We start from the raw sequence: 120343 nt of genomic DNA on the forward strand, positions 1-120343 counted from the left end.
ATACTATATTTTACACAAGTAATGAAACAAATTCCCTATCAGGAATTCTCTGTCAGGACTAAGCAGCCAAATTCTTCTGTCCTACTGATTGGCTTGCTGATTCCTCTTAAACCTCTAAGAAATCCTTTCTGAAAAAGCTAAACAGAAACTGGTCTGACTGCAGTTTCACCACCGTGCCCCATTCCCTTACTCACAACAAAAGAAAACATACCCAAACTATAGGCCAAAAAAAAAAGTCTCAGCACGTTCACTTTTCATCCTTTATGGTCTGTGTTCACTGTTGTAGCCTATTGCATTGTTTTGCAATATAATGGCAGAACTTAAATAGATCTGCCACATAAGTCAGGAACCATTGGCTTCTCCTTTAAGAAACCTTAACGTCAGAACTCTCCATTTTTGGCTTGCCAGCACAAGCGAGTAAAGGGAGAAGCACGATGAAAGAACACTTGGGGAATCCCTGGCCGACCCGTGGTCAGAACTTCATGCTTTCACCACTGAGGGCCGGGGTTCAGTCCCTGGTTGAGAAACTGATAGGATCCTGCAAGCCACTTAGACTTCCTGGCTTCTGATAATTTCAGGTGGGATCCACTTACGCTCTGTGTCTGAGAAGAAAAGACAGAGGGTTCAAAGATAGAAAAGTCGATGTAGTCAAAATGTGGTTTCCTTCAGATGGACATAGTCTCAAAGAATCTGTCCAGCTGTTCTCAATGGTGCTTACACGATGGGTGACAGCTGTCTCCCATCTTCCCGTCCCTGGCACTGTGCCTTCCCACTGGTCACTGTGAAAAGCAGATCACACTGGACTCAGAGGCCAGAATCCAGGACGATTTCCCCCTTCTCATCACTTCTTCATACAGCTAATAATGTAGCATATACTTCTCTTTGGAAAATTCTTGGGTTTGACCCCCCAGGAAATAGTAAAGCATTTAAAGGAAAAGTAAGATTCTGGTGGTAGCTATCAAAGAGATGACAGGAACATTTTAGCTTCCCCTTGGATGATATTTATTGATAGCAAGGACCAACTATGCCTCCTTATCCTCAGTTTCTAAGGATAGCATAATATTTCTAAGCAACAAAGTTATCTAACATTTTTTTCACAACTTGTTAATCAAGGATTCATATTAAAACCGACAATCAGTTTCTAAAATATTGTTATCCCTGAAAGGGAATGAGATAGAGTTTTTAACTAGAAGAACCTGTTTTTTTTCCCCTTTGAAAAAACTAACACTTGAGGTTTGTGTCTTTTCGTCTGCAATGATTACTCCATAAAGATGTCTCAGAACAGTCAGTAAGCCAAGGCTAGCACTCTCACGCCCCGAGGGTGCTGGACTGGGTTTGTACATCTTACTTCCTTAGAGAATATCTGTTTTTATTATGCCCTTAACTATAAATACCTATATATAGGAATAGGATTTTCACCCCAGCCTCTTGTAATCATTATCACTTAAGTGTAAACCACACCTCCCCCTACCCCAACTTTTACTGAAAAAAATGCACTTTAATTCCTAAGGAGAGTGGCTGTTCCTGGCCCCGAAGCCAGATTACTTCAGGAGGAGAGTTGAAGAGGGAGAACCCTAGGCAAACCCTGTGAAATTAACCAAATTCCTTAATGTAAACACAGAAGTCAACCATTTTTAAGCTGCCCCCGCCCCCAGCCAAAGGACAAAAGAAACAACCAAATGGAAAAGTTCAAAATGCCTACCTTAATTTGAGATGTTTCACTAGGGGATATACCCAATACTTTCTCAGCTACCAAATGATCAGAAACTTGAAGGTGATTCTGTGGGAGGCTGAGACTTTTTTGTTTAAATGAAAAGGCCAAGTGAATCACACAAGCTTTAAAATACGATCCTGATTTGTGTCATTTCTAAGTATCAGATTCGTTCTCTCCCTTAATTTGACAGGTGTTCTCACGTCTCTCCTCCTGTAGATTCTGTCCTTCCCCTGATGACAAGCCAATAGTTCTTGGTGGGGTTGCATGTCTCCTAGAGCCCCAGGAGCCCTGTTGTGTCGGGGGAGGGGGGAGGGCAGGAGGGTGGGCAGAGACTGGGGTTGGGGGAGGGAGATTCAGAGAAAGAGTGAAGATATATGGGTTTATATAAACATATTTAAAGCAGTTTAGCAAAAGCTTTCTCGTTGAACAGCTTTAAGAACAATGTGAATGAAATTTAGCAACTTGGTTAGTAATTTGAAAAGTCTATTAATGTATACTTGAAATTCTGTTTGTATAAAAATACATTTTCCTCTTTATTTTAACACTGTGTAAAAGAACATTATGCATGTGAGTGGTTTGAGAATTAAATGATTTAATATTCATATTTGCATCTCTTGTCTCTTCTGTGTAGAGATTCTTTTTAAATTTTTGGATTTTTTTTTTTTTTAGTATTAAGGGATTATCCAGATTTCAAGCTCACCCTGCCCTCTCAAGATGCCTACTATCTTTCAAGATGAAGTAGTAACATAACTCCTCCTTCACTTTCTTGACCCAGATGTGTTCACCAGTAGAGAAAAGCTGAAAGCCTCATTATACCAAATGCCCAGCAGCATCTCTATCCATTTCTCCTTTCCTTGCCTTCATTTCAGATGGCAAAGTCCATTCATAATTGTCAGATATGGGAATAGTTGTATTTATTTTTACTTGTATTCACAAACCAAAATAGGAAGAAATACAAAGGATAACATTTTAATTAACACAAGGGTTGGCTACTCTGCCCATGAATATGATAGTGTTCAGAGCAACTTCCCTGATGAGAACCAGGAAGGGCCTGTTGGCCTGGAAGGTCACCCTGTTCAGGTTCAGCGAACGACCAGCGATGCTAATGACGGTACTTGCTGCAGCTTCACTGCCTTCCTCATTTACCTGCAGGTCAAATGGGAAACAAACTGCCACGTTAGCTACTCTGCAGCTCATTACAAGCAGGTACATCCATGGACGCAGCAATTCCTCAAAAATGCCATTTATTTTTCAGTTGATACGAGTTAGGTCGGATCCCCTCTGGAACCTTACTTTTAGTCTTTCTTTCATCCACTGAATACTGATGTAAGACTTGTGTTCATCCAAGCCTTGTGCTGAAAGTGCGTGCCAGGGTCCATTCAGATACTCTCTGAACCAGAAATCTGGATGTACACAAAGTTGTCACATTTCTGGCTGGCAATGTTGTACATGATACTGAACTCTATACTAAAAGACTATTGACTCAAAATTAGAGCACGATAGTTGAGACAGTTCCACTCTGGATCATCAAGATACTAGATAGAACTACTGTAAACAGCCACTCAGGAGCTAGGGCCTGTGAAAAGAGGATGGTCCTCTGGCTGGATGAGATGAAAATTTCTTGGAGTAATAGATTGAAAGGATGGTGTTGGAACTTACTGGTAAGTAGAACTGCTGCAGATCTGGAGGGAGATGGGAGATACCTTTAGAAATTTTGCTTGGGCACCTAGAATGTTACTAAAACTCTGTCCCTGCCTCTAAGGAAAGCATTTCAGACCCCTGAGCTTTGAGAGAACCTGGTTGATTATTTTCCCTTCTTCATTCCTTACCACCTCTCCCTTCTACACATGCTATCTAATTCATGATCATTTTAGCACTAAGAGCAGACGAGCTTTTGTAAGCCCAGGGCCCTTTTACTCAAATCAGATTCTGGTTTTCAGTCGCTTCTCAGGAGACAATCAATTAGGGTCCTTGTGTATAGGGTTCCCAAGAGCCATGGAGGAACCTTGCATCATTGTTTAGTGGGCTCAGGTGGACAAAATGAAACTGAACTTTTGCTTCTTCTTGATTGTAACTCAAGACCCTCGTGGAGGGCTGAGTTGACCACTTTCATTATGGGGTCCGTGGAAGAAGATTCTCAGTCATAGTTAAAATCCTGAGGACTCATCTCTTGCAGTCTAAATGTTATTTCTTCCATAATCAATACGGCTTCAGTGTTGTTTTCACTTCCAAAATCATTAATCCAGTATTCATGTAAAATCCCCTTTTCTGACCTCAGTATCTTTTAAGATATGTATCTTTCTACTCTTGCTTTGGTCCTACAGGTCTCTATTGCTGTACAGAATATAGTCCCGCATTGAGGATTTTATTGCCTAGCCCATTGCCTTTCTAACCTAACTCCTGCTATTGTGTGACCTAAACAATTAAAATATCTTGGTAGGAGACCCATTCAATACTCTAAACTTCCATTTCTTTCATCTCATTGAACCCAATGAGCATTGCCTTCACTTCAGCAAACCAGTGCATGGCTGCACTTTGAACTTGCCATCTCTCAGAACATCTTGACCTTTGAAATTATAATTACATTATCCTCTCAGTCTATAACCTTCTGTTTTTTTCAAACTATCACATTTCCTCACTCCCATTACAATTACGCTGGCTTTTTCCTGTCCCTTGATCCTTCCACTTTCCTCCTAATGACATATTTCCCACTGAGCTTGGACTTTGCAACTATATTTACTAGCACCATGCTCTGAAATCTTTCTCTTCGACCACAATCTCCTCTTTGAGGTTCCTAAATTTTATGACCTCTAACATTGGCCTATCACATTTCCCTCATAGCCTGGGTCCCCCAAAGAATGGTCTACATAAGTGGTTCGCAAACCTGGATGGTTTCCTTGAGGAGCTTTGTAAATATACAGATGCTCAGACCTTGAGTCAAGCTCTCTAGATAACTAATGCTATTGATCCATAGTTCAGTATTTGTTTGAGAGCCAGAAGTTCTATAGGCTTTACACAGCTCTTAATCCAGTAAAGGTTTCCATGGGCATCTTAGTTGGGGCAACACTGGGTTAAACAATATTGAACCATTTTCTTCACTGTGGAACTGCTCAGACATCAACACTCCAATGTGCATTGATTTTCTGTTAATTTCCCTAGAAGAGGATATACATTTATTTGACCACCTAACTTTTTATTATCTGCAGTGTAGTCTAGAGTTCTAGTTTTCTGGAACACATTATAGGACTCCTTTCTTACTTTCCATTTGCTCTTCAATCATTACAATTAGGATGTGCCCGCTCTACACTGTCCAGATGCCTCAGGGAAAAGTCACCTATGATCACTTTTCAGTCTTCTTACTAGATGCTTTCCATTTTCTTAAAACTCCTTCCTGGGTTTCCATGAGCTCATCCTCTCTTGTTTCTCCTTTGAATGCCTTTGCTGGCTGCTTTTCCAGTATCACCTTCACTTTAATGTCTGTGTTCCCAGGAGAGGGAGCAGATGGAGGGTGGAACAATTAGACCACGAGGGTTTCAAGTTAGAGTTATGTTGTAGAGGAGGGCACTATAGACTTGGGGTTTGAGGGACCTGGAAACATGCCTTTTATCACAGTTGTCACCTGCTGTTCAAACATCTGCTGTCTACACGTAAGAGCCAATGAAGGAATGACTCCAGAGTTACTCATCATATGAGATACTGATGTATTGAATAATAAAGCAGCATGGTAACAAAAAAGCAAGCATAAGAAGAGAGAGCGGAGAGAGGTGTACTTACCTCAAGAAATGCCTTATGGAATGCATCTGAGACATAGAGGTCGTTTCGACCTTCTGCAACAATACCTAGAAGGAAGACCAGAGAAACATTTGTGAAATGGGAGAAAGTTGGCTTCAATCCACAGAGAGAAATTCAGTTTGGATTAAGAGGTCCTTTGGGACATTTAGAAAAATAGAAATCCTGGACCCTCACCTAATGATACCCTCAAAATAAATACACGTTAAAAATAATAAAATACTTTGGGTTTATTCAGCCTGGTTCCTGGGAAGTTAATCAGGTGCTTTAGCTTATGGGGGGTTGGCGGTTGAGGCTGAGGACTCTGTTCTTAAAGAAATGCTCACTCTATCTAGTAGGATTGTCTTTCCTTCCAGGGTGACAACACCTTGAAGAAAGGGTGTGGTTCTGAGACCTAGTTTAAAGACAGCCCATTACACATGAATCCACTTAACTAATGTTGTAAACTTCTTTTTAAAAATGAGATATTTTAATGCATATTTTTCAAGGATGGTGTGTTGGAAGAACCAAACCAACTTAACACTATTATCAGAGAATCACAACTGGGAAGGCTTGACTGCCTCTGTCCATGTCACCTTAGAAAACACAGAAGCCCTTTAGAATATCAGGAAAGGCTGTTAAATGTCAGCTACACCTCTTTGGTGGGACTCAGATGTCCTTGGCTCTTAATCCTAGCTGTCTCTTTGCTCTGAACTCTGGGGGTTTTCAAGTTCCTCTCTACCTGGTCCCACCTCTTCTATGAGTTACAGATTCCAAAGGTTCCAGTGCCAGCTGGGCCCATGGAGATCCAAGAGCCAGCTTCCCCTAGTATACAGGGGAGAACTGACTGATCCCTTGAGAGGGAAGGGATTCCCCTGAGTTGGCAGTAGGACTGGGATTCGAATCCAGGTGTCTGGACTCCCTCTCGTCTACTCCATCCCCATCTCTTCCACCTTTGGTCAGACAACTCTGAGGGCAGAGAGAAGAGGAAAGCCCTTTCTGCCCTCACCCGGGAGCCTGGACTTCTCAGGACTGAACAGGTCTTCGAGGCCCATGTCTTGCAGCTGCTCCTTCACGCTGAAGCTGTCCTCGATGCGGAAGTGGGGCATGTGGACCACCAGCAGTGTCTCTGTCAGCTCATCCAGCCACTCCTGCAGCATGTCTGGGGTGAGCTCCCGTTCCACCTTGGCCAGGGGCTTCTCCAGCTTGGGCAGGATGAGCACCATGGTGATGTCATCACCCTTGAAGGGCAACTCGAGCACCTGGGTGCCTTCTGCCACTCTCCGATAGCGGAACTTGCCTTCCTGGTACATCATGGGTACTGAACATGACTCCCCGTCAGCCTTGTAGAACAGCTCCTTCTTTGTGTTCTCGGGACTGAACTTTGACTTCCACAGGCCCTGGAGGAAGACACCAGGTGGGAGAATCACAAAGCAAGAAGACCAGAAACATCCGTAGGAGAATGCTGACATGAAAAAGTCACAATGTTTTATTACATTATAAAAGTGAAGTCGCTCAGTCGTGAATGACTCTTTGTGACCCCATGGACTGTAGCCTACCAGACTCCTCCATCCATGGAATTTTTCAGGCCAAAGTACTGGAGTGGGTTGCCATTTCCTTCTCCAGGCTATCTTCCTGATTCAAGGATTGAACCCAGGTCTGCCTCACTGCAGACACTTTATCATCTGAGCCACCAGGGATGACCATGGAAGTGCAATTTTTAAGAACAAAGACCTGGAGGGATGTGCATAAAAAGGCTTTTTAATACTGACTGTGTCAGAGTGACAGAATCATGAGAGGGTTTTTTTTTTCAATGAATTTTCTGTATTTTCTAGATTTTCAGCAATGACTATTTGCTTTTATAACAAGAACAACATAAAAACAAAAATAACCTACTGGCCTCTTGGCAAATCTCTTCTGGAGTTTAAATCTAATTGCCTTTTGCCTTCTGCCTTCTGCCTCCCACCAGCCTCCTTCCCAAAGACCATCCTCCAAAATGCTGGGCTTTCTCCCTGATAAATAAAGCCAGACAAAGGTAGTAACTCCAGGGGGTCATCTGGGAGTCCTGCCAGGCAAAGAGTGAGGCCTGGCCAACTTCCTGTTCAAAGAAGGAAGGGATACAAGATACTGCTTTGACTTTTCCAAGTTGTAGTTAGCATTCCTTGTCATCTTCTGGCTCTTTGATTTGGAGACAAGTCACTTAACTCTTTCAGTGGTGGTTCTTTGCTTGTAAAATTAGGAGCTGGTTATCCCTAATATTTGTAGGATGCTTATTGTGTGCCAGTCACCACTCCAGGCATTTTGTATGCATTGACTTAATCCCCTCAGTAACCCTGTGAGGCAGATGTATCATTGTTATCACTTTATAGATGCAGAAACTGGGACACAGAAAGGTCTTAAGTAACTCAAGTTTGCAGTCAGAAGTGGAAGAGTCAGAATTTAAACTAAGTAATCTGTCTGAGCAACTCAAGTTCTCATTTGTGATGTCATGAGAATCAGGAGGCAAAGTGTTTCATAAATGGCAAAGGGCAGTCAGTACACATTGTAGAAATGCAACCTACTGCATTCTTGGCATGAGGGAACCCCCAAGCAACAAAGCAATTGGCAACAGCGGTGACGGGCTAACCCCCCGGCCCAGTCGGAGAGAAGGACACATCTAGAGCTTGACCCATGAGTGCACAGTTCAACCTGCGTTAAGCTTGTGGGCCTCCTGAGTGTCAGTGCTCTGTGTATTCCCACCACCCTCTCCCCTCATCCTTTTCCCTAAATGTAATCAAGTTGGAACAATCTTCAGAACTTGACTTTCTGAGAAAGACAAAGCCATCTGCATGATCATGTCATAAGGCCTCTGCAAAATTTGTGGTTAGTCTGGGACCAGGAGGTTCAGAAGCTTCAGGCAAGAGGAATTTTGAGATGCTACAGAAGCTGCTCTAGGTGATGGAGAAAACCTCATCACTGAGGATTGTCTATAGACTCTGTCATTTTGTTCCAGATTTCAAAATGAAGTTAATTGGACAGAAGAAATCATCACATACTCATGAGAATTTATTACCATGCACACCTTGCTGTTGAGCATGCTGGTCTATGAATGTGTACACTCTGCCTTGGGGCCAGAGACATTACCAGGCCCCCTTTGAACCTCAGTTCAGCAACCACAGCCCTAGACATGACTCTAGATTCAGCAAATTTGTATTTATGCCCAGACCACGCATGTACTATTTCTCAAAATGATCTGCCTACACATGCCCAATGGTATGAAAGAGAGTGAGCTGGAGGGAAATATGTCATCCCTGAGGTCTCTCCAGGGTCATTTTATTTTATTTTTTTGCATTTATTCTTTTTTAAATATATTTATTTTTAATTGGAGAATAATTGCTTTACAATATTGTGTTAGTTTCTGCCATACATCAACACGCATCAGCCATAAGTATATATATATCCCCTCCCTCTTGAGCCTCCCTCCAGCGCCATTTTTGAGTACCTTGAAGTAAATGGTGTTGACTAGCACCAGGACAGTGAACTCATCGATGGCTTGTGGGGGAATGACATCAGTGATACGCCCTTCAGTCTTATTGGATATCCATTGGTTGATAGTCAATCTGGACTGCTCTGCATTTCCCTGAGGAGAACAGGAAACAAACCTACCCAACTGTGCTATTCAGTTGGCTTCTCCATCTCCCCATGCAGAATTTTATTTAGTCCATCATCCCTCCACTCTTTCCCACCATTTTGTTAAATCATCACTCTAATCCAGATTGAAGAAACCACACATATCTAGCATACTGTCATGGATCTTCCATAGAGTTAATAAAGATTAACAGAAGAAAGAGAAAGAAAGGGAAAAAAAAGAGGAAGAGATGAAGAAACAGAAGAAGAGAAAAATCGTCTGGAAAAAGAAACCAAAATATTATCTTCATGACTTTGGAAACCTGAACTCTTATGAGTATTCATGAGATGTGTTCTCTGGGAAGCCAAGGAGGGATGCAGGAGGTGCAGGGGGCATAGGAGAGATGCCCATGTGATCCAAAAAGTTTGAGAAATACCTTTTGAATAAAATCAGTAGACTTCTTTGTTGCAGGACTTTTTTTTTTTAAATAAGTCTGTTTATTGAAAGGATCTAAAAATAGTAATAACGCTTTCAACATTTAACAAACTTTCAAGATAGTAGTAAGATGAGACATTAAAAATTTACTTCAAAAACCCAAAGTTTCCTAGGTCATTCCCTGTCATGCTTTAGGAGAAATTGGTCTACAATTGCTCTGTTGTGTGAACGAGTGACCACGTTCTGAATGCCACACTGTTACAGGATTTTTATAACTTTTTCAGAGGAGCCTCTGCAATCCATAGATAGCACTGATTTCTCAGGTTTCAAATAAGAATACATATCCCAGGGGCTCTGACTTAAAATACCTCTTCCTGCCTTCAATTAGCATAGCAGTGTTCATTAGGATCCTGCTTCCTTGTCTCTTTAACTTCTGAGTGGAGAGGAAGAACTCTGAGGTCTGGGATGACATCTGGAACTCACCTTGAAGTCCAGGGGCTGGAGCTTGGCCCCATATACCACCTCACTGATGTCCTGGTAGGTCTCATTGAAGGTAATGGATTTGTCTCCAAAAAGACGGTTGGCCGATACCAACTCAGAGGATTTATTGGCTTTTCGATAGAGTCGGCAGTTCAGTTTAGCAAAGAAAAAGTGGATCTGATCAGAAGTTTTCTCAGAGATGGTATCAAACTTAAAAACCTGTAGAAGCCAAAAGAAAATAGTGGTGGGTCTGGTGGGACAGCCTGGCTCACATGGTCAGTGAGCATCATGCCAGTCAGCCCCTGACCAGCAGTCATCAAGCACAGTGCCTGGCACAGCATAAATATTCAACTCATGCTTTCTAAAGGAATAAATGGAAAAAAAGAAGAAGAAAGGGGGGGCTTCCCTGGTGGTCTAGTGGTTAAGAATCTGCCCACCAATGCAGGGGACATGTGTCTGATCCCTGGTCTAGGAAGATTCCACAGGCTGTGGGTTAGCTAAGCCCATGCGCCACAACTACTGAGCCTGTGTGCCGCAGCTACTGAGGCCGGTGAGCGCTAGAGCCCACACACTGCAACAAGAGAAGTGGCCACAATGAGAAGCCCGAGCCCCACACGGAAGAGTATCACCCTCTCTGGGCAACTAGAGAAAAACCCATGCAGCAACAAAGACCCAGCACAGCCATAAATGAATAAATAGATAAATAAATAAAGGATTTGTTATAAAAAAAGGGGGGGGGGTGGTTAGGAAGGAGAGAGAGAAAAAGAAACACAAAGAGCCGGGGATACTACCCAAAGTCTCTAAAGGGTGCTTAAGCACTTGGATGTTCTCTTGGGAGTTCCAGCAAGGAGCTGGGCGGAAGGGCTTTGAATTGTACCTCCATCAACTGCTTGAGTGTGTTGTTACAGGCACCCAGCTTGGTCATAGCAAAAGCTGTGGAGATACTCAGGGGTGACAGGAAAATGTTGTCATTGTTATTCTTGGAGTCTGCCAAATGCTGATAGAAGGCAGTGGCAAAGAGGGAATTGGCCTTGGACAGTTCCCAGACCCGCCGGTTGGTGGCCCCAGGGATCTTCTGCTCTGAGCCCTCTCCCTCAGTTGCCTTCTTCTCTGGGGAGCGGTAAATACACATGGGATTCACAGGAATGTCCCGAGGTTTGGCTGTGCAGATGTCCTCCACAGGGCTCCGATGACAGGTCACACAGCCCCAGAGGCCAATGAGCAGCAAAGGGAGAAGACATGTGCTCCTACAGGGGGACAGAAAGCTGAGTTAAGCTGGGCAGAGAAATCCCCTCCCACTGTCCACCACGGATTTACCCTAGTAGACCACTAGCCCACACTGTGTAGCCAGAAGGAGGGCTAACACCTTTGGAAAGTACAAGGGCCCAGGACAAGTTCAGTCCTGGACTCCTTACCCTGGACACAGTCCTGTTGAAATTAGAGTCAACTGTTGGAATAACGATGTTATAAGAAGTCTTGTGTGCTCAAGGCCTCATGCTGGAAGAAATAAAGAATGGGAAGTTTCGAACTGTGACCTGGACCATGCATACATGAAAAATGGCAGGGAATTTCAGTGCCCAGTGAAAACTTAGGTCAGTTGGAGGAGCCATTAACAGAAGCTATTTAGGGAAGGGATTTAACCTGGATGTTAAAGGACTGGGAAGACTTTGATTTACAGCAACACCAGAGGGCTACGAAGGAATGCCTGGGGCAAAACTACAACGTCTGTGCTGAAAACTCTGAAATCTCTAGCTCCAGTCCTAATCTTTCCGCTGAGTTCCAGACCAGTTGTTTGCTGGACAATTCCACCTGGATGTCCTCTTGATCCCTTAGTGAAATGCAAATAAACTGAACTTGTCTCTCTCTCACCCATACACCTGCTTCTCCTATGTCACCCAGCTCAGCAAATGGGACCTTCAGGTACCCTGTCATCCAATCTAGGGACCTGAGAGCCATCAAGGATTTCTCCCTCTCTCCCTTCTCAATCGTCAGACCCTAGATTCTATGCATTCTGTTTTCTTGTTCTCTCACTGCCTTAGAGCAGGTCTTCATCATTTTCTGTTGCCTGGAAATTTTAGTAACTTCCAAAGTGTGTTCACTAAAGCAAATAAAACCAGTCTTTCAAAAAAAAAAAAAAAAGATACCATGAAATTGACAAACTAGGAAAATCGGGACACCCAATTAAGTAAACAAAGTGATAAACTCTATTATAGTGTTTCTATAGATAAGACATGAGGGGCCAGACATCTTCCCGCAGCAGAAAAAGACAAGACATGTAGGTAGTGTAGAAAGGACTCGCCAGAGTGGTCTTCCGGACAAGTGTGGGGCTGGCTGGAATCTGGGGGCAGCTGAGGGGTACTTGGTTTCTTGCATGATCTGAAGTCAACCCTGAAGTCTTTTTAAGAACAGAAGCACTGAGTGGGGAGCAGAGGTGCTGAGGGAGCTGTGGAAGACAGGGTGAGGAAGCAGGGATAAACTTGCCATTCATCATCTCCCCAGCTGGCTTGCCTGTTTCCCATATTGTCCCTCAGCTACCTTTAGAAATACAAGCGGAGGCTGAGGGGGCCCTGGGAGCTCTGGTAAGTGCAAAGAAAAACCAAGGTGATCAAGCCAGAGCCTCACTTTTGGCTTCCTGTTAAAAAAAAAAAAAAGGAAGGAATGTGTATGATGTTAAGAGATACGATCCTTTGTCAAAGGTCACTGAGACCTTGGGAGGGAAGTGGGGGTTGTGACGGGAAAGGGGGGGGGCAGGGCGGAATTGGGTGGAAGGAGGAGCACAAAGTGAGTTAGGAGGTCCTCAGGCATTACATTCTCCCTCTTTCCAGACATACGGCAGGCCCAGCGCCTCCCCTCGGAGTGTCTCCTGGGCTGCTGTGAGGGCTGCTGCAGAGCAGCGTCTCTTCTGAGGGAACACACCCCCCATTTCTTGGGTTGGGAATCCAAGGTGTGTGGTTTAGAGAAAGACCTTATCCCAAGAACCAAGCGGGAGAGAGGGTACTCACGATGACGTCTTCCAAACGAGTCTCATTATAACTACCAGGGAGAGAGGGCCCCGTCTTCTTGAAGGTGTCGAGGTCACCCCAGCGAGTCCCTCAGAGGTCAGGAAACCCAGTGAGGGAATGCGGAGGGAAAGCCCACCTCTCTTACCTTTTCCCAGTGGTGACAGTTCCTATCCCATTGGAAATCATGGTCACTAATCTTCCACAGGTCTGAGCGAGTGGAGATAGTGTGGTCTGAGGCAATCCCTCTGGACTGGTTCTTTCCTCTACATCTGACTGGGGTTCCAGAGGCTAGGGTGGGGGATGGAGCTGGTGAGGAGGGGAGGCCCAAGGTCAAAGGCTGATGACCAGCTCCCAGGGTTAAGCAAAGTGTGGAGCCCAGTGTTGGTTAATTAGTAGAGAAGTTTTAAAGTTCACTCAGGTCCAGAGAAAAAAGCTCAACTTTCTTATTCTTTTCATCTTTACTGAAAATGGAAAAGGACACACTCACAAAACTTCATCAGAAAATACCTGACAGATGAGAATTCTGTCTGCAGGAATCTTTTTTTTCCTGGTTAATCAAACTGGGAAGTAGAAAATAGTACATATTCTATATAAATAAAACAGTATTACTGTATGTGCCACCAGAATACTGGTTGCCATTCCCTTCTCCAGGGGATCTTCCTGACCCAGAAATTGAACCTAGGTCTCTGGCATTGGAGGCAGATTCTTTACCATCTGAGCCACCAGGGAAGCCCAGTATATAACTAGCCAAGTTGAATGTCCAGAAACTTCTAGCTTTCTACCTCTCAGTGCAATGCCCTCTTTCTCATAGCTTTTTAAGGAGACAATATAAGAGAGCTGATGTTATCTAATCAGAGGGGAAAGAAGAGAAATATTTTGAAACAGGCGCTACCTTCAGGCCTCTGAGAGATCATGTGCCTGTGACCCAGACAGGCTACACCTTTGCATAAAATGGCCTCATTCCCCATTCAGCCTTGAAGTGCTTTGAGAGGGACACAATAGCAGGGGCCTCAGGGTGCCACCACAGACATTTCTTAAGGTAGAGGAGCTGGGTGAGGAATACTTAGAAACATTCTATTGGGGGATTGGGAGACAGTGTGGGGCAGGTGGAAAACAAGCTTGCAACTGCTGAAATACTTCTAAAAAGCAAACAGAATGAATTATATTTATGTATACTGTTAATTTTACTTATTTTAGTAATTGGGGAGATGAAGTCAAATTAGTGGAGGTAAAGGGCAAGGTTTATGTTTATTTCCCTCTTCCTAAATAAACCAAAAACAGTATCACAAGGATTGCTACAACTGTATTCACAGGATATAAGCCACCTTCTGTGTGATTGAAGACAGGTATTAAGTTGGTATTGTCATAGGCATTCTAAAGAGTTCTTTATTCATTAGACAGGAGAAACCTCTACCTAGACCGCAGTTGTGTCTAATTTATTTTTAAACTTTTTTGGCCGCACCGTGTGGCATGTGGGATCTTAGTTCAGGACTCAGGATTGAAGTTGCACCCCTCGCATTTGAAGGCAGAGTCTATTCCCTAGACCACTGGGGAAGTCCCTATGTCTAAGCCTTGGCTGATTTAGACTCTGGACACTATGAGGGCCTCTGTGTATGGTATGAACGGTTACAAGGAACAGTCCTAAAAAGCCCCAGAACGGTCAGAGTCTCTTGTCACTCCAGATTAAAGGCAATTGGAAAGTCTCCCGTTCAACCACTTGTCCTCAGCAAACATAGGAGCTCTACCTAGACAGCAGGCACTGTTGTAGAGGCTGGGAGCTCCAGCCAGGAAGACATGCAGCAATCACATAAAGAACAAGTATATAAAAAATAAACCTGGGACTTTCCTTCCAGTGGCTAAGATTCCGTGCTCCCAATGCAGGGGGCCTGGGTTCAATCCCTGGTCAGGGAAATAGATCTCACATGCCGCAACTAAAGATTTAGCATGCTGCAACAAAGACCCCACACTGCCAAATAAAATAAACTTAAAAAAATAAAATCTGTAACATATTGTGTGTGCTTAGTTGCTCAGTCATGTCCCACTCTTTGCAACCCCATTGACTGTAGCCTGCCAGGCTACTCTGTCCGTGGGGATTCCCCAGGAAAGAATACTGGATTGGGTTGCCATGCCCTCCTCCAGGGGATCTTCCCAACCCAGGGATCAAACCCAGGTCTCCCACACTGCTGGCAGGTCTTCCACAGTGCTGGCAGATTCTTTACCATCTGAGCTACCAGGGTGTCCGACTCTTTTCAACCCCATGGACTGTAGCCTACCAGGCTTCTCTGTCCATGGGATTTTCCAGGCAAGAATACTAGAGTGGGTTGCCATTTCCTTTTCCAGATCTTCCCGACCCAGGAACTGAACCCGGCTCTCCCACATTGTAGGCAGACGCTTTATCATCTGAGCCACCAGGGAAGTCCATAATAAGGGTTACAGAGGAAAATACAACAGGGCAAGGGAGTAGAAAGTGATGAGAGGAGATAGGGACCTTATTGTAGAATGGGTGGTAGGAAAGTCCTCCCTAATGAACTAACATTAAGGAAACAGAATGAAGTTGGGGTGGGGGGAGGAGGAACCACATAGTACTTTTAGGAAGAGCTTTCCACATAGAATAAACAGGAGATAACAAACATCCTGATGTGGAATATGCAATTCAGACCTATTGTTCCAGCTTGTAGAAGTTGTGAGACTTATGCCTTGGAGGAAGGCAGACGAAGAGATGGAGCACAAGGGGTGAAGGGGGTCTGGTGAACATCCATGGGAAAAGAGATGAGGATGCAGATACCACTTGACCAGGTAATGAAGAACTATACATCAGCAACTGGGTTTAATACGTTCATTCATTCATTGAGTCATATGCTCATTTAACTAACATGTGTTTAATAAATGGCTATAGGTACCAGGCATGGTTGGTGCTGGGCTTGGGGATATGAAGATGACTTTGCTCTCCAGGAGCTCCATGCTTCACAGTAGACCCCAGACATGAAGATAAACATGCCCATCAATGCTACTGGTCATCTGACTAAAGCTGGGGCAGGAGAGGGAAGATCAGGAGGTGATAATAGTGTAAGAAATTTCCAAGACTAACATACAAAGTCTTTTTATTTTAAAATAATTCTAAAGTAACAAAAAAGTTGCAAAAGTAATACAAAATATTCTTGTACATCCTTTACCCAGATTCCCCAAATATTCACAGTGTTCTCATCTTACATTTGCTTTCTGTTGTTTCATACCCCTCTCTTCCTCACTCTCTCTGACTCCCCACTCTATATTTTCTATATTGTTTTAGAATAATTTGCAGATATAAACGCCCTTTTACCCTTTTATAGAGTGAGGTTCCTAAAAACAAGAACATCTCTTTTATGGTCACAGTATAAAAGACACAAGATTGACAGTAATATAGTATCATTTTCAAATCCATAAATCTTATTCTAAATTTGCCAAATGTCCCACTAATATTCTATATTCTTTATAGCAAGTGGTTCTCAAATTTTGGGGTCTTAGGATCTCTTTCTAGTCTTGCTAAATCACATTTAAACATAATTATTTAAATAATACATACATAAAATAATTTTAACTTCATGTATACACTGAAAGGTCTGCATGGGGAAACTCCTAGGATCACACTTTGGGAAACGTTATTTTTCAGGCGCTGAAAGTCCCTGCCCCACCACCACCACGTCCAGGTCCAGGGTCACACACTGCATTTAATTGTCATGCTTCTTTCGTCTCCTCTAGTTTGAAACAGTTGCTCTCTTTTCTTTCTTTCATGACTATGGAATTTTTTAGAGTACAGGCCAGTTATTTTTGAAGAATGTCTTTCAATTTGAGTATATCTGAGGAAAAGGGGACGACAGAGGATGAGATGGCTGGATGGCATCACTGACTCGAAGGACGTGAGTCTGAGTTAACTCCGGGAGTTGGTGATGGACAGGGAGGCCTGGCGTGCTGCAGTTCATGGGGTTGCAGAGTCAGACATGACTGAGCGACTGAACTGAACTGAGGTTTCTTCAGGATTTGATTCAAGTCACACTTTTTTTTTTGGTAGGAATACTAAAGAAATAAGATTGTGTCATTCTCAGTGCATCATTTCAGGAGGCACGAGGTATCAATTTATCCCATTAATTGGGATAATTGATGTCAGTTTTGATCACTTAAATAAGATCAGGACTGTAAAATTATAACATTTCCCTTTTGATTAAGTAAGTATCCTGTAAGAAGATACCTTGAGAACATGAGACATTATTTTTCATCAAACTGTCACGTGCTAATTTTAACATTCCTCAGTGGTTCTTCTGTAAAACTTTTAAAGCACTTTTCCTAATTCCCATCTGATTCCCTAAAAAGAATTATCATTGAAACCATTAGAATTCAGGCATCAACTAAAGTTAGACAACACACTCTTGCTAGGGTGTGAGGAAAATGCCCTTTCATTCATTGCTGGTGGGAATGCAGACTGCTATAACCCTTTGAAGGAAAATTTGGCAATACTAACATTACAAATGAGTTTACCCTTTGAGCTGGAAATTCTACCTCAGGAAGTGTATCCTACAGATATATCTGCATGGGTATAAGTAGGGTTACCAGTTATAACTTGATTTGCAATAGCAAAAGATTAGAAACAATTTCCACCTATAGCAAACTAGTTAAACCAACATACATCTCCACAATGGAAAACTATGCCACTGTCAAAAAGAATGAGGCTCTTTTCTATGTGCTGATATGCAAGGGTTTCTAGGACCACTAAGTAGAAAAAAGCAAGTACTGCAGAGCAGTGCTTAGAGTATGCTACATTTCATATCACAAATTGGGGTTGATAGGAGTAGGTGCCAACAGACAAGGGTGGTAGTGAGATTTGTCAATATGAATCTTAATTAATTTTCTATTTCTGAACATGTCAATGCATCATTTAGTCAAGACAGTATGGACTTTGTGAGCAACAGGGCGTCAGTGTTGTATTCCACAGAGGCTTGGGGAGACAGGGGTATAAGGGCATGACGTGAAAGTAGTGGCAGCACCAAAGAGAAACTAGAAGCAGCTTGAGCCCCTGGCTGGTGACAGAGAAAAGAAGAATGAGAGTAGCCAAGGTCAGTGTCTGCAGGTGGAACTGAGGTGTTTAGGTGTGCTCTGCCTGGGAAGATTTCTAATGACTGTATCATATTTCATTGTCTAGAATTTTAACGATTGCTTCACAGTCGCTTAAGTCAAAATCTTTAAATCTTTGAATGAGATAATACTATGTGCCATTTACTACACACCCGGATCTATGCTGAGTGCTTTATAGGCATTTGCTTCTACAATTCTCTTGTCAGCTCTACCAGGAATATATTATGCCCAGTTTACAGACAAAGCAACTACTATTTACAAGGCTTAAAGACTTGCCCCAAATTACAAAGCTGGCAAAGCAGATTCAAACCTTTGTCTGCCTGTCTCACAGGTCTTGGGCTCCTACAGGACAGCTATCAAGAAAATGTCCAGGGACTTCTCTGGTGGCACAGTGGATAGGAATCCACCTGCCAATGTAGAAGACACAGGTTCTATCCCTGATCCTGCAGGATCGCACATGCCTTGGAGCAAGTAAGCCTGTGTGCCACAACTACTGAGCCTGTGCCCTAGAGCCTGAGAAACACAACTGCTGAAGCCTCACTGCCTACAGCCCATGCTTCACAACAGAAGCAGCCCCAGCAATGAGAAGCTTCTGCACCACAACTAGAGAGTAGCTCCCGCTCTCCACAACTAGAGAAAAGCCTGAGCAGCAATGAAGACCCAGCAAAGCCAATAAATATCTAAATTAAAAAAAATTTTAAAAGGTCCGTGTCAAAAAAAACCAAACCAACCCTGAACAAACCAAAGTTACCTAGAATCAAATAAAAATTCACACACACACAAAAAGAAAAAGTCTGTTTTCCCAGGTTAAAGCTTACAGTGTCCAATTGTTTTTCTTGAGGCAGGGTTTAAGTCACTATCTAGTTGCTCAGTCGCGTCTTGACTCTGCGACCCTATGGACTGTAGCCCTTCAGGCTCCTCTGTCCGTGGAATTTCCCAGGCAAGAGTACTGGAGTGGGATGCCATTCCCTTTTTCAGGGGATCTTCCTGACCCTTGGGATGAACAATACAATACAGGGATGGAACCTGTATTGCAGGCAGATTCTTTACTGTCTGAACCACAAAGGAAGCCCCTCCTCTGAGTAGTCTCTATCAAGTTTGTCCAGGAGTCCCTCAAAATCCAGGGCCCAGAAGCAAACTCAGGGGCTGCCACTATTTCCTTTGTCTACCCAAATTTTATCACAGAGCATTTGTCTTTGAGGCACATTCCAAATGTGATTTTTCCAGGCAGTCCTTTGAGGTCTTTAATACCAGCCCAGTCTTTAATTCTCTTGTACACAACTCCATTTGGCTTTCATTGTGAAGATTTTGATGACCCCAAGTCCCTTTCCTCTTGGTACATCTTAGACTGGTTTGATGAGCAAAGGAAAAAGCAGCTGGTATGTTGGGTGAACTAATTTGGGTCTCTATCTCTGTCTACACACACACACACACACACACACAGAGTCATTAGTATTTTGTAAAGTGTTTTTTAAATAACTGTATTTACTTATTTTTGGCTGTGCTGGGTCTTCATTGCTGCATGTAGGCTTTCTCTACTTGTGGTGAGCAGGGGCTACTCTCTAGTTGCAATGCGTGGGCTTCTCATTGTGGTGGCTTTATTGCGGTGGAGCTCGGGCTTTAAGGTATACCGGCTTCAGTGGGTACAGCATGTGGGCTCTAGAGCACAGGCTCAATAGTTGTGGAACATGGACTTAGTTGCTTTGTGGCATGTGAGATCTTCCCGTATCAGAGATCAATCCCTTGTCTCCTGCATTGGCAGGCCAATTATTTACCACTGAGCCACCAGGAAAGCCCTGTGAGGTATTTTAACAATTGCGTACCTTAAAATCAAATTCTTCATGGAAACGTCTAACCGTTTCTGGAAGTGGAGGCAGACTTTTGGAACTTATTACTAGATAAAAATTAGCACTACTTCTATGCTGAGCATAAACAAGGTTGGAAGGAGCTCAGAGGGCCTCTCTATGCTTTGCGCTGTGTGTAGGTTTGAGGAGCCATGGAGAGGAAAGAATGTAACATTCCATCATCCTCTCTTTAATGCTTCCTTCGAGGCCAGTAATCAAATATAAAACTCCTCTTTCCCTCGCCCTGCCTCTGGTCTCAGTAGTAACTCCTGTGAGCAGGAAATCGAGCTGGTCCTCACCATTACCCCATATCCTGGGCTTTTCTTTTTATTCTTGTCTTTGGATCCAAGAGTAAGACCTTGGCAGAGAACAAACAGTAGAACTGAGCTCCTGCTGTGGTTACTGAATAACTCAAAGCTTAATTCTTCCACAGAAATTCGGCAAAACATCTAGCACACAAACACACAAAAACAGAGTTGTCTCCAACTCTCTTGGGTTTCTAGTTTACTAGATAGCTACAACCATCTAGTAATTAAGGTGAATTAAAGTTTATCAAACTAAATCCTGCATTATCATTTGGCAGCTAATCTCAAAGCATCTCACTAGTATTTGTCCAAATTCTCACAAATGTGAGAAAGCTCAGTTTCAGTTTCATGGAAATCAAATAAAAACAAACACTTATTGAACATGTCCAGTGCACATGACACTAGGTCTTGAATGTACCAGGTACTCAATAAATATTTGTGTTTAAAACCCAGGTTCAAAGTAGTTTGGCTGACTTATTAAGAAGGAAGTACTTTAAATTTCTCCCAAATGGAAGGTTAAGATTATTAAGTAAAAAAGATTACTTATCCAGAGGAATTGAGACCTTGTATGAATAGAAACACCTCTTGCAAGGTTGAGCAAGAGAGGGCTGCACAGGGTCAAAGTTCATTGCTTAGTTTAGGAACTTGTAGGTGGTAAGAGAGAAATTGAGAAGGCAGCAGAGGCAGAGGTTGGAGGTAGTGGGAGAAAGTTCCCTGGAGAAAGAGAGGATGGGTTAGACAGACCAAGCAACAGGCAGAAACTCGCAGTAGAGCTAAAGTCAAGAGTGTATGTTTTGACAAGTACAGGTCAATTGTGTGACTGGTGTCTTTCACCTACTTCTGCCAAGGGCTGCTTTAGCAAATTTAAGTGCACTTGAGGGTGGAGGAGGAAATGAGGGGGTAGAAATGAATGTAGCTTGGCAGCTTTTATCTCATCAAGACACAGTTGGTTTCCGGTTCTTCCCAAACAGCCAGTGCTAAAAATCAACAGATACTGCACAGGTGCAGGCTTCTAACTTTGAACAGGAACAAGTTCTAAACAAGTTCTAGGAACCACATCTCATGTGGCTTCACAGGTTCAGCTTACCAGGAAATGGTGCTGGATACAAAACCCTCCAGCTGCTCAGAGAGAAATGGGCCAGTCCACTATGGAGAGACAGCTTGCATCATGCTCTAAGGCCAGGAGTTCATCCGGTTGTCTAGCTTGTTGTCAGGTTAACAAAATGTCCAGTTAGATGATAATGGTAAGCATAGGGACTGAGGAAAATTAGAGGGCATGCTTTAGATCCTAATAACCTGAACATTTTTGGACTTGAGAGGATAACAAGATGATGACAAACTAAGGTCACTGTACGTTTTCCTTAAAACTGAATTTTTTAAGGGCTTTGATACTGTAATTTTTTTCCCTTTAGCCTGATAATATTGGATCAGGGTGTGCACTTGGTCAAGCGAATTACGGGAAGCTGATTTTGGTGGCACCCACTTGGCTATTAAGAAATGCCAGTCATACTAGTGCTATTCTCAAGTATGGGCTAAATACTGTCTCAGAAATTCCTCCCCTCCTTTTCATTTTCTTTGTCCTGCTGCAAGCCCTCATCACTTCCTCTAAGTCTGTTCAACAGATTTGTAACTGAGCTCTCTGCCTTAGGCCCTTTGTTGTTGTTTAGTCACTTAGCTGTGTCCTACTCTGCGACTCCAGGGACCGTAGCCCACTAGGCTCTTCTGTCCATGGGATTTCCCAGGCAAGAATACTGGAGTGAACTGTCATTCCACTCAGGGGATCTTCCTGATTCAGGGATCAAACCTGAGTCTCCTGCATTGCAGGTAAGATTCTTTACCACTGAGCCAAGGAAGCCATGCCTTAGGCCCTGTTCCACTTCAAATCACAGTCATCGCGTCACTGTCAGGTTGAAAATCTTTACCAGTGTTTAACTGCTAAGGGAAAAAATCACAATTCAGAAGGGATACATAAAGCTTTCCAAGACCTGCCCTCAACCAAACTTTTCTATATCCCTAACTCTTTGAAGTTCTGTTCCAGGCCATATACTATGTACTCCCAGGCTTAGAACTTCTACTTCTGCTCTGTTCACCATACAAACACTTCTGTGCCTTTCAGGACCAACTCTTGAAATGTAAAAACTTTGCTGAGTCACCATGCTTCTCCAGCCTTACATTTGTCTTTAAGTGGTCTCCGAGTTGTCCTTGTTATGCCTCACATCTTATTCACTTCACTAAAATAGGCAGAAACTGGATCCCTCTGCTTCTAAAATTGCCTATCAAGAAAATCCCAGTACTCCAAAGTTTGGTCTTTGGACAGACAGCACCGGCATCATATGGGAGCCTGTTGGACAATCTCAGACCCACTACAGACCTGTTGAAACAGGAGCTGCACTTTAACCAGAGCCCCGGGTGAACTGTATTCACCTTAGGATTGAGAAGCACGCTGACACAGAGCCTATTCAATAAACATGACTAAAGAGGCACAAATCTGGTTGCTTTAGTTCCCCAACTTATGACCCTTCCTTGGACAGCTTTAACTTTCAGAATAAAACCCAGCTTTGTGATCTGGCTCTGCATCTGAAGCCATCTCACTATCACTTCAATGACCTTCTTTCAGTTTCCCTAACAGTCTTTCTTTTTTTGTGGAGTTCACGTGTCTTTTTTTCTCCGACTAGTGGTCTCCTTACCCCCGCCTCCCCACCCAGAACTCCCCACCCTGCCCCAAGCCATTTCTTACCTTCAAGGCCACTGTCTCAGGAAAGCCTTTGCTGCCCAGCCAGGCAAGGTAAAATCTTCCTTGAGTATAGTCTCACAGCTCCTTGCTCTTTTTCTACTGAAGATAATCGTGGATGAATAATCTTTTGGGTGGAGAAGGAAATGGCAACCCACCCCAGTATTCCTGCCTGGAGAATCCGCCTGATGCGCTACAGTCCATGGAGTCGCAGAATCGGGCATGACTGTAACACAACAATGATCCTTTGGTAATTCTGTCTGCGGTGTTTTGTAGATGATTGTTACCTATCCTTAAATGTACACATCAAGTTCCATAACTGGAGTTTGAGCTCCTTGAGGGTAGAGAATATTCTTTGTTCTCTACAGTATTGTGCCATATGGGGTGTACTCAGTAAGTTACTTTAGTAAATACTGTAGTAAGTATTCAGTGAGTAGTTGCAAGTTCTGATGTGCTGGCTGGTTCCAATAAAGGTGGCAAGTCATTCTAACTGAGCTACCATGTTGGAAAGCAGATACAAACTGATCATTCAGACTAGCTGGTTATTGGGAGTGAAATGCTAATATACACAAAGACACAAACTCTTAATCAATGATTCTCAGTGTAAAGGATCAGAAAGTAACCTGTTGCTTGTAAGCAGGGTGGGCCTGGGTAAGTGGTTAAGACGGTAGGTCTGGTTTTGAATTCCCATTCTCAATTTTATTTTAGGCAATAGTTACCATCCCTCATACCCCTGAGCTTTTTTTCTTGACTGTGGCCACTTCTCTTGAGGTCCAAAATGGTACCAATGGATCTAATGCTAACTGATGGTAGAAGGTGTGACGTTTGTTCACTGGTAATATACATCATTTTTCTTTTAAAAATATTTAGTTATTTTAAAGGAAACTCTATCCACTGTCAGTTACGTGTCTTCTAAAAATATGGACATTTTATTCTATAACAATGTGCTATTATCACTCGGAACAAAATGTTATTCCTTTGTTTTTTCTAATATTCAATGTGTAAGTCAAATTCCCCTAACTATATACATATATATATATATAAATCTTTGAATGTTTGCTTTGTTGCAATTAGGATCCAAAGTTCACACACTGCATGTGACTTTTATATCTCTTAAGTTCCTTTTAATCTAAAGTAGTCCCCTCCCCTCCTCTGCTTTTTTCTTTAAGCCACTGAGTTCTTGAAGAGGGTATATTTTATAGTAGTCTCTAAAAACTCTCTAAATGTCAGGATTGATTAATTGGTGGGGATCGCAGGACAATTAGGAAAAGTGAGTAAGAAAGACAAAAAATATTTGCATCAGGAAGGTATTCAGAGTAAGGCCCTGTTGCTTAAGCATAAAAAGGTCCTGCTTTTAAGAGAAGGCATAAAAACCAGAACTTTGCATGTTAACCATGGAGTCTCACTAAATCCTGACTCTAGGATCTGAGAACCATTACCTTTATTCCTAATGTGCAGTCACTGTATAACAAATGAAGGATTCTGGACTGTGATGTTGGATTAATTCCTGTGAAATCTATAAAACTGGCACTATGAGTACGTGTTTGTGTATATTATCTACTTCTCTATATTTCACCTAAAGAACAAACACAACTCCATAAAAAAGGTACAAACAAGTACACAATCCCAGGGGTTAGAATAAGATGGCACAGGTTCATTTACAAAAAAGACTACGCGTTTCTCCTCATTAATTTATCATTTAATATAAATGCTGACAGAAAGCAGATAAAGACCTTGTAGACACTTTCATATATTTACAAACCAAAAGGCGAATCACCTCCTTCTACTTGTTAAAATAATCCTTTTATCTGCAACTTATGGGAGCCTTAAACACTAATTTGGAGCAACATGAGGCTGAGTCAGTTTCCAAGATAATAAAGAAAATATCACCATTTTAACAAAAGTGGCAATTTTGATATAAACAGCATGCACACAGGTTTAACAAGATGGCCTCATCCTCTCAAAACCCTGCAACAAGTAGACTATATACTTACTCAGACCCAGCATTTAGCTGTCCTAAACATCTATTACTACTTTTCCCCACCTCACTTTTTTAAAGGCCATTTAAAAATTGAACATATAAACAGATTTTTAAAGAGAGAAAAATGGTCTACTTCAAAAACAGGGTTCTTCTTTCCTATTCCCAAAGAATTTCCAGGAGATAACGTCTTCAAATAGTAAGATTTCACAGCTTGCCAGATGCTAATTTCACAGCTTGTGAAATTCCAACTCATTATCTGTCTTCACTTTTTAAAGAAAAGTTGGAAACACTTGGAAAAAGTACAATTTCACAAACTTTAGCAATTTAAAAATGAGCTGTCCCTTTAAGGCTCAATAGTTTTAATTCTTAACAGGTGGGTGAGGCAGGTGAGAAAGAACAGGGAGCTAAGGTAAGGGGAAAATAACAGATATGCACAGAAACTTTTAAAAATGATATTCTGTCTAGCACTAATTTAAGAATAGGAGACATAAATTTTCACTATTCAAACTGTAAATGATTTCATGGTCATTTATAACCTGACTCAAATATCATGGGCTCCTTTATTAACCTACATTATTTTTGTCTTGTTAAATATACCTCTGCAGGGCACAATCACATACAATCAATACGATTGGTAAATTACACAAGCTCTATCCCAAGCAAATATGCATCAATATTAAAAAGTTATTAAAAAAAAACAAACAAAATAAAATCCACCCAAAAAGGTGATAATGACTGCAGAATGTCTCGGGGAGACTGGTATGAGCCTAAAGACCAAATTGACTGTAGTCAGGGGAAAAGGGGAAGAGAGGTAACAAGGGGAAGAGACCACACACAAGAAGAGGAATCTCACAACTGGAAAATGTTTAAGTGGGTGAAAGGTTTTGTTCATTATCTTAATTCACTTCTTCCATTTCTGTTGTTCTAAAAAGTCATAGATTTATTATAAAGTAAAATAATGAAGCCTATGCATCAATGAGGGGAAAAAAAAATCAACTTTTCTCCTCTAAGTTCCTTTCATTCCCAGAATGTAGGAAGAAGAGAAAGGATGAAGAAGAAATAAAGGAAATTTAGGCAACAATATACTTGGAAAAAGTAGCTCTCAGAACAGTGTCTTAGTTGAACAGAGGATGTAAACATGATAAGCAAAAGCTTAAAACGCCTTGAAATCAGAGGAACATATTACAGGGTGGCTCAAATATTATTGTGGGAATGGCAGTCAATTAGTGGAGAAAGATTATGCTAATAAATGGTGATTTCTTAAAAAAAAAAAAAAAAAAAGCTACTGATTATCCACCCAATAGTTTGCTTCCATTCTTTTCTTGATCCTTTCATACATCAGCTGGAGTTGAAGTAGGGGGCCACCTGACAGTTTCCAGTTATAAGATGACTCTTGAGTGTACAACCTAGAATGGATGCCAAAGACTTGTGAGCTCTGTCTACTTAAGAGTTTAAATTAAAAACAAAACAAAACCAAAAAAAAAGAAAAGAAAAGAAAAAACCACAAAAAACCCCAACTAGAAACAATGAGACCTCAATACAAGAAAACAAATCACCTTATCTAGTATATAACATATATTAGGATAACAAACTCCACAGGATTTTATTTTTCTAAATACATATTTTGGACACAATATTTTGTCGTGAGGCTTATTTTAAGTTCTCTCTCTCTTGGGTTATTGCGCCTTATTTTCTTTTGAAAATAAAAGTTATTAATCTCGGGATGTTCTGCTCAGGAATAAAGTTTAGGGGAAGTTCAGTGTTTGGCTGAAAACTCACAAGCTCTGTAATTCCAGTGGTGAGGTTAGTCCCTTTATCACAATAGGATTTCAAAGGGATCTTTACCCACTTTGTTCAGTGCAGTATTGAAAACTCACCCATTGGGAACATATTTATTATTAAAAGGTGTTACTTCTTGGTGGTGGCAGTTTTTTTATTAAGTAAGGTTGCTGCTAGTGTTACTATCAGTTAGAATCTAAAACATGTGGAAACATCTTTAGCAAAGAAAATCTTAAGAATCAAATTGTAGCTGGCATTTACTATAATTAATAGTGTCTTTTGACAAAAACATCTTTCTTTTTCCAAGTGGTTCAGTAAAGTTGAAATAAGAATTTTAAAAAATATATTAACTGCAATCCACCTGTAATTCCCAATAAGTAATTTCAGCAGGAAAATTTCATAAAGCTGAGTTGAAGCCACAAATAAATATAAAAACCATAGTTGTCCAAGGCAGAAAAGTGTGCATATAGGCCAGCAAAATGCGCAGTCAGGTAAAATGATGACAGCAGTAGACTGCTTACTTTTTCAATCCCTAATGTAGAACATAAAATATGCCCTAATTTTTACCTAAAAGGATAGGCAGATTTTTCAGGAAGATATCACCTTGCAAACACAATAATCATCTATCATCAATAACAACAAAACACAATTGGACTTTTAGGGTAAAAACCTAAGTAAACACTGCAGTTAATTTGCAGACAGGTTCTTAATTTCCCCTAAAAAGTAACTGGGCCTTTTAATGACATATAAAACATTACAAGTGCTTTTCACAGACACAGTTTATACATGAAACCTTTACTCAACTCTTTAAAATGAGCAAAAAGAAAGCAGAAAAGAGATGGTTAGATCTCCATCTATCACCATTTATATATAAGCAACAGCAACCGAGTACTCTTTATCTTTAGTGAAAAGAATCTTTTTCTCTGAATCTGAATATAATCTAACAGGTACTAACTACAGTTAATTATTTTTCACCAATCACATGTTCATGGATTCTTTTACTCAGTCCCAAGACTTGATCATACTGACAGTAGACTGTCCTATAGGCACAAGTAAAATAACAAAAATATAACAAGCTATCATAACAACACAATCTCAGTATATGGGGGAGGACCTGCTTACACACAATACTATAAAAGATGACATTCATGGTTTTAGAAAAACTAATGGATTTTCATTACTTTTATATTTTATAAGGCCAGCTAACTTTAAAAGTTAACTTTAGATATATCTCCCTACACAGTATAATCAACTCACGAATACTAAGAGGTTTCACAATCAAAATGGCTACTATTTCCTCCCAAACCAAAACAGAGTAAAGCACAAGTCTTTGGCTCTCCTTTAAAGAAAACAGCAGATTACCATTCCTAATCAGACCTTTGTTTGCCTACCAGTAGGGCAAATACCACATTTGTGCATCACTGAGTAATAACACCATTAGAAAAGGCAACTTCACAGAAGTTATTGGCTAAGCGAATTCATTTGAATGCTCTGTTTTGAGGCAGCAAACTGTTACTGTTGCAGATTGGGGAGGGCAGTGGGTAAATCAAGGGGAATTTGCAAGACAGAGAAGGGCCAGAGAAAAAAGAAAAACAAAAACAAACTTTAAGCTCCAACTTTGAAGACCTATGGAAAATCTGATGGAGTTACATATTCAAGATAGCAAATGAGAATCATACCAATTTTAGGTCTTTCAGACCGAAAAAAAAAAAAGGGAAAGACTAGGAGAAGGAAAGGGAAATAAAATGGGAAAAGGAAATTAGCCATATTAATGCTGTATGAAATATATTTTTATACTTTCTGAGTAGTTAAGTATTTTGTAGCTGGTATTAAAAATAGTGTCTTACTATTTGAATATTACTAGAAACCTATAACTAATTTTTCTTTTGATTAGAAAAGTAACAAGGAATGGATCTTTGGTCATGTCAGCCTCTGTAAATTACCCAAGACATGGCAGCTACTGAACTTATGACAGTATCTGTAAGTAAGAAGAAAAAACTACATATAGGTCAGAAAATTGAGTCTAGATATCTTATTCTCAGTTCTTCTACCCTTCTCCTAAGACCCAATGAATAAAGAAAAGGTCAAAGTACTTTTATACTCTGGTTATAATAAAATTATGGTGTTATCCAAACAGAACTGAAAGCAATGCTTATTACTCCTACCTTAACCCTTCAAAAGTGTTCACTTCCATCAGATGTCTGAGTATTGCCTTTTAATTCAGAAGAAATTAACACTTGAATAAGTAAAAAGCCTAAAGATGGAATTTCCTATCTGACTGGCTTCATCGTTTTAACTGTCTCTGGGGATAAATCTAAGAAGCCAGAAAAGTCAGCATCTTTCACAGATTTTAAGAAAAAAGCAGTTAAAAAGCCAAACGGTTTTGCCAAAACAGGCCATTTACCACTATAGGTTCATCTTACAGGCACAGTGGGACAGTATACCTTCCTCTTGCTGTTCTACCCACCCAGATTTCCTCTCAAGGGTGGAGTATTAGAGAGGTATAGATAGAATTAAGGCTAATTTAAGAGATCCCCCATCCTCACTCCATGAAAATACCTTAAAAAGAGAGACTATTTTAAGTCAGTTTAAAACAGTGGCTTTCTGGTTTTATTCAGAACAGGAAAACATAAATTAATCTCTCTTTCTACCTAGCTTAGAAAATCAAAATGGTGAAAGAATGACTGTATTTGAAGGAAATAAACAAGAACAACAGAACTTAAGTTATTAGGGGTTTCAACAGATACCCAAAATGGAATTTTACTTTTACTCCATATTTCAACAAAATCAACACCCATAAATTTCTTTTTAATACCAGAATCATTCTGAATTCCAAACTGAACCAACTGCTCCTAAAATTTAGGAATTATCTAACATGTCCAAAGGAGAAATAAGATCTGCCCAAATCTGCCTACAGAAGGTTAGAGGCCAAGAATGTTGCCTTTTATGGTTAGAGAGAGAAATTAAAGATCTCAGGACTCTGTCAGACATAAAATTTCTCTCCTTCTCCTCCCCAAAACAATAAGTACTTAAATAGTAAATATAAGAGGGTTTTAAGCAAAATAAATGAAAAAAGGCAAAAAAGCAAATGTACTTTTAAAAAATAGGAAAATATGGATATCAACTGATAAAATGCCTCATCTTCATTCAGTGCTTCTACCTCCCAATCAGTCATTTTATCGCAACAGCTGCGCTCATGCGAAAAAATCCATAAAACATACCCAATATATATACAGATATAGCTATGTATATATGTATATATATAATATATATATATAAATTTTTATTTAAATAAAAAAGAAAGCTCGAATCCCAAGCCAATATGTGTATATCAAATCCTTGACCAGCCAGGTCTGTAGGGCATAATCAAATTCAATGTGAAATAGTATATAAACACGGTGCCTTGACTGGGCAAATTAAATAATTGCTACTCAAAAGAGTGTTCTGTTTGGACTCTCCTACTGGTAGGCAATGGCAGGACTGTATTACCCTCCCCCCTCCCTTACCCCCCAATTGTTTCATTTAATAGTATGATAGACACAGAGCTTAGACTGAGGTGGTTATGACCTCAGCAGGAGTTACGGGTTAAGAAAATAAGAAACAAGAAAAATATAAACTCTTGCTTTTACCCAACCAAAGCAATGCAGTAACTTATTACATAACCAGTGCTTTCTGTTTTAGCAGTATAATCCAGAAAAGGAAATTTCTAGAAAATCAGGCAAACATATACGGTGGGTGACTATGTCAAATAATCCCCACTAAACACATTTTATATGGTTTTAGTTCAGTATAGACATGTGGCATCAGAATATGTGCAGCAGAATTAAATTAGAAAAATTATTCCTTATTCTCTTCAACATTTTCATGAAGAGTCTTTTCAGTATAGTGAAGCCAAGTCTACAAAATTGACTTCTAGGTACTTACTACCTACCTACTTGTGCTAATGGTTCCAAAAGGCAACTACTGATCAATTTGTAAACTATCCTTAAGATTTAGGCAGTTCTCATTTGCCAAATCTCCTTGAAAGCCAGGGGCTCCAGTATATAGGAATTTTCTACTTTTGGTTTTTGAGAATAAAACAAAACATTCATTGAAATAATGTGGCTCTGCTCATTTTAAGTTCAATCAAGTGTTGAGCAGTTTTAAAATATGGTGGATTGTCCTGGTTTTTGAACATTCTATGATTTCAGAAATTGAACTTGGGAAAGCATTGCTCTGAATTTCCAGTCATTAGCTCAATATAGGTAATAAACTAAATATGTATTTTCAGTGCTAATAAAATTATAGATCATCGTTAAAATAATTTCCATTTAAATCTAATCAAGCACTCTAAAACTGACTCGGATTTCTGATTACATTAAGAGAATGAAAGTGGTTCATGATATGAAAATGAGGTCTTCAAAAATTAATTGGTAATTATTTCTCAGAAAAGCTGAAATAAACACAAAAACAAGAAATAAAGTCCTCCTGAGCAACAACAAAAAGTTTTAATGCCATATGAAAAACCTCCCTACACATGAAGCTTGTGACCCAGAAAGAAAGCAAATTATGGCTTCCAAATAATGGCTCTTGGAAAAGTTGCTCTGCTGCACATTTTCTAATAACTAGTCTATTACTATTTCTCAAGCACCACAGAATTCTCAGAATGGCCGGGTCTTTTAGTCTGTGGTAATTTATGGGGTTGTGAGAGGACTGGGGGTACGGAATTATACACTGGGTATGTAATAATACCAAAATACAAGAAAAATCTACTTCATTAAGATCATACAATTAATCAAACAGAGTGTATATATAATATCTTCTTTTTTTTTTTAAAGCCCTGGATCCAAGGCGTCCAAAGTTATTAAAATAAAGTTCATTCACAGAACAAAAACAAATTTAATCTGAATTGCTTGCAGATACTGCTAATTTTCTTTTTCTTTAAATTAAAAAATGCATTAATGTGAACTATGTGCAGAGTTTGTTTTTAGTAGTGATGTTTGTGCACATTGCCTCCGGTGCTTTTCCTGGATTTCTCTGACCACTCTCAGAGAAAGTTTAAGAAGTTATCTGTTCTCCTACCCCTATGCCCCACAGACTGGTTAGGAGCAGAAGATAAAGGTAGGACTCCTCATATTTTAGGGAGTAGAACTGGATGTAACTCCTGATCTCTGGGAGTCATTATTGTCCCCTCCTCCCTCAGGGTCCTCTGACAGGTTCAGAGAGCTGGTCTTGTTGGACAGGAGGCTGATATTCTCTTGTGTCAATGCTGATCCATTAGGCACATCACTGTTAACATTAAAAAAAAAAAAAAGAGTTGGAATTTTAAAAGAGGAGAGAAAACTGATTATTAATAGAATAAAATCAACAGGGCCTTTCTATATAGCACTATGGAAAATACATGAATGGCTTTCAAACTTAAATTTACAGCTCTATATCCATGCTTTATTTTAGCGTATGGGCTGGCAAACTAAGACAAGCTAGGTGACTGGTTTTTGTTTTGTTTAGCTGTTTCTATAACAAAGTTTTATTGGAATACAGCCTGCCCATCTGTTTACATATTGTCTATGACTGCTTTCACGTTACAACAGCAGAACTGAGAGTTGTGACATGGATAGTAAGACTAATAATTTTAAATATTCACTATTTGGCCTTTAGGAAAAATGCTGACCCCTGCTTTAGCAGGTTTACTAGGACAAGATAACACATGGATTTAAACAGACAAAAACTTAAGCCTGGAAGCAACAGAGCATTAGAAATTGTTGTATATCATCAGCAAGGCAACTCAGGACTATGCATTAAAAGCCTCAAAGTGCCCTAGCTGCAAAATATCCTAAGGTGCAAGATGTACAAAGAATTAACTACAATATATTTTTTGCAGGGTTGTTCGTAATAGTTGATATGTATTCTTCTGTACCTGTAGAAGACTAATGGGTGATATGGATAGACCAAATTAAAAACCAGGAGGGATAGAACAGGGGATATGTGGGTGAAAGAGGCTAAATGCCTGCACACTTAAGGGTATATAGACATCAAAACGTTAACAATGGTTTTAAGGGGAAGAAGGAGATCAAAGCAGAAATTTTCATTTCCTGGACAGATAATTCAGGATATATCTATACAGGATATAACAGATAATTCAACCTTGACTCTATTCTAAAATAAGTTTTATTAACTCCTTTTTGTTGTTTAGTTGTTAGGTTGTGTCCAACTCTTTGTGACCACATGGATTGTAGTGCTCCAGGTTCCTTCTATCCATAGAATTTTCCAGGCAAGAATACTGGAGTGGTGTGTCATTTCCTTCTCCAGGGGATCTTCCAACCCAGGGATCGAACCCAGTGTTTCTCCTGCACTGACAGGGAGGTTCTTTACCATTGAGCCACTAAGGAAGCCCCTTTATTAACTCTCAAATTTAAAAATATTCTTTTCTCAAGGTATACAAAATAATGATATTGTAAAAATCAAATTATATTTATGAGAGTGCTTCTATTATGACTGTATGAGGCTATATGGAAATGTCCCTTTCCTTACCTGAATGTCAACGTAAGGTCCTCAGCTGGAACCTTATTTTGTGGTTCTGGTTGTCCATTTTCTGCTTGCTTACTTGTATTCAATTTGCTTTTCATGTCCAGAGAACACTGGTTCTCCTTTGAAAGAAAAGGAAATAAATTTGATTATCTTCTATTTAATAGTGCTGATGGAGGAGAAACCAGCTATAAGTAATGTAAAGTGACGAACAGAAATCACATGTAGTTCTGTAAAATGACCAAAGAAACAGGCAGATTAAAAGAACAGCAACACAAAAATATAGTGGAGTATGGTCCACTTGCTCATCATCCAAGATGGGCAATAAGGGGGCAATGTCTCATGTTAACACTGGAAAATCTCACAGGAAAACTGATGATTCAGAAAAATCAAGTCAAAGTAAAATCAAGTCAAATGTATCTATAATACATTTTTTGAAAACAGAAAAACAAGTAAGCCCCATGTATTTCCTTTAAAAGAATGTGAAAACTATGCAACAACAACAAAAAGAAATATCAATTACCATGAAATCTGAAGGAATGTTTCAATCACCTAAGATTCAAAATTTACTGAAATGAGTGTTTGTGTACCGTAACATAAATCCTAAGCATATCTGTGGATTCAATTCCACAGGAGAGAATATGCTGATAGCATTTCATTCATAACAAAAAACAGGTCATCAATAACTTAAGGGCTGTGAAACCTAGAAATGTTACTTGGTAATATACCTTTGTATAACATGTGATATGAAAGTCACTCAGTCGTGTCCGAATCTTTGCGATCCCATAGCCTACACAGGCCATGGAATTCTCCAAGCCAGAATACTGGAGTGGGTAGCCTTTCCCTTCGCCAGGGGATCTTCCCAACCCAGGGATCGAACCCAGGTCTCCCACATTACAGGTAGATTCTTTACCAGCTGAGCCACAAGGGAAGCCCAAGAATACTGGATGGGAGCCTATCCCTTCTCGAGCAGATCCTCCTGACTCAGGAATCTAACCGGAGTCTCCTGACATTGCAGGCAGATTCTTTACCAACTGAGCTTCAAGGAAGCCCTTGGATAACATAGCACTGCAAAAAATGCCATCCCCTCTGCTTCCTTAACCAACATGTTTAACAGAAATTTAGTAACTTTCAGATAAGCACCCTGTTTTCCTCGAAACTTTATTATAAATACAGAAAACTAAGACAAAAAAAACACACTCAAACCAATAGATAAATGAGGAGAAAAGTGATAAAATAAGAAGGCAGTCAATTTTCATGACACTCTTTCTAAGTACTAATCACTCATTTTAGCCTTGGGGTGATGATTCTATAGCTCTAGATGATTCTAGAACTCTAGAGTCACAAGTTCAGTGACACAATTACACACAGGTTTCCTTTCACCTTCCCTCTCTCTTTCCACAGTAACACTTACCATACTCAGTTCCCGGGTTCTCTTCCCAATTTCCCTTTCCACCTGGTGCAGCTCCAAGCTCAACTGCTCACTTGAGATCATTCCAGGCCATTTTGGAGGTGGTGGTGGGGGCTGTGACTGGCCTGCCAAGGTGTTCGCCTCCCTCTGCAACACCAGTCTGTTACTAACAGCCTAGTGCATAAAGCCAAGCACATACACGGCTCAACACATTTCACACCAAGCATAGAATGACCAGGCCCGATTCCAGACCACAGCCTTAAGTAGCTTATTACTCACATATATTTGCAATAAAAATGATCCAACTATAAGGCACTGTTTCTTTGAATACCATTTGAATAAAAAAGGAAAAAGATGGGGGATTTAAACTTGGTGAACAGTAATTTAATCTTTGGTTTAAGTCACTCTTCTTTTCTTATTTAAGAGAGAAGTCAACTATAAATGTGGGGGGAAAAATTATAAATGTGCTTTTTTTTTTCTTTTTAACTGAATTTTCTCTGAAATAAATTCTATAATTTCTTTCAATGAAACTTCAATAATGACAAGGACTTTTAACCACAGTGAGTTAAACAATGCTGAAACTTTTTCGAACAGAAAATCAGTCTAGGAAATTTCAACTAAGATAAAAAGCCATGAAATAGCAAGGTAAAGAATTATATTTTATGAAGTTAAAGGTCTAAATCTTTAATAACTAGTTACCTGAAGATAACATAATAAACATAGCATTCTTTTTTCTTACAATAGGAATTAGCAAGAAGTTTTGGACCAATGTAAATAAAGCAATGGAAAAAGGAGACAAACATGAATACTATACAGGTTTATATTTCTAAACTTTATCACTTACATAAGAGTATAAGCCAGAAACATGCTCAAAAACAAGCAAGCAAACACACAAAACATCCTACCTATTGGTCTTGCTAATAAGAAAGTCTAAGACAGAATCAGTTAGAAATTTATTTCCAAAGCAGTGCCTTACATATTACTAAAGATCTTGGTAGAAAAATAAAGACTAACATTCTAAGAGTATGTTTTTCTTCAGAAGAGAGCAATGCATTTATCACTAGAATGTCTAGCTTTTCATATTCAAAGTCTGTGTTCCAATCCAAAGGATAATATAAACAAAACCTAGTCTTCTGATGTGGCACTTAAAGAATTCAAGAATTTTTTGTCTTCTGACATTCTGTTTCTCTTAAGTACTAGACAGCATGGTGGAAAGAACACTGAACTTGGAGTATGAAGACTTGGGTTCATGTTCAATCTCTGTGAAATTCATATCCTTCAACCAAAAAGGGAGGAAAATACCACTTGCCCAATCTATGTGTCAGGAACCCGTATGGGTCAAATAAGATATGTAATAACTTATAAAGTGAAAAAACTATATTAATGAAAGGTATTGTTATTATGTAGAGAATTTTTTTTTAGGTCAAAGTTGTGAGCTTTTACTAAAGATACTGAGGAATAAAAGAAGTGAGAGAAATTTTTTAAATTAAAGAAAATGTGAGAAATTAAAAACAAAATTAAGTTAAAACTATCTATTGATTAAAAAACTATATCGTATACCCTCAACTTAAATGTGTTATCAGGGAATATAAGCTCCTTTTATATATTTTATTTTATATTTTAGATAATCTAGGAAATTAAGATTATCTAAAATATTATAGAGTATAAAAATATAAAAGGAGTTTATATATAATATATAATAACATATAAAACATATAAAATATGTTTTCTATTCTCAGATAACAGAAATTCTAAATTTCCAGAAGTCTGAAAACTTCAAAGTATTAAAATTCTTTGAAAAATGGACACCTATACTAACTCTTAAGAAAAAGACTTTAAAGTTTGAGGTTCATTGAACCTCAAAAGTTCCTCCTTTTAAAATGTCTTTGAGAACGCTTTAAAAACTGGAATTTCTCTAAGCTTGTACCTCTAGTCCACGTAGCTGGGTCTGTTGGCTAATTTGATGGTTTAGCTGCTGTAATTCTAGTCGTAGCTGTTCCCTCTCAGCAGACGGAAGGGGTTTTCCATGACTAGCCACTTCTGATATAGATATTCTCTCCCTTTGGTGGGAAGGAAAATGTGGAATAAATTTTAAATTTTATTAAAAACACTATTGATCAGAAAAACAAAGCAAGTTGAATAATTTTAAAGGTTTGTAAAAGTTACAAGAATGACGTAATACCTCTCACTGAAGTGTCCCTGAGAAGGTATGTTTTGATGAGGAGAATATGGAGAACCTCCCCAGCCACCATGGGTTCCATATGGACCATAATCTGTAAGAGAGTAATTTATAGTGAAATGATGCAATTCATGGATTTGATTCTTTTCAGGTAGTCACAGTCTAAAAGTCAAAGCTATATTCTGTACAGTTATCTTCAAAGATGGCTACCAAAATGGTAATAGGGTATTGATGTTTGTTTTTTCCCCACTAAAATATCAGTCTTTGTAATTTTTCCTCTGGTATGAATTTTAAAAAAGAAAGATGTGTTATTTTAACAAAAACAATGAAACTATTAAAAAACACATAGGTTATCCTCATATACAGACATTTTAGTTTGTACCCCTACAATTCCCCAGGTTATAATTACTTTTCTGCAGGGCTAATTCCACAGAAAACTTTGAAGACTACTGCCCTGAAGATTATGAAGAGCACTGATGGTAAATAGGGAGAAGGTAGTGTTGGCAGTTGTGAATATGAACCCTCTAAAATCTGGTTACCTCTGATTACCTGAAATGTTAATAGATTTTGTCGGAGCTCCCTGAGGTGCCATAGCCTGCACTGGGCCAGCACCCTGATATATCGTTTTGGAAGTTCGAGAAATGGCACCAAACCGAGATACTGTTGGTCGGTCTCCAAATGGGATGAGATCATCATCACTGGTTTCTGCTGCTCTTCTCTGAAGGTCCAATCGCTGGTCTCTCATTCCTTTACTCTCCACATTCTGAGAAAAAATGAAATGAGAAATCCACCCCTAACTTAGATCTCTAACATAATTTCCTCTAGCTCTGTAATAAGGTTAAAATACAGCATAACGTTTTTACTGGTAAAAACTAAAATCATTGGTTGCTTTTAGTTGTCATATAAAACACTACCTTTTGAATCTCTGATTACTCCTTATAATGGTATTTTTTTCTACATCATCAGAAATATTTTTTACATCATTATCCAGTATACATATATACACACACACACACACACATATACACAAATACAAATATATATATGTACACATTCAAATAGATATACATAAACATTCTTTAAAAATATGTGCCAACATAGGCTTTTAAAAGGGATTTCAGTCAGAAAGATAAATAGAAACTGAATTGTCCGACCCTTGCTACTTAAAGTGAAGTGAAAGTCACTTAGTCCTATCTGACTCTTTGTGACCCCAAGGACTTCATAGTCCACGGAATTCTCCAGGCCAGAATACTGGAGTAGGTAGCCATTCCCTTCTCCAGGGGATCTTCCCAACCCAGGTATCGAACACAGGTCTTCCACATTGCAGGCGGATTCTTTACCAGCTGAGCCACCAGGGAAGCCCAAAGTATAGCCCAAAGTCCAGAAGCAACAGCATCACTGTAGAACTCATTAAAAATGCAGAATTTCAGGTCTCATCCCAGTCTTACTGAATTAGAACTTGAACTTTAACAGATCCTTAGGTTAAATTCTAAGGATCAGAATTCACATCCAGATTCATGTTTGAGAAACACTGGGGGAGATTTTTATCCATTTGGGAAATGTTCAACAACATGTAGGTTAGGTTGGACAACATTTTTATTCTTTAGTAATTTATAAAACTCATTTATTTATTTATTTTTATAAAACTCATTTTAATTACTCTCTCTGAAACAAAGGCTTCTATCTACTCTGCCTCCTTATCTCATTCCTGTTCTGAGAGAGGCTGTTTTTTATGGCCTAAAAACAATGTTGCCCTAATCCACTACAGAAAAGCAAAAGGTTCCTTTCTGCTTTTTTCTCCTCTATATTCCTTTCTTTCTCTTTCTTCTTTTTTTATTGCCTGGCATCTAATCATATTCATGCTATAGATGCCACTTCACTCATTTACAGTTATACTGGCATCTAAGTCTTGCTTTTCTATTACCAAGAACTGGTCTTCTCTCAACCTGCTGGACAAGTCTTTCTCTTTGAAAATCTACATCTAACAACCCAGGGAATCTTTCTTAGAATTAATAAGGTAAATGGCTTAAGAATAATAGTAAAAAAAAAAGTCAAGGCATACTTTTAACTCATCAACACTACTCCTAAACATAAATTTCATGCATGTAAACAAGGAAACATAGGCAAGAATGTTTACTGTAGCACTGTAGGTAATAAAAGATCAAAAACAGCCTAAAAATATCAACATGAAAATGAATAAACAATTATATTTATTTATTGTATATCAGTTATCATAAATGGTATCTGATAAAAGAAGTGAAAATGAATGAATTTGGACTGGATATAAATTTGGATACATCTCAAAAACAATGCTGAAAGAAAACATAAGCTGAAATTTATAATATGTATAAGGTCTATAAATATTCAAAACAAAATTGTTTGTAAGTCGAATAAAAGTATCCATGAAATAAACTCTCAATTCAGCATAGGATTTACCTTAACTCCAGGGAAGGAGAGAAGCAGAAAATGAGGTTAGGGACGTATAGAAAGTCGGATTTAATTACTTAGGTAAAGTTTTATTTCTTTAAAGGATAAAGAAGCAATTAAGATAAAATAGTCATATATTTTAAGCTTGAGTATGAGATCCACTGGTGTTACACTACTTTTTGTTAAAAAATAAAATGAGTTTAGTGTAATACATTTCAGTATACCACAGCTTATTTGAAGCTAAGTAACTATAATTGTGACACAAAAACTAGTGTTGTTCACTAATTCAACTTTATTGTTTAAACTTAAGAGTTAAGAATTACAAAAGAAATTTTAAAAAGTTTTAAATATAATTCAATCACACAGTATAGAATTATGGCTTAGCTGTTACACATACCATCATTTCCACACTCCCTGCTGCCACAACATCTTTAGGTTTTGCATCTTTGGTTCCAATGTAGGAGCCAATAGTGTCACATGACCAGGGTGAATACTGGCTATAATCATTTCCTTTGTATTTCCCAGCTACCTTCAAGTCTTCATCCAAAAACTAGGGATAGAAAAAAGAAAAAGGAAACAAAATAGGAAACAGGCCTATGAGTATCGACACAGAGAAAGCAGGAATTTCTCTAGAACATCATGCTAAAGCAACAAAATAATGGTTATTTGATTTGTGTCACAATAGAAGAGTTTTGTTGACTATGAAAAATATAAAACAAACAAAAACTGATGTTGAGCCATTACATTTTGTTAACACAAGGTCAAAAAGAAGTATCTCAAAATCTTTCAAAGAATCAAATTAGGATTTTTGAAGCAATTTGCTCATCCTCTTTCTCAACAGATTAAGTTAACATTTAAGCAAATAAGCACTAGGCCCTGGTTTTGCTAGACTCTTTTTAATGTTTCTTTCAATAATATTTCAGGTAAGCAAGAGCACTAAACACTCTTTAAAATGTAATCTTAAATGTTCTATGTAAGTACATGATGACATAATGACTTTTTCCCTGAAATCTCTTCAATAGCAACAACTCTATCTTGAATAAAATCTGGTTCTTATGTTGATTCAATGAAGTGAAGATTCCAAATTTTCTTTTCTTAAGATGAGCTCTGAAGTTATATAATAACCAAATAGGTATTCTAAGTCTGATGTATTTTTACTTACATTCACATTTGTGTAACCTTTTACAGCCTTCTAAGTGCTTACACTATCTCGTATGTTCTTCAAGTCCAGGTGAGACAACATGGGTGATCTGAACAAGGTTATACCAGTATAAGGAGTGCTAGGACACTACTAAATTGCCTTCACTTTATCACAGATGTACATACTGGCATACTAACACTCCAGGGGGATACTGGTACATTTAAATGACTCTATGCTTCCCCTATACTGAAAAAAAATAAAACAAAAAATTCTATTTTCTGAGTCATCATTCTGGTCTTCTGCAATGGCAGAAGGATCTGCTGTTGATAAATACCACACATTTTCAAGCACAACTCCTGTTTCCATTGTGTATAACCTCTTTCCATTTTTTTTGGTCCTACTTCTATTTTAAAAATTCCATCTTTTTTACATGTCTCCTCCACATACAAATTTTGTATAAAACAGCTCGTTTTTTAACATGACCTACTAACAAGACCATTTTCCGCCTCCAACAGCAAGACATGCAGGATAATTGGTTAAGTAAAAACAAAAACCAAAAATATGCAAAACACAAAACCTGAAGATGTAATTACTAAATAATCCTATTAAAAATTATGATACATTAGTTCATGTATAGAAAAGTCGAAATACATATTAAAAAGTTGAAATATATAATAAACTGACAATGATACAGAAAATGAGATTTTGGAGAAATTTCTATGTTACATTATTTTCATAATGTATCAGTTTAGTGTAACTATATGCTGGGTTGTAATAATGAGAACTGAAGTTTAATTATATAGCTTTGTTATGTTGGTAATGAGACAAATTCTAAAGTTCCTTAACAATCACACATTATTATTTTTTAGAAATTAAAAAAAATACAAATAGTTATAATTTACTGAATGCCCACTATGTGCCAGATGCCTTATGTCACATTTAATTTTCACCACAGCACTATGAGGTAGGTTTTGATTTGCTTAATTTACAAATAGAGAAACCTGAGCCTCAAGGTTAAGGAAAGCTAAGTAACTTACAAAAGATCTGAGCCACAAAACTGAGCTTGACAGATAAGTGTATTTCATTCTAAAACTGGCTCACTTTTCATGGTGTCATATTGCTTTCCATATTTTTCAAAAAATGGTATGGCATAACAAAGCTCATGGATGTCTCTAATAGTCAGTTTTTGAAAAAATATCATGTCATGTTTAACCTTTACAAGTAAAATTATATTAAGAGAAGATGTTACAGCTTTACTAATTAACCTAACCTACATTACTGTGGAAAATTCATCCAGTGTTTAGATAGGAAAGCTAGATACTGTGAACTATCTTTAGTAATTTTACTTTCATACATCCCAAAGTTTACTGTTTATTATATGCAATATGGTATACTTTACTTTTCAACTTTCATTGCTTAGAAATACTGTTTAGAATTATAATTCTACACATAAAACATGTAAGACATTTTCCTTACATAATATAAACTGCATCCATACGAAAAAAATCTATTTGACTTAAAATGGCTATACACACTGAGCTGAGGCAGTATGTGTAACAACAAGCCAAAATAAATACATAAGATCAACAAAGCAAAAAGATAGCTTTCTGAAAAGATGATAAATCCCTAGTAAGACTAACCAAGGAAAAAAATTATTACTAACATGCTGCTGCTGCTGCTGCGTCACTTCAGTCCTGTCCGCCTCTGTGCGACCCCATAGATGGCGGCAGCCCACCGGGCTCCCCCGTCCCTGGGATTCTTTAGGCAAGAACACTGGAGTGGGTTGCCATTTCCTTTTCCAATGCATGAAAGTGAAAAGTCAAAGTGAAGTTGCTCAGTTGTGTCCGACTCTTAGCGACCCCATGGAGTGCAGCCTACTAGGCTCCTCTGTCCATGGGATTTTCCAGGCAAGAGTAATGGAGTGGGGTGCCATTGACATTAAAAAGATAGTAAGATAATACTCATAATAACTTTTAGCATTGTCTTGAAATTATTATTACTCTCTAATTTATTCAATAGTTTATTCTAGCAACTCTATTTCAGCGTTTTTCTGCCTTTCACTACTTATATTAGCCTGTCTCTTGTACTTGAATCAATCTTATCATCCTACTGTTTTCCTCGCTATTGAGTTTAACAAAACTTTGACATGTCTCAGTTATAAAAATAGTCTAAAACTAGGAATACAGGGAAACTTTATTAACCTGATAAAGATTATCTAGAAAAAGCTGACAGCAAATATCATAATGGTAAACTGTTAGAAGTTTCATTTGCTCAAAGACCAGAAATAAGAAAACCTATCATCATTTCTCTTTCTAATATTACACTGGAGGATCTAGCTTACATAATAAGAAAAAGAAAATACTTAAGAATAGAAAAGGAGAAAGCAAAATGGTCACCATTCACAGAGAACACAAAAATCCAAAATAATCCACTAACAAATACTAGAATTAATGGGGAAATCTACCAAAGCTGCTGAACACAAGGATCAAAATTCATAAAAATCTACTTAATTTCTCTGTAATAAGAACAAAGAGAATATGAAACTTCAAAAAGGATTCCATTTAAAACATCTTCAAAAACATTAGTTTTCTAGGAATAAGTTTAATGAAAGATGTGAAAGACACTGAAAACCATACAAGGTAGGACATTATTGAGAGAAATTAAAGAATATTCAAGAAAATGGAGAGTATACCATGTTCTTGGAGACTCACTACTGGAAAGATGTTACTTCTCTCCAAATAGATCTAAAGCAACAATGTCCAGTGAAAAATATAACTGACCCACATATATAACCTAAAAATTTTTAATAGGCACATTAAAAAATAAAAACATAAAATTAATTTTAACATTTAATAATCCAAAATGAAAAGGGAGCTTTTCTGGTAGCTCAGACAGTAAAGAATTTGCCTGTAACACAGGAGACCCAGGTTCAATCCCTGGGAGGGGAAGATCCCCTGGAGAAGAGGTTAAATTGTTAAATAATTTTAACAATACATTTTGTTTAACTTAATAATCCAAAGTAGTATAATTTTAACATGTAATTAATATATATTATTTATAATCATAATTATTATATAGACTATATAAATTAATACAAATGTATTACTGAAATATTTTTGAGGGGGTACTAAATCTTCAAACCCAATATATGTTTTATGCTTATAGCACCAGAGAACTCAGATTAGCCTTATTTTAGGTATCATTATCCACATGTGGCTAGTGGTTAGTATACTGGGTTGTGCAGATCCAGAGATTTGATGTAATCCTAATAAAAACTGCAGCAGATGTTTCTGTGGACAACCACATGCTGATTCTAAAGTATGTTTGGAATTTCCAAGGACAAAGAACAGCAAAGATAAACCTGAAGACCAAAACTGGAAAACATATATCACCACATGAAGACCGTGTGGTGTTGGTAGAAGGACAGAGAAATAGATCAATGAAATTGAAACATAAACGGTCACCTGATTGTGACCAGATTATGATATTATATACAAAAATCAATTCTAGATGGATTACAGATCAAAATGTGAAATAATAAACCTTTCAAAAGAAAACAGAAAAATATCTTCATAATCTTGGGAAGGGTGAAGATTACTTAAACCGCTGATAAAGGAAAATTTGATAAATAAGACTAAAAAGCCACAGGCTTACCTCCTCCTGATGGAAGGTAGGAGGCAATGTTGGTGAAGGTGCAAAAGGAGGTGGAGAGATAACCTTCCTTTCTTCTAGCTGTGCCATTATTTCCTTTCGTCTTCGATGTAGCTCATCTAGACTAGGATGGGGCTGGGGAGGAGGCGGAAGCCGACTGTACGGAGGCTCCTGAAAGTGAAAAGATGAGTACAAATTGAAAAAGAATTTCAGGACACATTGATTCACTTAGCACATATTTTGAATAACTAGCCTGTATACTCATCTGCTGTGATTCATGGGGTCGCAAAGAGTCGGACACAACTGAGCGACTGAACTGAACTGATACTCATCTTAACATCTGGAAATAGCAAGACTTAATAAAACAAAACAAAACCCCTAAAAGTTCTCAGGACTTCCCAAAGACCTAAATGTAAGTTTCTTTTTCTTGGTCAGAGACCATACTTTCTAAATGAATCTAGAAATGTTAATAAAATCATCTAACATTTTCAAAAACTAAGATGGGTTAGTGGGAGTGGGGCAGTAATTTATTTCCCTTTTAATAGCAAAAAAATAAATAAAACCTAAACCTATGAAGATTATGAAAAGGTGACAAAAGATGCTTTCTTTTAAAAGAATTAACTGATCAAAGGGTTATTACCATGATAAAAGGTTAAACAAAAAAAAATCACTGTAAGCAACAGTCTAATTAAATCTACATTAATAATAATAAAAAGAACTCAGCATACTCTGTTGTATGAAGGTCTGATCTGAGTTGGGTGTGGAGCCACTGGATAGTAACCTTCCATTTGTTGGTATCTTTCTCTGGGTTCTGGTACATAGGGTGGCACTGCTGCAGGTGGAATCTCAATGGGTATAGGACTTTCTCGGAAAATCTCCTCTCTTGCATAAGACTGAGCAGGGTATACTCGACGGCCATCATAGTGTGGTGGGTACATAGGTGGGTACTGTTGTGGCTGTGTGCCATACTGTGAGTTTACTACACGATCTTGGAGGTATGGCGGATAATGATCCAAGTAGGGAGCACCTGGTTCAGGAGCAGATGGTGGAGGTCGGACAAAACGGGACACACACTGTGGTGGTGGTGGATAGTACATACCTGTACAATACAAAAGAGCAACCAAAAGCAACAATCAGCCAATCTATTTTTCTATGTAAGACTTTTCTTTTTAAAATATTTCAACAGCAAAGAATAAAAAAATCCACTCATTTTTTAGATGTTTTCCCCTCTGCATAGGTATGTAGTCAGGCTAGACTTATGAAAAATATCAAGCAAAAATTCTCCTTCCAAATTATTGAAAACATCAATCTACTCACAGTCTACAACAGTAAACTGGCTCGCTCAATTCTCTGATCATCTTTCTGGTGTGCCTAATATACTGCAAACACTGGAAAGCAAAAAAACTATTTTCCTGAAGCTTAGGTTCCACAAATCTTTCATTTGCTTAAGTTTAGAATGTGAGACTGAGTTAACTGGAAAGAGATATGGCCCTCAAAAGATCCATTCTGCTGGTATAGATAGATAGAGTGGCTAACTGCATAACTCCAGAGTTCTTTTTTTTGGCCATGCTGAAAGGCACGTAGGCTCTAGTTCCCCAACCAGGGACTAACCTGTGCCCCCTGCAGTGGAAACATGGAATCTTAACCACTGGACTGCCAGGGAAGTCTCCTAGAGTTCCCGACCCAACAGTTGTAGCAGTAGCTTCCCAATTTCAAGACATTTACCTCAACTGATGAGCTCCTCTGTTGACAATTAGGACAGAAGCTTCCTATATATATTTTCTTCATTGCTTATTTTTTTTTAACATGAATTACATTATGTGAAAACTCATTCTCCATACCTAGTATTACCATTAAAACTGGCTATGTCTGTTTTCTCAAATACCTGCTTCCTATTTTCTCACCACATTAGTCCAGACCTCAAGTCACACCTGGATTAACAATAGTCTTACTCCTCCTTGACTCTAGACTCTCAATTTACAATCCGTTTGTAAATTTTCCTTTCTATTCCCAAAACCTCTATTTAGGGCATTCTTCCAGAGGCTTTGAGTCCTCAAGTTCTCAATGATCTTCCTTGAGTCTTGCAGTTAATTTCTACCACACTAATATTAACCACCACAACTGAACACCTCATTTCAAACATGTATATAGATATACTCTAATACATATAGTTTTCTATTCTTACCCTGCTGATAAGGTGCTGGTTCAAACGGCGGAGCGGCTCCTCGAGGATCCTGGTAATAAACATCAGCCTGCTGTGCTGGATAGAGCTGAGAACCTCGCGCCACCATCTGAAGAGGTTTAGTGACAGGCATAGGGGGCAGCTCTGTTGGTCCTCTTGGAGGTACAGGATGTGGATTAACAGGCAAGGCAGAAATACTCTTAGGGACTGATTCTAGCCTATAGGAGCAAGAGTCTGCATGTCAAGTTTAAGGTCTTGAAAACATTTCTAAATGTATACAAACTGTTACATGTTAAAAAAAAAAAAAAAAACTGCCAAAATTTGGGAAACGGTTTCTTCCAATAACCATTGTTTTCCACAAATTTTGCAAACTTTGATCTTATGTCACCAATACTGTTCCTCAAAATATCACTGGCACATGAAATAGAAATAAAGAACAACAGAATAGAGCCATCCAGTTAAGGGTTTTCCCCTCCCCTAAACAAAACACTGATTATTCTTTCTTCCTTCTACTTTATGTCAATAAAGAAACTTTAAATAAATGTTAGTAAAAACAACGTACAGGTCAGGAGGAGACCCAGGGGCACTACTGCTCAGGTGATCGATCTTTCCCGGTTTCAGACTGGACTCGTAGCTGGGGTCTGTCCCTCGTGGAATCAGTTGTGTTACTGTATTCCCTGATGATACAATCCCATTTGGCAGAGCAGGGGTTTTTCTGCTAGGCAGATCCACTGCCCCTTCTTCCGGAAGGATAGCTGTTGAAGGCAGGCCCACCTCATTAAGTTGACCCAAAGAGGCACTCAGGGGTCTTCTGGGAACTAGGCGTTTGTTCATTTTACGAAATCTATAGAAAAAGCAAAGGTGCACAACAAAAACCAAAATTGTGGAAGCAAAAATCAAGAAATAAAATGTATTTAAGATACAAAAGGAAAAGATACTGAGCATATCACTTTCTAGAAATTCTCTTGAAACACTGGCTCTAGCTATCATCTTGGAAACTTGTGTATATATATGTGTGTGTCTGCATATATATACAGACACACATACACAAACTTTGGAGTAGGGGTTGGGGGGGACCACCCATCAATAGTAACTACTGTTAACAGTTTGGTATATAATACACATTTTTCCACTCTATGGAAAAATCTTACGTTTGTAAGATTATTATTTACAGAAATAGTGTTATATATGGCAAAGAGTCAGACACGACTGAGTGATTGAACTGGACTGAACTGATAGTTGCTTAGTAAATTTTTTCCTCTACTTCAAAATCTTAACTATTCCTTTATGTCAGTATACCTAGGTTGCCCCTAATTTTTGCTATTAAAACAATGTGGTAATAGAAAATTATATACATATACTTCACACCTGTGTAAATAACCAAAAGCAGAATTACTAAGTTTAATGTATGCACATTAGAAGTTGTTATAGTGTCCAAAGCTATTATAACTCCTACTGATTAAAAGAAAAAAAAAAAAGGCTTTTTTTCAATATCTTATTAAACATTGGCTAGTCTCAGTCTCTGACAGTTAAAAAAAAATCAAGTTTTATTTTAATCTGCATTTCTTTAACAATCAGTGAAACGGAACATAGTTTCACATGTTTGCTGGCCATGTGTGTTTCTTCGGTGAATTGTTTACATGTCTGATCCATGTATTTACTGGTTCTTCTCTTTCTTATAGATTTGTAAGAGATCATTTTGTGTTACAGGTATCATGTCATTTCACCACCATTTTTCCTTCTTTTTTACATCTGTGGTGTTTGAGCCATTATCTTAATTTTTAACTTTCATTTAATCAAATTTATTCATTTTCTTTATGCACGCAGGTGTCATTCTTCAAAAATCCTTTCCTGGGCTCCCCTAGCAGTTTAGTGGTAAAGAATCCACCTGCCAGTGCAGGAGACAGGTTTGATCCCTTGTCCAGGAAGATCCCACATGCCACGGGGAAACAAAACCTGGGCGCCACAGCTACTGAGCCTGTGCTCTAGAGCCTCGGAGCTGCAACTACTGAGCCCGTGTCCTGCAACTACTGAAGCCTGAGTGCTCTGGAGCCCATGCTCCGCAAACAAGAGAAGCCACAGCAACAAGAAGCCTGTGCACTGCAACTAGAGTAGTCTCCACTCACCATAAGAAAAGCCCATGCAGCAATCAAGACCCATGCAATCAAAAATAAATAAAAAATCCTTTCCTACATACGATGATGTAACAACAACAAAAATCTCTAAGTACTCTATAGTTTTCTCCTAAATATTTAAATCTCTGAGAAATTTATAATTCATTTTGGTGTAAAGGTTAAGAATCCAGCCCTAATTATTTTTCAAATAGAGTTGTTTCATCATTATATTTTTTTGATATTGATGTGAAATGCCACTTTTTTTCACATTGCTGAGTTCCTATATGTATCTGGAATTCTTTCTAGATTTTCGACTGTATTTCATTGCTCTGTCTATTCCTATGCTAATACCACAGTTTTTATACTTTAGCTTCATAAAACAGGTTAATATTAATAGTTATTAGTCTAGTCCCCACTGAAGACTTTTTTCCCCAGAATTTCCTGGTTATTGGCATATTTTTTCTTCCAAATGAATGAATCCATTAGGGCCAAAAAATCACCCTGTAAAGATTCTGAGATTTCACTGAATTTACTGTTTAAGAGAAAATAAAACCTCTATAATGCTAAGTCTCATCCAAGAACATGGTATGCTTCATTTAGTCAACTCTTATAATTCAATTCAATATAGATCCTGGATATTTATTAGATTATTTGGTGTCTAACTTTTTTTGTTGTTAATGCAAAAGGGATTTTAATGTCACCTTATTTTTTAACTGGTTATGTTTCCCTTTTTAGTTTATATGAAAGCAATTCATTTTTTGCTTTCATATAATTTTTTGATTTGCTGAGTGAGTGAGTGAGTGAGTGAAGTCGCTCAGTCGTGTCCGACTCTTTGCGACCCTGTGGAGTGTAGCCCACCAGGCTCCTCAGTCCATGGGACTCTCCAGGCAAGAATACTGGAGTGGGTTGCCATTTCCTTCTCCAGGGGATCTTCCCAACCCAGGGACTGAACCCAGGTCTCCCGCATTGCAGGCAGACACTTTAACCTCTGAGCCACCAGGGAAGCCCCAGTTCTTGGTTCCTTTGATTCTAGCATTTCTCTTGAATTTTCCCATTTAATGATTTTGGATATTTTATTCTCTTGCTTACATACATTAGCTATAACTTCCAGAATGTTAAATAACACTTTTTACTAGCAGAAAATTTCCCTGACTCTTGTCTGAAACAGGACTGTATCTAATAAACTAATGCCAAGTAAGCATCAGGCTACCATGCTGGCTCTTGATTTGAGATATAATTATCATGTTGGGAAAATATCTATGACATTTTTGTTCTACCAAGGAAACTTGATGGACATCAAATATTATTCAAATGCGTTTTGGTATCTTTGGCTATGATCACATGGTTACAAAACACTTCTTCTCTAACCTACAGTAATTATACTGTGTTACCTTTGCACCTTTGTAATGGTGTCTATTTTAATGAACTGAATTCCAAGTTATAATAGCTGGGATTTAAAAAATATCATGTGAGGTGAATCTGTAGCTTTCTTTAATTGTGCTATCTTTGTCAAATTTAGTGTCAGCGTTACACAGATTTATAAAACAATTAAGAGGTTTTTTCCTTTCTTTTTACTCTGTGCTGGAGATTTAACATCATTGAAATTATCTGGTCCTTGAAATTTGAAAGAATCTGTAATAATGAGCCTGGCAGTAAATATTTTCTTGACAGACCAAAGGGCAAATTTTTCCACTGGAAATGCAATTTTCAATTAGTTAAGTTCAATCAGTTAAAGCTGATGAAAATTCTGAGACTTTTAATTTCGGGGAGGGGGTAATGAAAATGACTCACTTCTAGATCTAGTTAACCATCAGTAGTTTTCCATTTGTAGGCACAATGTAATGAAAGGTAAGGAAACTGATTTGCTTTTCTTTTTTTAAAGTTTTGTATTACTTTCTACACATTTCCTATTCATCAAAGGGAATGCAAATACATTTCTTCCTATTTCTCAATGGCAGCAAATTATTCTCTAACAAATTATTGGAAGGTTGAGTCTGATGACTTTGAAACTTACTTTTCCAGTTCCTCCTGTGAGTGTGCGAATGTACAGCTGGCCCCCCGAGGGCATCCTCCTCTCTGCTTCATGTCTCGACACATGTATGTTTTATATTTGCTATGCTGTGGAGGCTAAGATCAAAATTAAACATTAGCTATTTAAAATAATGTAAATTTTGTGTCGCTATTTAAAGAACTTAATAATCCAGATGAATAACTGAGACTAACTTATACACTTATCTAGACTACTCAGAGCAAAAGTGCTGGAACATTATCCTGTCTGAGGTCTTAGAAGAGTCCAAAAATAAATTACTTAAAAAATGTAGCCCTGATTTTTCTATGTTGATATTAACTGTCAAACATGTCACATCACATAAATTCTTGATTCAATCTCATGAGGGCTCTATGATCTTCCTTCTAACATTTTACAGTGGACAAGCAAACCCCTGGAGTTTAGGACCTTCAAATACTTAACCTGTCTTTTAATACTTGATTTGGATAGTGTTCAATGTAACTATGCTTACAATTATGTTCCTTTATAACATACTACAAATCTACATGGGAGGAACTTAAAAGTTAATATTATTTTTGTAATAGGGAGTTAAAAAGTAATTTTAACTAAATTTTAACATTAATTTTTCTAAATATCTTAGTCATAAAATAAAATTCTGATCTTAGATTGGGAAAAGCATATGTGTACTATTCGACTTTGCAGGACACTTCTAATATTTCTTACTTTTAAAGAAATTGTTAATATTTATCTGAGCCAGATAAATTAATAACAAAATTTTAACTTCTCAAGCTTACTATGGCAAAATAAAAGATAAAGTGAACCTAACATAAATTCTGAGGGTGAAATGAAATCATTGGGAGTAATATTTTAAATTCCAGCCATAACATAGGCTATTATATTTTACTGCCATATATTCCATTAAAAAATATCTGAGGAAAATTTGGCCCACTGGCATAAGAGACATTATGAATGAAAAATATTTAAATAGTAATACAGAAAAAGCATTTACAGAATACATGAACAGTACTGGAGAAATACAGCATTAGCCCTAAAAAGTAATACTTATAATCAAACAGAAAAGCAATAGTAGCCAGGAAAAGAATAAGTTTATATAACTGGAATAACCTTTAACATGGAATCAAATGCTGCTATATCCAATGTGAAAAGTGACTCCAGCACTACATCATGCCAACAGGGATTACTTAACTTCAATGCCGTCAGGCAAAATTACTAGGCTAATCCAGTAATGGCTGCTAACCATTCTAAACTATAAATCTTTTTATTTTTGTTACATTTTTCTTGATGTCTAATCAAATAGGGAGTTAAAAATAGATTTTTAATTTTTAGTTTAATTTCTAGTCTTTACAGAGTCTAAAAATATTCTCGTCATCTTATTGGGTTAATTTTTATCTGTAAGGATAACCACAGTAGCTTACTTCTAAATTTCAAACACCTCCCTTACCTGCTGTTGATCTGTTCCTTTTTTGCTGTGATTCTGGATATAATCAACCAGCCCATGTACCACTGTACGCACAGCAACCAACCCATTTTCTAGCTGTTCCCAAGTAGGAGGAGGAGCATCTATACAACAAACAAAAAAATTTTTTCAAACTATGTTATTCAAAGTTTTGCCCAGTACTATATTAGTAAAGGAGTATCAGCACTTCAGTGGAATTAAGCTAAGTTTCATATAGCTATTCATGAAATAGCTTATTCACCTAAACATCATTTTAAAGAAATAAATATATCCTTTTAAAGTAGGGGTTGCAAATAACTAAAATAGCTACAGAGAGTGTGAAGGTAACATACAGGAATGAAATATGACAGATAATAAACAGCATCTGTCATCAGACCCTTATTGTTGGAAATACAATAAAGAGTGACAGGCCCGGTGCTCCGTGATGACCTAGAGGGGTGGGGTGGGAGATAGGAAGGAGGTTCAAGACAGAGAGGATATATGTATACTTATGGCTGACTGACGTTGTTGTATGGCAGAAACTCACACAACATTGTAAAGCAATTATTCTCCAATTAAAAAATAATAACACATCAGAATCAAAAAATAGAGTAAAAAATAAATTTCTAAGAGATAAAGTGATTTTTAAAAAAAGGGTGACGGGGACTGTGTTAAAGAGTATGTCTCCCATCTAAGGTTACGGTGACTACTCAACTTTAGCTGACTGTTGTTATGTGAAGATGCAAGGATGACACTTCTAGATACACTTCTGTCTCCCAGGGAAAACTGAAATTTGAGATTTTTATGTAAAAAGTTTTAGTTTTTAAATGTTTGCACCTAAAAAAATGAGAGTATAGTACAGACCACACACTTTGGATCAAATGTAATTGTGAACTGCCTATAGTCAAGCCAAATTGTAATGTCTATTTTGAAATTTTGTATAAGTATTGGTAAACAGAATGCTTAAAAAGTTTAATAGAAGAGCTATTATATAAAGCAGCTGTGCTATACACACTCTTCATTTAGTAAGTGCTGTGATTTCCTAAAGGAAAAATTAACTACAAAGCTAAATATGAAATGTTCTCTAAAAGAAATATAAAATGAAGCAAGAATGCATATGTATAAATGACTTCCTGTTCGAACACTGAAAAACTTCTGGGCGATGGCATTTGAACTACGCTTTGAAAGATACATGGAACTTCATCAGGAAAAAAGGATAAAGGCACAGAGAAAGTAAAGAGAACAGTAATACACAAAGTATTTTATTGAATACCTACAAAGTTTCAGGTATTATTCAAGTTGCTCAAGAAGCAGTAGATATCAAAACAAAAATCCTTATTCTGTTAAAGGAGAAAAGCCAGACAATAAATAAGATAAATAATCAAAACACAAATTATCTACAGAACGATGAGTTGAATAAATAGAGCAAAGAAACGGAGTGGAACAGGTATGTGCAAAATTTTAGACAAGGTTGCCTGTAAAGGGCTCCTTGAGAAGGTTACATTTGATTAGAGACTCAAAAGTAGGGTTTGATGTGCCTTGTGGATCTATTATGATATATGGGGAGAAAAACATTCCAAGAAGAGGAAGAATAAGTACAAAAGCCCTAATATGGGAGTATGCCTGACATGTTAATGGAGGTGAAATCTGGAATGAATGAGGTGGGGAAAGAGTACAAGAAGCTGGAGAGAGGTAAAGGAAGACCAGATCATGTGAGGTCTGGTAAGTCACAGAAAAGACTGGCTTGTATTGAGTGATGGAAACCACTGGAGTTTTTGAGCAAAGGGATAATAGAATCACTCTGGCTCCTATGTTAAAACTAGACAGACAACAGGAGGCTATTCCATCATCCATGAAGATAGAAGAGGGAGGTAGTAGACAGGTGATAAGTAGATGGATCCTGAATGGATTTTAAAGGTAGACCCTATGGGGTATGTTCATAGATCAGATGTACCTTATGAGAGAAAGATGAGTTAATGATATCTCTAAGGTATTTGGCCTGAGGAAATGGAAGAATGCAGTTGTCACTAATGGGAACGATAGGTGGGTGGATAGGTGGAGGATATGGGCTGGAACTCACTTTTAGACAGACTACTCTTATAATTATTAGATTTTCAAGTAGAATTACTGGATAACAGGCAGGCAGATATACAAATGAATCTAAGAAGAAAATCTAGGCTGTAAATACCAAGTTACACAGATTTTAAAACACCATCAACTGTAATATGTATCATCATTTTATGCGCTACCAAAATAAAAAAAATTGCTAATTATTACATGTCACTGATTATACAAATGCAGCCCAATTTCAGAAATGCTAAAATCTGAAAAAATGTGAGCCTCAGAACTGATGAAATATAGCAAGTTTGTGAGTCATACAAATAAAATCTAAAGCTGTGAGACTAGATGAGATTATCTAGGGAATGAGTATAAATAGAAAAGAGACATAAGGATTAAATTCTGGAAGCACATCAAAGGTTAGAAAATATGGGGGGGGGGGGGAAGTTTAGAGGTTATGGAGAGAAGAAGAAATCAGCAAAAGAGGCTGAGAACAAGGTTTCAATGTAGTAAGAAGAAAACTAGGAGAGTACAGTGGCCTAAAAGTGAAAAGAGTGGTACAAGGAGTAGAGAGTAAACAACTATGTTAAATGCTAACAGGTCAAACACAAAGAGAATCAAGAATTGATATCTGGAATTAGCTGCATGGAAGTCACTTGTGACCTTGAGAAAAGCCACTTTGACTGAGTGGTAGAGATAAATGTCTGATTGGAGTGTGTTCAAGAGAGTGCTATAAAAAGTATAGAACTGGAATTGTAGGTAGATGGCAAATGATGTCAAAAGTGGGTTTTGATGAAAAGAACGATAAAATGTTTGTATGTTGACAGAGCTACTCTATAGAGAAGGAAAACTGATGACATAAGAAACAGAGGCTACTGGAAGGATATACTTGACAAGATGATATTGATACATAAGGAAAGAGGGTGGCCTTAGCTAGAAGGGTTTATCCATTGTCACACAAGGAAGGAGTAGAATATATTGGCTCAGACTGATGTAGACAGATTGGTGACTGATGAAGTAGTGAGCTTATGAAGTGATCTTTTGATTGCTCAGAATGTTCAAAGCACAGCAGTGGGGAAAAAATAAAATCACTGTGTTCTAAAAATAGATCTTAGATTCCCTGGCAGTCCAGTGGTTAGGACTCTGGGCTTCCACTGCAGGGGACCCAGGTTCACTCTCTAGTCAGGAAACTAAGATCCTGAATGCTGTGCAGCATGGCCAAAAAATAAAAAAATAAAAATAGATCTTAACTGATTTGATTAAGCAACTTTGGTAATAAATTTACTACTCTGCAATGTCACAGTCAAGTATCCCAAGCCTTATTCTACAGGCAATGCATGTCACTAAAAGTGTGAGTGTCAAAATCAGAGATGTGATTTATTTTGCAGCAGTAAGCAGATTAGATTAGAAGAATCAAAAGAGTAGAGGAGAATGGAAGGCATTTAGTTTCAGGAAAAGGAATGAGGCACTCATTGAGGCAGTATTAATCTATGGGATAGAGAGATATTGTGAAAGAACAGACAAATCTTGTCTGACATGGTGTGTAGAGCAAGTGAAAAGAAAAGATATGAGGTAAGACAAAAGACTCGGGTTTTAAGCTTGCATACCTCAGAGAATCAGATCATTTATTGAGAAAGGGAACACAGGAGGAAAAGCAAGTATCAAGTGAAGATGAGTTTGCTTTGAAACACTGAGCAGAGAGGATGTAGAATCTCAGAAAGCATTTGAGAAAGTAGGTCTGGAGTGATGAACAGATAATAGTGACAGAGGTATTTGGGAGTCTATTATCTGTGAAGGAATAATACCTGATGCTGATAATGAATGGCAAACATCTTCAACCGGAGTGTAGAGAAAGCAAAATTCCAAGAACACAAGCAGCCTACTCTTTAGGGGGCAAGAGAGGAAAGAGCAGACAAAGTGAACAAAATAAGACAAAACTAGCATTCAGACAGGCCAGAAGAGAATCCTAAGACTACAGAAAGATAAGGTATCAAGACAGTTTATCAAGGAAGTAGAACAACATTACCAAATGCTGAAGACAAGAAATTTAAGAAGCCTTTGGAATTAGAAATTAGGAAATTACTAGCGAATATTAAGAGCTTTTTAGTTCAGTAGTAGGAATAAACATAAGGACAGTAGCATATAAGCTAACACACCCAAGATGTAAGTATCAGGTGAAAAATGAAGGTTGGTTGATTTTTAGGCTAAGGAGAAGGAACAGGAAATGGCTTGACAAATTAGACACGCAAAAGAGGATATGTGATAGAACAAGATTATTGTGGAGAAGGGAAAGTTAGGGCCAAAAAAATGCAATTAAGGACACTTTATACAGAAAAAAAAAAAACAACTGGAGTTTTGTCAAAAGAGATGAAAATGGTAAAAATATAGCACACTGTTGTGATGAGACAAGGAAGAAACATAAAGGATCACAGAAAGAATCTATTTTCCTGATGAAGTGAACAGAACAGTAAAAAGTATTAAATAAATATTAGTTGAAGTAACAAACAGAGAGACAAGATTGGGGCTAGAAACTTAACTACTACAGAAAAGATTCAGAATTACTACTCTGGGAAATTCTAGAGAAATGTAACAAAAGACAAAAGAATCACTGAATAGTACTAACGTACATATAGGATAGTCCATTAATTCCCCCTGGATTTACCTGGACTAGGGTCAATGTTTGCTAATAGCTCCAAATGGGGTCTTAGTCGATTCAAGTTTGCTGGATCTCCAGTCCGCTGGAGAGCAATTGTTAGTTCCTGAACACTTTGTGCAAAAGAGGCTGGGGTCTGCAACTTAAAAAAAGATAAATATTAACTTCCCCCAAAGACCAGATAATCCTTTAAAAATAAAGATTATTTACAAGATCACAATCATTTTTTGCAATTAATTATATTTAATTTTTATCCTCGCCCACATCCCATGCATTGGCCAACTGGATCACTCGCTTCCTGAAGAAGCCTTGCACTTCTCTGCATCCACAAGTTGGTATATTGTATACTCTCTTCTCTCTGCCATTACATTCCTCAAATGTGAGATCTTTCTCAATTCCTCAATTTGGAAATACTCTTTAGAGCTCAGGTTCTTACAGCACCATGTTAGTTTGCCTCCTGGATCCATTCAAATAATTGAAATTTGGAAGTACAGTCTAGAGATAATGTTCTACAACAACAAAAGCAATGAAACTGAAGTCAAACTGAGTTTGAATTCAAGTTCTGTTATAGACCAAAGGTTACGGCACCATATACAGTATTTACAGACTCGATCTGAACTCATCTGTTGCACGGACTACATAATTTGTGTTCATTCCCGTTCAGAAAAAGTCTGTGTTTGGTTTGGGATTCTTGGAAGCTATCAGGTTGCATGTTTTCCTAAGGCTTAATGGACACACATATTTTCCCTAACTCTCCTAAGGTGGACAATATATTTGACCGTTAAAGAAAAGAAAAAGATTAGGTGATGCTTCCCTAGTGGCTCAGTTGGTAAAGAACCTGCCTGTAATGCAGGAGACCCGGGTTTGATTCCTGGGTTGGGAAGAGCCCCTGGAGAAGGAAATGGCAACCTACTCCAGTATTCTTGCCTAGAGAATTCCATGGACAGAGGAACTGGGCAGGCTACAGTCCGTGGGATTGCACAGTCGGATATGTCTATGCGACTAACTTCCACTTTTCACAACTAAGGGTTCTTACTTGAAAACATTTAGCTCTGTGGTTTATTAATATAGAAGAGGGCTGCTCTCACCTTATAAAACTGACTGCATTCTGCCTATGACATGTGCATCTTTCTAAATAAACTTACTTTCACTTAGAAGAAAAATACATGTATGAAACTTTTTCTCCCCTACAGGTCGTTTTAAAAGGTATATTTTAAATAGCATAGATTAAAAGAAACATGGAGTAACACAACTAACTAACCATTAAAATGGTGACATGACTTTTGCTCAATTTTTTCATCTTTGCATGTTTTTCACATACTTATAATGGGCTATTTAAAAACTTTTGGATTTGTTTACCATTAACATTATAACAAAGATATTTTTAAAATATCTAACCGACTTTATTATAAAATACTTCAAAGTATTGTCTAATATAATTCCTGTGCATCTATCACTGAGATTTAACAAAAATATTTCACTAACATTTTTAAAAAGAAATTTAATGCTATTTAATAGCTGAAGAGGTTATCTCTCCTGACATAACTGCAATTTTATTGGCCATGTAATTACTCAGTGTTCTGAGTAGATGTATATTAACTTCTGTAACCATCCCCTTATTTTATCCTTTATAAATAATTTAGCAAATTAACACTTTTGAGTTTGTAAGTTTTTCGAAAGTTTGGATTATTCCTTTAAAATAAATTCCTGGAAATAGTAACTTTGGTAAAGGACACGAATATTTTGAGGTTCGGGGACTTCCCAGTGGTCCAGTGGTTAAGACTCCTCTTCTGCTACAGGGAACTAAGATCCCACATGTGAAAGTAATAGAACACTGTAAATCAACTATATTTCAATTTAAAAACGGAAAAATTTGGGGCTTCACTGACAAGTTAGTTCCTCCAAAATCGGTAATCCATTTTACAAACCATCAGCAATGAATGACAATATATGTTTCTTTATATAGTTTAACAGACAATATTTGTCATGTTACTGTTTTAGACGTGTATTTATTATTGGGGCCCATTCTATCCCATCAATTAGATATACTTCCTCTCTGTGAACTTTAAATTCATATTTCTTTATTAATTTAGTATGGTTATTGATTTTCTTGTCACTTTTAATAAGTTCTCTATTTCCATCATCCAATACAGTAGCCCTTAGCTATGTAAGGCTATTAAAAACTTCAAGTAATATAAAAATTTTAGTTTATCAGTCACACAAGATACATGTCAAGTGTTTAACAGCCAAGTATGGCTGCTGCTGCTGCTGCTAAGTTGCTTCAGTCGTGTCCGACTCTGTGCGACCCCATAGACGGCAGCCCACCAGGCTCCCCCGTCTCTAGGATTCGTGATCACCATATTGGACAATGCATGTATACAGATTGTCATTATCACAGGAAGTTCTATTGCTCTATATAGTAACAACATATCACACTGCAAACTTCATTTACCAGTTTGTTGCATGAAAGTTTAGGACATTAAATTCAAATTAATGCTCACAATGTGAGCAAATTATTACAGAGTATACATTTAGGTATATAGTCCAGTTCAGATTAGAAGGTTAATAACCTCCTACTAGAGTTTTCACAAAAGTCAGTCAAGTTTCTCTTCAGAAGTAGAAAGGAACTCCCCTTTTAGATCCTAATTAAGGTTATAATCAGTCCATTACATAATTTCACACCTAGGAGTGGCAGGTTAAATTTTGGTAAAGGCATCTACTCCTACTGCTGCTGCTAAGTCACTTCAGTCATGTCCGACTCTGTGGGACCCCATAGACAGCAGCCCACCAGGCTCCCCCGTCCCTGGGATTCTCCAGGCAAGAATACTGGAGTGGGCTGCCATTTCCTTCTCCAATGCATGAAAGTGAAAAGTGAAAGTGATGTCGCTCAGTCGTGTCCAACTCTTAGTGACCCCATGGACTGCAGCCCACCAGGCTCCTCCATCCCTGGGATTTTCCAGGCAAGAGTACTGGAGTGGGTTGCCAGTGCCTTCTCCACAGGACAGAAGAAATAATATATAATGAAAATTATGCATCTCATAGTTATAAAACACATTTCCTAACTACTCATTTCAAGAATCTTATCTTTAGAAATAGCAACAACAAAAAAAAAGGGTGGGGTGGGGTGGAGAGAATAGCCTGGGAAGAGGTTTGAGTGGTTAAGAGCTGGATTCTTGAGTCAGAACGTCCAAGTTCCAATCCAGCTCTGTCACTTATTACCAATATGACCCTGGAGAAATGTACTTAACCTGCCTCTGTTTCTGTATAAAAGGAATATTACAGGGCTGTTGAGAAGATTAAATGAATTATTTAAAACTACCAGACAGGGAGTTCCCTGGTGGTCCAGTGGTTGAGACTTGGCACTTTCACTACCATGGCCAGGGTTTAATCCCTGGTCAGGGAACCAAGATCCCATAAGCCATGTGGTATGGCCAAAAAGTAAAACATTCTAAGCAAAGTATTAACACATTAAAATAAAAAAAAATAATAATTAAAACTACCAGACACACAGTGCTCAGTAAGTGTTAAATATTTTTTATTTAGGCTACTCTTACATACCGACATTTCTTTAAATTAAATAAAGGGTGGACTCTCATATACAGTCTCATTTTATGCTTATAAGGATTTAAGATAAAAGAGTAAAAATTAAGGAAAATAGTAGAAATTTTTTAAAAATCATTGAACATAATATATACAAATGGCACTTAAAAACTTTATACAGCTCTTTCACAAATTTCATGTTGAATTACAACAAAACCAGCTTAAATATTTACTCTATAGCTTTAAGAGAATTAAATATAGCTTTTAGAGTCAGAAATTTTAGGGGTCTGACCTAAAATTCATGTGTACTTCAGTGATCTTTTCATCATAACAAACAACAATTAAAAGTAGAGATAAACTGAAAATCTGATCAAATTTAGAATGGTTGGTAACTTATTATGTGAAATTTTCCTGGCCGAGAGGCACAAGAAACCTCAGTGTACACATCTTTCAGGCTATTAAATAGGTGCTCCAGGAAGAAGATAAAAGCATTTAGAAAATGAGCTTAATGAATATAGTGATCAAAACTCAGAGATAAATAAAAGGGAGACAGGCACTGAGAAAATAGACAGGAGACTCTCAATGGGATGGAAAGCAGCACCGGATAAAATGTAAAACATTAATTAAATCAATTCTTATACAAGCAATGTCAACTACACCTCAATTTAAAAACCTTTATATGAACAAACTGGCATTATGATGTGACTAGTTATGACATGACACTCAGCTATAGAGAATATAATTTACAAGAGCCTGATATATAGTATTCATTTTAATACATATTTGTTAAATAAATGAATTACCAAATTCCACGATTAGTCCAAGAAGTAAAGAACAAAAAAAGAGTCTACCTTGTCAATAATGGACTGCATATGAGATTTGTGAGATTGGTCCCCATACAGCAAAGAGGACCACTGGTCTGGTGCAATTCGCAAGCCTGCTTCCATAGCAATCTGCACTATCTGGGAGTCATGTTCTCGCCGCAGAGCTTCATAGGTTCTAAATTCTTCTTTCAGCTGCATCAAAGAAGAGTCTTCATCACGTTTGGTGACCTAATAAGACATATGTAATCTCATAATGAGTCAAGTAAGAAATAAACTGTGTTTATATGTTATAAGACCACATAGAGACATGAAAACACTTTGAAAAGAAGAAAATTCTCATACAACTATTCTGAAAAACACTGTGCCTTTTTAGTCTGAGTGTCAGATGAGGGGATGCGATGGCCTCCTTACAGCTTGTTATCAATCAACAACTTTTTAGACAGGCTCCCCTGGCCCATGAAGTACTTGTTATATGTTGTGTCAAAAGCAGGAAACCTTGACTTTAAGAAGTAAGGAAAACAAAATGAACAGTAAGAGACACATACTGGACACCAATGTTTGAAGTGTGCTGATTCAATCTGGCATACAAAGGACTATGTTCTGCATTACTGCATATACTAAAATCAAAATGCAAATGGAGCTCCAGTGCTGTATATGTGGAATTACGTCAGGAGCAAATAGCCACATAAAATGCACTCCCGTTTTAATAACTCTCTCTTTAGATCAATTCTGTTTGTAGTCTTGATGGAAAACTGACATGGCATTATAGTGTCTTCAAATAAAAAAATCCATATGCCTTGATTTGATCTTTGCTGTTCAGTATCTACTATAAAAAATTCAATGCAACAAGATTTAACTTTAATAGGACACCATCTCCCTGGAGAAAGGAATGGCAATGTACTCCAGTATTCTTGCCTGGAGAATCCCATAGACAGAGGAGCCTGGTGGGCTATAGTACACAGGGTTGCAAAGTCAGACATAGCTAAGTGACTACATTCTTGTTCTTTTTTTTTTTTCAGATTTTTTTTTTCTTCTTTTCTTGACAAGGACTATTTTCAAAGTCTTTGTAGAATTTGTTACAATATTGCTTCTGTTTTATGTTTTGGTTTTTTGGCCAGGAGGCCTGTGGGATCTTATCTTCCTGACCAGGGATCCATCCCACACCCTCTGTATTGGAAGAAGTCTTAACCACTGGACCATCATCTATATTCTTTAAAAGAAAATCTGCTAAAATTTTATGAAAAGATACAGGCAACTTTATTAAACTCAAGTTTTACTACTTAAGTTTGGGGAAAGAAAGTTTCCTTTTAAGTTGAAATTTACCATACCTTGAAGCAGGAGGCTCTATAAAGGAGCTGGACAACATGCCCAATGCTAGTTTTAGAGGCTTGAGGAAACCGTGGTTCCAATCTTTGCACCACAAAGAGAACCAATACTTTTCTAGACAAAGCAGAACCATCTTCTAAGGCCAGGAGAACCAGCTTTAGGGCTTCCTCCTGCATTGCTAGGAAAAGTTGAAAAAAAAAAACCACAAAATTTATCATGGGCAACACAATAACCACCAATATTCACAGCTACACTTTTTGAACCATATAGGGGCAATTTTGTATTACATTCCATATACTTCATTTAAGAAAGCAAGTTAATACAGTTAAGGAAAACCTCTATCAAGATGAATAAACTTTTGGCATTAAGAGAAAAGTTTTAAGTGTACTGAAAAACTGACTTGGAATTACCCATGCCATGATTATGGGAAACCAAGTGAGACATTACTTGATAACAATAGAATACTGCAAAGAACTGGCCTTTTTATATCACCTATAGTACCTATACTATACATTAATTATCAAATTTTAATTATATACCTGGTCCAAGGAACTGGCAGCCTCTAGCTCTGACTGCTGCCCAAAGATTAGAAGAGAGTTGCTGAGGATTCTGGTGTTGGAGAATGAGCTCTGTAACTGTTCGTTCACCTAAAGATCGAGCTGCCCTCATGGCACGAATCCTGCCTTCTTCTTCCACTAGTTGGCAGTGGACCAGCGTCACTAGCTTCCTCTGCATTGGGCGACTCAGAACACTCTGAGCAGTACTATTCAGACCCACTCCTTTAAAATAGAAGAAAGAGTTATTTCTAGGTTTCCAATGCAGTTTTGGAGTCCAGAAAAACTTCCTCTAATGGGCTGATGGACTTACAAATATATGGAATAGCTCTGGGTTCTATCAGGGTATTTAAAATAAGTAATACAAATCACACAAATGAAGCCTAGTTTGTAGTTTAAAAGTATACAAAGCTGTTAACCACATGCAAATGCAATACTATGACATTAAATATATCATTATTCATTTTAATCATAACTTAAAAAGTCAATATTAATAATTAAAAATTCAAATCTTAGAAATTTTTATGGTCACAAAAGCATCTTTGATGAACATGTGCTTAATTAGCATGGATAATTTCATCCAATTTACCTCTAGCACTGCTGAGTGGTTTCAGGTACAGTGCTAATTCTTCTACACATTTCTTGGCTTCCTCATAATGCTTTGTATCTTCAACCCCACTACACAAAGTAATGGGCTGCTGCTCAGGAACCTAGAGGTCAAAGAAAGGGTGTTTGAGTGCTCACTAATTAATTATGATCAAATGCTTTGTTGAGTATATTTTATGCACTCCTATCACTGACTCGATGAATGCGAATCTGAGTGAACTCCGGGAGTTGGTGATGGACAGGGAGGCCTGGCATGCTGCGATTCATGGGGTCACAAAGAGTCGGACACGACTGAGCGACTGAACTGAACTCTCCCTGGTGGCTCAGGTGGTAAAGAAGCGGCCTGTAGTGCGGTTCACCCAGGAGTGGTAGTGTAGTGCGGGAGACCCAGGTTCAATCTCTGGGTTGGGAAGATCCCCTGAGAAATGGCAACCCACTTCAGTATATCTTGCCTGGAGAACCCAATGGACAAAGGAGCCTGGTGAGATACAGTCCAGGGGGTCGCAAAGAGTTGGACACAAGTGAGCGACTAACACTTTCATTTGCACTCTATCACTGTCACTATCAAAACTCCCATTAAATTAACTGAATTATTTCAAAAGATCTTTTCTATACATACATACAAAATTATAGCATTTTAAAATTTTTGTTTTATTTCTGTAACAGCTTTACTGAGACATAATTTGCATAATATATAATTGACCCATTTAAGGTATATATTCAATGACTTTAAGTATATTCACAGTTATACAACATCAAAATTTTAGAACATTTTCATGGCCCCTTAAAAGAATCCCATAGTCATGCCTGCCATATTTCCCCTCAAACCTCCTCCAGTTGTATGAAGAAACTAATCTATTTTCTGTCTCTCTGGATTTGCCTATTTACAACATTTCATATAAACAGAATCATATAATAACTTCCAAAGCAGCTGTATGATTTTGCATTCCCATCAGTAATAAATGAAGGGTCGCTGTTGCTTTATATCCTCACCAGTATTTTGCATTGTGTTTTGAATTTTAGCTATTTTAATTCATGTATAGTAGTATCTCATTGCTGTTTCTAAAGGTATCTCATTGCACAATTTCTAAAGGTTATATTTTGTTTATACTTGCTATAAAATGTTGGCTATCTTTCCCTTATTGTAAAATATATCTTTGCAGCTTATTTATTTTATACACAGTAGTTAAACCTCTGTCATTTTAATTTGCAATTCTTTAATGACAAACAATGCTGAGCAAGTTTTTATTTGCTCATTTGCCATCTGCATATCTTTGGTGAGGTGTTCAGATCTCTATCCGTTTAAAAATGATGTTCTTTTTATGATGGAGTTGAGAAAGTTCTTTATATGTTCTAGATACATGTTTCTTCTCAGATACATGATTTACAATTATTTTCTTCCATTCTGTGAGCTGTTCTCTTACTCTCTTGACAGTGTTGTTTGAAGTACTACACTCCTGGTTTCGTTTTTGTTTTTTGGCTGCAGCTATTGAGATCTCAGTTCCCTGATGAGGAATTGAACCTGGGCCCTCAGCAATGGAAGTGCAGAGTCCCAGCCACTGGAGGTCCAGGGAAGTCCAATAAGTTTTCCTTTTGAATAAGCTGTTCTAGAATTACTCTCTTTATCTCCAGCATACATAGTATCAACCTTTCTTACTTTTTATCCACTTATAGGAAGACTGATCCAGCAAATATTAGTGGTACTAATAGTAATGTAAGTATTAATGTTCAAGTTCTAGTATATTTATTTAGAAAATAATTCACACTAAACATATGACACTTCAGACACACTATGCAAATCAGTGAGGGATTGTTTAAGTGAATCATATCTATCTCTGAAAAGCCTGCTTTCCTTGGCTTTGTGAAACCTTCCGAAGATACTACTCATCTCTAACCTGAGAATACTGACACAAAGCTTTCAGAGTATCACCTTCAGAATCACTAATTTTTATATTTTATGTATTTAAGGAGCATTTGCTCCTACCCTAGACAAAAGGTTCCAAAGGCAGTGTTCTACAGTTTCCATTACTTTCTGTATCTTTTATTTCAGTTAGTATCTACTAAGTAAAATTGTCTGAAGCAGCTTCATTTTCCTTATTAAGTAAAATGCAATTGTTTAGCAAATAATATCTTCCTTAATATTAAGAAGTCCTTGTGATTTACCTCTAAGGTTTCTCTAGTGATCTGAGAGCTAAGGCTGTTGAGAAAATCTGACCACCAGAATGAATGTTACTGTGCAATGAGAAACACTGCACTACCACAACAAAACCGAAGGTGCTGAAATAAAGGATCTAAACAGTACTGAACAGAATTTTATCCATTTAAATAGAAGGAAATATTATGCAATCGTAATCAGTTTCTCTCAGAAGGAAAATACACATATACAGACATTTAAAAATTACCCAACTAACCTGAGCACCCACTAGCTGCAACAATGCTGAGTTCACTGGGAGGAGTTCAATGTCTGTATTGATAGTGGTCTGGTCAAATGGGCAAGCCTTGCGGTGGAGTTTGTTCAGGCACATCTTGCAGACAGTATGGCCACAACCCAAACTGATGGGCTTTCTAATTGTTTCGTCAAAAGTCTGAGTGCAAATTGGGCAGGAGAGGAAATCCGTCCACTGTGGAGCTTGTACAGGCATTGTTCTGGAGTTACAATTTACTCACACACACACAAAATCTAAAGCAAAGATTCCACTGGAATCAAAATCTTTGAAAAAAGTTTTTTTTTTTTTAAATATCTTCTGTAAATACAGTCAGCACATAGTGTGAAATATAACCTGAAAAACAAAGAAAGAAAATGACTGTCTTCCTTTACTGTACATTCTCACCCCACTACCTATAGCATTTTATACCACATTTATATCAACACAGTCCACCTTTTTTGCATTTTGACAAAATCAGAGCCATAATAAAACAACTAGTCTCATCCCTTCATTTTAGAGATGGAGAGCAGACCTCAGAAAAAGGAAGTAATTTGCTGTAGGTGACAATAACAAAGCTGGATCCAAGATCTAAGTCTCTCAATTTATCTAAGTTTATGATTGTTTTATATTTTAAAATTAGACTTAAGATAGCTAAGACTACTCTGATCTGCACACAATCTGTACATCTGTGAAAATTCATGAAGCTCTACACTTAACAATGTATACATTTCAGTGTATGTTATACCTTAATAAAGAGTTTTTTAAAAACTGGCTTAAAGTAAAAACTACCCTAAAATATTTTTATCATCAAATTCAGCGTGGGTAATGAGATTAAAAAGTGACTGTGGGGTTTTTAATGTTTATCTTGAATTTTTTTAATTGGTAAAGATCTTTAAGCCTGTTATGGCTTATATTTGCTGCTATAGTATATTGTGTTATAACATAGTTAAAATGATTTACTTCAAAAGATTTTTTAAATTAGCAAGTTTAAGAATGATAGAACAATACAGTTAACCAGAACATATATACATACAGTCAAATTTTACTATCTATCCACTACCTTTTGGTAGGGGGTAAAAATCAAATTACAAAACTTATCACCTGTGTCTAACAGAAATTTTCTTTACATATAAAATCTAATCTGAAATTTCTTGCACATATCTTAAACAATACCTGCTATACTTACTGTAACTGTAGTTTCTAAAAATGAGAACTGATGACCAGAACAATAAAGTAACACAGTATTACATGTTCTTAAAAGATTTGATTATGCTCCCTAGAGACTGCTTATGGAAGGAAAGAAAAATTCACCTAAGGTGTAATTAATTAGAAAGGTAAATTATCTACACATTTTATTTTCCAAGCATTACATTTAATTTAGGTTTTACTGAAGTAATTCAACCTTAAATGTAAGCCCATTATTGAGAGAACAATTTCCATTAGTATGCTAAAAAATTATATCCAGTCATTCAACAAAATTTTACTAAGCACTACTAGTACTGTGATCCAGACTCTAAATTATTAGGGAAACAAAAACTCTGTAGTATCTGCCTTGTAAGTAACCTGAACTTTGTCTGGATTTTTGTGCTATCAAATAAATGGATAATGGAGGAAAAATGTAAGAACCTAGACAGTTAACAAGTTAATTTCATATGCAGATCTAAAATTAAAGTTATCTGTGTATATGTTCAAATGGCCCATGCAATAACAGGATAGAGTGAGTAAAGAAAATGCCCACATTTTTAATTCTATAATTAATTATAAATATTTTAAATAAAATATACCTGCAAATAGAATGAGTAGCTACAGGCATGTTTACATTAAATCTTTATTACTTAATAAAAAGAGACCATCATCCGAAGTGCTAAAAAAGAAAATGAAGTATCTAATTACTCAGTTGTAGAGTCAAATGCTACAATTTGCATGGGGTTGTAGAATTCTCCAAAATAAAGGAGAAAAGCACTTAAAAGATATAATATTTAGAATAAGAACTGGTTATTAGTCAGAAATGTTTGCTGAAGTTGATTAAGTATCATCTAATCTTTTCTATAAATTAGAATGCAGCTTAAATTAATGCCTAAAAAGAATCTGATCTTAAGTTAAACCTTCACAGAGTAAATGGTTCCTTCCTTTTTACTAGGATGGCTCTGTAGAGAACTTAACATTTGTTAATTAATCATAAAACAAAGTTAAAACATGGCACTTTCTTCCCTTAACACTATAAAACTATAGAAACCCAAAAGAGCACAAAACAGCAATGCTTTATTGCACAATCACTATAATTTTTACTATTTATACGTTATGTGCCACATACTATAAATATACTAAATGCTTTACATAGAACAAAATGATAAAAAGTAGGTAACTATTGTTATTCCATTTTACAGATATAGTTGACCCTTAAACATCATAGGTTTGAATACCAAGGGTCCACTTGTACATAGAATTTTTTTTTCAATAGTAAATACCGCATATTACAAGGACCTGCTTCCCTAGTGGCCCAAATGGTAAAGAATCTGCCTGCAATGTGGGAGACCTGGGTTCAATCCCTGAGTTGAGAAAATCCTTTGGAGGAAGGTAATTCCAGGTCAGGAAGATCCGCTAGAGAAGGAAATGGCAACCCACTCCAGTATTCTTGCCTGGAGAATCCCATGGACAGAGGAGCCTGGCAGACTACAGTCCATGGGGTATCAAAGAGTTGGACACAACTGAGTGACTAAGCACAGCCCAGCACAACAACCTGCAATGGCCTGAATCCTTGGGTGCGGAACCACAAATAAGGAGGAACCATACATATGGAGAGCTAACTGTAAATTAAACACAGATTTTCAACTGATTAGAGGGTCAATGGAGTTCAACTGTTAACTCCATGAGAAATGGAGGTTTAGCAAGGCTGAATAAGCTAAAAACAAAAAGAGCTTCAATAGTAACCCAGATGTTATTGTTTAGTTGCTAAATTGTGTTCTGCTCTTTTGCAACCCCATGGATTGTAGCCCCTCAGACTCTTCTGTCCATGGGATTCCCCAGGCAAGAATACTGGAGTGGGTTGCCATTCCCTTCTCCAGGGGATCTTCCCAACCCAGGGATCAAACCCAGGTCTCCTGTACTGCAGGCAGATTTTTTGCTGTTTGAGCCACCAGGAAAGCCCAATATGCATTGTGCATAGATTTTATAACAGGTAAAGAAAAGCATAATCACATTCTGAGACTAAATTCAATATAGTACAATTGGGGAGCTTGAAAAAAAATCAAAGCTACAGGGAAGCCAGAAACAAAACAAAAAATAAAACAGAGAGCAAGACAAAAAGATATGAGGTAAGACTAAAGAATTAGAAGGAACCAAAAACTATAGGATCTTTTAACTCATAACCAGTAAAGAATCCACCTAAAAAGCAAGAGATTTTCCCGGGTCAGGAAGATCCCCTAGAGAAAGAAATGGGAACCCAATCCACTATTCTTGCCTGGGAAATCCCATGTACAGAGGAGCCTTGGCAGGCTATAGTCCATGGAGTCACAAAAGAGACAAACATGACTTTGCTACTAAACTACAACAGTGGTATCTGATCCTAATTTTAAGGCACTGAAGAGCCAGGAAATGATCCACTTCATTGTTTTTTAAAACAAGGTATGCCTATACTATTAAAACATGCAGAATAATTAAAAAGAGAATTAAGCCTGTAGAAATGTTAAGTTAAAGCAAAATTTTCAGACCAAACATATGATGTCATTTGTGTTGGGGGCGGAAATCCTACAGTCTTGGTATCAATGAATATAAATGGATAGAAGAAAAAGATACGGAAAATATCTAACAAACTTAACAGCAGTTACACAGTTGGGCAATTTACAAAATGTGTACAATCACAATTTACTTACATAAGTACAAAAAAACTGAAAGAATGAAAACAAGAGAAAATAGACCACATTTAGAACACAAAGAATTACTGTAAGACTATTAAAAACATCTTTAATAAACTGATCTTCTTTTACTATACATATTTGGATGGTCAAATAATCAAAATTACTTATTAGTGATAAATAATAAATCTTTATTAAATTCATTAAAAACCCTTTAAGAACGTCTCTATAATTTATATTTCAAAGAACTAGTATAATTTATTACTTTTATAATAAAATATATCATTTCTATCTGTATTAACCTAGTAAAATGAAGTATATAATCGCTAACCTCTCACACATTCCAGTTAAGTAGTTCTTAAAGGCATAACAAAGTAGATAGAATTATCTTTCAGAATCAGCACCCAGCTCTTCACTAAAAATAAAAGCATTCTTTTGATCAAAATGATGGGTTTGAGAGACAAGAAGAAAACAGTATTTTAAAAGTTTGACTTTGGATAGAAAACTTAATGAATAAGAATAGTAAGTCACTCTTTGACGATTCTATTTCAATCGACAAAATCATAAACCAAAGCTTTTTTAAAGACTCAAACTGTCATTAAGTTGTAGTAGCTACAAGAAGAATTTCCACTTCCTCATTCTTTAAACATCATTCTCCAAAGTCATCTTTTAAAACATTGTTCAAGCTTCTCAAAGACAGTTCTTTACACCACCTTCAACTACAAAACACATCTAAACCACAAAGGACATATGACTTTGCGAATATAATAAACATTCTTTCAATCAAGAGTAAACATGAGACACTTTAATCATAACAAGCATGAGGAGGCTGAGAAGACAAAGGAGCTGTAACTGGACAAAGAAACAGGAATTAAGTGACTTTGTTGGAATTCTAGATGTGTTCAAAGAGATTATTGCAACAGGTGACCACCTGCAATAAAAATAAAAAAAATAAGAAAGTATCAAGAAGACAGTGCCACACCCTACCTATGGCGACTATGCTGGTGTTTTGGTCTCACCACTCCAGTGAAATAAATGGCTCTTCTCAACATCACCAAGATCAAGCCCTGAGCTTTTGGAGTGGGAGCACTGACTCCAAGACCCTAGACTACCAGAGAACTGGAGTATCAAATAGTGAGAACTCCCACAAAGGAAACAGTAAGTATTCCTTGTGAGGAAAACACAAGTATTAAGTAATATATTAGATGAGATGGATCCCATTGATATCTTCACAACATTCCATCCGAATACAGAATACACCTTCTTCTCAAGTGCACATGGAACAGTCAATTTAAGAAAACTGAAATCGTTATCAAGCATCTTTTCTGACACAACACTATGAGACTAGATACCAATTACAAGAAAAAAACTGTAAAAAACACAAACACATTGAGAATAAACAATACATTTCTAAATAACCAACAGGTTACTGAAGAAATCAAAAGGGAAATCAAAAAATTTCTAGAAATAAATGACAATGAAAACACAACTCAAAACCTATGGGATGCAGCAAAAGCAGTTCTAAGAGGGAAGTTTATAGCAATACAGTCCTACTTCAAGAAACAAGAAAAACATCAAATAGACAACCTAACTTTACACCTAAAGTAACCGGAAAAGAAAAAGAAGAAGAACAACAACAACAAATTAGCAGAACGAAATACATCATAAAGATCAGAGCAGAAATAAACGAAAAAGAAATGAAAGAAACAGTAGTAAAGATTAATAAAACTAAAAGCTGGTTCTTTGAGAAGATAAACAAAATTGATAACCCTTTAGCCAGACTCATCAAGAAAGAAAGAAGAATCAAATCAACAAAATTAGAAATGAAAAAGGAGAGGTTACAACAAACAATACAGAAATACAAAGGATTACAGGAGACTATTATGAACAACTATAAGCAATAAAATGGATAACCTGGAAGAAATGGACAGATTCTTAGAAAACTTTAATCTTCTAAGACTGAATCAGGAAGAAGCAAAAATTATGAACAACCCAATTACAAGCACTGAAATTGAAGCTGTGATAAAAAATCTCCCCAAAGACAAAAGCCCAGGACCAGATGGCTTCATAGGAGAATTCTATCAAACAATTAGAGAAGAGCTAATGCCTATCCTTCTAAAACTCTTTTAAAACACCGCAAAGGGAGGAACACTTCCAATCTCATTCTACAAGGTCACCATCACCCTGATACCAAAACCAGACAAAGACAACACAAAAAAAGAAAACTACAGGCCAATTATCACTGATGAACATAGATGCAAAACTTCTCAATAAAATTTTAGCAAATAGAATTAAACAACACATCAAAAACCTCATACACCATGATCAAGTTGGGTTTATTCCAGGGATGCAAGAATTCTTCAACATATGCAAATCAATCAATGTAATACACCATATTAACAAATTGAAAGATAAAAAGCATATGATAATCTCAAAAGATGAAGAAAAAGCCTTTGACAAAATTCAACTGCCATTTATGATCAAAACTCTTTGAAAAATGGGCATAGAAGAAACCTACCTCAACATAGTAAAGGCCATATATGATAAGCCTACAGCAAACATTATTCTCAATGGTGCAAAACTGAAAGCATCCCCCTAAGATCAGGAACAAGATAAGGGTGTCCACTTTTGTCACTATTATTCAACAAAGTTCTGGAAGTCCTAGCTACAGCAATCAGAGAAGAAAAAGAAATAAAAGGAATCCAGACAGAAAAGAAGAAGTAAAGCTCTCACTGTTTGCAGGTGACATGATACTGTACATAGAAAATCCCAAAGACAGTATCAGAAAATTACTAGAGCTAATCAGTGAATTTAGCAAAGTTGCAGGATACAAAATCAATACACAGAAATCACTTGCATTTCTATATACTAACAATGAAATATCAGAAAGAGAAATTAAGGAAGCAATCCCATTCACCACTGCAACAAAAAATAAAAATATCTCTAGGAATAAACTTACCTAAGGAGACAAAAGAACTCTACACAGGAAATTATAAGACACTGATGAAAGAAATCAAAGATGACATAAACAGATGGAGAGATATTCCATGTTCCTGGGTAGGAAGAATCAATATTGGGAAAACGACTATACTACTAAATGCAATCTACAGGTTCAATGCGATCCCTATCAAATTACCAATGGCAGTTTTCACAGAACTATAAGAAAAAATTTCACAATTCATATGGAAACACAAAGGACCCTGATTAGCCAAAGCAGTCTTGAGAAAGAACAATGGAGCTGGAGCAATCAACCTTCCTGACTTCAGATTATACTACAATGCTACAGTCATCAAGACAGTATGGTAACGGCACAAAAACAGAAATACAGACCAATGGAACAAGGTAGAAAGCCCAAAAATAAACCCACATACCTACAGGTATCTTATTTTGACAAAGGAGGCAAGAATATACAATAGGGCAAAGACAGCCTCTTCAATAAATGGTGCTGGGGAAATTGGATAGCTACACATAAAAGAATTAAATTAGATCACTTCCTAACACCACACACAAAGATAAACTCAAAATGGATTAAAGACCTAAATATAAGACCAAAAACTATAAAACTGTTAGAGGAAAACACAGGCAGAACACTTGATGACAGAAATCAAAGCAAGATCCTCTATGACCCACCTCCTAGAGGGATGGAAATAAAAACAAAAGTAAACAAGTGGGACCTGATTAAACTCAAAAGCTTTTGCACAGCAAAGGAAACTAAGCAAGGTGAAAAGACAGCCCTCAGAATGGGAGAAAATAATAGCAAATAAAACAACTGACAAAGGATTAATTTCCAAAATATACAAGTAGCTCATACAACTCAATGCCAGAAAAGCAAACAACCCAGTCAAAAGTGGGAAAGAGACTTAAACAGACATTTCTTCAAAGAAGACATACAGATGGCTAACAAACCCATGAAAAGATGCTCAACACCGCTCATTATTAGAGAAATAGGAATCAAAACTACAATGAGATATCACTTCACAAGGGTCAGAGTGGTCATCATTTGAAAAAGTGTACAACAACAAATGCTGGAGAGGATGTGGAGAAATGGAACACTCATGCACTGTAGGTGGGAATGTAAATTGATATAGCCACTATGGAAGATGGTATGGCGATTCCTTAAAAAACTAGGAATAAAGCCACCATATGACCCAGCAATCCCACTCCTAGGCATAAACCCTGAGGAAACCAAATCGAAAAAGACACATTTCCCATTGTTCATTGCAGCACTATTTACAATAGCTAGAGCACGGAAGCAACCTAGATGTCCACCGACAGATGAATGGATAAGGAAGTTGTGGTACATATACACAGTGGAATATTACTCAGCCATAAAAAGGAACACATTTGAGTCAGTTCCAATGAGGTGGACGAATCCAGAGCCTATTATACAGAGTGAAGTAAGTCAGAAAGAGAAAGATAAATACCGTATACTAATGTATATATACGGAATCTAGAAAAATGGTACTGAACAATTTATTTTCAGGGCAGCAGTGGAGAAAGAGACATATAGATCAGATCTGTGGACATGAGGAGAGGGGAGGAGAGGGTGAGACATACGGAGAGAGTAACATGGAAACTCATATTACCATATGTAAAACAGATAGCCAATGGAAATTTGCTCTATGTCTCAGGAAACTGAAACAGGGGCTCTGTGTCAACCTAGAGGGGTAGGATTGGGAGGGAGATGGAAGGGAGGTTCAAAAGGGACGGGATATATGAATACCTATGGCTGATTCACGTTGAGGTTTGACAGAAAACAACAAAATTCTGTAAAGCAATTATCCTTCAATTTAAAAACAAATTAAAAAGAGTAAACACAGGATAAAATTACTAACTACCAACATCTAGATTCTTTACACTTCCTCAGAGCAAGGCTATGTCAGAAAAAAAAATTTCTATTAATTAATGCAAATGTGCTCAAAGTCTGCAGGTAACATCATTATGTGTTAGAGCTCAGACTAAATCTAGCTCATTAGAAGTAATTCTACTGGAACCTTCCTAATCAGAAACAGAACATAAATGATGGATCCTCTTATTTCTAAAAAAATACGAGAGTCACTCTGCTGCTCAATGATGAGAGCAATGGTTAACTTTCCCATCAGTTTAAATAAGACCTACTCTCCTATGTAGATGGCAACAATTGGTCATCTTACTGTTGATAACTGATAATAGATCATTCAGAATATAAATTAAACAGCACTCAGTCTGACCTTGAAGAGAGCCCAAACTTATTTTAAAAAATCATATATAACTTCCCCAATAAAATACACATTCTTACACCCACAGGAGTATGCTTAAACAGCAGTTAGAAGGTTGTCTTCTGTGTCTTTTTCCACATTCTTGATAGGAGTTATTAGACAGAATGTGACATTGACATTTTACTAATTCTTCCCAACTTCTAAATTCTGATTAAAAACCATCACTCAAAATACCTCTTATGCTATTGTTGTTCAGTCACTAAGTCGTGTCTGACTCTGCGATCCCACGGACTGCAGCATGCCAGGCTCACATGTCCTTCACTATCTCCTGGAGTTTGCTTAGATTCATGTCCACTGAGTCCATGATGCTATCTAACCATCTCATCCCTATCCTTCTATATTAATAAAATTAATCTTCAATATTATCATTAGACTTTTCCCAGAGTTTGTTTTCTTTTAAAAAGAAATAAAATCTTATCAAATTATTTCAGTGAACAGTAAACAATAAAACCACTGACTCATTCCACCAGCTAAGTGACTAGTTTGCAGACATCAAACTCCAAGTCATGTAAATGCCTTGTAGTAACTCATTTCAAATCCATGCCTCTGCAAAACAACAAACAACTACATATTATGAGACTTAAGGTTTAAGGGTGATTAAAGCAATTCCCAAAGAGCTACTATAGACAAAATTATGATAACATGATGTGTAACAGAGCTTGGCTTTCCAAAGGTAAACCATGTGCCATGTCTTATGCCAGGAGTTTTCAGGTGCATCTCTTATTTAAATGTCTACCACAACTCTAAACCGCAATATAAACCACCACCAGTAACCAGTATTTGTTAAGCACCAACTAGGTGCCAGTACTTCCAGTGCTCTATATACTGTATCTAATTAATTAAATGTTCACAGCAACACTGTGATACAGTTATTTCCATTTTAAAGATAAAAGAAACCAAAATACCAGTGAGTGGCTGGACTATGATTCAAACTCAGGCCAGCTTAACCCATAAGCTGATACTTTAAAATTTTCTAATTTCTGCCACTTAACAGGTACAATTAAATCATTATGGCAAGGGAGCTTTTAGGGATGATGGAAATGTTCTAAAATTGTGCTGATGGTTGCACAATTCTACAAATTTAATAAAAAATGTTGAATTGTACACTTAAGTAAATTTTACAGCATGTAAATTATACTTCAATAAAGCTGTTTAAATAGCCATTAAAGGCTTTTTATAAAGTCATAGTTTTTAATTTTAATGTAGCCATTTAAAAATATAAAGACACCTTCCAGACTGTTCTATGAGCATAGCAGTAGTTTGGTCACTAAGTTGTGTTCGACTCTTGTGATGCCATGGACTGTAGCCTGCCAGATTCCTCTGTCCAAGGGATTCTCCAGGCAAGAATACTGGAGTGGATTGCCATTTCCTTCTCCAGGGGATCTTCCTGACCTGGGAATTGAGCCCAGGTCTCCTGCATTGCAGGCAGATTCTTTACCGACTGAGCTACAATTATTACCATCTCCTCCATTAAGGTCCATTTTAAGTGTGTCTGATTTAGAGAGAGAAATAAGAAAATTAAAATTCCTCAAGTATCTATTCTGGCCTAGTCACTCTTCACAAGCATTATTATATCCATTTTATAGGTAACTCTTGATCTTCAGCAGCATTAAATAACTTGCCCAAAGTTAATAAATTGTCAAGTTGAGACTAAAACTCAGTTCTTATGTGAATTCACAGCGTTAAGTTACCTAGAGCAAGATATTACATCAAACAAACAAAATCTTATTGTCTGTAAGAAGAAAATCCTGGACCTCCTTCCACCCCACCCTATCCCATGAGATGAGTTTAATTATTATTTTTGGCCTTAATTTGCCATTTGCCTGGTACATTTCCATAGCAACCAATAAACAGGGCAACATCAGAGAAGAGAAAAATTTTAACTATCTTGAAAAGTGATGCTAAGAGCAGAAAATAAAAACAAAAAGAAGAAAAATAAATGAAGGTTTAGTATAATACCACTCAGTGTTATAATTCTCAAAATATTAATTAATTCACATATAAAACAGTGTGAGATTTCTGAAGGCTCAAGGTTTCTCCAGCAGTAACACCCTGTGAAGACCCAATTCTGACTGTAAAAATACTTCTTCCCGAAATAAACAAACTGAATTGTAACTTTTTATTGTACACAACATCCTAGATATAAACAACTTAATATGCTAATGTTAGTACAAATATAGACAAATTCTTAGGACCAGTATAAAGAGGAGGGCTTCTGACTTAAGAGGAGGAGCAGGCGTGGAAAACAGAACTTGATTAAAAGGGTTGAGAAAGCTGCAAAGGGCTAATTTAGGTGGCTTATTTTCCCAGTGTTCAGAGGGACAAAAGCAAACACTTCTATTTCCAATGTAAAGTCAAATTTAGATGAAGAAATAGTAAGGAAGGGTGAAGCCATTCACAGAGAAGCTGCCTGATCAAGCTGAAACACTGCAAGTGAAGGACAGCTACTAACTTTGGGTATAAAGTCTGAAGCTTCAGATTTCTATTCTATATAGCAAAGTTCTACACTGTGTGTAAAATGTGCTCCACAAGAGGTCATTAGAATCATGAAAGAGGTGGTGAAATAAAAAGGCCAAAGTCAAAGGCATCATCTTAAAGGAGCTGTGAGGCAGTAGGAAGGGAAACTTATCTGTCATAGCAAAACATCAAAGAGTTAAGAGATGGGAATACCAGACCACCTGACTACCCTCTTGAGAAACCTATATGCACGTCAGGAAGCAACAGTTAAAACTGGACATGGAACAACAGATTGGTTCCAAATAGGAAAAGGAGTACGTCAAGGCTGTGTACTGTCACCCTGCTTATTTAACTTATATGCAGAGTACATCATTAGAAACGCTGGGCTGGGAGAAGCACAAGCTGGAATTAAGATTGCCAGGAGAAATATCAATAATCTCAGATATGCAGATGACACCACCCTTATGGCAGAAAGTGAAGAGGAACTAAAAAGCCACTTGATGAAAGTGAAAGAGGAGAGTGAAAAACTTGGCTTAAAGCTCAACATTCAGAAAACGAAGATCATGGCATCTGGTCCCATCACTTCATGGCAAATAGATGGGGAAACAGTGGAAACGGTGTCAGACTTTATTGTTTTGGGCTCCAAAATCACTGCAGATGGTGATTGCAGCCATGAAATTAAAAGATGCTTACTCCTTGGAAGAAACGTTATGACCAACCTAGATAGCATATTCAAAAGCAGAGACATTACTTTGCCAACAAAGGTCCATCTAGTCAAGGCTATGGTTTTTCCAGTGGTCATGTATGGATGTGAGAGTTGGACTGTGAAGAAAGCTGAGCGCCGAAGAATTGATGCTTTTGAACTATGGTGTTGGAGAAGACTCTTGAGAGTCCCTTGGACTGCAAGGAGATCCAACCAGTCCATTCTAAAGGAGATCAGCCCTGGCATTTCTTTGGAAGGAATGATGCTAAAGCTGAAACTCCAGCACTTTGGCCACCTCAAGCAAAGAGTTGACTCATTGGAAAAGACTCTGATCCTGGGAGGGATTGGGGGCAGGAGAAGGGGACGACAGAGGATGGCTGGATGACATCACCTACTCGATGGATGTCGAGTCTGAGTCAACTCCAGGAGTTGGTGATGCACAGGGAGGCCTGGCGTGCTGCAGTCGGACACACTGAGCGACTGAACTGAACTGAAAAAATAATAACAAAACCAACACCAACAACAATGCACAGAAACTGTTTTGAGCCCTTTCTGTATATTAACTTATTATGGCAAACCCAATATAATATTGTAAGTTAATTACCTCCAATTAAAATAAATTTATATTAAAAAAAGAAAAATTAGAAAACAAATTAAATATCCTTTAAAAATAAGAAAATAAGTTTAAAGATAGAAAAAAAGCTGAAGTCTCCTTAATTAAGACTCTTTTCAAGCCAAAAAGATAACTCACTTATCTTTTGAAATCTGTCCTCCTGCTAAAATAATGGCTCCTTTTCATAAAGGAAGTTTACTCCTCCTGTCCCTAGAAGTTATTTTGAGACACAATGACAAATCTGATTGGCAAGTCCTCAATAATCTTGAATGTAAGGGAAAATGTTCACTATTAAAAAAAAATTAACTTGTGTCTCATAAATTTATATTCCAGATTGTTAAATATTAATTTATAAAACTCCTGAGTAGTTCAATGAAATTGAGACATTTTAAGGCACAACATGAATACTGTTTCTTTAATGTATCCTAATTTATTAGTTCTTTTCTTGCTTATATGGAAGCATTTAAGCTTAAATCTTTGTGAAAAGGAGCTAAAAAAAAAATTTTACTTCTATCTCCACAATGTTATAAGTAAAAAAAAAAAAAAAAAGTAACTCAATCCCTGTGCCTATCTTCTGGTCTCTATTTTCTTCTCCCTCACCTCTGAGTTTTCAAATTATCACTTTATCCCAACCACTATTAGGGTATCAACAATCTTCTTATGAAATTCAAATGTCACATCTCAATCCTTATTTTCTTTCTATGTGTTTAGTAATGTTAACCAGTTTCTCCTGCAAATGCTGCCCTTCTGGGCTTCTATAATGGCATACTTTCCAGGTATTCCACTAATTAGCAGGCCACTCCTTACATGTCCCTTTTGAGGGCTTCTCCTTCTCTGCCCATCCTTGCCCTCCACCCATATATGCAGTTCTTCAGAATTCCTTCCTCAATTCTCCTCTCTACAAATATCCTTGAGTGATTTCATCTACTTTCAGCTTTTGACTACCAACTGGATGCTTAGGACTTCCAAAATTTCAAGCCACTCTTATGAGTGCTAGCATCATATAACCAGTTGACTACTAGTCATTCATGTCCAACTGGGGTCTCAAACTATCTCAACAATACAAAACCTTTTGTTCCCTATGTTAATGATGAAGTGACTTACCTATTGAGAGAAGCATGAGAAATCATCCTTCACTATTCACTTTTCCTCAAACCTGCTCTCCCCTCAACTAACAATCATTATGTCCTATTCATATTTCCTCAGTGTTTTTTGAAACCTTAAATCCTTACTTTAGGCTGCCAACATCTCTTACCTGGATTGCTGTGACAATTTCTTAAGTCCATGTTAAAGTATCCTCAACAGATCAGGTTCTTTAAAATCAGAGAATGTCTTGGGCTTCCCCCCGTCCCTTTTCTTGATATCTTCCCTACGGTTTTAATATAGAAGAAGCCAGCTAATATACAATAGCAAACATATCAAGCTGGAATAGTTATGCTTTCACCAATAGAAAGTCAACTGAATTAATAGAAAGCTGCTAGAGAAGAAACCTAGGGCTTTGCTATCCAAAGTACCTCATACAGATAAACAAGGTTAGATAAGACTTGAATAACACTATAAATCAACTAGACTTAAGACATCCACAGAATGTTCAACACAACAGAACTCTTTAAGTGTTTATGCTTTTGAAACATTCTCCGAGATAGATGATATGCTAGATGATAAGACAAGTCTCAGTAAGCTTAAAAGGATTGAAATCATAAACATTATAGTCTCTGCATACAGTGGAATGAAATTACCAACAGAAAAAAACTTAAACTCACAAATAAAGGGAAATTAAACAACATACTACTAAATAACCTAAGTCAAAGGAGAAATCAAAAGGGAAATTAGAAAATATTTTGAAATGAATGAAAATGAAGACACACCATACCAAAATTCATGGGATGCATCTAAAGTAAGGCTTAGATGGATATTAATAGCTTTAAGTGTCCATATTAAAAAAGAAAAAGTCTCAAATCAATAATCTTACTTTCCCACCTTGAGACATTGGGGAAAAAAGATATCTAACACCAGCAATATGATGACAGATTCTCTGTGGCCAAAATATAAGTTCAGAATTTAATATTGTTAAGTAATGCCAATTTTAGATGATTTCTTCCCTAAATACTACAAAAGAGAAACTTATAAACAAAAGATATTAAAAACTTAAAAACCCAAGTATTCTAATATCCCAAACAGTTTAATATTAGTTAATGAGGTGTAAATGTAATTTTAAAAATCTTGACAGTTCCTTTTTACAATGAATATACACATTTCAACTTGGAAGAGGGAGGTAGAGAGATACTTCAAGGCTGATGTACCCAAATATAAATCTAGGTTTTTGTTTGATTATTTTAATCAGAAAATTTATAAGCAATTGAGTCTTAACATCAAAGCTAGCAAATAATAGAGGAAAAAATTCTCAACTGTATCTTTCAGAGGGCCTCTGGGACACCACTTATTAGTAGCAAATTATGCTGGCATTCCTATCTTTGAAGGAGATTATCACAGGTTCAGGTAAGAAGTGAGCAATATGACAAACCCAGACAGCATACTAAAAAGCAAAGACATCTCTTTGCTGGCAAGATCTATAAAGTCAAAGCTACAGCTTTTCCAGTAGTCATGTACAAATGTGAGAGGTGGACCCTAAAGAAGACTGACAGGCAAAGAAGTGATGCTTTTGAACTATGGTGCTGGACCCTTTAAAGAGTCCCATGGACTGGAGATCACTAAAGGATATCAACCTTGAATATTCATTGGAAGGACTGATGCTGAAGCTGATGCTCCAATACTTTGGCCATGTGAGCTGACTCACTGGTAAAGACCCTAATGCTTGGAAAGACTGGAGGCGAAAGAAGAGGGCGGCAGAGGATAAGATGGCATCACCGACTCAATGGACATGAATTAGAGCAAACTCCAGGAGATAGTGAAGGATGGGGAAATCTGGCATGCTGCAGTTCATGGGGCTGCAAAGAGTTGAACATGATTTACCAACTGAACAACAACAACATAAGCAAATGGAAATTTAAAGGAATGACAAGTTTTAAAATAATAATAGAATGTATGATGAGTCAAAATATTCTAAAAACTTAAAGTGCCTTATTTTTTAATCCTCATAATAACCTTGCAAAATATTATTACAACTTTGAGAAAATCAGGGCTCAGAAAAGTTAAGCAATGTTCTTAAGATCTCACAGCCACCAAGGGTTGAGATTCTAACCTGGTTTATCTAACTTTACTCTTAAAAAAGTATTCCCTTAGGTTTTTGAATCATTTACTGTGACAGTCTGCAAAGATGGCCACAGTTCCTCCCATCCCTTTAGCTACACCCCTTTGTAATTTGACTTTGCTATTCTTTCTATCAAGAAAGAGAATCTTTTCCCCACTTTGAATCAGGGTGACCTTGGCTTACTTTGAAAACTGTAGTTGAGTATAGCATTAGTGATGTTTGTAGAGCTCCAGACAGAACATAAAAGTCTCAAGAAACTTTGCAACTTTCCACTCTTGCTCTCTTGGAACATGGTGCCATTATGCGAGGGGATCTGAGCTAGACTTGAGATGAGACCAACAGAACAGAAAAAAATTGTCCCAGCTCAGACCCCTAGAACAATCAGCCCCAGTTTTAGCTGCCAGATGACTGAAGCTGCATGACTAACCTTGGAGACCAGCAGCAGAACCATCTGCAGCTAACCTAGTTCCAAGCACTAATTCACAATTATAAGCAAATAGTTGCTGTTTTAAGCCAATCTAAATTTTGGAGTGGTCTGTTACTCAGCAATAGATTATCTGATTGTTTATATAGTCAAGACACAATTTTACATTTATAAATTTCACTACAGCCTTTTGAGAAAAGAGTAATACTGAATATAATATTCATACTAGAATCTAAAAGGTTCCCTCAACTGAATTACAGACTTTTAATACAGTGAATCTCTTCTTTCTATAAGGCCTAAAAATTACCAATATATTTAAGTACCTTCACAAACACCACATGCCTAAATTTAGCTTCTTATTCTTGCAGCATAAATTATCAGTAACTGAGAAGAGCACTCAAGTGTACCAAAATGGTGATACTTTCAAAGCACAACATGAACAACAAATCCTTAGACTTAACAATACGTACTACTTAGGCTTAATTTGGAGAAGGCAATGGCACCCCACTCCAGTACTCTTGCCTGGAAAATCCCATGGACAGAGAAGCCTAGTAGGCTGCGGTCCATGTAGGCTGCGGTCCATGGGGTCACTAAGAGTTGGATACAACTGAGCGTCTTCACTTTCACTTTTCACTTTCATGCAAGGAAATGGCAACCCACTCCAGTCTTCTTGCCTGGAGAATCCCAGGGACAGGGGAGCCTCGTGGGCTGCTGTCTATGGGGTCACACAAAGTTGGACACGACTGAATCAACTTAGCAGCAGCAGCAGCAGGCTTAATTTCAATCTATCTGAACCTTTGTGTTCTATTCCAACCTAATACACTTAAACCGTCATCTATGTAACAGTCCTCCATGTTGATGTGCCAGAGCAGTATTATTAACTCTTACTGAAAGTGATTTAAATACTCCCAAGTTAGGTGTTATCAGTCTTCACTGGTACAATCTAAAGGCCTAACCTTCCTTACCAGCATCACCTTAGTTATCTTCAACAAGCTATACTTGCTTTCACCCACCTCTTAACTACCTTTATGTACTCCCTGAATCTTTTCCCCCTCTATCCCATATCCCAAAACTGTGTGTGGCGGGGGTGGGATCTGGGTGCTAAGCACTTACAAACCATCTCATTTAATCCTCCAACAACCTTCTGATCAGGTTACAGCAACTTCTATTATTTCTTTGGAAGAGAACCACAAAGCATATTTTATTAGAATATTTCACTGAGAAATAATCAGGGGACTAAAACACAAAGTGATTTTTAATGTTATAAATATTTTAAGATACTTGATATATTGAAATATAACACACATATATATAGACAGAGTGTTCAGCTCAATGAATTATCAAAGTAAGCATACCTGTACACTCCGCCCTTCCCAGAAAGCCCCCTCACTATCCTTCTCAATCATTATCTCTTTATTCTTGTCAGAGGCCACTGCTATCCTAACTTCTAATATTGTAGATTAATTTTAACGATTTTAAAAGTCTATGTAATGAAGTCATCAGCATGTGTTTTCTATTTTGGCTTCTTTCATTCAACCTATTTGTTAAGATTGTTTTTCCTACATTTACATTACTAAACTGTTACAAAACATTCCAGTTAAACTACAATTAGAAAGCAAAGCTTCATGAACTCGTTTTTGGAGTACTGATGATATTTGGATTTTGAATGAACTAGAAGGAAAATACCAGGTATCAAACAACAAAACTGGAGAACAAAGAACTCCTTCTTTACTCAAGAAAACAAAGCAGCACACGTGTCACACTAACAGCCCTAGGCCTTTACTTTTACTTGTTTCTACTTTTTTTCCTGAGGGAGCTTGTGTCCTAGACTTCCCTGTGGAACTTTGTAGTTACCACAGGGCTCTGACTGAGTCTAGAACGGGGCAGCAAAGAAAAAACAGGCAGATGTATTCAGAATAGGTAAGCTTCAAATGCAATGTCCATCTTTTGCAATGGGTGGGTGATACTTAGTATACACTCTGACCTAGGGAATCTTTGTGTTAAAGATATAACCTATTTAATAATAGCAAAATAACAATAACATTAGTATTATTAAAATGTCCCCATAATCTACTGGCCAAGACGTAAGGACATTTTTATCACTGTTTATTTTAGTGAAATATGCCTGAAAGAATTCAAACTATTTCCAGAACACAAAGTCACAAGGATATTGAACTGCACATACTTGAAAAAGAATGCTTAAAAAAAAAAAAGTATAGATTCATTTTCCACTTTAGAACTATTTCTAGACTCTTAATCTCAGGCAAAGGTTAATTTTGAAGAGTTTAAAAGAATGAACCAATTGCTACATGGAGTCCAAACCCAGAAACCTACAGCTACAATGTATCTTATTTACATATATCAAGTGGTTTGAAAAAGGCATATAAATTGTAAAAAGATATTTTGCTGTTCCCAAGTAGTAGCTACTGTTAGAGAACCTACTGATTTGTTACTACTGTACCAGAATTAAACACAAAACATTTCCTCCAAAATAGGTAACAATGATCTCTGAGGGAATAAATAGGTGCTTAGGTCTATGCAGTGTGTGCAACAGGCAACAGAGGATGAAAGGATGGGATACGCCAAACCGCTGTGGGTTATACAATAAACAAATCTAATTTTACACTCTATTCTTTCATAAAATAGAGGGCCTCCTTTCTTTTCTTAAATTACGAACAATTTGTCCCTCTCCCAATCCTGAACTTTCTCCCTATTTCCCTACACATATTACTATGCGAATTCCCTTAGGGAGGGCTGCAGTTGATTACCTTATTCAAAATGGACCCCTCAACCCTAATCATACTACCACCACAATCTGTGCTTCCCATCTCATTCCTGATTAATTTTTCTCCAAAATACTTCTCACCATTCAATATGCTGTTTCTCTTATTTTGCTACAGTGTGGAACTGCTACTAGTAAAATTTAAGTTCCATGAAGACAGGAATTTTTGTTTCTCTCATCATTTTTGAGTATATTTTATGTGCCAGGCAATATTCTAAATTTTACATGCATTATCTCACCTAGTCCTCACAATGATCCTATTAGATATCAGATATCATTATATCTTAATATTACAGTTGAAGAAACTCAGCACAAGTGTTAGGTAATATGCACAAGGTCACATGGTAATTAACTTGTCCCTATTTTTTTAAACTGGTAATTCCTTCTGTAGCCTTTATTTCTTTAGTTACTTCACTACACAACTTGACACTCAATGTATACACCTAGTAATCTGGTAAGCATCCTAGATTCCATCCTCTTCTACCTTCACTAAAAATTTTATATTATCTCTTACATCTGTATCTTCCTTTCTATCTCTCCTTCCATGATTGAAGGCTGTATTCATTCATTCATTCATTCAAAAATTACTTATTGAGCACTGACCATGTGCCACATAGTGTCTTAGGATCTGAAGATTTAGTTCCTAGTGAAACAAAGTCCCTGCTCTCATACAGGCTATATATAGTCTCTCTCACCTGGATCACACAGTAACCTTCTAAGTGATCTGTCTCCAGCTTTGTCTTCCTTCACCCTCCTCACAGCAGCTGGCCATTCACTAATGGTTTTCTTCCATGACCAAAAAAAAAAAAAGCAATAAAAAAGGACAATAACTTGAAAGAGCCTCTTTCACAAGAGGATATCAAAATGGCTAATAAGTGTATCAGATACTTATTGAAGAGTCATCACTAGGGGAGTTTAAAGTAAAATGGCAATGAGAAACTATACCTAGCAGAATGGCAAAAAAAAAAAAAAAAATTAACTGACAATCAGTTCAGTTCAGTCGCTCAGTCGTGTACGACTCTTTGCGACCCCATAAATTGCAGCATGTCAGGCCGCCCTGTCCATCACCAACTCCTGGAGTTCACCCAGACTCACGTCCAGTCGATGCCATCCAACCATCTCATCCTCTGTCGTCCCCTTCTCCTCCTGCCCCCAATCCCTCCCAGCATATGACCATGCAAAATTCTCATATAATGCTGCTAGCAGTGTGAACTGGTACATTTGGAAAACTGGCAGTATCCTCTTAGACTAAACAAAAGCCTACTAATGACTCCCAAATTTCACTGCTAGAGGAATGACTACAAATGGTTACCAAAAACCGTATGCAATAATGTTCGTAACAGCTTTACTCATAAAATGCCAAAAACAGACTGTAAACAATCCAAATGTTCATAAACAGTAGAGTGGATAAACTGTGACAATTTCATACAATGGAATACTATATAGCAAAAATAAAAATAGAACTGATCTACTGTTAAATATAACCTGGCCAACTTTCAGAGATACTACAATCAACAAAGCCAGATACAAAATAGCACCTTCTGCAGGATTCAGTTTATAGAAGGAGCAAAAAGAATATATGATGTACGATTTTGAAGCAAAACAGACTATGGTGCTAGAAGTGAGAAGTTACTCTTGGGAAAGTTGGGAAACACTGCAGAGGGGAAAGAGTAGAAAGAATTCGTAGGTGCCAGAAACACTGAGTATCTTGATCTGGATAGTGGTTACACAAGTGTACATACGTAAAAAGTCATCAAGATGTAGACCTATGATTTTTGCCCTTTAGTGGATGTGTTTTGTACCTCAAACAGAAAACAAAAACAAAAACAAAACCACAACTCTTTGATGGTGCCTTAGCAGAATTGATCCCAACTGCTGTTACATGTCATACAAGATCTCTGGGGGTTGTAGCCCCTACCTACCTCTCTAGCTTTACTTTTCATCACCCTGTCTCAGGTTTTATATTTTAGCAACAAAAGTATGAAGATTTCCCCACATACAACATATGCTTTTCACTCTAGGTCTTGTCTGGCTCAAATAATCCAGCGATGTTAAACCCCTATTTACCCTTTAAGTCTCATTCAATTCAGGAAACTCCAAAAATCTCTTTAAAGCCCAGTGTATATTAGGTTGCCCCTCTGATGGCTCCAATACATTCTAAACTATCTATAAGAGAAAATCCATATTGTTGTATACTGAGTATGCCATTTCATTGTTGTTTAGTTGCTCAGTTGTGTCTCTTTGTGACCCCATGGATTGTAGGCCACCAGACTTCTCTGTCCACGGAATTTTCCAAGCAAGAATACTGGAATGGGTTGCCATTTCCTCCACCAGAGGATCTTCCCAACCCAGGGATTAAACCCACATCTCCATGACTTCTGAATAACAGGCAGATTCTTTACCACTGAGCCACTGGGGAAGCTGCTATATGGCACCTATCTGCTCAATAATTTTTAAATGATCGAAAAATATCACTACCTGATTGTGGCAATTTCATATTTCTAAAGATAGTGCTGGACAAGTCACATGAAAGGTAAGAGTGCAGAATATATCACATTGGTTCTATTTTTTTTTAATGCTTGTACTTAATATTTAGAAGAATGGCAACCCATTCCAGTACTCTTGCCTGGAGAATCCCATGGACGGAGCCTGGTGGGCTATAGTCCACGGGGTCGCAAAGAGTCAGACACGACTGAGCGACTTCACTTCACGTCACACCTCCAAAATTAACCACATTCTTAAAAATATCTATAAATGAGGTAAAGCTAAAACTGAAGTAACAGATTAAAAAGTTAAGGATAAAGAAGCTAATCTGAAAAGGCTATATATTGTGTGACTCCAGCTATACAATATTAGATTCCACAGAAACATATGAAAAGATACCTCACATCATGTTATCAGAGAATGCAAATTAAAACAATAAAACACCACTACACACTATTAGAATGGCCAAAATCTGGAACACAGCCAACATCAAATGTTGACAAAGATGTGGAGCCAACAGGAACTCTAATTCATTGTGTACAGGAAGGCAAAATGGGCCAGTTAACTTGGAAGACAATTTGGCAGTTTCTTACAAAACTAAACATATTCTTACCATACAATCCAGCAATCACTCTCCTTGATATTTACCCAAAGGAGCTGAAAATTTGTATCCACACTAAAACCTGCATGAGGATATTTACAGCAGCTTTATTCATAATTGCAAAACTTGGAAGCAACCAACCAAGACGTCCACCAGTGAATGGATAAATAACTATGGTACAATAAGACAATGGAATATTATTCAGTTCTAAAAAAAAAAACAACGAACTACTAAGCCATGAAGAGACATGGAAGAAAGTTAAATACATATTACTAAATGAGAGAAGAACACATATTGTACTGATCCATAGAATGTGTAACACCAAGAGTGAACCCTAACCCGAATATAAACTATGAACCCTAACCTTAATATAAACTATAGACTTAAATATAAATTTTAAGTTCATCAATTATAATCAATGTACCACTCTGGTGGTGAATGTAGATAATAAGCGTGGCTATGCATGTGTGTGGGAAAACTTGGTATCTTCTCAATTTTACTGTGAACCTAAAACTACTCTAAAAGCAAACAAAAACAAAGTCTTTTAAAACTAAAAAGAAAAAAAAATAAACTAAAAAGAATATTTTAAAAAGTTAATAACTGAATTTGAAATCTCTCAAAAATGGAGATTTAATTGATAGAACTTTGCTCCCCGCCTCTTCCTTCTCCTTTGCCACTTATCATTTTGTCATTATACAGCTGTGAAGATGCTTAAAGTTTTATTTTAATACTCTGAATACAGTGAATTAACTGTATTCAGTGAATTAACTGCATGTCAATCATTAGGGGAATAGGTGCTACAGCTTCAATATTTAAAGGTGTTTTCATGAGATTATCTGTTCTAAGCTACTCTTAAATGCTTTTAAAGAGATTTAAATATTACATTTTCTATCCTAAGGATTTTCTTATTCAAAAAACCCTCTCACCTTCCTCCTCTCCTTTCTAAAGCGGGAGAAAGAGAATAAATTGAAAGGAACTTTTGTGCCCTTATGAATAGATTTTATCAACTGCAGACTAACATAATAAAATGACATTTCCGAAAAACGTGACTCAGGTAACTCATAACTCAACTTTTCTAAATATATGAAGAATCTTACATTTTAAAAATGTTTTTAATAAATTTAAAGAGATGCTAGATTCAAGCAAAGAGTGACAGTTTTAATCAAAACAGTAATTAATGTAAAAACTGACATATAAAACATGGGTTTTAAGAGCAGTAATTACAGGGAAAGCATTTCAAAATGAAGGTTAAAATTCAGGCTTTTTTTTTAATACAGTACTTAAACATGTAAGACTACTACTCTTTTAACAGAATGTCTCCACAAAAATGAACTTTTGAGCAAGCACAACTATCAATAACCTCAGATATGCAGATGACACCACCCTTATGGCAGAAAGTGAAGAGGAACTAAAAAGCCTCTTGATGAAAGTGAAAGAGGAGAGTGAAAAAGTTGGCTTAAAGCTCAACATTCAGAAACCAAAGATCATGGCATCTGGTCCCATCACTTCATGGGAAATAGATGGGGAAACAGTGGAAATAGTGACAGACTTTATTTTTGGGGGCTCCAAAATCACTGCAGATGGTGATTGCAGCCATGAAATTAAAAGATGCTTATTCCTTGGAAGAAAAGTTATGACCAACCTACACTGCATATTCAAAGGCAGAGATATTACTTTGCCAACAAAGGTCCGTCTAGTCAAGGCTATGGTTTTTCCAGTGGTCATGTACGGATGTGAGAGTTGGACTGTGAAGAAAGCTGAGCACCGAAGAATTGATGGTTTTGACCTGTGGTGTTGGAGAAGACTCTTGAGACTCCCTTGTACTGCAAGGAGATCCATCCAGTCCATTCTAAAGGAGATCAGCCCTGGGTGTTCATTGGAAGGACTGATGCTAAAGCTGAAACTCCAGTACTTTGGCCACCTCATGGAAAGAGTTGACTCACTGGAAAAGACTCTGATGCTGGGAGGGATTGGGGGCAGGAGGAGAAGGGGATGACAGAGGATGAGATGGCTGGATGGCATCACTGACTTGATGGACATGAGTTTGATTGAACTCCGGGAGATGGTGATGGACAGGGAGGCCTGGCGTGCTGAGATTCATGGGTCTCCAAGAGTCGGACACAACTGAGCGACTGAACTGAACTGAACTGAGCCACATGTAGCTACATGTAGTGATGGACAGGGAAGCCTAGCATACTGCAGTCCATGGAGTTGCAAAGAGTCAGACATGACTGAGCAACTGAACTGAACTGAGCCACATGTGGCTACTGAACCACTGAAATGTGGCTGGTGCAACTGAGGTACTAAATTTTAAATTCTGATTTTATTAATTAAAATTTAAATTTATCCATACAACAGAGCATTATTTAGCAATAAAAAGAAATGAGCTATCAAGTCATGGAGAGACAGGGAAGAACCTTAAACATACCTTGCTAAGTGAAAGACAATCTCACCCATAGAACCATACAATACAAATTGTACTGTAAACTATGGACTTAGTTCATAATTTGTCAATACTGGTTTATCAATTATAACAAATGCACCAAACTAATGTAAGATGTTAACAGAAGTAACTGTGGTGAAATGCATACATGGAAACATTACTTACAGTGCAATTTTTCTATAGAGGGTAAAACTGCTCTATAAGAAAGTCCATTAAAATTTTCAATTTAAATAATCACATGTAGCTAGTGCCTGGTATTAAGCAGCACAGGTTCATATTAATGGAAGACCGATATGGGAAGAGAATGAGAATGGTATTTCATTTTTTACCACCAACTCCACCACTACAGAAGGTTTATTTTTATGTTCAAAACTAATATTTGACAGCAGAAAATATTCAAATATTCTAGATGAGTATCTTTCTAAAGTGATTTTTATTAAACAAAATTTAAGAAAGTAACATTTATTGAATGCATACTAAAGATATAAGTTAACTCACTCAAATTTCGAAACAACCCTTTATGATATTATCATTTGTTTTTAGAGACAAAGAATTATACAGTTATATGATAAAAGATGGGAACTAAGATACATCTGACTCCAAAGTCTATGTTTTAATATACTCTGTATATAGCTTTATGATCCCCCAAATCACACACATAAGTGAATTTTCCCAAAATGAATCTATCATGAAGAACATACAGCAAAATACAATAATTAATTAATGATATACTCAGGAGTCTAAAGTGTCTTTGTATTTCATTGTCCCAAGCTAATGTGATAATGCAGGACTAGATGAATACAAGCTGGAATCAATACTGCTGGGAGAAATATCAACACCCTCAGATATGCAGATGATACCAGTCTAATGGCAAAGTGAAGAGGAACTAAAGAGTCTCTTGATGAGGGTGAAAGAGGAGAGTGAAAAAGCTGGCTTAAAACTCAACATTAAAAAAACAGAGATTATGGCACCCAGTCCCATCACTTCATGTCAAATAGAAGGGGGAAAAGTGGAAACAGTGGGCTCCAAAATTACTGCAGACGGTGACTGCAGCCATGAAATTAAGAGACGTCTGCTCCTTGGAAGGAAAGTTATGACCAACCTAGACAGCATACTAAAAAGCAGAGACATCACTTTGCTGATAAAGGTCCGTACAGTCAAAGCTATGGTTCTTCCAGTAGCTATGTATGGATGTGAGAGTTGGACCATCAAGAAGCTTGAGTGCCGAAGAACTGATGCCTTCAAATCATGATGCTGGAGAAGATTCTTGAGTGTCTTTTGGACTGCAGGAGATCAAACCAGCCAATCCTAAAGGAAATCAACCCTGAATATTCAATGGAAGGACTGATGCTGAAGCTCCAATGGGAACAGTCGACTCACTGGAAAAGACCTTGATGCTGGGAAAGACTGAAGGCAAAAGGAGAAGAGGGTGGCAGAGGATGAGATGGTTAGATAGCATCACTGATGCAATGGACATGAGTTTGAGCAAACTCTGGGAGACAGTGAAGTACAGGGAACCCTGGCATGCTGTAGTCCATGGGATTGCAAACAGCCGGACACGACTTAAGAGACTGAACAACAAAAAAGGTGATTTTTTTATCTTACTACTCTTCCTGCTGTCCATCTTACCTACAGTGCCTTTATTCCCAGATCTAATTTGCATTTTTAATCAGCTGTGAAATTATAAAGCAGATAATCAAACTTCTTAGAATTACACACAGTGGAAGAGAGGTTCTAAGCCAGTTGACTTCATATAGATGATTTAGTTCATTAATATTTAATGAAGGTTTTTTTTGTCTATTTCTTATTCTAAATTGGGATCTGGCCAGATGATACACTGTTTTATAATAAAGCTAAGAATACAATGATCCTGTTTCATTCACAAATCTTACACTAAACCGTATTTTCAAGCATAATCTCTAAACATAACCTCATTTAAAAATGTTCTTTTATGACTAAATGTATTAATTTAGCACACTAGCTTTTTAATAGATGTTACTAATAATTCTAATAATTAAATGTTCTAATAATTATGTTATCAGACATAAATGAAGTATATGTAAATGTAAATACTTACAAAGAGAGTTCACATTTTCCTGAAAAAAGTCACTAGTTAAAAAAAAGAAGGGGACTTTGCTGGTGGTCCAGTGGCTAAGACTCCATGTTCCCAATGCAGGGGACCTAAGTTTGATCCCTGGTCAGGGAACTATATCCCACACCTGCAACTTAGACCAGGTGCAGCCAAATAAATAAATTTTTTAAAAAAAGAGAAGAAAAGAAAGCAGAAATTTTACTGCATTAAATTCTAAATATATAATTCTTTTTTTATCACTTTTAAAGTTGCTCTTAAAACTACATTTAATAATTAAATTTTCCCTAAAAGAGAGGAAATTAGCATTAAAATTTAAATTCTTCTTCCCTGCTTAGAGCTTTTGTATCTATAAAGTATTATAAATCTTTAACATATAATATAAAATCTGTATTTTACTTCTCACCATAAACATTAAAATTTAAATTTAATTAGGGGAAGTACCTAATTTTGAAATTTGGAAAAGAATAAAAGAATATTTTCAAAGCCCAAAATTGAAGCTTCAAATTCAGCAGTAATTCTAAATCTACAAAAGTCCAACTTTATTATACTTTATTCCAGAACGAAAAAATAGTCTGTTTATTTCCTCCCTCAAACGACCAACAAACATTTACAAACCAACTGCTTCTGTTTAAGTGTCCATGCTTTTGGAGGGAATTAGGTATAGAGTCCGGAGAAGGCAATGGCACCCCACTCCAGTACTCTTGCCTGGAGAATCCCAGGGACCGGGGAGCCTGGTGGTCTATCGTCTATGGGACCGCACAGAGTCGGACACGACTGAAGCGACTTAGCAGCAGCAGCAGCAGGTATAGAGTCAAGACCAAAGTTTTGAAGATTTAGTCAACAAGCAAATCCTAACCCCAAACAGCCTCAAATGTTAGCTGAATAAAAGTCATAAAGTTAGACTCATTAAGATAAAAGAGCTTCAATCTAACAAACATTTTCTACTGTAACTTCAAATAAGTTACTGTTTATTAATATTCCAAGTTTATTCTATATATTAAGAAAAAACAAAAGGCAAACAAGTTGCAGACAACAGACTAAGTATTCATTGCTCACAATTGTAGAGAACATTAAAATTTAGTTAATTCTCACAACCCTAATGAATCTGAGAGTTTAAGTACAACTTCTCTGGAGTGTTCAAAGCAAAAACTTCAAAATGCTGTGACTTCCAACTTTTCTCCCATAAAGAATCCCTGGCAGCATGCCTATTGTACTTAGAGAAGAACACAAAGAATGAGGTGGTTTTTGATTCCTAACAATCATATCACAAAATCTTTTCTTGCAATTTCAATTATACACAGCACTCGTGCTCAATCTTGGCTCAAAATGATTTTGTTAAATTCACAGAGACAGAAAGTAGTATGGTGGGTTGCCAGGGACTGGGGGAGGGGGAATGGGGAGTAACTGCTCAATGGGTACAAAAGCTTCCTTTTGGGGTGATAAAATGTTTTGGAATTAGACAGAGGTGGTGGTTGTACAACATTGTGAATGTATTGCCACTGAACTGTTAAATACGGTTAATTTTATATTATGCAATTTAAAACTCCATTTAAAAAATTTTATGTTACAATATATAGACTATTTTAGAGTTCTTCAAAAACATTGCTACCACATTCAAATGCTATTTAGATCTTGGAGATATTCAGAAAAAAAGCATTACAAGCCAAATTATCACCATATATGTACAGTAATAGGTGTGTATTGATATCAGTGCTAAAATGCCTGAGAAACATCAAAATATTGCTGACATACTTTGTAAATAATCTCAAAAAATATATAAATGAACCTTGCAATATTTAATCTTCTAGGACAGAACACAATTTTAGTCAGCTCAACTGTGCATGTTAAGGTGAACTGAAAATTATTACTAAAATTTTTCTCTCAAACCTCAAACAATCAGAAATACTGTGAGCTGATGAGAAATGTCTCATATTACATGTAAAGAGTAAACAAGAATATAAGGAGTAAACAAGCACAAATCTGACCAACACTGGATATAAATAAATATGCTAAAGCTAACTGTTTTGTGGATGTAGCACAACATCACTTCAGATTGAGTAAACTTCACACATGAAAATGTATAGACTCAACATTAAGAAACTTTGGAATAAGAAAAATTCCTTTATATAAATGATTGACAAGATTAGTATTATGCTATACCCTCAGAGGCTAGTCCAAACACAGACTAGACTTTAGGATTAAACAAAAGAGACAGTAATCTTAAAGTAGATCCTAATAGCAGGCTGATTTTGAAATCTGTGACTGTCTTGATGCAGGTCAACCTGAGAATTTAAATCCACTTGAATCCAACCCCAAAGAATACCTGAACTCCTGAGCACGTACAGGGCCAAAGCTAAACCAGGTCAGCATACCCTGCCAAGGAACATCCTGCTCCGAAGTGTCCACCAAACAAGGATCATTTATCAGTTTATTCTTCACTTTACTGGATACCAACCACATCCAAGATATACGCAAGAAAAGACTCATTAGGCCCCACCAAACTCCATTTCAAACTCTAATATCTGGAGATAAAAAATGCTGCAGAATTCTGAATGGTCTATGGCTTTAAAAAATTATAAATGAAGAGCTTCAAATGTAAGCTGACCTGACCTTATCATTAAATGTTATTAAAATCATTTAAAAATCTTCGTATTTATTTCAAAGGCACAATTTAGTTAACAAATTAAAGCCATGAAACAATTACAACATTACCACAAATCTGTTCAATGTAAACAGTATGAGTTTCTGTATGTATGGCATTCAGATATAAAACAAAAATGAGGGTTTTTTTTCTGTAATTTATATGAGTAAATACTTCTTAAACTTGTAAGTGAATACTGGCAGGGTACAAATAATGATAATAGAAAGGATATTAGCACAGAAGGCAAGCACAATATTACAAAACATAGTTCATAGTTTAAAAAAAAGAAATCCGTCATACAGGAGATGCAAATTTAACCTTGGGACATATGGCAGGAGTAGCAGTAGTAAAACATCTATTAATAAGTTGTGTCACAAGACTTGGGTTTGAGTAAGCTTTTTCATCTATTAATTAAGTGGTCTTTTTGCCAGTTATAGTAGCTTCTCCTTAGACTGAGACTCTTCCTATATAAAATGAGAATACCACCAATACTACAGACGAATTAGGAGGAATAAATGCAAATATTTTTATTCATTTTATAAATGTGCTTTGAAAAACTGTAATTTTAGATTTTTAATGCATTAAAAAAGCCTTTCAAATTTCTCCAAATGAATCAAACATATAGTAACTTTTAATATTACCTCGAAAATACAAATCTAATTCTTAAGCTGTGGTCCCAAAACTTCCTAGAGGAAATTCTTAAATTATCACTTGAGAAAATCTGAACTGACATAATTGGAATAAACATTAATATTGAGGACATGACAACTGAGGGATCACATCTTAAAATAGTTTGACACAAACAAAAGCACAATTCTCCAAGAGCTTTTTCAATATCGAACAGAAACTGGGACCTAGCCTCAATGCTTGTTGGGTCAGCATCTAATTTCAAACACAAAACCATCAACACTTAAAAATCTTTGTTTTCAGGAAGATGATGAGGCAAATTAGTCCTTAACACAAGATCTGTTTTCACAACAAAGCACATTGACCACTTAAAATTTACAAAATCAAAAGTTACTACAATTGTTCTAATAGGTTTAGAGTCACAGATAAATTTAAGTATCACGATACAGAGATTACTTGCACTCTGTATCAATCTAACAAAATTCAACAACAGCAAAAAAAGACTGATTAAATTATAATTTTGAACACTTTAAAAATGTCCCTTTTGAAATGTATTCCCAGAAAATTCACATCAGCAGGAGCCATGTGAAAGTTGTTCTTTCCCCACTGCCTAAAAAGTCAAAACATCCACAACATTATTTATACTAGACGTTAAATCAAAGTCATTCATATTCATCTATTACACTTCAATTCTAAACAACAATAAAATAGTCCAACCTCCACATTTATTCAATTGCTAGTCTATTTACTGTGAGCTCTTGTGGAAGAACCAAGGACCAGTGCCTTTCATTAAACTTCATATAACCTGAAAATGCTCTAAATCACAACAGACATGGACAATTCTAACTAGAAGTTCACCCTAAAACTGTGTAAAAGATATTAACTGGCATATTCTCTGCACAGCACAGGTTCTGTGAAGAACGCAAACGAGCTGGACCAGGAGAGTGAATGTTAAATAGTGGAAAGCAGTCTTTCGGACGCATTCAAACAATTTTAATATAAGTTTCTCCGTTCCGCCGTAGAAACTGACGTAGAAATAACTTGGATAACTTCCTCCTTGAGAAATTAAGTTTAGGAGAAATAGTAGTTAATTGTTGACGTTTCAGAAATCACAACACAGGGCAACTATAATGCGTCTTGATAAGCCTAAACATTCAACAGAGAACAGTTGTTTCTACTTTTTGAACATTGTTTAAAAAAAAAAAAAAAAGACAAGTTCTAGCCTGGAGATGAACCTCTTCTGTCTCCTGAAGAAATGCTTCATTCGGTCTATTTTATTCAGTTAATGTTGCTTCTCATGAGGCACATTAATAATTTAAAACGGTTCCTTTGAAGAAAAGTTCTATTCAAACATTACAATTTGTCTCCGCGTTGCCAGTAAGCGGCTTTGTTTCCAGTTTCTGGGACTATTCTGGGATGTCAAGAGTTATATTATTTACCGTTCCAAAAGAGCCCTTGTTTCACTCTCACCCTGGACGCGAACACAATTGATATTTACAGAGAACCGATGCCTAGAGATGTTTAAACAGGAACAGCCTTTAGCTCTCTCTCTCCATCCTTTGTCGATAATCACATTTTACCTAGTAGATTTCTTGCTGTTGTGCACTTAATGTTTTTTAAAAACACACCTGCAAACAGAAGCGCCCTAGCGCCGCCGGGAAGAAAAAAAGACTACCGGGCTCGCTATGCAGTACCTCCAGGCAAACAGACTTCGTAAAACCCACTTGGCCAAGGAAGGGGAGCGCTTAAGGGGTGGGTAGGGGAGAAGGAGCAGCCTTGAAGTGAGGGAGGCAGAGGCGGCGCCTGTTTACAGACGCCTTCACCTCCTCCACCCCCGCAGCCTGAGGGTCCAAAAAGCATCCCCCGGGCGCTCTCTGCTCCCGCCTAGGTCCTCGGACTAATAGAGGGGATGGGCAGCCTGGTGGCCCCCTCCCTATGGCCGAAGCCTCCCTCGCCCTCCCCTCGTCCAGGGCGGCGTCTGTACCTCCCCACGGCCTACCCACCCCTGCAGGCCCTCCCGGCGGCATGCGGAGGCCTGAGGCCTAAAGGACGCCGGCCACTGACAAGCCCCTGGACCACCGGCGGGGCCCGAGACCGGGCGGGCGGACGCTACGGCTGAGGAGCCGAGGGCGGCCGAGGACAGTCCCTGCCCCGCCGCGGCCGCCTATTGTTCCCGACGGAGGCCAGGCCGCGGCCGCCCGGTTCCCCACGCCGCCGCCGCCGCCTGCCGCTCGCTCACCGCGCTGGTCCGAGCAGTAGCTCCTCTCAGCTCCGAGTCCCCGCGGCCGTCGCCACCGCCGGGGCAGCCACCGCTGCCGCCGCTGCCACCGTCGACTCTGACTCTGTCCCAGGCCGCCGGGCCACGGCCGCCGCCGCCACCACCAGCGCCGCCTCCGGCCCCCCACCTGCTGCTGAGGCTGCTCCTGCAGCAGGGGCCATCTTGTTGGTCTGCCTCCTCTTCCTCCTCCTCCTCCTCCTCCGCCCCGTCGCTCGTTGTCCTCGTCCCCTTCCTCTTCCTCGGGCTCCGGCCCGCCCCAGAGACTGGGGCGGAGACGAGGGCGAGGCTCCTCCTTCCGGGGGCGGGCCATGCGGAGGGGGACGGGGCGGGCGCGGGAGCAAAGCTCTGAGTCACCCGCCACCAACGCCGTGGAGGGAGGGCGGCGTCGCTCCCCGCCTGGACCTGGCGCGCACCCACGCCCTGAGCCGAAGAACTGGTCCCCCAGTGCCTCGGCGTCCCGCGGGCAAGTGGCCAGACGGCGAGGGTGAATTGGAAAATTTCTGACGTTTCCAACCGGTCCCGCGCTCACCTTTAGCCCCTTGGCTTTCTCAACTCGTCCCTCTGGTTTCTTTTTCACGTCTCCCCTCTTACACCTCAGAAGAATTTGTTTTTATCTCGCTTTATCCTGGTTCTTGATCACACCAGCTTTGCTCTAGTCACTCCTTTTACAGAGTCTCTGAAGAATTCAGCCTCCCAACAGGGCTGAACAGTCCAAAGGCCTGGACACTCGACTGCCTCAAAACGTCTCTCTAGGCCTATGTGACCAATTAACAGCTGTCTGACGGAAGACAGGAAAAGAACTGGTTCTTAGAAGAAAAAACTCGGATCTAAAAGCTAACCTTGTGGTTATTGAAAGTTTCTTCTCCCTTATGGAAAAGAAGTCATTTTCATCTGGGGTCACAAGAGACCCCTTCAAGACAATTCAGTTTAACCAAACATTTGCTTTTAAGAAAGGAGAGAAATGGGGGTTCTTCTTATACCATACAGTCCTAATTTCAAAATAAATCCGCTAGAATAGAAAGAGACGGTCCTCAAGTAAGCACGCAATTAATACTCCTCTGTATTATCATCTCTTTGTTTTTTCCTCAGGTCTGGCCAGGAGAAGAGAGATTTTGCTGTCCTGTCCTTTCTTCCCTGCATACATCCCCAACACCAAGAGAAGTACTATATTTAGAGAAGCTTCTGCTTTTAAACTGATAAATTCAATTACTGTAACAGCCAGTGTTTTTATATTATTTGTAAATAATATATCACACACCTTCCTAAATTCTGAGCAGAGAACAGTTCTTTTTAGTTGCTAACACCCTCCTGCTACTCAGATTTCAGCTTCTTTCTAGAAGACCTATTGATGTCTTTATACTGATTGGAATTTAGTCTCTTTGAAGTGGGCTGAATCAGTAACCATCTCTTCAGCCCAGTAAATAGTAACCCCAGTCCTGCCAAGGGCAAATTTCTAGCTACCATGGAGGGATTAGGTGGGTGTGCGCTAATCTAAAGGCTATCTTTTGGATAGCATTTCCCTTCTCAGCCAGGCCTCCCGTCTCCTGCTGGGAAAAACAGATTAATCTGTTCCTCCAGTTTTTCCTCCTCCTCCCTTCTCACTCCTAGGGAACCTTCCACAACAGAAGGTTTCAGCGGCTGTTGCTAGGCAAACATGCCAACTTCCCTGTTTAGGTGAAGCAAGTAAGCCAACTTTCATTACAGTCAACCTAGATATGTAATTTATTTGAACTGTTAATAGTCACACCTCAACAGGTAGACCCACTTCAAGGTTCCCTTAAAAAGTAAGATTTTTAAGTTAAATTTATTTTTATTTTGGTTAAAAATAAGTTTTAAATGCAGAGGCTTCCCAAAATTCATTTTAATGATATAATTAAACAAACATTTGGCAAAAAAAAAAAAAACCCAGCTTTGAAGAAAACAAGTGTTTGCAATAAAAACTAATCTACAAAAAGTAGTTTATATGCTTTGAATGCCCCAGATAGGGTAGACGTATAAAGTGCAGAGAATAATTTATCCCATGAAACTGAGTCTGTTTAGCAGATAATATGGTTATTCAGCAGAAAAAAAAAAAAAAGATATCCTGGATTTTATTCCCAAATTAACTCTGTAAGAATTCTAGCTAGTGAATTCAGCACTTTTTTCCCCTGATGCTGCTGTTTAAAATTTTTGCTATGTTATTGTTAAATAATAGTAACCATTTTTAGGGTGTTGAGAGTTAATATAAATAAGATTAAATACTATGTTGAAATTTAAATTATATTTAAGCTTCTAAACACTTAAATTATATAATTTGTTTTAATCCAGTGAAATTTATGTGTAAATTTTCATGTAAAGGGCTTAGAACAGCACATGGCACACAACAGTTATACAAATGTTCTTTAAAAATCCATTTTATATATATATCATTATAGTCTTTAGTTTCTTGATCAGTCAAATAAGGATGACAGTAACCAAATACAATTTTGCTCTTAGCATGAACCCTAAAAAAATTTTAGTGTTGTTTTTTAATGTCACATACAAATCGGTTAGAATAAGGCCTTATAAATCTTTTAAATGTGTTTTCTGATATGCCTATGTAATGTTTTTCTTTTGATTATTTATTTAGAATAGGCTATGCTTTTTAGTTTATGCTAAGTGATTTTCTAAGTTACCATATGCTTTAAAATTGATCAGGAATGTGTAATTGTCAACTTAAAGCATTGCTTATTGTATTAGGGCTAGAAAAAAACCTTACTTACTGCAAACCAACTCACTGCAACAGCTGAAACAGACTACTATAAGTTAGGTAGGTGACATACATATCCAACTCTTTGTTATAGATAAATGCCATGTTATTGAGTAGGGAGGCTAGAGAGTGGGACGGACTGGAAGAGGAGGAAAAAATTCAAAGATAAATGAATCATATGTCCCTGCCTTAAAGAAATGTAATAATCTAGTGGGAAGAATACAATGAGAAGTACTTGTCAACAGCTAGAGTATAAAATAGATGATTCTTGCATAAAAATATAGAGTTCTGTGAAAGTTAAAAGGAAAAACTAGTGGGAATCGTCATTCTAATGTCAATACTGTGCATTAGATCTGTACGTAGAGGCATATAAGTACAATCAGCTTTCAATCGATGGCTGATTGGAGGGTATGAGAATGGAGTTTGAATTAGATCTATTAAAGTACAGCTGATTTCGGTATTGACCATCTGGTGATGTCCATGTGTAGTCTTCTCTTGTGTTGTTGGAAGAGGGTGTTTGCTGTGACCAGTGCATTCTCCTGGCAAAACTCTGTTAGCCTTTGACCTGCTTCGTTTTGTACTCCAAAGCCAAATCTGCCTGTTACTCCAGGTATCATTTGACTTCCTACTTTTGCATTCCAGTCCCCTATAATGAAAAGGACATCTCTTTTGGGTGTTAGTTCTAGAAAGTCCTGTAGGTCTTCATACAACTGTTCAACTTCAGCTTCTTCAGTATTACTGGTCGGGGCGTATACTTAGATTACCATGATATTGAATGGTTTGCCTTGGAAACAAACAGAGATCATTCTGTCATTTTTGAGATTGCATCCAAGTACTGCATTTCAGACCCTTTTGTTGACTATGATGGCTACTGCATTTCTTGTAAGGTATTCTTGCCCACAGTAGTAAATAGAATGGTCATCTGAATTAAATTCACTCATTCCAGTCCATTTTAGTTCGCTGATTCCTAAAATGTCGACTGTTCACTCTTGCCATCTCCTGTTTGACCACTTCCAATTTGCCTTGAATCATGGGCCCAAAATTCCAGGTTCCTATGCAATACTGCTCTTTATAGCGTCAGGCTAAACTTCCATCACCCGTCACATCTACAACTGGGTGTTGTTTTTGCTTTGGCACTGTCTCTTCATTCTTTCTGGAGTTATTTCTCCACTCTTCTCCAGTAGCAAACTGGGCACCTACAAACCTGGGGAGTTCATCTTTCAGTGTCATCCCTTTAAAATCACTGCAGATGGTGACTGCAGCCATGAAATTAAAAGACGCTTACTCCTTGGAAGAAAACTTATGACCAACCTAGCATATTAAAAAGCAGAGATATTACTTTGCCAACAAAGGTCTGTCTAGTCATGGCTATAGTTTTACCAGTGGTTGTGTATGGATATGAGAGTTGGACTGTGAAGAAAGCTGAGTGCTGAAGAATTGATGCTTTTGAACTGTGGTGCTGGAGAACACCCTTGCGAGCCCCTTGGACTGCAAGGAGAGCCACCCAGTCCATCCTAAAGGAGATCAGTCCTGGGTGTTCATTGGAAGGACTGATGCTGAGGCTCAAACTCCAATACTTTGGCCACCTCATGAGAAGAGTTGACTCATTGGAAAAGACTCTGATGCTGGGAGGGATTGGGGGCAGGAGGAGAAGGGGATGACAGAGGATGAGATGGCTGGATGGCATCACCTACTTGATGCACATGAGTTTGGGTGAACTCCGAGAATTGGTTATGTACAGGGAGGCCTGGCATGCTGCGATTTGTGGGGTCACAAAGTGTCCAACACGACTGAGCAACTGAACTGAACTGAACTGAACTGTTCATGGGGTTCTCAAGGCAAGAATATTGAAATGGTTTACAATTCTCTTCTCCAGTGGACCATGTTTTGTCAGAACTCTCCGCCATGACCAATCTGTCTTAGGTGGCCCTACATGGTATGGCTCATAGTTTCACCGAGCTATTCAAGGCTGTGGTCCATGTGATCAGTTTGGTTAGTTTTCTGTGATTATGGTTTTCAGTGTGTCTGCCCTCTGATGGATAAGGATAAGAGGCTTATGGAAGCTTCCTGATGGGAGAGACAGAGTGAGGGGGAAACTGGGTCTTGTTCTGATGGGCGGGGATGTGTTTAGTAAACCTTTAATCCAATGTTGTTGATGGGCGGAGCTGTGTTCCCTCCCAGTTACTTCACCTGAGGCCAAACTACAGGTGGGGGTAATGAAGAGAATGACAACTTCCTTTGAAAGGTCCCATACAGGCACTGCTGCACATTGCCTCTGACCCTCCAGCTCGCCACTGCCGACCCACACCTCTGCTAGAGACTCCTGGACACTCATGGGCATGTTTGGGTCAGTTTCTTGTGGGGTCACTGCTCTTTTCTCCTGGGTCCTGGTGCACGCAAGGTTTTGTTTGTGCCCTCCAAGAGTCTGTTTCCTCAGTCCTATGTAAGTTCTGGTGGCTCAGTGGTGGCGTTAATGGTGACCTCCTCCCAGAGGGTTTATGCCATACCCAGGTCTGCTGCACCCAGAGCCCCTGCTGCAGGCCATAGCTGACCCATACCTCCACAAGAGACATCAAGTAGGTCTTAGGAAGGATCACTACAAACAAAGCTGGTGGAGGTGATGGAACTTCAGGTGAGTTATTTCAAAGCCTAAAAGATGATCCTGTCAAAGTGCTGCACTGAATATGCCAGCAAATTTGGAAAACTCAGCAGTGGCCGCAGGACTGGGAAAGTCAGTTTTCATTCCAATCCCAAAGAAAGGCAATGCCAAAGAGTGCTCAAACCACCACACAATTGAACTCATCTCACACACTATTAAAGTAATGCTCAAAATTCTCCAAGCCAGGCTTCAAAAGTACATGAACCGTGAACTTCCAGATGTTCAAGCTGGATTTAGAAAAGGCAGAGGAACCAGAGATCAAACTGCCAGCATCTGCTGGAGCATTGAAAAAGCAAGAGAGTTCCAGAGAAACATCTACTTCTGCTATAGACTATACTAAAGCCTTTGACTATGTGGGTCACAACAAACTGTGGAAAATTCTGAAAGAGATGCGAATACCAGACCACCTGACCTGCCTCCTGAGACATCTGTATGCAGGTCAAGAAGCAACAGTTAGAACTGGACATGGAACAACAGACTGGTTCCAAATCAGGAAAGGGGTACGTTAAGGCTGCATATTGTCACCCTGCTTATTTAACTTACATGCAGAGTACATCATGCAAAATGCTGGGCTGGATGAAGCACAAGCTGGAATCAAGACTGCCAGGAGAAATATCAATAACCTCAGATATGCAGATGATACCACCCTTATGGCAGAAAGCAAAGAACTAAAGAGCCTCTTGAAGAAAGTGAAAGAGGAGAGTGAAAAGGCTAGCTTAAAACTCAACATTGAGAAAACGAAGATCATGGCATCTGGTCCCATCATTTCATGGCAAATCGATGGCGAAACAATGGAAACAGTGACAGACTTTTATTTGAGGGGGCTCCAAAGTCACTGCAGATGGTGATTGCAGCTATGAAATTAAAAGACGCTTACTCCTTGGAAGAAAAGCTATGACCAACCTAGACAGCATATTCAAAAGCAGAGACATTACTTTGCGAACAAAGGTCCGTTTAGTCAAAGCTATGGCTTTTCCAGTGGTCATGTATGGATGTGAGATTTGGACTATAAAGAAAGCCGAGCACCGAAGAACTGATGCTTTTGAACTGTGGTGTTGGAGAAGACTCTTGAGAGTCCCTAGGACTGCAAGGAGATCCAATCAGTCCATCCTAAAGGATATCAGTCCTGAATATTCATTGGAAGGACTGATGCTCAAGTTGAATCTTCAATACTGGCCACCTGATGGGAAGAACCAACTTGTTGGAAAAGACCCTGATTTGGGGAAAGATTGAAGGCAGGAGGAGAAGGGGACAACAGAGGGTGAGGTGGTTGGATGGCATCACCGACATGATGGACATGAGTTTGAGTAAGCTGCAGGAGTTGGTGATGGACGGGGAAGCCTGGCATGCTGCAGTCCATGGGGTCTCAAAGAGTCAGACATGACTGAGTGACTGAACTGAACTGAAAGTATAGCTAGGTCCTGAGACCTCTCCAGTGTAAATTATTTATGTACGCAGAGGAAATGACAGCCTCAAAAATGAACACATGCACAAAACAGAGGGTGCTGGAGCTGAGTCATTTGGATTTTCTGAATTGCTTTAGATAAATTAACTATGGGAGACCAAGTTAGTCCTCTCTTTCTCACCCTCCTTTCCTTGTAAATAGATTCCCCATAGTCTACATTTTCCCCCAATCTACACTTCTTTACCAGTGTTCATCAAGATAAATATGTGGGGTAAGAAATACAGGAAGATGTCCCAAGGAAATAGGAAATCAATAGTTTCTGACCTTCCCTTAATCTTTACACTCCAGTCTCAAAAGAGGCCTGAGGTAGTAACTGCAAACTAAACCTAAGGGTTGCCTTAGATCCAGGGTAACAATCCAAAATGATCATGGAAGATGTAGCCAAGTTAGTTCTGGGATTTCTGGAACTAGATTCCTGTAGACTTGATTCCAAAAGAGCTAAATAAAATGATGTTTCTGAGTCCTGCCTGTAATTGCTTTTGAACTGGCCTACCGCCTATGAATTAAGAATATCTGAACATCAACTGATCTCCTGAGACCTATTCCAGGGTGATAGTAAACAGCACCCCTTTATGAGAGAGACATCAGACAACTTGAGGCAGGGAGGTGCATTCAAGGTTCTATAATACTTTAAACAGTGTCATAGGAGAAAGTAGCTCCACTTTTAAATTGGGCAAAACTCACTGGAATGTTGTTGGTTTTCATTATTGTGTTAGTTTGCTAGGGCTGTGGTAACAAATACCACAGATTGGATAGCTTAAACAACAATATTTTCTCAAAATTCTGGAGGCTAGAAGTCCAAAGTCAAGGTGTAGGCAGGCTTGGTTTTTTCCAAGGCCTCACTCTTTGGCTGGTAGACAAGCCATCTTCTCCCTCTGTCTTCACGTGGTCTTCACCATCATGTCTCTCTGTGTACTGTCTCCTCTTCTTATAAGGCCACTAGGTATGTTAGATTAAGGCCTACCCCTATAAGCTTATTTTACCTTAATTATCTCTCCAAAGGCCCTATCTCCAAATTCAGTCATGTTCTGAGGTACTCGAAGTTAGGGCTATAACATGTGACTTTGGTGGGAGCAAGAGGGATGGAGAGACACAGTTCGGCCCATAACAATAATAAGTGCTCATTTTTAGAGTATCATACTTATGAGTAAAAGGCACCCTAGTGAAAGTACAATTTTAAATCTACCCAGTGAAATCTGAAGCTACTTTTCTTTTTCTAATTACTCCTTGCACTATAAAATATCAATGCTTTGGGAGGCATAAATTAGCAACAGTAAATAGGATACTAGAATTATAAAAACCAAATTATCAAAATTATCTAAGTCACAGCACAATGAGAGTTAGCAGAAGACAGATACTTGAAATTGAATAGACCCAAGATTAGTATGCCTGGATTAAACATTTTTATCTAGCTAATGATTTGGACAACATTTAGAGCTCTGCCTAAATAAGTAATTATAGATATTGTTGCTGTTGTTCAGTCACTCAGTCGACTCTATGACCCCTGGAGTGCAAGATGCCAGGATTCCCTCTCCTTCACTATCTCCTGGAGTTTGCTCCAACTCATGTCCATTGAGTCAATAATGCCATCCAACCATCTCATCTTCCCTTGACCCCTTCTCCTCCTGGCCTCAGTCTTTCCCAGCATCAGGGTCTTTTCCAGTGAGTCGGTTCTTCCCATCAGTTGGCCAAAGTATTGGAGCTTCAGCATCAGTCATTCCAATGAATATTCAGGGTTGATTTCCTTTAGGATTGATTGGTTTGGTCTCCTTGCTGTCCAAGGGACTCTCAAGAGTCTTCTCCAGCACCACATTTGAAAAACATCAGTTCTTCAGTGCTCAGCCTTCTTTATGGTCCAACTCTCACATCCACACTTAACTACTGGAAAAACCATCGCTTTGACTAGATGGGCCTTTGTTGGCAAAGTGATGTCTCTGCTTTTTAATATGCCATCAGGGTTTGTCATAGCTTTTCTTCCAATGAGCAAGTGTCTTTTAATTTTATGGCTGAAGTCACCATCCGCAGTGATTTTGAAACCTATGAAAATAAAGCCAGTCACTGTTTTCCATTTTTCCACATCTATTTGCCATGAACTGATGGGACTAGATGCCGTGATCTTAGGTTTTTGAATGCTGAGTTTTAAGCCAGCTTTTCATTCTCCTCTTTCACCTTCATCAAGAGGCTCTTTAGTTGCTTTGATATATTGAGGTTAAATACATTCTGTAACCAAATTATATCATCTAGCAAAAGGTGTATGTTCAATACTTCTTAGGCATTATTAGATTTACCTTGTTATAAGTAACCAGTTAAGAGAAAGTCTGACATTGATATGTAAATCATCCAGGAAACCAGCATTTGAAAGTTGTACTGTAAGCAAGATGGAGAGGAAACTTCCTTTTGCTCCATGCCTTAATTTCTAAGATCTGGACTTAGGTGAGTCTTTAGAGTTCTTTATGATGTTCTAAAAGGTTAGGGATTAAAGTTGAGCTCTACCAATGGAAGACAGGTCATGAACCAGATGTCCCTGTGGCGTACTCCTCATTGAAGATTGGTTTTCACCCTTATGTTACTCCATAAGTTTATTTCCCTTTTGTTATTCTCTAGATTTGAATAACATCTTATTTGAATGTTCCAGTGTTATCTCAGGCATGCTACCTTCTTTTAACGGGAGAGTTCAGCAGTTATTCCTAGGCCTAAATCATACTTCAGTTCAGTTCAGTTCAGTTCAGTCGCTCACTCATGTCCGACTCTTCATGACCCCATGAATTGCAGCACGCCAGGCCTCCCTCCAGTACCCTTGCCTGCAAGGTCCCATGGACAGAGGAGCCTGGTGGGCTGCAGTCCATGGGGTCGCTATGAGTTGGATGACTGAACAACTTTAACTTTTCACTTTCATGCATTGGAAAAGGAAATGGCAACCCACTCCAGTGTTCTTGCCTGGAGAATCCCAGGGACGGGGGATCCTGGTAAGCTGCTGTCTGTGGGGTCACACAGAGTCGAACCCAACTGAAGTGACTTAGCAGTATCAGCAGGCCTCCCTGTCCATCACCAACTACTGGAGTTCACTCAGACTCAACGTCCATCGAGTAGGTGACACCATCCAGCCATCTCATCCTCTGTCATCCCCTTCTCCTCCTGCCCCCAATCCCTCCCAGCATCAGTCTTTTCCAATGAGTCAACTCTTTGCTTGAGGTGGCCAAAGTACTGGAGTTTCAGCTTTAGCATCATTCCCTCCAAAGAAATCCCAGGGCTGATCTCCTTTAGAATGGACTGGTTGGATCTCCCTGCAGTCCAAGGGACTCTCAAGAGTCTTCTCCAACACCACAGTTCAAAAGCATCAATTCTTTGGCACTCAGCTTTCTTCACAGTCCAACTCTCATATCCATACATGACCACTGGAAAAACCATAGCCTTGACTAGATGGACCTTTGTTGGCAAAGTAATGTCTCTGCCTTTGAATATGCTATGTAGTTTGGTCATAACTTTCCTTCTAAGGAGTAAGTGTCTTTTAATTTTGTAGCTGCAGTCACCATCTGCAGTGATTTTGGAGCCCCAAACAATAAAGTCTGACATTGTTTCCACTGTTTCCCCATCTATTTCCCATGAAGTGATGGGACCAGATGCCATGATCTTCGTTTTCTGAATGTTGAGCTTTAAGCCAACTTTTTCACTCTCCTCTTTCACTTTCATCAAGAGGCTTTTTAGTTCCTCTTCACTCTCTGCCGTAAGGGTGATGTCATCTGCATATCTGAGGTTATTGATATTTCTCCTGGCAATCTTGATTCCAGCTTGTGCTTCTTCCAGCCCAGCATTTCTCATGATGTACTCTGCATATAAGTTAAATAAGTCATACTTAGGCCAACCATTCTTATGGAGGTCCATGTAGCATTAGTAATGGGAAATACTACAGCTCCCCCAGAGAAAATGCACATCTCAGAGGATAAGAATCAGTATCTCTTTCCACCTGTATATTTTTCTTCTGTTATCAATCTTGGAGAGGTAGAAAGACCTAGTGCAAACCCTTGTCCCTTTACTTACTGGCTGTGTTATACAAGTTAACCTTAGAATGCTGTATTTCCTTTGCTATAAAATAAGGATTAAATGTATTTAATGTATTAAATATATTAAATTAAAATGTATCTCAGATGGTTTTTGCGTAGGTAAATGAGAAAATACATGTTGAGCATCTAGTGCAATGCCTGACATCTATTAGTAGTAGACACTCAGTGAATGAAAATTATTAAAATTATACTGTGCTTGTGTGTGTTCAGTCCCTTAGTCGTGTCTGTCTCTTTGTGACCCCATGGACTGTAGCCTGCCAGGCTCCTCTGTCCATGGGATTTTCCAGGCAAGAATACTGGAGTGGGTTGTCATTTCCTTCTCCAGGGAATCTTCCTGACCCAAGGACTGAACCCATGTCTCCTGGTCTCCTGCATTGGCAGACAGATTCTTTACCACTGAGCCATCCAGGAAGCCAAAATTACTAGGTACTGTGTATTATATTAGACTGGTGATTCTCAATTTTGTGTAAACTTTTAAAAACTGTGTATCTCCAGCTCTCCAGAGATTTCCATCTGGGGTATTGGTGTGGGACCAGGGAGTTTTTCTTTTTGGGGATTTTACAGAAGATCCCATCTGGTGATTTGAGATGAGAGCCACTGACATAGAACAATGGTCACCAAATTTTTTGATAAGTGGCCAGATAGTAAATATTTTAGGCTTTACAGGCTATCTGGTCTCTGCCACAACTACTCAACTCTGTTATTATAGCATGCAAGCAGCTCTAAACAATGTGTAAACTAATGAACATGACTGGATTCCAGTACAACTTCATTTATAAAAGCAGACATAAAGGGATGCTGGTGGGCTGGATTTGGCCCCCACACTGTTGTTTGTCATACCTGTCTTCCCTGAAGAGAGATTTTATTTGCTGTAGCCAGACAAGCTATTTATTACTATAATGCACAACAGCAGCTTTAAAAATCTTCCTTACATGTAATGACCAATATTTGCTGTTTAACACAATTAGACAGAGATCCTGCCTTTTCAAGGAATTAGTAAACCAGAACAACAGCGCAGACATAATATTTGCAAATAATCCTGTATGAGTAATTGTCGTGTAAACAGATGACTCTACAAGACTAAATGGGAAACTCAGTTCAGAGATGGGCAGATTTTCCTAATACTGTTGATTTGTAAATATCAGATAAAATCAGAGGAGCACAGGGAGCCATTCAGGAACCAATGTGAAGAGGAGAACAATGCCCCTGATTAGAACCTCCTTCTCATCAGTAAGCTATATAAGGGAGCATCTTTTAAAAGGAGTCCCTTAAACAGAACTTCATGACTCTACATGGCTGAATTGCCTTCTCACAATGTCATTTCATCAAAATATATTATTTTCAAAGTTATTCTCTGAGGTTAGGTGCTATGATATAGCTGTTGTTTAATGACACTTGTGACCGTACCCTTTGTTTGACCTGGAAAAAAGAAAGAAGTTTCCTTTTCTCAATAGGAACAGTAAACTTAGGAAAAAAAGAAAAAGCTTCAGTGGATCGATTTGTGTGCTTGTGTGTACATATATATATGGATACGTTTATATCAATAATTGGTGATTTAGTAAACTACCACCTCATGTGTGCTCAGTTGTGTCCGACTCTTTGCGACCCTATGGATTAGGGCCCACCAGGCTCCTCTGTTCATGGGATTCTCCAGGCAAGAATACTGGAGTGGGTTACTGTTTCGTCCTCCAGGGGATCTTCCCAACCCAGGGACAGAACCCACACCTCCTGCACCTCCTGCATTGGCAGGCAGATTCTTTTTTACCACTGAGCTGCCTGGGAAGCCCCTAACCTACTGCCTACAGCTGAAGAAATGATGTATAGTAGCTGTTGGGCAGAGCAAGATTCTCTTATATTGCCTCATACCCCCAAAAGATAGATGTATATAATGGATATTTATAATTTTTTAACCGTTCATCATCTTACCCTTCCCTTCTTATACTATTAGGGAATTTTCCAATTGGGAATATTTGTGGGTGGCAGAATCTTTCTTCCCACTACAGGGAGAAAATCCAGATATTTGCCTTCTGCCCTCCACCTGCCACCTCCTCCCCCTCTACTGCACAGCATCCTAGAGTGAGAGAAAGTGATCTAAACTTGGTAGGCTGGATGCTGTTACTTGGAACTTTGAGTCTAAACTGAGTTACACAGAAGTAAGTAGAATTCATCCCACTCACACCTGTGATACCCAGAGTCCGATGAAACAGTGGCAACAATCCTGAGATGGGGTCCAGCCTCCACTGGTCAGGTCAGCAGTACACTTACCAGGCCTTTTCTGGCCTGACTTTAGCCCAAGTTCTGGCCATCTAGCTTCCTTCAGTTCCCTACCTTACTATTAAAAGTATAAGCCACTCAGGGTTCTTCCAGAAAATTCCTTCTCTGCTGATGTTAACCACCAAAATAGTTTAACATACAAAGGAAAGGGTACAGCAATCAAGGGTCCACAGAAATAAGCCATTTTCCCATTTTTCATATGGTTGACATTTACTCACTTTAAGGAATTAACCATGTTTTTTCTTTCTTTGGGCCCTGATTTCATGATCCTAGTCATAACAGTCTCAAAACTTAACATCTGCATCCATTTCACTTAAACTGAAGTGGAGATATCCTAAATTATATGTTTCCTTCTGTTACTCAGTTCATTGATTATACTCAAATAATAAGCAGTCCTCTCAAGCTTTTGATGTGATTGTTTTCCTTATTCTGCCAAGAATGTTTGGTGTCTACATTAAAAACTAATATTGCAGAAATTTCTCGAGGGAAAAGCCTCCATGTAAATATCTCTCTTAGCTAAAAATTACGACAAATGCAAAGTGCTTTTTATTTTTTCTCAAATTCCTTTTGCTAACAGGCATTCTTTCTAATCAAGCATTTCATCTGGGGCAAAACCTTCTTTGCTAAAATTACATGGAAAAATAATTAGTTTTAAAATTTTGTGCAAAGGTATTTCCACTCTCATAATTGAAGTGTTCATTTGTGGTTCTTTTATGCAGAGATTTGTAACCTTGTTTCTGCAACATTTAACCAAGCATCAGATGTTCTCAACTGATGATATAAAAGTCACAGAACAAAAATAATTTGCATCGACTTTATCACAAGGAATCACAGCAAACATTTGATAACCTGTTATATATGCCTATCCTTGGAGAAGGAAATGGCAACCCATTCCAGTACTCTTGCCTGGAAAACTCCATGGATGGAGCAGCCTGGTGGACTACCATCCATGGGGTTGCAAAGAGTCAGACACGATTGAGCGACTTCATTTTCACTTTCTTAAATATGCCTATAAACATCATTTTGCTTCTCAGATGAGATTGATACGCAGAATGGGTTTTCTGTACTTATATATATTAACACAAATGATCATGAAAGAGTATTTGTGTAAACATTGTGGGTGGGGGTTCAGATCAGGATGATGCCTGGGATGGATTGTCTTGCTATGATGCTAAGTTGTAAAATATTCTGTCACAGACTCACACATAAACCCCAAACAAAACAAACCATCTATCAACTTTTTGACCTTATCAGCAATTCCACTTCTAGATATTTACTCAAGAGAAATGAGAACATTTGTCTAAAAGATTTATACATAAATATTCGAAGCGGCTTCACTTATGATGACCGCACATGAGAAACAGCGTTTTCAGTCAGTCAGTTCAGTAGCTCAGTAGTGTCCCACTCCTGGTGACCCCATGAATCGCAGCACGCCAGACCTCCCTGTCCATCACCAATTCCCAGAGTTCACTCAGCCTCACGTCCATCAAGTAGGTGATGCCATCCAGCCATCTCATCCTCTGTCATCCCCTTCTCCTCCTGCCCCCAATCCCTCCCAGCATCAGAGTCTTTTCCAATGAGTCAACTCTTTGCATGAGGTGGCCAAAGTACTGGAGTTTCAGCTTTAGCATCATTCCTTCCAAAGAAATCCCAGGGCTGATCTCCTTCAGAATGGACTGGTTAGATTTCCTTGCAGTTCAAGGGACTCTCAAGAGTCTTCTCCAACACTACAGGTCAAAAGCATCAATTCTTTGGCACTCAGCTTTCTTCACAGTCCAACTCTCGCATCCATACATAACCACTGGAAAAACCATAGCCTTGACTAGACGGACCTTTGTGGACAAAGTAATGTCTCTGCTATTTAATATGCTATCTAGGTTGGTCATCACTTTCCTGCCAAGGAGTAAGCTTCTTTTAATTCCATGTCTGCAATCACCATCTGCAGTGATTTTGGAGCCCCCAAAAATAAAGTCTGACACTGTTTCCACTGTTTCCCCATCTATTTGCCATGAAGTGATGGGACCAGATGCCATGATCTTCGTTTTCTGAATGTTGAGCTTTAAGCCAACTTTTTCACTCTCCTCTTTCACTTTCATCAAGAGGCTTTTTAGTTCCTCTTCACTTTCTGCCATAAGGGTGGTGTCATCTGCATATCTGAGGTTATTGATATTTCTCCTGGCAATCTTGATTCCAGCTTGTGCTTCATCCAGTCGAGTGTGTCTCATGATGTACTCTGCATAGAAGTTCAATAAGCAGGGTGACAATATACAGCCTTGATGTACTGCTTTTCCTATTTGGAACCAGTCTGTTGTTCCATGTCCAGTTCTAACTGTTGCTTCCTGACCTGCATATAGGTTTCTCAAGAGACAGGACAGGTGGTCTGGTATTCCCATGTCTCTCAGAATTTTCCACAGTTTCTTGTGATCCACACAGTCAAAGGCTTTGGCATAGTCAATAAAGCAGAAATAAATGTTTTTCTGGAACTCTCTTGCTTTTCCGATGATCCAGCGGATGTTGGCAATTTGATCTCTGGTTCCTCTGCCTTTTCTAAAACCAGCTTGAACAGCTGGAAGTTCACGGTTCACATATTGCTGAAGTCTGGCTTGGAGAATTTTGAGCCTTACTTTACTAGTATGTAAGATGAGTGCAATTGTGCGGTAGTGTGAGCATTCTTTGGCATTGCCTTTCTTTGGGATTGGAATGAAAACTGACCTTTTCCAGTCCTGTGGCCACTGCTGAGTTTTCTAAATTTGCTGGCATATTGAGTGCAACACTTTCACAGCATCATCTTTCAGGATTTGAAATAGCTCAACTGGAATTCCATCACCTCCACTAGCTTTTTTCCACTAGTATTTTCATTATACATAAATTTCAATTTAAAAAGTCCATAGGTAAATATTGCACTCTGGTTGATGTGCATGCTTTCAGGGGTGAAATGTACTATTGGCAGCTTACTTTGAAATGCGTCAAAAATAAGATACCTTGATAGATGGATAGAAGACTAGACAAATAAACAGAAATGAGAAAAAGCAAATATAGTGAAAAGCCAGTTAGAGAATCTTGGCGGTGGGTATATGGATGCTTACAGTGTAACTCTTTATGTTTAAAGTTTTTCATCATAAAGCGTTAATGAGGAAATTATGTTATTCAAAGCTTAGTTTTAGGCTCCCCTTTTTTCTTTATTCTGTTCTGTCTTCCTGTCTAATCTTACCTACTCCTATGACTGAAGTACCAACTGATGATGCCCTCATCCTTGTATCATTATCGTAGATCTATCTGCTGAGCCTTTGATCCATATATTTCTTATCTGACATCTCACTTAGATGTCTGGTAGAAATCTCAAATTCAGCATTTCAAAATAGACTTACATTTATCTTCTCCTTGGTCCAAACCTGCACTTTTAGAGTTTCTCACCTCAGTAAATTGAGTGCTGTACTTTCACAGCATCATCTTTTAGGATTTGAAGTAGCTCACCTGGAATTCCATCACCTCCACTAGCTTTGTTTGTAGTGATGTTTCCTAAGGTCCACTTGACTTCACAATCCAGGACATCTGATTGTCTGGGTCATGAAGATCTTTTTTGTATAGTTATGTGTATTCTTGCCACCTCTTCTTAATTGTCTTCTGCTTCTGTTCGGTCCATACCATTTCTGTCCTTTATCTCTTATTTCCTTGAAGAGATCTTTAGTCTTTCCCATTCTATTGTTTTCCTCTATTACTTTGCATTGATCACTGAGGAAGGCTTTCTTATCTCTCCTTGCTATGTTTTGGAACTCTGCATTCAAATGGGTGTATCTTTGCTTTTCTCCTTCATGTTTCGATTCTTTTCTTTTCACAGCTATTTGTAAGACCTCCTCAGACAACCATTTTGCCTTTTTGCATTTCTTTTTCTTGTGGATGGTCTTGATCCCTACCTTCTGTACAATGTCACGAACGTCTGTCCGTAGGTTGTCCACTGGAATGGGTTGCCATTTCCTTCTTCAGGCACTCTATCAGATCTAATCTCTTGAATCTATTTCTCACTTCCACAGTATAAATGTAAGGGATTTGATTTAGGTCATACCATTTTAGTTCAATGATTCCTAAAATGTTGATGTTCACTCTTGCCATCTCCTGTTTGACCACTTCTAATTATGAAGACCTACAAGATCTTGTAGAACTAACACCCCAAAAAGATGTCCTTTTCATTATAGGGGACTGGAATGCAAAAGCAAGAAGTCCAGAAACACCTGGAATAACAGGCAAATTTGGCCTTGGAATGCGGAATGAAGCAGGGCAAAGACTAATAGAGTTTTCCCAAGAAAATGCACTGGTCATAGCAAACACCCTCTTCCAACAACACAGGAGAATACTCTACACATGGACATCACCAGATGGTCAATACCAAAATCAGATTGATTATATTCTTTGCAGCCAAAGATGGAGAAGCTCTATACAGTCAACAAAAACAAGACCAGGAGCTGACTGTGGCTCAGATCATGAACTCCTTATTGCCAAATTCAGACTTAAATTGAAGAAAGTAGGGAAAACCGCTAGACCATTCAGGTATGACCTAAATCAAATCCCTTATGATTATATAGTGGAAATGAGAAATAGATTTAAGGGCCTAGATCTGATAGATAGAGTGCCTAATGAACTATGGAATAAGGTTCGTGACATTGGAGAGGAGACTGGGATCAAGATCATCCCCATGGAAAAGAAATGCAAAAAAGCAAAGTGGCTGTCTGGGGAGGCCTTACAAATAGCTATGAAAAGAAGAGAAGTGAAAAGCAAAGGAGAAAAGGAAGGATTTAAGTATCTGAATGCAGAGTTCCAAAGAATAGCAAGAAGAGATAAGAAAGCCTTCTTCAGTGATCAATGCAAAGAAATAGAGGAAAACAACAGAATGGGAACAACTAGAGATCTCTTCAAGAAAAGTAGAGATACCAAGGGAACATTTCATGCAAAGATGGGCTCGATAAAGGATAGAAATGGTCTGGACCTAACAGAAGCAGAAGATATTAAGAAGGGGTGGCAAGAATACACAGAAGAACTGTACAAAAAAGACCTTCATGACCCAGATAATCACGATGGTGTGATCGTTCACCTAGAGCCAGACATCCTGGAATGTGAAGTCAAGTGGGCCTTAGAAAGCATCACTACGAGCAAAGCTAGTGGAGGTCATGGAATTCCAGTTGAGCTATTTCAAATCCTGAAAGATGATGCTGTGAAAGTGCTGCACTCAATATGCCAGCAAATTTAGAAAACTCAGCAGTGGCCACAGGACTGGAAAAGGTCAGTTTTCATTCCAATTCCAAAGAAAGGCAATGCCAAAGAATGCTCAAACTACCACACAATTGCACTCATGTCACATGCTAGTAAAGTAATGCTCAAAATTCTCCATGCTAGGCTTCAACAATATGTGAACTGTGAACTTCCTGATGTTCAGGCTGATTTTAGAAAAGGCAGAGGAACCAGAGATCAAATTGCCAACATCCGCTGGATCATTGAAGAAGCAAGAGAGTGCCAGAAAAAACATTTATTTCTGCTTTATTGACTATGCCAAAGCTTTTGACTGTGTGGATCACAATAAACTGTGGAAAATTCTGAAAGAGATGGGAATACCAGACCACCTGTCCTGTCTCTTGAGAAACCTGTATGCAGGTCAGGAAGCAACAGTTAGAACTGGACATGGAACAACAGACTGGTTCCAAATAGGAAAAGCAGTACATCAAGGCTGTATATTGTCACCCTGCTTATTGAACTTCTATGCAGAGTACATCATGAGAAACGCTGGGCTGGAAGAAGCACAAGCTGGAATCAAGATTGCCAGGAGAAATATCAATAACCTCAGATATGCAGATGACACCACCCTTATGGCAGAAAGTGAAGAGGAACTAAAAAGCCTCTTGATGAAAGTGAAAGAGGAGAGTGAAAAAGTTGGCTTAAAGCTCAACATTCAGAAAACGAAGATCATGGCATCTGGTCCCATCACTTCATGGCAAATAGATGGGGAAACAGTGGAAACAGTGTCAGACTTTATTTTTGGGGGCTCCAAAATCACTGCAGATAGTGACTGCAGCCATGAAATTAAAAGACGTTTACTCCTTGAAAGAAAAGTTACGACCAACCTAGATAGCATATTCAAAAACACAGACATTACTTTGCCAACTAAGGTCTGTCTTGTCAAGGCTATGGTTTTTCCAGTGGTCGTGTATGGATGTGAGAGTTGGACTGTGAAGAAGGCTGAGTGCCAAAGAATTGATGCTTTTGACCTGTGGTGTTGGAGAAGACTCTTGAGAGTCCCTTGGACTGCAAGGAGGTCCAACCAGTCCATTCTGAAGGAGATCAGCCCTGGGATTTCTTTGGAAGGAATGATGCTAAAGCTGAAACTCCAGTACTTTGGCCACCTCATGCAAAGAGTTGACTCATTGGAAAAGACTCTGATGCTGGGAGGGATTGGGGGCAGGAGGAGAAGGGGACGACAGAGGATGAGATGGCTGGGTGGCATCACTGACTCGATGGACAGAAGTCTGGGCGAACTCCGGGTGTTGGTGATGGACAGGGAGGCCTGGCGTGCTGCAGTTCATGGGTTGCAAAGAGTCAGACACGGCTGAGAGACTGAACTGAAATGAACTGAATTTGCCTTGATTCATGGACCTAACATTCCAGGTTCCCATTCAGTATAGCTCTTTACAGCATTGAACTTTACTTCCATCACCAGTCACATCCACAACTGGGTATTGTTTTGGCTTTGGCTCCATCTCTTCGTTCTTTCTGGAGTTACTTCTCCACTGATCTCCAGTAGCATATTTGGCACTTACTGACCTGGGAGTTCATCTTTCAGTGTCCTATCTTTTTACTTTTTCATACTGTTCATGGGGTTCTCAAGGCAAGAATACTGAAGTGCTGTGCCATTCTCTTCTCCAGTGGACCACATTTTGTCAGAACTCTCCACCATAACCCCTCCACCTTGGGTGGCCCTACATTGCATGGCTCATAGTTTTATAGTGGCCACAGGACTGGAAAAGTTCAGTTTTCATTCCAATCCCAAAGAAAGGCAATGTCAAAGAATGCTTAAACCCCATAGTTTAAGCTGCTCTGGGTTGTTGGACATTTATATTGAAGAATGCTCCTCTAAATTACCAAGTGCAATTAACCATGGAACTAGCGTTATATTTTTGTTAAAACTTGAAGCAAAAGTAGACTGTAACATTACCGACACTGGAGGCCTTGAGGGTGGCTGCCTGGGGCCCGTGGCTTCTATATTTTAAAAGAATATAGAAAGCCAAATTTAATTTAGAGATTTTTGTTTAATATCTATAAAAACTACACTCCCATGTAGGGACCAGGAGATCTCCAGCCATATTGCTTTCTAAGTTACAGCGGAATTTTGATGAAAACCTGAGCTGCACGAATTTTGTGTTGCAGGACAGGGGAGTAGAGGGGTACTCGGGAAATGGACATATTTTCAATAGGTTTCCCATATTTTTGTACATTTGCTTCTTTTTGTCCCCCTTCTCTACAAGGATTGTGTTTAAGAAAATTAATGCACATTTTATTCTCCAAGCCAGGCTTCAGCAGTACGTGAACTGTGAACTTCCAGATGTTCAAGCTGGATTTAGAAAGCAGAGGAACCAGAGATCAAATTGCCAATCTCCACTGGATCATCAGAAAAGCGAGAGTTCCAGAAAAATATCTACTTCTGCTTTATTGACTATGCCAAAGCCTTTGACTGTGTGGATCACAAGAAACTGTGGAAAATTCTGAAAGAGATGGGAATACCAGACCACCTGACCTGCCTCCTGAGAAATCTGTATGCAGGTCAAGAAGCAACAGTTAGAACTGGACATGGAACAACAGACTGGATCCAAATCGGGAAAGGAGTACATCAAGGCTGTATATTGTTACCCTGCTTATTTAACTTATATGCGGGGTATATCATGCAAAATGCCAGGCTGGATGAAGCACAAGCTGGAATCAAGATTTCCTGGAGAAATATCAATAACCTCAGATATGCAGATGACACAACCCTCATGGCAGAAAGCGAAGAACTAAAAAGCCTCTTGATGAAAGTGAAAGAGGAGAGTGAAAAAGCTGGCTTAAAACTCAACATTCAGAAAACAAAGATCTTGGCATCTGGTCCCATCACTTCATGGCAAATAGATGGGGAAACAGTGGAAACAGTGAGAGACTTTACTTTGGGGGGCTCCAAAATCACTGCAGATGGTGATTGCAGCCATGAAATTAAAAGACACTTACTCTTTGGAAGGAAAGTTATGACCAACTTAGGCAGCATATTCAAAAGCAGAGACATTACTTTGCCTACAAAGTTCCATCTAATCAAAGCTATGGTTTTTCCAGTAGTCATGTATGGATGTGAGAGTTGGGCTATAAAGAAAGCTAAGTGCCAAAGAATTGATGCTTTTGAACTGTGGTGTTGGAGAAGACTCTTGAGAGTCCCTTGGACTGCAAATAGATCCAATCAGTCCTTCCTAAAGGAAATCAGTCCTGAATATTCATTGGAAGGACTGATGCTGAAGCTGAAACTCCAATCCTTTGGCCACCTGGTGGGAAGAACCAACTGTTGGAAAAGACCCTGATTCGGGGAAAGATTGAAGGCAGGAGGAGAAGGGGACAACAGAGGGTGAGATGGTTGGATAGCATCCCCAATGTGATGGACATGAGTTTGAGTAAGCTCCAGGAGTTGGTGATGGACAGGGAAGCCTGGTATGCTGCAGTCCATGGTGTCACAAGAGTTGGACATGACTGAGCAACTGAACTGTACTGAACCTCAGTAAATTATGCCACCATCCAGTCATGGCCCATGCCATAAATCTAGACACCTCCTTGACACTCAGGTCTTCCTTACATCCAGATATTCACTAAATGGTGAC

The 120343-nt window shown here is 38.2% G+C and overlaps 2 protein-coding genes across 4 annotated transcripts; both read right to left on the reverse strand.

Annotated features, from left to right (window-relative positions):
* On the reverse strand, nt 2601-13303 carry SERPINC1 (serpin family C member 1). Its single transcript, XM_005690896.2, has 7 exons — nt 13152-13303; nt 10882-11251; nt 10008-10223; nt 8964-9101; nt 6492-6882; nt 5489-5553; nt 2601-2860 (listed from the first exon to the last, which is right to left on the reverse strand). The coding sequence occupies exons 1-7, from the start codon at nt 13190-13192 to the stop codon at nt 2684-2686; spliced, it is 1398 nt and encodes a 465-aa protein (XP_005690953.1). The 5' UTR covers nt 13193-13303; the 3' UTR covers nt 2601-2683.
* RC3H1 (ring finger and CCCH-type domains 1) lies at nt 24674-98551 on the reverse strand. 3 transcript variants are annotated; one of them, XM_018060616.1, is made up of 20 exons: nt 98242-98551; nt 65798-66166; nt 63370-63490; nt 62766-63005; nt 62229-62404; nt 60928-61128; nt 56546-56672; nt 51832-51950; nt 50376-50488; nt 46810-47091; nt 46251-46465; nt 44794-45164; nt 44069-44236; nt 39671-39823; nt 37396-37609; nt 36850-36940; nt 36595-36727; nt 34671-34841; nt 33263-33378; nt 24674-32020 (listed from the first exon to the last, which is right to left on the reverse strand). In XM_018060616.1, exons 2-20 carry the CDS (start codon nt 66026-66028, stop codon nt 31870-31872), a joined length of 3393 nt encoding a protein of 1130 aa, XP_017916105.1. In that variant the 5' UTR covers nt 66029-66166; nt 98242-98551; the 3' UTR covers nt 24674-31869. The 3 variants fall into 3 exon arrangements, with proteins under 3 accessions (XP_017916105.1, XP_017916104.1, XP_005690956.1); XM_018060615.1 differs by having other exon boundaries at nt 56546-56678; nt 98242-98550; XM_005690899.3 differs by lacking the exon at nt 98242-98551 and having other exon boundaries at nt 31806-32020; nt 34671-34814; nt 56546-56678; nt 65798-66062.

The sequence above is a fragment of the Capra hircus genome, chromosome 16 (assembly GCF_001704415.2).
Source record: "Capra hircus breed San Clemente chromosome 16, ASM170441v1, whole genome shotgun sequence".
Classification (NCBI taxonomy): Eukaryota; Metazoa; Chordata; class Mammalia; order Artiodactyla; family Bovidae; genus Capra; species Capra hircus.

What these genes read in the sequence shown, in the direction of transcription:
- SERPINC1 (XM_005690896.2), bottom strand. Translation starts at nt 13,192, where the DNA reads ATGATTTCCAATGGGATAGGAACTGTCACCACTGGGAAAAG. An exon ending in TCCAGCCCCTGGACTTCAAG is followed by an intron (nt 9,102 to 10,007) that starts GTGAGTTCCAGA and finishes TGTTCTCCTCAG; the next exon opens with GGAAATGCAGAGCAGTCCAG. An exon ending in TCAACACCATTTACTTCAAG is followed by an intron (nt 6,883 to 8,963) that starts GTACTCAAAAAT and finishes GTCTTCCTCCAG; the next exon opens with GGCCTGTGGAAGTCAAAGTT.
- RC3H1 (XM_018060615.1), bottom strand. Translation starts at nt 66,028, where the DNA reads ATGCCTGTACAAGCTCCACAGTGGACGGATTTCCTCTCCTGCCCAATT. An exon ending in TCACAGGAGGAACTGGAAAA is followed by an intron (nt 47,092 to 50,375) that starts GTAAGTTTCAAA and finishes CTTTTTCTATAG; the next exon opens with ATTTCGTAAAATGAACAAAC. An exon ending in CAGGGACACTTCAGTGAGAG is followed by an intron (nt 36,728 to 36,849) that starts GTATTACGTCAT and finishes TTCCCACCAAAG; the next exon opens with GGAGAGAATATCTATATCAG.